This window comes from Seriola dumerili, unplaced genomic scaffold (genome assembly GCF_002260705.1).
Source record: "Seriola dumerili isolate Sdu_G_001 unplaced genomic scaffold, Sdu_1.0 BDQW01000068.1, whole genome shotgun sequence".
NCBI classification, from domain to species: Eukaryota; Metazoa; Chordata; class Actinopteri; order Carangiformes; family Carangidae; genus Seriola; species Seriola dumerili.
In genome coordinates, this window is record NW_019174323.1 from 3,153,328 (window position 1) to 3,297,506 (window position 144,179).

The following is a 144,179-nucleotide window of genomic DNA, read 5'->3' on the forward strand; positions in this document are numbered from 1 at the left end:
GGTGACAAGTTAAAGGAAAAACCTGAATGATTGAGTGGAGAAACATAACAAATGCAGATGCTTCCTGGTACAGTTAAGCAATCAACATCCCATCATGCTCTGTGGCAGGTATAAAAATACTGATCAGGCCCAGTTGATTCTGATTTTGTGTCAAGATGGCTGCAAGAGGAAAATTGTGCATTTGAGAGTTGTGCAAAAACCACAGGCCCTCGTCTTCGGAGATGAACAGAAAAGTCATCTGGTCAGATGAGTCCACCAAGAGGATGGTACAGGCCTTACTGCTTGACTCCTACAGTGAGGCGATCAGGTGGCTCTGTTCTGCTGTGGGGGGGCATTTTGTTGTCACGGTTTGGGTCCACTTGTCCCCTTAGAGGGAAGAGTCACTGCAAAATCAATGCACACTTGTTCTGCGTGATCACCTTCATCCTGTGATGAAACATTTCTATCCCGATGAGAGTGGTCCCCTCCAGGAGGATATTGCCCTTGTCCACAGGACACAAGGGGTCACTAGAGTCCAGAGACTTGTAGAAAAAGCAGCAGTGGCTGTGGCACCTTCCTGAGACACTTGATGTTGGTTTTTCCTTTCATTTGTCACCCGTCTATATAGAGCTGTGTGCATGTAAATGTCAGCGCTCGTGTTCACGTGAGAGAGCTGTGTTTGGTGTGTGAACGCTTTGCTATGATCACCCCCCCCACCCCACCCCCCCAAAAAAAAGCACCTTTTTAGGCCACGGTATGTGACAGAAGTCTGTAAAACAGAGTCCTGTCATAGTATTATTTCCTTTTGAAGAATGTAACTAATATTGTGTTCAGCAGGCTAACAGATTAAACGGGGGGGGGGGGGGGGGGGGGGGGGGGGGGGGGTGGGCGGCTTGGGAGCCATTTATATGTGTGGGCGGTGCGCTTGTCGGAGGTGAAGCCTGAATTGCAAGAGTGGGTAATACTAGAAGAAAAGCTGCAACAATTCCCACAAACAAAGGCCGGACTGTTACTCGCAGCTTACTGCCGCAGTTGCAGTCCAAAGCTTCGCAATTTGGTTTCTCTTTTCAAATGATGGCCTTATTGATCGCTTTTGTATCCCTCCTCCTGTGTGGCATTGTTCTACAGCATGATTCATAGGGCTCCAGAGGATTTATTATAAAGGCTTGCATTTATAAAATGCACGCTGTGGGGTTCGATCTCTGGTAAACAGTGAATTAGTGTGCTGGGGGGTAGCAGTTGAGTTCATTTTTAGGTTGTTACACATAATATTAAATAAATGGATCTAAGCCAATGCTCCCTATGTGGCCACATTAACACAAAAATAAAAATCTGTGAGGAATATTTAAGCCCATGAGCTGAGCAATGTAAACAAAGTGCATAGTGATGCATGTTCAGACTGATTTTTAAATTGACTGTTGAGACGCTGTTTGGAAGCCATCACTTATTAGGTGTTAATGGCTGCGTATGAGGTGTTGTGTAAACAGAGAGTTGCACTGATTGCTTCATTCGCTGCTCTGCGCTTTGATCGTGGCCACTAGACATTATGAATAGCTTTGAGTGGACACCTGTTTTGAGACCGTTCCCTAGCACACGAAATCCCAAGACTGAACTAAGAGCACTTATAGGTGGTAGTGTGGCATCAACTCGCAAAGTTGTTTTGTGCTGCTCAGACTATGTACGAGGCGGTTTATAGTCGTGTTGATATTTTTGTAAACGGGTGGGAAATCGCATGCCTAGACAGCTAAGAATGTACACAAAAGAGCTCATTTATTTATAGTCTATCAATCAGAAATATAGATCAGAGATTAGATTAATTACTTGAATTGTATTGTGGTTTGGGGTGATCCTTGCTGATGAGAAAAAAAATATGCAATGTTTGTCAGGTAGAAAATAAGGTTTTGAACTGGTTCAGAACTGCTCAGGTTTGATAAACCGGCCTCAAAAGGTGAAAGGTGCTTTCTGCCCCCCCCCCCCCGTGCTCTTGGTCCAACATGCCTCCTTTTGTCTTCTGTTCTGTCAAACACCCTTAAAGCACATACACTGTTAGCTCTCCTGGCACATGCAGTACATAAGCCCGCTGTTGTATGCGAAACCAGAAGAAATGCTCTCTGCTCAGCAAACCTAAAGAAAGAGATCAAATTATGAACCATTTCCCACTCTATAGCAGGTCCAAGCCACTTTATACAGCACCAGCAAATCACCAACAACCACCTCTTTAAGGCTTCACGTCCACTGGGAGCGTCTCCTGTACTGTGCCACCTCTATGCTCACGTTGTGGACAGCAGGAAGGACTAAGTGCTGCATGTACAGAAAGCTTAGCATGCTTATAGTACGTTCTTTAGAGCTTTTAGCAAAAACACACTATGCTTCAAAGAGGTTTTTTTCAGTGGTCTCCTCAACAACCGGACCAGTGTTTCACTAAACAGCAGTTACCTGGTGGACGTAACAAATTCTACATCTTGTATGGAGCAGTTGGTGCCGGTAGATGTTTCCATGTCTGACTATTTCTAGATGGGGTTATGTTGTACAAATGTCTATGAGCTATTTGTGTCTGTATTCACTATTTTACTATCCACCGTCCTGTCAGAAAAAAAAAAGATAGGATTTGAAAAGACAAGTGCATCAGAGAACATGTGATAAATCAGGAGAGATCTGTGGGTCTGAATGAATGGACCGTAAGCATTGATAGTGTGCAGGAGTTTATTTTGATTTAACAGATACCAGGTTTCAGGTCTGGACAACACATTTAACAACCTTTTACAACCAATAGAAGTGTGCTGAAGTGAATCTGTGTCGGGGTTCAGTTTTGATTTGTTGTTTCTTTTGGGAATTCTGTCTTTCTCATGGACCCTGTTCAGCCTGCTCAATATATTCACAACTATGGAAACACATACTATAACTCTGTTACTTTAATCCAGCAGTAGATATTTTACAAAACATACAAAAGCATAAACATGCAAATTAACTATAACAAATCTTCACCATAACAGCTAATACAACTACTTTTCTTACTTTTTTATCACTCCTTCAAAAGTTCCTTGCTTCACTGTGACTGCAGGGGCTGCTGGGAAAACTATGTTTTGTTCTGCAGACACTCAGGGGTCACGACCTGTCCGGTCAGGGTCAGGGATAGTTGGAAGGTGCCAAAGACAGAATATAAGGTGTGTTTGTCAGTTATGTTGAAAGCGTGTCAACCTGTTGTCACAGCTCTCCATGCAAACTATAAACCAGGCAAGTCCTATTATCTCTGGAGACAACTGAGAACGACAAGGTACGAGAGAGTGAAGCAAGGACGTCACTCGTCGTGATCCAGGACTTTCATGTATCCATCCAGTCCTGGATGAGCATCTTTTGAAACCAGACATTTCAGCCACTCAGCAGCTCAGTGACAAGGTGGAAAAAAATAGGAATTGCTCAAACCGAAAAAAGGTTCCATGTAATACTGATGTTAGTCGAATGCAAAGTAACGACAAAACCAAGAAAGGTCTCGAATGTCAATGCATGACCGTGTCTAATCGAAGGTAGCACAGTCAGACTGGCGTGCTGCTCATCCTTTGTATTGGTTACACTTTTAATCAGGCAAACTTTATTTATATAGCAACTTTCATGCTATTCAAAGTCAAACAATGGACTGGGAGACAAATGTATACCAAGACTAGAATGTCAAACCTCCGCCAGGCAAAGTATTGATGAAAATGTCAAAAAATGTTTAGTTGTGTTCCTGGGCCCACCCCATTTAACTGAAACAAAAATGAATGGGTTCTTCACTGGACCACGCCCCACCCCTCCACCAAGTTTGGTGCGAATCGATTCAGTAGTTTCCACATATGAAAACATAAACTCCTTGGCGAAGGTAATTAAAATAAAACACTATAAAGAGAGCTGGCAGCTGTCAGTCTGTCCCAGTGGTGCTGCAAAGAAAATAGCTCCCATGGCACATGAAGTGTTTTCCCCTTAGACCGCCACAATAAAAGACATGTCTCTAAATCAGTTGACGGGAGCCTTGAACTGAAAACAATGTCAATTATTACTCTTTGGTTTATGATTATTTTAAACCATGAAGGGTTGATATTTGTCAAATATAAAATCCCAGAGTTTTCCCAGAGTCTAGAAAAATTTTCCCAGAGTCTAGAAAAATGTGGGATGTCCCAATGTAAAGTCTGCAGTCTGAGTGGGAATGTGCAGGCAGGGCCAGCAGTAGAAACATTAATAAATGCATCAGGAAATCCTCAAGGTAGAATACCAGTTCTTATGATACATCTATGGTATTAAATTTAAAGGCTTTTCTTAATCAGTTTTGTTACTTTGCACATTGTTTCACTAAGAGGATTGCCTACCATCCAGAGAGTTTGTATTTTGCATAATGTTTCCCATAATGAATAATGAGCTGGCGGGTGTCGGAAATGTCCAGGTTTGTAGGTATCATGGTCCTGGATCAGAGCTGGGCTGTCACATGCTAAAGGATTTCTAGAGAGAATAAGAAGCCAAAGGAATAAATTCCACATGGTTATCTAATGTAAAATAACACATTGCTCTTACAAAGTGTGACAGAGGTTGCAGGTACACCCTAAGCTACAGTCTGCTGCAAAACAATGGGAAGCGTGCACAGTATGTTGGGAAACACATGGCCATTCACTGTACAAAGAGTAGAGATCTTCTTCAGTCTCTATCCAGAGTTGCCACATAGCCATCAGGGTAATACAGAGAGTAGCAGAAACTGTTATTCGCATTTATCTTTCTTTGACTATTATACTATGTAAGTTGCCCTGATGCTACAAACCTCAGCCTCTTAACATCTGGTGCAGGATGAACCAGACCGTAAGAAGTATCTGAAATCTGAAAATCTGATTTTATGACCCGGGTTTCGTTCTTTACCTCTCTGTGTCTCTCTTTATTTAACTCTCAGATGACATCACTGTCACAGGCACGCCAAGCAAAGGAACAATATTCAGGATTCACTCCCATGAAGCTTAGGGGCGAACAAACATGCAAGGAGATAAGGTCGACCTTTAGGCAACGCTCTGGGTTAACTAAACACACACTCTCTCGTCTTTCAAACGAACACACACATACGCAGGAAACCTCCGAATATCTACTGTGATCTCCTCTCACACCACCCACACCTTCATCACACCAAACCCCTCCTCACCTGGACCTGTCCTCCCTGCGATTACCCAATCCCCTCCTGTTCCTGAGCACCCACTACCCCCTTTTTTTTCCCTCCTCCTCCTCCTCCTCCCAACATGAGTCCAGTGGGTGGTGTGATGTCAGGTTTTTGTGGTGGGCTGCTTACAACAGGTCCAGACAATCAGCGTGTTTGTAAATGTCAATGTGTGATTTTCAAATCTTTGTTTATGGTCAGGGTTTTAAAGGAAGATATTTTTATGGTAATTGTCGCTGGTCTATTTTACTATATATTTATGTAATAAATATGTGACTAAATCTACATCTCACTGGCTCTTTGGTCTATTATTGGCTCTCGGTTCTCCGGCCAGCTTCATCATTTGCTGGAAGGTTTTTATTAATGGACTAATAAACCAAGAAAACCCTTTTGTTGTCATGACCTCATTGTCTCTTTGTCATATGATGTTGTACATGTTTGGGAAAGCAAATGTAGACGGTCTAGTCACTTTATTGTGATCTAGATTGGTCAAATCAAGGGTTATAGCTAGATATATCCTTAAAGCTCCATATTTAACATTTTTCCTGTGTTTTATTTGTTGTGTTGATCCATAAGAAGATATATTTGTGGTTTTAAGAACCAAAAACCATCTCAACGTAGTTTTACATCTCCTCTCTCAGGCTTTTCTCCGGAGCTCTAGCAACAACAGGTCGGTGAGCCAATCAGAAGAGAGGAGGCTGTGAGTCTCTCTTCTGATTGGCTGACTGTTTTTTGAGTGATCAAATATTAATATAGCAGATTTCAGGTAAACGCTCAGAAAAACAAAATCCTGCAACAGTTGGATGGTGGGTCCAGGTGGGCGGGGCCTGGGACAAGGCTGAGAGCGGTGAGTGTTTTCTTGTGACGTCACAAAGTTCTAGAAGTCCTGATGGCTGGTTTTAAGGCTCAGTTTCTGAATACAGGCTGTGTGTGTTTCTCTGTGGACTGAGGCTTTGATACTTGCACTGTATTAATATAGAACCTAGACCTGCTTTATAATCAAACAACACATGGTCTTCTACCTCTAGACAATATGCGACCTTTTATATACAATCCTGATTCTTGACACATGCATCGTAGCAATGTTTACTGTCCTTGCATGTAACTTTGAATTGATTCATACCAATATGAAACATTAAAAGTACATTAGCACTTTAAAACCTCACTCAAACATGCTCTGCAGTCTTGACACAGGTTTCAGTAATAATAGATGAAAATGTAAATGTCCCCCCGGGTACCATAATCCAAGATGAGCATTTAATCCTACTTAGATTGAGGACAGCTATGTTTGCCAGTGGTATGCAAGCACCTCCCTTTGGTGAAAATATATTTGCATAATTGAAGAACAGTGTTCTTTTACACTTACATGCAAAAGAAGGATGATAAGTCAGTGGGGCTGAGATAATGGCTAAATGAGGAGTAAACAAGGTTTGTCTGGTCAAATCAGTGTCGGAGTGGAAAGACGGGCGCTGACAGCACTGCTCAGTTCATCAGCACATGTCGCAGCACATCCTGTCTGACTTATTGACAGATCAAATCAGATGTCTCTCACAGCGCTGTGAGGTTTCCCAGTGAGAGACAGCCGGTCACAAGGCTGTGACTGCTAACTCTTCACCCCAGAATGATTTCAGCGTCACAGATGGGAAGGCCTGCATGCTTAGTCAAAAAAAAAAGCTGTTTAATTCACTGGATCTCTGCTGATGATGTGTTATCGCCCCCTCAGTGAGCTCCAGTCTGTTCTGTTTTACTGAAATGTTGGGGAAAAAAAATCAACATTATTACACCTACCTTGTAAATCCTCATGTCACGGGTTTATGATCCATGCTTTTGCTGCAAGTTGTGGCAATTTGGATTAGGGTTAGCAGCTCAGCAAATTGTAGAAAGCCTGTCATCAGCTCCCCTGTGACACCTTAAACTCAGACAGTACAAATATGGAGAAATATGTCCCTCCAGAAGCCTTAAAAAAAACATGTAAAATAGTTGTCAGTTGCTGGTGGGTGGCGTTTGAGCTGTGACAGAAGAAAACAATGATAAAATGATTATATGGAGTAAAGGTCTACAGTGAAGGGTCAGGTTATAAATGGTCACTTGAAGGTGACATGTCCAGTCTGACAGTGTATGACCATCTGGTGATTAAATGATAAAGGTCATTTTGTCACTGTCCTGTGAAAATTCATTCATTATCAACATATCAGCCACTCAGAACTTTTAAAGGTCACATATTTTACAATTTTCCTGTGTTGATTCATAAGAAATGTATATAATAGATATATTTGTGGAACCAAAAACCATCTCAATGTAGTTTTACATCTCCACTCTCAGGCTTCTCTCTGGAGCTCTAGTAACAACAGATCAGTGAGCCAATCAGAAGAGAGGAGGCTGTGAGCCTCTCTTCTGATTGGCTGAATGTTTTCTGATTGATTGAATAAAAATAAAGCAGATTTTAGGTAAACACTCAGAAAAAACAAATTCTGCAAGGTCAGTTTCTGTGTGTCCAGGTGGGAGGGGCTTGGGGCATGGCTGAGGGTGGTGACTGCTTCGTTGTGACATCACAAAGTTACAGACGACCTGACGGCTTGTTTTAAGGTTCCGTTTCTGAATACAGGCTGTGTGCATATGCACATAGAGCAAGCTGAGTGTAAAATACTACATCACATGGTGTGCCTTCATTAAAACTATAAGGCAAAGAATTTTTGCATTTAGTTATTTGAACCATTGTTAATATAAAAATAATGACTTTAAAGATAGTAACTAACAGCTGTTGTACTCCACTTCTTAGCTTTCAGGATGACAATTGTGTGTTACCATTCCTGTCACATCTTTTGTGTCGCCCTACTTAACAAGGTCAGTATTATATGACCTGAAAATCAGTGAGACTTCTCATTGTGCATGCTTCACTGTTACCGGACGTAGCTACACGTGTATAAAGGAATAAACTATAATTCATGGTACTCTGCTGTATATGAGGAATAGTAGCTGTAGTCTGCCAGTGGAAGGTCAAATCTGACTTGTCTGGAAAAGTGTGTAATTGGGTCTATTACTGTGTAGTAAGTGATGTGAGTGACTTGAAGGCTGCACTTCTTTCAGAACACATTTTTTTGTGTAAATTTGGTGGAGGCAGGGTGGATCTTTTCACATGAAGTCCGTCGTGTGGGTGGAAGCTGTTGTGGGGGCTGTGATCTCACAAAGGCAGCTTTTCCGCCAACCAATCCCTCGCTAGCTATTTGGACGATAGCCCAGCCCCCTTGGATCACCCTCCTCCTTCCCTCTCTCTCCCTCTCTCATGTGTGTCATGCACACACACACACACACACACACACACACACACACCCTCCTCACTCGCTCTCGCTCTCACTCTCTCTCACATACACACACTTCATGCTCCATGCTCCGTCATAGCAGGAATTTTCCACTCAGCAGCAGGAGAACATTGCAGCCAGCTGTGCTGTCAATTGCAGTATATGCTGCAGAGACTCTTTTTCATCCAACCCGCTTTTCCTGGCTTTCCTCATGTGCATAGCTACATGCACGCACGCAACCACAGCTACACAAAGCACATGGTGTACTGTACGTGGTCCGTGCACGTCGCCCAGCAGCAAAAAAGTCTTCAATTTCATCTCTGTTTGTACTTTTACTTTGACTTTTTATTGCAAAAATGGCTGAAAAGGACTTCATGCAAGCATGAACTTGTGTGCTCTGTACACTGTGTACCAGGACAGTGGAGCAGAAGAATGCAAATCCAACTATTGGGACCCAAGGGAGACAGGATGGCCTAGTAATACCTCCCCCTCCATCTCTCCCTCTGTCGCTTTCACTCTTTTGTACACACACTCTCTCCTTCTACAGAATCTTACATGGATCAGCTCCAAGAGAAGCTCTCTCCTTTTTTTCTCTTCTCGTCTCTATTTCTCAGTCTGTCTAATCCTCATAGTCGCTGTCTCTCTTGTTTCATTACTGCTCATCACAGAAATCATGTATAAACTCTTGAAAGGACATCAAGGACAGCTATGTACACGTAGCATGTAGCATGTGTTCTGTATACATTAGAGGCTTCTTATGTAAGTGTGAGCACAGCTCCCCCTCCCCTCCCTTTCCTGTTGCCCATGCATTTCCCTGCTTCCTCTCAAATCAGGTCAGGTGAGGACGGCAGAGCAAGAGAACTGGCCCTATACAACCTGGTCATTGTAAATATATACAAAATCTTGGAAGCCCGCACCACACAGGGGAGTCAAAAGGAGAAAGGGAGTATTTGAGGCATATCTTTATAAATATTGGCTGGATCTGTAGCAATGTGCATAAATGCACAAGGACAGAAAATAAATAGATGTTGTATGAATCTTAAGTAGCCAGCAGTATGGTGCTGGCTGTTTCAACATCTTGTTTCTGTCTGTGCTGATTACCCATAAGTTACCTCTATATAAATTATATGGTCTAAAGTTTTATGGAGCCCACAGTTTTTGGTCTGTGGGGCTGTGTTTCATGGTTTGGGTCAGGCCCCTTAGTTCTAATTAAGGGAATCCATAATGGAGTAGTTTGACAGGGATTCTTCTTCATTTTCTTTCTGAAAGTTAGATGAAAAGATCGATGTTAATCTCATAACTATGCACTACATATGGAGTCAGGGCCTGGAGGTCGATACCTTAGCATAAAGACAGAAAGCAGGAGGAAATAGCTAGCTAGCCTGGCTCTCTGTAACATTCAAATATACATGAACCAGCAGCTCTGAAGCCCACAGGTTGTTTACCTTGTTAGACGAAGTGTAACTACTTCTTGACAAACAACTCTTTATCCATCCATGTGTCTTAACGGGACGACAAAAACCCTGGGACGTCACCGCACCTGTCTGTTGTTCACTAACAGACGTAAATTCCCATAAAATCATAAATTATTGTTTCTACATTTTACTTTGTGTAAGGATTAAACAAACATCATACATTTTGTTAGATTGTGAGCTTCTGAGGTGATTGTTGTTGTATTTGTTTAGAATAATTTTTGTATTTAGAGAGTTAACTAGACTTGCTGTTTCGACCTGCTTCCAGTCTTAATGCTAAGCTAACATAATTCCCTCAGTCTAGCTTCATTGAATTCATACGAGGGGAAAGAAATGAAGTAAAATTATTTCCCAAGATGTTTAAACAATACAATCATATTTAGCCAAAATTGTGCTTCAAGTTTTTATAACAGTTTGGGAAAGATTCACCTTGACAAAGCCAGGTCCATAAAGGATTTTTTTTTTCCCAGTTTGGTTTGGAAGAATTTGTCTGGCCTGCACAGTGCCCTCACCTCAACCTCATCCTTGGGGAACACCTTTGGGAGGAACTGGAACACTGACTGACTCCCGACGTCAGTGTTGGACCTGATTAATGTGTTAATGTGTTGTGATTAATTAATTGTGGCTGATCGTAGCGAAGAAAATCCGAAAAGCCAGTCTTTGCAGAAGATAAGAGGCTGTTATAGCAGCAGATTCATGTGCATGGTTTTGGAGTGAGATGTTTAACAATCACATGTGGATGAAATGTTCAAGTGTCTCCTTACTTTTGACCATGGAATTAATATGCTATGAACTTTTGGCTTACAGATTTGCATAAATTTGGGTTGTTTGTGATCACTTGAGTTACTTCATGAAATGTAGTAAAAATTTTCCTTTACTAAGACAGTACCCAAAAGTCGAACGGCTGAATACATTCCAGATCGTATTTTTTTTTTTTACAGTACAAGCGGGACGAATACTTGGATGTAAAAATGCATCGACTTGGAAAAGATCCTGTGATTCTTCTGAGGAAAGTGACCTCCTGAGATGGAAGCGTCTAAGAGAGAATCCATTACTGCCTAAGTCAACATACTGCAGGAAGACATAAAAATGTAAAATGTATGCTTTTAAAGAAGCACAAGTGAGAGTGTGTTGAATGCGAAGTGAAGCAAAAATAATTACCAGAGATAACAGAGGTTCAGTGCTCGTCTGAAACACACATGCAGACATAATCTTCTTCCTGAAATTACAAAATGTCAGAGGTTATATGAACATGACAATTGTGTGAGAACTTATGAAAGGTTTCTTGATCAGGAATTATGAACTAATCTGTTAAATAATTAGTATGTTTATAGATTCATAATGAGGATTAAATTTGATAAGGAGATTAGAGGTAGGGGGTCTGAGATAGGAAGAGGGGTGTGGGGGTGGGGGCAACTAAACACCAGGAGAGGGAAATATGGAAAGATGCGAGACAGTGTCCATGTGAATGTGTGAGAGGGTCCACAAAACTATAAGTCAAGGAGTTGAGGGTTATCCTAGGACGGGGGGGAGGAAGGATGTCTCCCATGTCCAGCATACCAGCACACACTCCCAACATAAACACCATACACTTGATACAATACATTACATTGACCCTGACAGCTCATACAAACTGATACAATATACAGTCTTGATTTACTGGTCCACACTTCTCCCTCCGTGAAACACTTTCAAGACTCCATGAGTCAAAAACCTGTTAGTGCATATAGCACCATGAATCATGACTGCATGAAGTGACACTCTGTGTACTGGCCAAGATAAAAACATAGATAAAGTCGCGGTGGAAGCCTTAGCTAAGTGTTGAAGATTGCATAGAGTGAGTCATTGCTGAAAACACAGTTCTTATGTCTTTGAACAATTCTTGTTTTCACCAAACACTTTGTTTCTTGGTACTCCTAAGAATTTGATAAACACTGCACAGCCAGCTTACAAAATCTTCCTCCAGATTTTGGAAGCTGGCTGCAGGGATCTGCTCCCATTGAGCCAAAAGAGCATTTAGTGAAGTTGCCCACATGTGCACATACTTAGTGAATTTCATTTGGGTCAAACATGGAACGATCAACATGCTTTTTTTTTAAATGTTTAAAATATCTTAAACCCATCACTGTTAATAAATTCTTCATTGCACTATAACAAATTATTCAGGCAGCTACTGCTAGTGTAGACATAATGTAGGTCTTGCTATGCGTCCCAAGGGTCATAGCAGGATCTGTACTATGGCCTAGAGAACATAAAACATAAACCATTACATAAGTTCTATCTGTAAGCTCTTCACCTAACCTGCCAAAATGTGCATTAAATATTTACAAAGGTCATACACAGTTGATACCACGAGGATCAGGAGCCTAATACAGAGAAAAAGACATTCACTCCACTTTGTTTTAAAATGATAGAGAGTGATTTCTGTGGGACAGTTTTTGGCAAATCTCTCTTTAGACTGTTAACAGCTTGTTAAGTCCAGCTAAAGTGATAATTTTCCCCTTTAAATAGGTTTTCATCAGTGAAATCAAATTGTAGAAATGATCTTAAAACAAGTTATAGCGGCATAAACTTCACCTGTCATCCTCTTTTGCATAAGTGTATATTTATGGTTGAGTGGGACACTTACTTCAGCATTAAAGCTAAGCATGCAAGTGAAAAAACAATGCAAAATACTTCAATTAATTTCTGTTTATTGTCATCATACAGAGCAGAGCAATGCACAATGAAATTAGCAGTGTCATCAAGGCAATTTATAAAGATAGGAATACAGTTATTCAGATATATATTTAATTTCCCCTCTCCTCTCTCCCTAGCAGCTGCGCTTGTCATTTCCTGTAGGCTAATTTATATATTGATTTTTGTGTTTCTGTTGTTTGGTTCGTTGTGTTTCTTTCACCAGTCAAGACCTCTGTTAATTATCCAGTGAAGTTTCAGCACTAACGCTAGGGCAGTCGTTGTGACTAACTATCAACACTCACACAGTAAACAATCCGTAAGCTCTCTGCAGCTCAGACTTTCCGGATTAAAAACAATTTCTTTTCCAGCTTGTACTCCTGTCTCCTCACCCCCAGTGAGCAATAACTGGAGCAAGCCCAGTCGCACCACACATACCCCCAGTACTTTTGTACACTTTTTATATGCACTATATGTACCCCCAGTGTCAAATAACTGGAGCAAAAGCCCAGTTTTGTTACGTGTGCACTGGGTTCAGTAATTTTGTTGTCCTGAACAATGACAGTAAAGCTCTATCTATTTATTTAAGCCTGTGGAGTGCCTCCCTCAGAGATGCTTTTGATTTGATGGATCACTTTCATACCACGCAGATTTTTATAGTCTGCCACCTACACCCAGGTGACAAATCGAAGTTTCACAGTAAACACTTCACATGTGGCGAAATCAACAGCGGTGACTGGTGTAAATGTATCATTAAGAATTGTAGCACCATCGTGCGGCAAGCAGGGGCAAAACAGGAAACCCTGTTGCCACGTGTTTCCGTTAAAGACGGAAGCGGAAATTGCCCGTATTCAATATGTCTACCGTCGTTTAGCTCTCTCTGAACAAAAACAAGACTCGTGGAGAATGGCAGATGGTGGAGTTGACGAGCTATCGCAGCTTGAATATTTGTCTTTGGTGTCAAAGGTCTGCACAGAGCTCGACAACCATCTGGGAATAAGTGACAAGGATTTAGGTGTGTATTTTGTGTCTAAGAACAGCCGCCCTTAACGAGAAATCTCGGCTAACTAGCTGCTAACTAGCTGTTATTAGCTGGCTAGCCACAGATTTTTATTTGTTATCGTTGTAAAGTAGCATGTTTTCCCAGTAGTTCAAGTTCTTTGTAAGCTTATTTCTGTAACGTCAAGTACATTTGTTTGCCTGTGACAACACCTCACCGTTGTCAGTATTGTTGTTTCGTCTTATCTTCTAACTTCTAACTGCAGTCTAACGTTTAACTGCAGTCCACTGTTGAGTTACTCTTTCATTCGTTCGCAGCTGAATTTGTCATCAACCTCGCTGAAAAACAACCGACCTTTGATGGATTTAAAGGTCTTCTGCTCCAAAATGGAGCCGAATTCACAGTAAGTTCAACATTATAAGCTTCATCAGCAGATGTGATATGACAGTTAGCTACCTCAACAGGTAAAGTAATCGCTTTGCTTTTCTTCTGATCTGCTGTAATTATTGTAGGATTCGCTCATCAGTAATTTGCTCAGGCTCATTCAGACAATGCGACCGCCATCCAAGGCATCAACAAGTAAAGGTAAGCTATTGTTACCGTTAAGTAATTGAACTTAATGGTGGTCCTCCAAATAATAGCCCTTAACTCACAGAAGTAGCCGTTCAGTTTCTCTGCTATAGCTATATTTATTTTCAACAATGGTGAAAGTGAGGGTTTGAGGATGCATAGACATCTTTTAAACTGAGAGATGTTTCCTCCCAAGAAACAGTGTAATATCAACTTGTATAATGTCTCTACTTCTACCACATAATTGCTACATATCTGTCCTTCGTTTGTGTAATTCTATGTGGTGTTGCTTCATCATCAAAACTCCAATAATGAATATCCATCTCATCTTCAGCCTCTGAGGCTTTGGTCAAGCCGAAGACAGAAAAGGATAGGTTGAAGGAGATGTTTCCTGCACTTTGTAGAGCCAATGATCCAGCACCAAAGGTATGTAGCATAAACACATTAATTGTAGGTGGCATCTGTCTAACTTGTAATGTCACCATTAATAATAATGGTGAGAGGGAGAGAGAGTTATTATTTACACCTAAAACACAGAGGTACATCTAAAAAGAGACATTGTGTTCCCTTTGTGGCATATTTGTGGTGCTATATATTCATGTGTGGACTGATGTGAATTCGCACATTGCATCTCTTCACTTCCTGTACATGTATTGTCTAGACTCTACACTTTGTTTCCCTACTGTCAGTATGTCACATACACTTTGCAAGTGTGTGAGAAGTGTACCTTATAAGCAAGGAAGAATCCAGGTGCCTGCCTTTGAACACCAATAGTTTGCTGATGGACCCCCGTTGCACTCTTGACGCTACGCTTTTGATGGACTTGCACTGAAGCTCACACTAGTCTGCACCTTGCTGTTTGTGTTCTTGAAGTTAAAAATGTGACAACTCTTCTACCAAATCCAGTGTTTGCCTCCGAGTTGGCAGTATATTCGATGTTGTGAATATTTTAAAATTAATATGATGATAAAACCAAACCAAGATGTTAACTAGTGAAAGCTAAAAGCTACTGTGTTGCTAATGTTGCTGTATGGCTAATTCTCTCAGAGGCTACTAGATGAGGATGATGTGAAAGTCGCAGCTGATGCCATGAAAGAGCTGGAGATGTTTATGCCCAGTGTCAGTGGGACAGACACAAAAAGCAGCAAGAGCAGGTAAGATGACCGAGGACACAGGTCATATTTTTACTTCCCTTCTTGAAAAAGAAGTTTTACATGTTATATATAGGGCATAGTGTTATTATTGTATTGTTATTGAATGTGACTGTACTTTTCCCACGTATTCTTTCAGGTCGGAGAAGAGCAGACGCCACAGCCGAAGTCGCAGCAGAAGCAGAGAAAGAGACAGACACAGAGACAGGGAGAGGGATCGCGATCGGGACAGGGACAGAGACAGAGACAGAAAAAGAAGACACCGTTCTCGATCACGTTCCAGATCCAGGTCTCGCTCCAGAGACCGTGATCGGCACAGAGATAAAGACAGAGATCGCGGCAAAAGAAGAGACAAATCATCTCGCTGGACTGAGCGTTCACCGAGCCCCAGAAAAGACCAAGACAGAGACTCTGACCGTTGGAAGGACAAACATGTGGACCGCCCTCCACCTGAGGAGCCTTCCGTCGGAGACATCTATAATGGCAAAGTCACCAGCATCATGCAGTTTGGATGCTTTGTTCAGCTGGAGGGTTTAAGGTCAGTATTAAGTGACCAAAGGGCCATTAACAGAACTGTAACTTAACTTCAGGGTGGCAGCTTAGACTAGTGGTTACTACACTGGATGCAAGTGTTAAGGTCTGCAGTCAGGTTGAATATGCATTACTATGATTTAGGGTGTGTACATGGATCTTCAGTTATTAGACAGGAACTATATTTTTCAGTCTGCTAATCTCGTAGTAAAGTCAACCGTGTTGTTCTCCTTGTGTAGGAAACGTTGGGAGGGTTTGGTCCACATCTCAGAGCTGCGTAGAGAAGGCCGTGTGGCCAACGTGGCTGATGTTGTCAGCAAAGGCCAAAGAGTCAAAGTCAAGGTGCTCTCATTCACTGGCTCCAAGACCAGCCTCAGTATGAAGGTAAGACAACATTCAGCAATTTATATTAGTCTGATATTCCTCCCATTGTGAACATGTCCGATTTCTAATTTCTCCCTCTTTTCCTTGCTAGGATGTGGACCAGGAGACAGGAGAAGACCTGAACCCCAACAGGAGAAGGAACGTGGGCCCAGACGGAGGGGAGGAGATCTCCATGAGGAATCCCGACAGACCAAGCAACTTAAACCTGGGCCACGCCCCTGAGCTGGAGCAGGACGACACCCTGGAGCGCAAGAGGCTCACTAAAATCTCTGACCCAGAGAAGTGGGAGATCAAACAGGTGGGCGTATACAGTATGGATTCCTTCACACGGTTCAAAGCATCAGAAGCTGCTTAAGGCTTTGAGGAAAAGTTTATTTTTATCATATGACAATATTAATACTGATTGTCTCCTCACAGATGATTGCTGCCAATGTGCTGTCCAAAGAAGAGTTCCCTGATTTTGACGACGAGACAGGGATCCTTCCTAAAGTTGATGATGAAGAGGGTAAGAGATCTTTGTATCCTCCCATCACACAACCACTTCAGTAACCGAAAATGTGTGTTTCCTTAGTAAAACACACAAAACTGATATTCTTATTGTTGCAACACATGATTGTCTGCACTTTGATTTGATCTGATCTGAAATATTTGATAAATTTGTTTTTTCTTTTACTTGATGTGAAATATGAGTGAGCTGCTTTGTGATCGGCTGTATTTATTCTTATTCAGATGAAGACTTGGAAATTGAGCTGGTTGAAGAGGAACCTCCATTCCTGAGGGGACACACCAAACAAAGCATGGACATGAGCCCTGTCAAGATTGTCAAGGTACATTATACCTCAACACACATATATATATATTATATATATATATATATATATATATATATATAAAAATAATCATATGCTCTTTCCTGCTGAACAAATTGAGCAATTCCATTTCAAATTTTGTCTGATTAATCCGTGTCTACTGTATAATTTGGGGAAGATGGAAATGGTCAGCAGAGTGAATATTAGAAAAGAACAGATCATTTTTGTTCAGTTGACTTGGACGCAGCACCAACATACATCAACATAAAAAACATTTATAGCCTATTAAAATGCAGTCGCAAAGTGACCCCTATGTCTTTCCTCTACTGTCCATAGAATCCAGATGGTTCTCTGTCCCAGGCGGCCATGATGCAGAGTGCTCTGGCTAAGGAAAGGCGAGAGCTGAAGCAAGCTGCACGTGAGGCAGAGATGGACTCCATCCCCATGGGGCTGAATAAACACTGGGTCGACCCGCTGCCAGACGGTAAGAAATCCATTAGATGTGCATATTAAGTCATGTCTAAGTCACAGATGTTGAAGCTGAAGTATGATTCATCAAATCAGTTTATATCCCTAAAAAACATCTGCTAGCTTGAAATGAGCGTATTTATTATCTTATCTCTGTCTCCAGAGTTTATTTAATATATTTTGAGTTTTATCTTTGCTTTTGGCACTTGAGCTTTAGATATCAGAATTAATTTCGAAATGCAGTCTATGTATGAAGCCTCCTTCATAAATACTGCAGCCAAGTCTGAGTCGGGCATGACACTTCCTCCATGATAGGAGACAGTACCCCTCAGGCTTGCCAGTACTGGAGATGTTTATCTGGCTTCCTGTAGCCCTCGATCTGGCCGGATGGAGTAGCTTCGCCATGGTTCAGTGTGCATGTATGCCCTCCATGGCCCCAGGTGGTCAAGCTGTTTCCAGGGGTGGGCATTATTAGTGAGTAAGTGAAGTTTTCTCTTCATTATTAAGCTCTTTTCTAATCCCCTTTTACAGCTGATGGTAGACAGATTGCAGCCAACATGAGAGGCATTGGCATGATGCCCAACGACATCCCAGAGTGGAAGAAACATGCCTTTGGGGGCAACAAGGCCTCTTATGGAAAGAAGACCCAGCTCTCCATCCTGGAGCAGAGGGAGAGTCTGCCCATCTACAAACTGAAGGAGCAGCTCATTCAGGTTCATCAAAGAGAGACGTTTTCAGACATTTATTTAGATGCTTCACACGGGACATTATAAGTGCTTCTGATTTGGCTCCACTGAAAATGTGATTATCCTTTAACAAGCAGATGTTGATGCTTAAGTACATTTACACATCTAATGAAAACAGCTGCCAAATGTAAATGGCCAGATTTCAGCCTTAGTTCACGTTTTGAATTTGTTTTCTCTGGTGCTGATGAAGTATGATATCAAACAACTCCTGCAGCAATGTGGCAGAAGAATGCAGATGCTGTGATGCAGGTGGTGGTATTGTTTGCAGTGTTGTTGTTCTGTTGGTGTGTTTTTTTTTTGTTACTCATGTTAATTTTATTTTTGAAAAAAAATAAAAGGGCAAAAGGCGGTGAGGCCAGTTTGTAACTTTTGCTGTCTTCTTGTTAATCTGTCACAGGCTGTTCATGACAACCAGATCCTGATCGTGATTGGAGAGACAGGGTCTGGTAAGACCACACAGATCACTCAGTACCTGGCAGAGGCAGGCTACACCACGCGGGGGAAGATTGGCTGTACGCAGCCCCGTCGTGTGGCCGCCATGTCGGTGGCCAAGAGAGTCTCTGAGGAGTATGGTTGTTGTCTAGGACAAGAGGTGAGTGATCTACCTGCCTTATATCTTGTCATTTATCAATAATGGTAGTTTTCAAATCTCAACTTATTTTTGTTTTCTTTCTCTGTATGTGTTGTTGAATCAAAACAACATGCTGTTTTAAGAATCTCCAGAGACCTCAGGCACCTATTCCAAAATGCATCTGTGGTTAATCTCTTTGTTGTTGTTGTTCCAGGTGGGTTACACCATCCGTTTTGAGGACTGCACTAGCCCCGAGACAGTAATCAAATACATGACAGATGGTATGCTGCTGAGAGAGTGTTTGATAGACTCCGAATTGGGTCAGTACGCCATCATCATGTTGGATGAAGCTCACGAGAGGACAATCCACACTGATGTTCTCTTCGGTCTGCTCAAGAAGGTGAGCTAGATGAGCACAGGCTCATCAATTCATTTTCTGTCACAGTGGAGAGGGAGAATTTAAAGAGATGCTGAGTATTGTGTTTGTTTTTCAGACTGTACAGAAACGCACCGACATGAAGCTGATTGTAACTTCAGCTACACTGGACGCTGTGAAGTTCTCTCAGTACTTCTACGAAGCGCCCATCTTCACCATCCCAGGCAGAACATATCCAGTGGAGGTTCTTTACACCAAAGAGCCTGAGACGGACTACCTGGATGCCAGTCTCATCACTGTCATGCAGATCCATCTGACTGAACCTCCGGGTATGATTTTAAAACCTTGAAAACACACAGATGTTCCTTTCACCATTACACCCTTACATCAGTCCGTGTCAACATACTCTCTCTCCCTCATCTCTGTCCAGGTGACATCCTGGTGTTTCTGACTGGACAGGAAGAGATCGACACGGCCTGTGAGATCCTGTACGAGCGAATGAAGTCACTGGGGCCTGATGTTCCTGAGCTGATTATTCTGCCAGTTTATTCTGCCCTGCCCAGTGAGATGCAGACCAGGATCTTTGATCCTGCGCCTCCAGGCAGCAGAAAGGTACCTACATTTAACAAAACATGGGAAATATATCTGTTATGTTCTTATATCAAACCTACCCAAAGTAAATTCATGTATGGTCTGTATCTAAAGCATGCTAGTTCAATGCTATGCTAGGTCTGGATGTTATGTCATTGTGGTCTGACTTCTTACAAAAGCCACTCTACTGACCTTGAGTGCCAGCTCTAAAACAATGTAACAAGAGCAAACCCAGGCGGAGTTTGATAGGCAGTGATGTTGGTATAAAAAAATCTAACTTTATGTATATTGGTTTAACTTTTAGATTAAATGTGGAATAATCTTTATTTCCTCCTTTATTTTCTGTAGGTGGTCATTGCCACAAACATCGCAGAGACATCTTTGACGATCGATGGAATTTACTATGTGGTAGACCCAGGCTTTGTCAAGCAGAAAGTCTACAACTCTAAGACTGGTATTGACCAACTCGTGGTGACTCCCATCTCACAGGTACAATTTTCAAGATGTACATAATATTGCAAACATTTATTTTCTTGAGATGTTTATACTAAAATCTGTCCTGATATTGGTCTGAAACAATGAAAGCAATTAAATGGCTTATTGAAAAGTATTTGAAAATGTCTGGTTGAATAGAATTTTGTTTTCTCTTTCCAATATTAGGCCCAGGCCAAGCAGAGGGCAGGTCGAGCCGGCAGAACAGGCCCAGGGAAATGTTACAGGCTCTACACTGAGAGAGCCTACAGAGATGAGATGCTGACGACCAATGTGCCTGAGATCCAGAGAACCAACTTGGCCAGCACTGTGCTGTCTCTGAAGGTAGAGTTTCACTCTGCAGCCAACGAGCTGGGCTTATTATCCCACACTGAACTTGATCGTCTGCTATAAATGTAGATTAGATATTAAAAGAAAGGAGAAATTATGTATTCGGAGGTCACAGAGGAGCTTTTATGACGACTCAGGCGGGAACTGTTAAAGACACATAATATCTCCTTCTGTCCCATAATTGAACCTGTGATGTTCAGGATTCTACATGAGACATGAAGTGCATTTAAATGAAGTCACAGGTCAGTGTGTGTGTACAGGCATTTAGTGGCACCACTGTAATAGGAGTTCAAAATGTATGCAAATTTTATGTTTCTAGTTTAGTGCCACTTTATTACTCAGATAGCATCACTAAATGTGACATTAACTGAAACATGTAGTCACACTTAATTTAAGCATCTTACTGAATTTTCCCCAAACTCATTATTTTTCAAAGTAATCATAGTTTTAAAGATTATGGCCGGTCCTGATGACTTTATTTGGCCTTAAGAAGTACTGCATGCAGTAAAAAAGAATAGAATAGTAAAAAAAAAAAAAAATAGTAAAAAGAAATTAAAGTTTATTTAAGCCTTGACATTTTGGTTTGAATTGAAACCATTAACAAAATACATTGGTATCTCTTTTCTTAATGTATTTGTTTACTCCACCAGGCCATGGGCATCAATGACCTCCTGTCCTTTGACTTCATGGATGCTCCTCCCATGGAGACTCTGATCACAGCCATGGAGCAGCTCTACACTCTCGGAGCTCTAGACGATGAAGGATTACTCACACGGCTGGGTAGAAGGGTAAGGAGTGTTTTTACTAGGTGCTTTCTCTTAGGAGCAAATATAAATCAGTTAAATCTGTATCAGGTCACATCTATGCAATTTATAGTTTGAATAAACTAATTATAAGTCTGAGTACATCATTATGTGGTTGTTTTATCTCTTCTCTGGCCTTCACTTCTCTTTTGTCCTCTGGTATCACTCCAAAAATATTAATCTTTCATCTTCTGTGAATCTGTCCTCTAGATGGCGGAGTTCCCTCTGGAGCCCATGCTGTGTAAGATGTTGATCATGTCTGTCCATCTGGGCTGCAGCGAGGAGATGCTCACCATCGTGTCAATGCTGTCTGTGCAGAATGTCTTCTACAGGCCTAAGGTATGCCCAATACAAACAAATGACTGGATAAAAATGTTTTATTCTGAGTGGGCAGCTTTCTATATTGTCTTTAAATTTGCTCCTTGTCAATGTGGAAAGTACAAACTGTGAAGTTTATATTAAATAACATTCATTATAGAGAATTCAGCCTGTATTTGTTCTATTCTACTAAGGATGTACGCACTCAAAATTACTTTTATTACTTTGAATAATTTGCTTCTATAAACAACTTGACTGAAAATGAATTCACAATAACCCAAACACACATTTAAGAAAACAGAGTTCAGACCAGAACTGTGTCTTAATGAATCATCCTTAAGTTGGAAATTTTGTCCCTAAAGTTTTGCAGGTTTTACGCACTGGCAGACACAGAGCAGACTGTTCAGTGTGTTTTTATTGCTGTTTTAGTTCTACTAAAGAGTTTATTGGTCCTTTGGAGACAATTTGTCCAACAACATTTCATCTCAATTTTTCCAATGGAAACATCAGATCATACAGCACTTTAATTATTTAAAACTTTTGTTCATTCATTCTCGTCTTGTACTTTTTTTTTTTTTTTTTTTTTACAGGACAAGCAGGCCTTGGCTGACCAGAAGAAGGCAAAGTTCCACCAACCTGAGGGCGATCACCTGACCTTGCTGGCTGTCTACAATTCCTGGAAGAACAACAAGTTCTCCAACCCCTGGTGTTACGAGAACTTCATCCAGGCTCGCTCCCTGCGCAGAGCCCAGGACATCCGCAAGCAGATGTTGGGTATCATGGACAGGTATGATGGAGTCGTGATACCAAGAGAATGTGGAATTTCATTAAAATCTTTTAGATTTCTCATGAGCATCCAACGTGCTCTCTCTTCTCTTCAGACATAAACTAGATGTGGTATCTTGTGGAAAAGCCACAGTGCGAGTCCAGAAAGCCATTTGCAGTGGTTTCTTCAGGAATGCAGCCAAAAAGGATCCTCAAGAGGGCTACAGGACCCTTATAGACCAGCAAGTTGTATACATTCACCCCTCCAGTGCTCTGTTCAACCGTCAGCCTGAGTGGTACGACAGCACCTCATTTCAAATTTTTATCAGTCTGATAAGGTATAAATTGTATAATAAGCAATTTAGACATTAAAAATGGTCTTCTAACTTTCTGCCATTCATCTCCACAGGGTTGTGTACCATGAGTTGGTGCTAACTACCAAGGAATATATGCGAGAGGTGACCACTATCGACCCTCGCTGGCTGGTGGAGTTTTCTCCAGCCTTCTTCAAAGTGTCTGACCCCACGCGCCTCAGCAAGCAGAAGAAACAGCAACGTCTTGAACCTCTGTACAACCGTTACGAGGAGCCCAACGCATGGAGAATCTCCCGCGCCTTCAGACGCCGTTAACATGTTTGATGTTACAGATGCTAAAGACCGGTGCATCGTCCTGTTCCAGCACTGGGCATGTGATCATCACAGCTCAACTTCAAGCAGAGTATTCACTCCATCTGTTAAATTTGTACACTTTGTACATATTCCCCCAGTAGTTCCTAAATGAACCTGTCTGCCTGGGTTTCGGTGGGAATTTTAGTGTCATTATTTTAGAAAATGCAAAAATATGTACTTTTTATAGCTCTAAACCAGAGGGAAAAGGAAAATTGAAAGTTCATCTTCTGTGAGGAGATGCTGCAAAACAGTTGGACTATTTCTTGGTATTGGCACTGCACATTTTAATAGCATGTTATGCAGAAATCAGGAACTATTGAATCATATTGGGGCCTTCCTCTCACTAGTTAATACTTTGGGGTCAGACCATAAGGATGGAACGTTTATGTTTGATAGATTTTGTACTATAAGTGGGACAACTTTCAATCACTTGTCTGTGTATCTGAGACTGTTCTTTGCTATACTTACCAGTGAGACTGTGAAAATTTGTCTGCATTAAATACTACATTTTTCAAAGTCTGTTGTTGTGAAATTGTGTTTAAAAAAATGTTGGGTTTTTTTACATATAAAAGTGAGAAAAAAACAAACAAAAAAACGTCTGAATCAGGAAGTTGACCATGAGTCTGTTTAAGTAAATACCCAAGTACTCGACTTGATGAAATCAAATCCAAAACTGCAACACCTGCCACTCATTTCCACTTGAACTTTACTTCCATTCAAATCTAGCTGTTCTATATTGTTAGTCACTAGAAGATTCTTAATTTAAGTAAAAGCTATACAACAGTGCAAAAGTAGTATGTTACTTGTAAGAGCATTTAAAATCTTTATTTAAAGTATTCTCATCAAAATGCACCTGCAGGATCAAAACTAAAAGTTGTAGTGTAGAAAACTGAGTGTAAGCAGAATTTTAATGCAGCTGTGCGAGGTGGAGCTAATTTTCTCAAATACCCAACAGTATATAAAGTAAACTTTATTTACTTTATATACTGTTGGGTAGTTTCCTCTATAGCAATATGAATGTTTTCTATGTAAAACTTAATTTGCAAAGTGACTTTCTATATCCATCTGAAATGTAGTGGTGTAGAAAATAAAATGTGGCTTTACATGGAAATACTCAAGTACAATGAAGTATAAATAGCTCAAAAATTTTGGAGTGACGTTCTACAAGGTTTTAATGTGTAGACTCTATGTACTGTTATCTGCCTGTTGACCGGTAGGGGGCAACGGCACTGAAACATGTCGCTGGCGCACAAACTAAAGGAGGAGAAGTAGAAATTTCCTGTTCTTCTCAAAACAAAGCAGAAAAATGGCTGCGTTAGACGAAATAAAACGCCTTGAATATTTATCTTTGGTGTCTAAGGTGTGCACAGAGCTGGAGAATCATCTGGGAATAAGCGAAAAAGATTTGGGTAACGTTACGATACATGACAGCATTGTTTTCTCATCTAGTGTGCTAGCTAACTTGGCATTGCTCAGTTAGAAACAGGCATGATAATGTCAATCGACAAGGTTAGCATGTGTAGCTTAACACTAGTTGCTGTTTTACAGCTGAATTTATCATCAACCTCGCCGAAAAACACCCAACAATTGAGGAATTTAAAGCTGTGCTATTACAAAATGGAGCAGAATTTACAGTAAGTATATAACGGCTTCATTTTTCATGTATGTATGGATCGGTTTTGTATCACTAAATCCACTTTTTTTGTTTCAGGATACCCTTATTGGTAATTTACTCAGACTTATTCATACTATGCGCTCCTCACCATCTACAAGTAAAGGTACAAATATTTTTCATGCGCTTTATGTTCATTTTTAGCCTAGGTTTTGCAGCTATTAGCCCACTGTTACATAATTTCTTCTCTATCAGCACTTCAGCCAGAGGCGAACCCAAAGAGTGAGAAGGACAAGCTGAAAGTGAAATACCCTGCTTTGTGTAAACCAGATGACCCTGTGTGGATGGTAAGACTCACTTCTTTCATATTCATTTAAACCTCTGTGTGTTCTACTATTGTTTAGTAGGAAAATCAGCATTACCAAAGATATGTATATATTTCAGAGGTATTGCAGTTTGTAGTATTTATGGAACTATGAAGCTGTTGTCTCTAATTATTACTTTCCTTTCAGATCCCCCCGCCACACACAGATAAAGACGATGAGCAGGTTGCAGCAGCAGCCATGAAGGAGCTGGAGATGCTTATGCCAAGTGTTTGTGGGGCAAGCTCTGATAACAGGTAATTTATAAGTGGATTCCTGCCATTTGGAAAAAGGTGTCTCTAACTGACAAAACAAGAGACCAATGTACAAATATTTTTAAATTAAATTGATTCTCTTTGGAATAAAAACTGGACACTCTTTCTCTTTTCATCACAGGTCAGACAGAAATTCACAATGTGACAGAGGTCGAGATGCAGACAGAGAAAGCGGATGTAAGCGAAGTCGCTCTCGCTCCAGATCAAGAGATCGCGATGGAGAAACAAACCACAAGCGGAGAAGGAAACGAGTGTCTCGCTGGAGTGACCGTCCACCAAGCCCCAACAGAGGTAACAACAACAACAACAACAAGGAGGAGGATGGGGACCGCTGGCGTGAGCGTGATAGACCTGTGGATCGGCCTCCGCCAGACGAGCCTGTCGTGGGTGACATCTACAACGGCAAAATCAGCAGCATTATGCAGTTTGGTTGCTTTGTGCAGCTCGAGGGCCTCAGGTTAGTAAGATAGATAGATAGATGTTTCCAGTGTCTTTTGGTGTTTTCATCCTGATCCTAAACTGTAGTGTGTAACTGTCATTGGCTGCAGAAAACGCTGGGAGGGTCTGGTGCACATCTCAGAGTTGCGCAAAGAAGGACGCATAGCGAATGTGGCTGATGTGGTCACCAAAGGCCAAAAGGTGAAGGTCAAAGTGCTGTCATTCACTGGAACCAAAGCCAGCCTCAGTATGAAGGTAAGACAACTTCATCATTTATGGTTTACCATTGTAGAACAGGTGCTGGTCAGTGTAGTTAGTCAGTATAATTCATCCATTATTCTGAAATTTTTCGATAATGCCTGAAACCATCTGTTAAACAAAAATTACATTAAACAAATGCAGGCATTGATTTGCAAAAATGACTCTGATGCATTGTGGTCATTGTGGCTAGGATGTAGACCAGGAGACAGGGGAGGACATGAACCCCAACCGAAGAAGAAATCCAGGTGTTGAAGTTGGAGATGAAAACATGAGGAACCCTGACCGCCCCAACGAAGTCAGCACGCTGGAAATAGAGGAAAACCCAACAGAACACAAACGGCTCACAAAGATAACTGACCTTGAGAAGTGGGAAATTAATCAGGTATTCACCAAATACATTCACAATACTGGCTTAATGGTGATATCTTTATTGTTTAGCAAATGTTTAAAAAAATGATTTCTCTCATTCAGATGATTGCAGCCAATGTTCTTCCTAAAGAAGAGTTCCCAGAATTTGACGAGGAGACGGGAATCCTTCCCAAAATAGATGATGATGAAGGTAAAACTCTACAATTTTTTTCGCAAGTTTTTGCAAAGTGAAAGTTGTTCTGCATAATAAATATGACGGTTCCCTCCACAGATGAAGACATAGAGATTGATCTGGTTGATGATGAACCACCATTCCTGAGGGGACAGACTAAATGGACCTTGAATATGAGCCCAGTTAAAATAGTGAAGGTACGTATCCAGACTCCAGAGAGTTATTTGTTGTGTGGGTAAACCTGTGCAGATCCTCTGAATATTTCTTTCAATAATATGTCATGGAACTGAGTTGTAACTCACTCAAGCGAGATGGACACGAGCTGTTTGGTTATTATCAGATTATCAGTTCTGCTGTACTAACCTGCCTTATCCACTCTATATGAAAAAAAAATGGCTACAGCAGTTTAGACCTACTGATTTTAACAGGTTAATGTTACCTTCTATATGCAAAGAAAAAAATAGCTGCTACAGTTTTGGCACCAGGAGGCGTAAAACGTTACAGGTGGATGTTTTTTTGTTTTGTTTTGTTTTTTTACGAGTTTGTTTTGAGGTTTTGCATTAAACACCAACTAATACCAAGTGTTAGCTAAAATAGAAATAATGAATTGTGCTACAGCCACCTCCAGTGGATATTCATACTCATGCAAATAGAATTCAGAAGTTAAACCACCGGAGGTCAGCAAATACATAATTTTCAGGGGATGTAAAGTTCATCTTTAAACTTAAAATAGTTAACTATCCAACCAATAAAAAACACCCTAATTTTGAGATGGACAAAAAAAGCTGTAAAAAAAAAAAAAAAAAAAAAAAACTACAGCTTTAAGTCTCAGCCACTCTGCAGATCTATTAGTAAAAGCACAGATTACTTTTGTTGCCTTGTACTTGTTCATCCTTATTTATTTTACATTAAGTAGACTGTACCCGGAAGTACATTGGGATCTATAAGCTTGTGCTGTAAACACTGTTGCAGTTTGACAAAATGTTTCCTGTAGTTTCTCTACGTTCATACCAACAATTGTTCTGATTTTGTCCATTAGAATCCAGACGGCTCCCTTTCCCAGGCAGCCATGATGCAGAGCGCACTGGCTAAGGAGAGGCGGGAGCTGAAGCAGGCGGCTCGCGCAGCAGAGATGGACTGCATCCCTACTGGTCTCAACAAGAACTGGATAGACCCAATGCCTGATTGTAAGAACCTAGACTACACATTTCTCATGATTCAGCAAATACTTTTTAAATGAGGCTGTAGATTTAAATGTGTGTAACCCTTAAATTTAAATCTTAAAGCTTCGATCAGAAACTAATTACGAGACAAAAACAATCCATGTTGTGTTGGTGAAATTTGGGAAATAAAATTCATCTGTCCTGTGCCAGGCCTCTTACACTGTTTCACTGTGACCATGTCATGGCTGGAGATGGTTATCTAGCTTCACTATGAATTTATTCTGGCACACACAGACACAATGCACTGCGTCTCTGTCTTCCATAGCCTGAGGAGATATCAGAGGCTTTACAAGTTCCTTCCGGCTGGTCACTACCTCTGACTCATAGTTTAATATAAAAAGATCTAGTTGGGAAGTTCATTATCGTCGCAGTTCATCTTAATTAAACAAAATGGTAGATTGTAGGAGGTTGGGATGAATCTTGCCGGAACTGAACATCTCACGACTTGCTGTTGCTCTTCTTATAGATGAAGGAAGGCAGATCGCTGCCAACATGAGAGGCATCGGCGCTATGCCTATCGATCTTCCAGAGTGGAAGAGATACGCCTTAGGAGGGAACCAGGTGTCGTATGGCAAGAAGACAGAGCTCTCCATCCTGCAGCAGAGAGAGAGTCTGCCTATTTTCAAGCTTAAGGAACAGCTCACTCAGGTATGAGCAGTGGTGAGATCACATTCAGAGCATTACTTTATTTAAGTGATGAAATGATTGGGAAAGCGAATGAGACAGAAGGTGCTGAACTCCACCTGAACCCACTTTACTTACTGATTCATTCTCTCTCCTGACAGGCTGTTCATGATAATCAGATCTTGATTGTAGTCGGAGAAACCGGGTCAGGTAAGACCACACAGATCACTCAGTACCTGGCAGAGGCAGGCTACACCTCCCGGGGAAAGATTGGCTGTACGCAGCCCCGTCGTGTTGCCGCCATGTCAGTGGCCAAGAGAGTCTCTGAGGAGTATGGATGTCGTCTAGGCCAAGAGGTCAGTGACCTTAGTGAGAGCTGTTCCTCTCATTTGTAGCATTTATCAATTTCAAACTAGTTGCAGTTTTTTAAGATATCCTTCATCTTGCCTCTTATATATTTTTTTACCTTCATTTTAGGTGGGTTACACCATTCGTTTTGAGGACTGCACCAGTACGGAGACAGTAATCAAGTACATGACCCATGGTATGCTGCAGAGAGAGTGTCTGGTGGACCCGGACATGAGCCAGTATTCCCTCATTATGCTAGACGAGGCCCACGAGAGAACAATCCACACTGACGTGCTGTTCGGCCTCCTCAAGAAGGTATTTCACATTCTACAAACCATATGAAATTTTTCAAGAATAGTCACTGACCTAATTCCATACCAACAAAGCGTTTTCACGTGTAATAACTTTCTCTGTCTCTTGTAGACGATACAGAAGCGCAAAGACATGAAGCTGATCGTGTCCTCTGCTACACTGGATGCTGTCAAATTCTCCCAGTATTTCTTTGAAGCTCCCATCTTCACCATCCCAGGAAGAACCTTCCCAGTGGAGATTCTCTATACCAAAGAGCCTGAGACGGACTACCTGGATGCCAGTCTCATCACTGTCATGCAGATCCATTTAACAGAGCCCCCAGGTATGGTTTCTGAAATAGGATTCTCTAAGCCATCTTGAATTTAAGGTCACTGTTGTCCCGGTGACAACAGTCATGTTTTAAGATATTCTATACTTGTGTTGTTTTGTACATAAGAAACCTAGTAGTATCTCTATTGGGAAAAATGAATTTGCATCAGCTGTCATGTTTAAATAAAATCCTTTTTTCTCCCTGTCTTTTTCTCAGGTGACGTCCTGGTGTTTCTGACTGGACAGGAAGAGATCGACACGGCCTGTGAGATCCTGTACGAGCGAATGAAGTCACTGGGGCCTGATGTTCCTGAGCTGATTATTCTGCCAGTTTATTCTGCCCTGCCCAGTGAGATGCAGACCAGGATCTTTGATCCTGCGCCTCCAGGCAGCAGAAAGGTAATATGCAGGATAAAATTAGGACTAGTTTTACTGGTTAAAACCAGTTCCAGTTTTATTCAAATTCTAAAAAATACACTTCTCTAATGAATATAGTATGATAAGTGAGACTGTCACTCATTATAACACTATCTTTCTTTATTAGAATTCAAATATAGTCAACTTGAGATGACAAAATTGCCTTTTAGTAAAGTCTAGAACAGAGCAAATAGGTATTACATGCATCCACCATATAAATGAATTTGCTAACTTTTGTTTCTTTTGCTCACAACTAGGTCATCATTGCCACAAACATTGCTGAGACGTCTCTGACTATTGATGGAATCTACTACGTGGTGGATCCTGGTTTTGTTAAGCAGATCGTGTACAATTCCAAGACCGGCATTGACCAGCTTGTGGTGACTCCCATATCACAGGTCATTCATTTTAACACAATCTCAGTGTTTTTTATTCTAAGCTGATGAAATGAAAAAGCATCATTGGTTAGTGATTTGTTAGATGGACATCTCTTTCCTCATTAGTCCTTTAATAACCTCCTGGTTTCTTTTCAGGCCCAGGCCAAGCAGAGGTCAGGTCGAGCCGGCAGAACAGGCCCGGGGAAATGTTACAGGCTCTACACTGAGAGAGCCTACAGAGATGAGATGCTGACGACCAATGTGCCTGAGATCCAGAGAACCAACTTGGCCAGCACTGTGCTGTCTCTGAAGGTACAGTCCTTTTTGATCACACCTCCACAAATCAGTGGCTGTCTTTTTTTTTTTTTTTAGTTTTAGTTTTTTAGAAGTGGGCTGCTTTTGCCTCTGCTGGAAATCCGTCGTAAGAAATTTTAATTTGATTTCTCATTTCCTCCTGTGCTCTACTCACCTCCCTAGGCCATGGGTATTAATGACCTTCTGGCGTTCGACTTCATGGATGCTCCTCCCATGGAGACTCTGATCATAGCCATGGAGCAGCTTTACACTCTGGGAGCTCTGGATGATGAAGGATTACTCACACGGCTGGGTAGAAGGGTGAGAAGAATAGGAATAATTGCATTTATTATATTGGTGACAGCTATATTTATTGTATTGGTAGAGTCAGTGTGTGGTCTTAAAGAGCTTGAATCATCTAGAGAATAGATTTGTCCATTTTGTCCTTTGCTCCTTGTCTATGAAGTTAACTTATTGTACTGATCACTAGTTGTTGTCAATGTCAGGTTTACCTGTTTGTGTATGAGGTCCCCACACTTAACATGTTTTATATTACCTTCAAAATTGTGTTTTCCCACCTGTCTCTGTGGTTCAGATGGCGGAGTTCCCTCTGGAGCCCATGCTGTGTAAGATGTTGATCATGTCCGTCCATCTGGGCTGCAGCGAGGAGATGCTCACCATCGTCTCCATGTTGTCTGTTCAGAACATCTTTTATAGACCAAAGGTATGCAGCTAACACCTGATTTGACTTCAGTCTCATTCAGATCAGAATTACTTCTATAACACATACAAATACTTCCTTCATGAAAATTAACAATATTTTTTTTCGGGGGGGGGGGGGCATGATTAAAAGAAACAACACCTCTGTGAAATAACACACATATCAGACTCTGTTTCCTCAAAAAAACAAAAAACAAAATTCAGTCCTTCTATTTGCAGGACAAACAGGCCCAGGCTGACCAGAGGAAGACAAAGTTTTTCCAGCCGGAGGGAGACCACCTTACACTGTTGGCTGTCTACAACTCCTGGAAGAACAACAAGTTCTCCAACCCCTGGTGTTTTGAGAACTTCATTCAGGCTCGCTCATTAAAGAGAGCTCAGGACATCCGCAAGCAGATGCTGAGCATCATGGACAGGTAGTCTGCATATGAAATTTAACTGTGCTTTAACCATTTGATCTCCCCCTGTGTATTTCTTGTACTAAATAGAGCATGGTATTGAATTCCACTGAGTAACACTGATATAATTTAAAACAGAGACCATATTTTACTTTATAAAATGTGGAAATGGTAATTGATGTATAAAGATATGCGGCAATGTACTTTTAATATATGTCAAGTCTGAGGTAAACAATCACTCAGTAATTAACCTCAATCAAACTATATAATCTGTACAATGTCTTATGAAAAACTACAGGTATACAAATATTAAATGAGACTAAATATTTCTTAGACACAAGCTGGACGTGGTGTCTTGTGGGAAAAGTACGATGCGGGTCCAGAAAGCTATTTGCAGCGGTTACTTCAGGAACGCAGCCAGGAAGCACCCTCAGGACGGGTACCGTACCCTGATTGACCAGCAGGTGGTGTACCTCCACCCCTCCAGCACTCTGTTCAACCGCCAGCCGGAGTGGTGAGTCCTCATTGTTGACAAGATTTTAATCCATATCCCAAAAAACATTGTTTGAGTCTTACTTAGAGCTGTTCTGGTTGTGTCTTCCTGCAGCTTGAGTGATCAATTTGTATGGATTTCTTGTATAATCATCATTATTGCTGAAATGATTAATCAACAGGAAATTAACCAGCTTGTCACTCTTTAGCATTTACTGTTTTTCTTTGTGTAGTTAGAATATCTTTGGGCTTTTATATTTTACTGTTTTCTGATTAATCCATAGATCTGAAAAAAAGAATCCATGAATATAGATAAAACTAATGATGGTTTTCATTAGCGATTAATGATATGGTGATATTTTCTTAACTAATTGATTAACTGAACTGACTGAAATTATTGGTTTATTAAAATAGTTTCCGATTAATTTTCCATCTGTGGACAAATGTATTAAACGACTAATCATTTCAGCTGTATTAGTCATTTATTATTGAAACTAATCATTAGTTGCAACCCTAATCATTATTAACTGTATTTCTGTCCTTGTTATTCTTTCTTCAGGCTTGTGTACCATGAGCTGGTGTTGACCACCAAGGAGTACATGCGGGAGGTGACTACCATCGACCCTCGCTGGCTGGTGGAGTTCGCCCCGGCTTTCTTCAGAGTTGGTGACCCAACACGCCTCAGCCGGCAGAAGAGGATGCAGAAACTGGAGCCTCTCTACAGCCGCTACGAGGAGCCCAACGCATGGAGGATCTCCCGGGCCTTTAGACGACGCTGAGGATGCTTCAGGCTTATACCAGGTGGACATACTGTGTAGAACAAACGGCTGAAAAAGACACTTTGGTCTCATATTTTTAATTTTGCGTTGCCAAAGCTAAAACTTCGACCAAACCTTAATAAATTGTCTTATGGAATAGGAATGTTTTAATATTTAACTTTCTTTATTCACTTCAGTAATACTTAAATTAGCCATGTTAGCTATGTCATTACCATTGTTAGATATTAACACCTGAACTGGTTAACATTTCCTATATTGTATTTTCTATGAAATGTTTAATGTTTAAATAATTTAGAAATGTTTTTAATCATTGACGTTAGTTTTTCATCATTTCGGATAAACACGGGATGCAATCTTATCTGCTGCTGCGTTTTAACTCTTCACCGTCTTGTTTGCATGAATATTGGCAAATATGAAATATTTATTTGATGCGTGCGGTAGATGTGTTAAGACCAAATGCTGTTTCGGTTAAAGTAATAGTTTCAAATGTTGTGAAACTTGCTCATCTGCTTTCTTTTAGAGTTAGATGAGAGAATTTATGCCACTTTCCTGTCTGTGTGGTAATATGACGATACTGCTAGTAGCCGGTTAGCTTAGCAGAATGGCTGGAAATCCTTGCCAACACCAGAGTGTAAAAGTGAGTGAGGCTAGCTGTTTACTGTCTTTATGGTAAGCTAAGCTAACCGATTGCTAGTTTAATATTTACCACACAGAGATGAGAGTGGTGTCAATCTTCTCATCCCTCGGGTAGAAAGTGAATCAGCATGTGTCTTAAAATGGTAAATTTAAACAGCCTGAGCAGTTAAATCACATATTTATAAAAACAGGTTTTGCCCACCATAATCCTCCTCGCTTGTAAAAAGGTGAAAGTACCCACATGTGGCTCACAACAAAAACACAGAAAAGAATAGTCCGGACTTCAGTTTGGGTATTATTATGGGTATTTATTAAGCAATCTCTTCAACCACAGTCATGTTTATGGATTGAATAGGCCTCAGATGTGAGAGGAATGCAGCTCTTAAAAACAAAACAAAACAAAAAAAAAATCCCTAATGAGATTAATTTAAAACAAAAACACCATAGCCTTATATACAAGTGGATGGGGTGGGCATGTGCAAGAGGTGCATGGGGTTTCGGGGTGTGTATGATGATGGGTAGGTACAACAGGAAGATTTCTGAAGGCGGGGAGAAAGGAGAGAGAGTCGGGGGCTGGCTTTAGTACATGTAGCCTTTGGAGTAGGGCTGGGGGCCCATGTTTTGGGGGGCTTGTTCCGTGGTGTAGGGCACTCCCTCGTCCAGGTGGGACAGGGGCACTGTGTCCTCCTCGTTGACGTAGCGCTCAAACTCGGCCTTCAGGCTGGGCCGCTGATTGTCGGGGAAGGCCAGGGAGATGAGGGCCTCGGGCTCACAAACAAACTTGTAAACATAGCGCTCCCCTGCCACCTGGAGAGAGAGAGGGGAGGGCTTGAGTCATATAGGAATGCATGTTAAAAAAACAAAAAAACTAAGCTCTTTTTTTTTCCCCAGGTAAGCAGACTTTTCAGTTGCCTGTTTGAGTTGCATAGGTGTGTAACACAAATCTTACTGTCTGTCTATATTTAGATATCCAGTAGAGGATCAGATCTGCGTCACAAAAGTGCAGTGACCCAGTTATCGTCTGACAAAAGCCACTCAGCTGTGATTGATGGTGATTTTAGTGAGATTAATAAACATTTAATTTGACTCATACCGTACGCCATTACACAAATATGGCCACTGCAACTCTTTTAAACTTACTTCTTTCTACAAATGTACACATTAATGTGTATCTTCTAAACCTCAGCTGATGTGCAATTATGAAATGAGACTAAGGTTGATGCTTGATGCCTAAGAGATTGAGTAAATGTATTACCCTTTTCTAATAAGTAACTCTAAACTCAGGGAATTCATCATTTAAAGTTTGTCCTTTTCTCTCAATATTATAGTATTTTAAACTTTTCTGTTGCGCAAACCTTAAGTTTGCTTAAGTTTCCTTCCATATGTATTCATAGTAGGATAACTAGAACAGGTCCACTTATATGATTTTATACTATGCTTTCTACTTTATAAAGTGATTATAAATTGTAATTATTGGCTTTTTAAGGGTTAATGATTTATAAGGACAACTTTTGGGTTGCCAGTTTGTGGAAAATGTCTCTTAACTGGTGTTTATCCTCCTCCAACTAAATTTGCATTTGTCTTCTTGGCTTGCACTTAAATCCACGACCCCTCCAACGAACCAGTCAACCACTTACTTTCTGGAAAAGTTGCGCAAAGCATCTGGATCACAGTCCATTTATTCGTGGCTTGTTTACAACTGCACACTTGATTGGCTGTTGTAAAAACCTTTTATGCATGACTTTCTAACATTTATAACTGCAGACCTGATGGCCTAGTAAAAGGTAAGAAACCCTTGAGGATTGAAAGTGTCATACAGGAGGATGAGGGTAGGTTTCCTTATTGTTTCCTTAAATGTAACTGACCTATTAACTTTTTTTTAAAACCATTAGTTACAACTTATAAACCTTTTACAAAGCGTGCCATGTTGGAAAGTGATACTATAAAGTGAACCATGATATAACTTGAGGTTTTGTGGACATTAATGGCAAAATTTAGAAGATTATAATACCTGAAACATAAGGACAATATTAATAGTAATATAAAAAGGATGTGTTTTGTACCTTCTGCATGATTCCCTTCTCGTAGTAATAGCGCAGAGAGCGACTGAGCTTGTCGTAGTTCATGGCTGGACGGTTCTTTTGCATACCCCACAGCCTGGCAACCTGAGGGGAGAGGACAGCAGAAAGGAAATGGTTGTGGTTACACTTATGGCATAGTTCAGCTTTAGTGAGGTTCATTTAAAGGTGAGTGGGTATTTCTAAGCTTTTGAAGTTCTGAAAAATATAGCCTTACTCAAATGACACGTCAACATTTGAGAATTGTTTGCGTCAGCTTTTTTTTTTTTTTTTTCCTGAAGTTCATATTCCCAAAATCATAATCAGACACAGTTGTTTCTAATTCCAAGCTGTGGCCACTAGGGGTCCTTGGTGACAAGTCAAAGTCTTCTCTGCTCCTTAACTCAGCAGCGTCAACACGCCAAGACCAGGGCGAGTCCCCACATGTGGATTCACTTCCTTTTTATGTAACCCATTACCACTTGAATGCAACCAGAGTCCCACAGTGTTCGCAGTGAAATAAGAGTCATGGCTGGTTGTCAGAGGCAGACCATGAAACACAGCCCCAACCCAAAATTGAACTCTCAGCTGATGAGGGACCACTAACTCGGATAGAAAATTAGCATCTCACAACAACCCCGCACAGGCAAGGGGAAGTAAATGAAGTCACAATAGGCACCGAGCCTCATGTTGACAAACATCTCAGACCCTGGAAGAACAGTAAAGCTGGGGGGAGGGACGCTGAGAGTCATGACTCATGAAGAGACAGGTCGTATCCCACAGTGGCCATCCAGCCAGCAGCCCTGTTTGATCTCTGAGTGTGCTCTCAGCCCTAATTGCTCTTGTAAAACTCTTACCCCCATTCATTATTAATGTACAGTAAAAAGATAATGGAAAACACAGTATAGTCCTCTCCATATTAGGACCCGCCTAAAAGGACGCTCTGTCTGATAGGTCCAATCAAATTGCAGACTTAAACATCGCAAAAATGTCTGGACTGAAGAAATGTGAGGAGGTGAGAGAGAACCGGGGTGTTGGGTGATTCTGTGATAGCGCTTGTCCTTCATTTATCAATCCAGCGTTTCATGTGTTGAATAATGAATGGGGAACTAATGGAAGATGGATCAGAGAATAGAGCTGCGAGGAAAGTGGCCAAATCTCACTTCTAATCGCTCTAATCTAGGTAGCGCCTTCAAACCCTGCTAACATAAATCCATTCCCAGAATAACTCTTCTGCTGACCTTATCAGATTTATATTAACGTCATGATTTCTATGAACACTTCTCCACTATCCCTTGATGAGCACATACAGTAATATAGACAAAAAATATTACTGATGCATTTTGAATGCTCCATATATTTGAGATGAGACTATGGCCTAGAGAGATCCTTACACTATTCAACAACAACAGAGCAAGAAAATGATTGTAATTTTTTCACAGTTAACGCACCGTCCCTTTTCTTTGGTTTCACACCACCATCATGACAAACCAAATGCAATCTAAATGCATAAGGTTACTGTACTGAATTCAGTTCAAAAAGTCCCAGCTTCTCTCTCAAAATCACAAGCATTACATTTTCTTTTCCCTCACAAAATGTTCTGACCTCAATATCTAACCAACAGCCATAGTGGTCATTTTAAAAATGTTTCAATAAAAGATCTTAAAAAGAGACTGAGTGTATTTGCTTGATTAACAGGAGTCTTGGCCTATCACACTGGATCTGCTGGTTTCAGTAAACACAAAGATGTGTGTGAGCAGTAAAGAAATATACAGTAGTCACAGCCTCTACATTCATTTATAGTCATTACTCATGATACAGTGAAGGATCTGCTTTAAACAGGCAGAATACTGCACCTGTTCACATAAAAAAAGACCAGTTACTATGTTTAAATTACTCTAATTAACCAGTGAATTTCTGTATGGCACCACCCCCACTCCTGCTGTTTTTCCTTGTTAATGTTCTCTTGAAAGATTAAAAAAAAAAACACTGATTAAAAGAGATTGGTTCAGACAAACCTCTTCAGGTTCAATGAGTTTGAACTCCATGCCGCGGCCGGTCCAGGCGATGAAGTGGGCATTACCCGGGTCGTCCAGCAGGGCCACCAGAAACTGCCAGAGCTGCAAAGAGCCACGGCGCTGGTAAGGTGTGCCCTCACGAAAAACGCCACCCCCCTCCTGCTTCACCTCACCTGGAACGAGGAGAGAACAGACTGGAGGTCAGCAAAATGCTTTCTTTGTATAATAAAAAGGGACTGTTACTGAACTCTTTGTTGCTTTGATTGTGATTTTGTGACCAAGTTTATTTGATATTTGATACATTTGCAGCACATTAATCTACATCAGACCATTAAGCTTCAATCATTAAATTAAAGTCTAACATGGTTCTTATGTTACATGTGAAAACAAGAAAAGTTTGTAACAGCTGCAAAGCATCTGAATTCTAGAGGGGCCAGTACATCAGCAGGTCATCTAATCTGATGTTTCATGTTTGCAAACTGACGTAAACTGAATGAACTGCTTACTAACAACGGCTTATCACTAGAAAGGCAGCAGTGTGTTGAGTAGAGACGGAAACAGAGGGGAGATTTCAGAGGACTGAGAGATGAAATTAAAAGCATGAAGTGGCTGCACAGTTATTTGAAACAAAAACAATACCGGGTGAAGCAATATGTGCGTAAACAGACACTAATTCTCGTTTGGTTCTCGGTTGTTTACCGGTTATTGGATATGTTGCACACAAGTGTGGGAACACGAGAGGCTGTGCTAAGTTACTGCTGTTGTCTCTCAGAGAACTTGCACACTTCACTGGTTCAACCAGTGCTGACACCCTTGGGCTCTCCACTCAATCTCTTTTAGTGTCAATCACCAAAAACACCATGGGAGACTGCATGTCTCTGTTCTCGGCGTGACAGGGGAGCCCTACATTGTGTGCACGGAGAAACCAAACCCACTAACTAAGTTTCTGAGAACACAAAGACCCATGTAGCTCTTACACAAGGCTCTCTGACGTCTATATAAGATGATCGTCGGGTATAGAGATCGGAGTGGGTGACTGTACGGATAGTGTTTCTCTCCTATAACGCCGTCATCTAGACTAACACCTCGACAAGTGGACTGTGGTGTGTGAATGCAGAGGGATTATGGGCACAGCAGGCCTACCTTCGAACTTCTCTGGAACCACACGGGAGTCATTTTCAAACAGATAGCCTGGAAGACAAGGGAAGAATTGTGTTTAGGTTTCAAGGGGCCTTGATCCCAGCACAACTAGGTTGTTCATTTGGGATCTGTGCCAAGCTTTGAATACCAACCCAACAAAATACAAGGACCTATTCACGCATGAATAACGTTAAGCCAATAAGTGTGTACTCTGCTTTTACAAAAGTGGACCAGAGCACTTCAGTAACAGGGAAAGGATTTCATAGTGGAAACATTTAAAGGGTCTTGGATCTTTGCTCCCAGTTTCAGGGCCAATTAACTTATTTGTAACATCTTTCAGGCCTTTCACAGTCATTTTGTTCTGAACACAATTGGTGAATAAGAATTTGAATTACCCAAAATGGTGTGACAAACAATGGGAGTAAGAGGAGGGATTGTTTTCCTTTTTTCGCCGGGGAAATAAGTGTGCTTTTTTCCAGGAGTTATGTTTATTCAGGGATTCTTGAGGCAGGGGTGAGCCGAGAACCTCTGCCAATGGAAACATAGGCACACCGCTGGTTAGCCAATGGAAACACGGACACTCTACGCCGGTTAGCCAATGACCACAGAGCTCTAACCAATGAGGGCTCAGTGAAGATAAAGGGATGAAGAGGAGGAGATTGGACACATTTGGTAGCAGAATTTGGAGGTGGTTCTAAAAGGGGCAAAATATGAAGGTTATTACAACATAAGTCAAAGAAAGTCTAATTACCTTCATTGCTGTGCTGGGGGTTTGGGTAGCCCTCACTGTGGTGGTACATAGAGGGGCATCCAGGCACATCTGTGACAGAAACACAAACAGCTTTAAGTCAAAAATGTGTTTATTTCAGCAGATTAAAACTTTGCGTTTTAACAACCATCCAGTTAAAGTGGCAGAATAGAAACGGCACACAAGGGGTCAATTGTTAAAGAATATTTACGTGGAGTAAATTTAATCATTAGTTGGAGTGCTTGGAGAAACCCAAAACGAACTTATTGCTTACTAAGCCAATATCTGCATGAGAAGATGGCTGCAATGTACAGATATTTTGTGTGATCACCCTGAGCATTGCAAGGACGAATGCTGCATTTATCATATCACTTCTCTTGTCTCTGGCGGTATTTTTAGGCCATGAACAAGCACCTTCACCAGACCAGAAAAGCGGTACAGTATACAGTGTCTGCACTTTGTCTGGGCACATCATTGACTGTCTCGAATAGCCGCATTCACCAAAATAGATTTTTATATTGCTCCCCGTAAAACCTTCAGGCGAAATTCTGTGCAAGCTGGGACACTTGTAACGCACCTTTAATGTGTTATTATGAGCTCTGCGAGAGCATTGTGTTCAGTTTCCTGTGACTACTCTGCTCACCTTTGTGTGTGCGTTTATTTTCTTTTTCTTTGGCTATTTGCGGTAATTAAAAAAAATAGGTGTGTCACTGACTATTCTGTATGTGTTTGTCCATTTGTCTGTCAACTGTTGTGAACGACACAAGCGAGAGAATAAAAAACTGAAAAGGTGCAGCTCTTTGCCTCTGGCTCTGGCTGTGACTCACTCCTGGGGAATGCAGCTGCAGCGCTGCGACTGTGATAAGATGCCAGTGGGGAAAATCAAACCCTCCATTCCGGGGCAGCGGCACTCGATCATACTGTAAATAATATGTCTGCCAGAAATGGCAGGGCCCCCACCAGGGAGCGATGGGCAGATTGGGTGTGAGAGCACCGGGCTTAATTGTGTACTCAGTGGCATGACCGTTTTGCGTCTTTCATGTGACAAAATAGCAGTGATTACACGATGGAATGGCATTTCATATGTGTAACTAGGAGTCTCTTTCTTTAGCCTGCTTTTAAAATAGGACTTGGAGGCATTTGTCTGTCATAAAAGAAAAACACTGGTGGTGTTCTCTTTACAAGCTGTTTACTTCAATACACCTCTTTTGTACGCTCTATTGCCATTTCACCATTTACATGCCTGTTACCGCACAATTTGGGAAGGGTTTTTCTTTCAATTAAATGACCATAAATGAATGACATTATAAATCAACAGAAAATAAACAACACTCGCCGGAGCTGATGTGGCAGTGTTGCTTTTATAAACCATTTAAATGCCTATGATTTAGTTTGCAGGGAGCATTCATTGAAAAGCTCTTTAACACAAATTATCCAATTAACTGCCTGAACGAAACTATATTTTCACTGAGTCTGCTAATTAAATTTACATTATTCCATTTATATGGTCATAGATTAAGGTTTCTCATTCATACTCATGCTTTTCATTAGATATTTTTTAAGACTACCTGGCATCCCATGACTAATCCCTTCAACAAATTCATATTTTTATTTTTGCCTCACATCATCCATTGCATACAAACAATTCCATACACTGGGCATTGAGAAGGTCTGCTCATAAAGGGATAAAAGAATTGAGTGAAATAGATTCTTATTCTCCAGACATTAATTTGACAAAAGTATCTCCAAATGTTCAGCCCCTGTAACCCTGCACTACCTATCTCGTGAAAAGCGTGGCGCCTTTGCAGAAATGTGGAGGTCTGCAACAACAGAATGATAAACTCTGATCTTTCATGTGTGATCCGCTTCTGCAGTCGGTCAAACTCATATCAGAGACACAGGAAACTCCACCAAATTCAACTTTCTCCTCCTCCCTGCAGTTATCCACACAAAAACATCCTTTTGTACTTTCCCTGTCTTCCTCAAGGTTGTGTGATTCCTTGTCAGTGTTATCCCCCACCCCCCACCCTTCCCATCAAAGGTGAGAGTATAAAAACATAGTGAAAAGAATTAGGTTGCTTTTTTCCTGGGGTTTTTTATTATGCATAGAGGATGCAGGTTTCAGTGCTGGAAGGCATGCTTTGTAGCCATCCACCAGTGTGCACGGAGGCCCCTCAACAAAAGCATTGTACACTGTCAGTCCTACAGCAGCTCTTACACAGGTGACTGAGGACAGAATGTATGTGCAGTGTTATATTTCTCACTCCGTCTTGTTTTAAACCTCGGAGAGCAAAGCGGAGGAGCTGGTTTCTGTGCTCTCCAGTGGTTGATCTTGTTGTTTAAAGACCCTGAGCTGGCCACCCCACCCCGCACCCATCACCCCACCACTCCTACCACTCCCTCCCCTCACCCTCTCCCAAAAGCCCAGCCAGTGAAGGGTTCGGGTTACTGCGGCCATGCTCATTTTTCCATTATGAGTTCATCTGCCTGCAGAAAAAGGAAGCCGCTGGTGCAACCTGAAACCCTGGAGCACTCCACCGGGGACTCTAGTCTTTCCAGTGCCCTCCATTTTCTCAATGAAATTCCTCTGCCTCTCTCTCTCTCTCTCTCTCTCTCTCTGTCTCTCTCTTAGAGAGCAGTGCAGGAAAGGAGGGAGGGAGGAGTGTAGCTGCAGCAGAAAAAAAAAAAATACTTTTTTTCTTTTCTTTGCAAAGTGTCAGAGAGTTGAAAGGAGGAGTTTTGGAGGCGGGGAGGGAGTCGGGTAGAAGTCTTCATACAGTGAAGAAGTTTGTTTTGCCATTTGGACATTTTGTTCTTGAGTTAGCTGCCCACACTGGGGAGGCTTTTCTTTAAAAGGGACTTTTTTGTGTCAACGCAATTCAAACATCCCTTGAGAAACACATAAAAAGACTCCAGTTTCATTTCACAGGTACATGCCATATTTGCTTCACCCTCTTAAATGCTAAAATTTGATTTTATAACACAAATGAGTTTGAACTGATCCTTGATATTTCTCTATGACTCTAAATTACAACCCAAAACAACTGCCATTCATTGTACTTTTTTGGTTCCACATTTCCAGTCTGAGAGTTAATTGAATATCCCCCAGCAGGACTGAAACAGTTAGTCGATAAATAGGTTTTTCAATTGCTTTTTGTTCATTGATTAATCATTTAGTTAATTTAACAAACGCTTGCTGGTTCTAGCCTCTCAAATGTGAGGATTTGCTGCTTTTCTCTGTTTTCTGATAATTCATAGACTCAATGATTAATCAGAAGAATAATCAGCCACAGTTCCCCGGTGATAATATTTCACCCACAGGATGTGAAGCCAAAAGTGACTCCTCCTGCAGCATCATGTTTAAGTATCATCTGTATCACTCACCAGGTTCGTAGGTGTAGTCTGTGGGCTCCTGCTTGACCATCATGTGGGCTGGTGGGAACCGGTGTGGGTGTGGGTGTGGGTGTGGGTGTGGATGTGGATGTGGGTGGGGGTGAGATCCATGACCATGGCTGTGGCCGTGTCCCGGCCCGCTCCCATGCCCAGGCCCCGCCATGTGAGCCGCCCGCTCGTACAACGGGTCCAGGTATTCTTGCTTAAAGCTCTGCTGCAGGTAGGGCATGCAGGGGTCAGAGTGCTGCCGATGATAACCCGCACTAGCACCACCGCCACCACCACCACCACCACCGCCGCCGCCACCTCCTCCTCCTCCTCCTCCACCCCCTGGCCCTCCACCGGCTCCACTGCCGCCATGTCCTGCTGGTGCAGATGGCATACGCTGAAAAGCTTGCCCTGGTGGGGGGAACTGGGGGCACATGGGGTCTCCTGAAGGGCCCTGATACCTGGAACTGAGAAATAAGACACAGCAGCTCAGTTTAGGAACTGTACTGTATTAATCAATGCAACACTTAAATAGTTCCCAAGATTCTTTTCCACATTGTTGGAGATTTTTCTGTGACTTGATGGAACAAATTTTAATTATACAAGTTTTAATTAATAAAATAAGACTTTTGCTTGGATATAAAAGCCGTAATCCAGGGTGACTCTACTGGAAACTTTGTATCTTTGTAACTCTGTGTCACAAAATCAAATTGTCATTATTTAATTCTAGTTTATAGTTTAATGCAAAAATGAATAATTGGATGTGTAATATAGCCATATAAACCCCAATGTCTACAGTTAAAATGTCATCAAAAGCGAATCTCCTTCCACTCAGAGCTTACACACCATTTGCTGCTCTGGAGAATAATGTGTTTCCTTTAAAAGAAATTTGTAAAATATCATGCAAGTGGTAAAAATGTCAATCGCAGCTGCCGCCCGGATTTTTCTGGTGTGTCACCTGGTGTTGATGGGGTAACTGTTGCTGGGCAGCGGCTGGGTGGTGGCAGCAGGGTTCATGTAGCCAGCATCGGGCCGTCCGGCTGTGGCAGGTTTCGGGGAGTAATGCTGCTGCATGGGAGACATGGGGGTCCCTGGGCAGGAGCTCTTGGCTCCTCCTGCAGCCCTTTTCTGCTCATAGGCACTGTGAATGAAACATAAATGAACGCACTCGTGAGGACACGCATCCGTGCACATGTCATAACAGGGCCGCAACTGGTTTTACCAGGTTTTCTTTTTCAGTCAATACAACAAACAGAGCTAATGGGAGTTGGTGGGTGGGGGTTCGGTGGTCAATAGCATGTGATCAGTGTTTTAGCTGCGCTGACTTATTCATGACAGCAGACCAGTGCTGGGTCATTTAAAAGCATAGCTGTTGTTGAGCTGGGTAAAATAAAGAAATTATTGTTTCATTTATTTTGCCCTTGGTAACAATGGATGTCAGTAATTAGGCAGGGAGACAATAAATCAGCACCACCATGAATCATTGGCCTAATTTAATTTGGACAAGTTTCCAAATTAAAAAAGCCTGGTACATACAAGAATTAAGAGGAGGAAGAGACAAGCCTTCTCTTTGCTTGCTTTGAGTACCCAAAGGCTGTGTGTGAAGAACACAGAAATGAATGACTTTCTACTGAAGAAATAGTTCCTTTGAAAAACGTTTGGCCGTATGTTCTGTGGATTATCCAGAGTAACCAGGAAACTAGTTTCCAGAACAAGAGGCTACAGTAGATTTTGTACATGCAAATTTCCACATTGTCTGTTGATAGATTTGCAGATTTTTTTTTTTTTTTTTTTTTTTTGCAGAAACCAAACTATCTGCATGGCTAGACAGCACTCGAGGGGTGAACTGAGCCTTTAATATAAAACCACTGTGAGGTTTAGAGACTGTGATTCTTCTCGTGAGGAGAACGTGGACGAACCTGGCATAAAGGCACTGCTCTCCATTGGGGTAGCTGAAGCTCTGCTTGTGGCTACAGGACTGGCTGGGGTCAGAGCCTGGGCTCTGCGGTTCCTTCTTGATAGTGACTGGAGGGCTGTGAAATGCCACCGCTATAAGAGACAGTAAACAGAAAACAGAGGTGAGGGTTGGCACACACACACACACACACACACACACAGTGGGCTTTGTACATCCTCCCCTCATTCAGCCCTGCCCCGATACTACTGTCGTTAGGCTCAAAGGCAAAAGCAAATACTTCTGTCTGCACAGGAATCTCCTTTACGTGCCAGGCAAAATGCTTAAGTGACTGTCAGCTGCAAAACACAGGGCAGCAGACAGACACGTATAAATACACACACACTGAGAGGAACGAGCGCACAAAAACACACACGCTCACACACGACTGCATTCCAGCATTCATTTGGAAGTGTCCTCGCCCACTTTTCCTCGCTCCTCCAGACACAACAGCAGCCAAAACTTCCTCTGTCAAAGTCAAGCTTAAAGCTAAACAACTCTACGGGCCAGAGAGATGTCTGTGGACTGATGAAAGCAAATGTCACACCTCTGTTAGAACAGCATATACACTGATTGTGCGTCTCAGCATTCTTTCCTATTGGTATCCAGATGTTAGCCATTGCTTGTACGCTTTGTCTTTTGCCTTTGTGCAAAGAGGGTAACACGAAAGAGCGTGTGATAATCTGATAATGCCACGTATTCCCACAAAGTCCAAAATATTTAGCAACATTTTTACCACTTGATGCTCCCCTAAAGGCATCCACTCGATGTCCAGCAGACCTAACTGTCTGTCAAGCTGGACTGCCGGAGGGGACCTTTGCCTTGACGGCCACAGAAACCACCCAAAGTGGAGCTTCAAACTGCGCCGAGGGCTTGTGTTTATTATATGAGGGGAGGTTTTCACCCGGAGAACTGTACAGGATGTTTTTCTGGTCCCGACAGGGTAAACAGCAGCAGCTGTGCACTTCCAGCTGGGGAGGCCTGTATTTATGTGTGCGCATGTGTGCATGAGAGTGTGTTAGTAATCTCAGCGAGTCTGTATCTACTTGTGCACTTGTGAATGTGTGTGTGTGTGTGTGTATAACTGCTTAAAAGTGCATATCTGTGTGTATGTATGTGTGTGTGTGTGTGTGTGTGTGTGTGTGTGTGTGTGTGTGTGTGTGTGTATGTATATGTGTGTGTGTGTGTGTATGTGTGTGTGTGTGTGTGTGTGTGTGTGTGTGTGTGTCTGCAGTGGGTGTGGAGCTGACGGAGCAGGCCACACTGAAAGCTCAGCCCAGGTAATTACATACTGTCGTCCATTCACAAAAAAAAGGAGAAAAAATGTCTGGCTGACTGTATAAGGCCCAAGACGACTGCTCCGCTAAAGGCGAGAGACAGAAAGTGAAAAAACGAAGGAGGAAAAATAGAGTGAATGAAAAAGATTATAGTGACAATACCACAAACAGCCTTGAGGTTCTGCTGTTATACTTGCTTTTGTGATTTTCCTTCAACTCTCAACTTTGATAAAGTTGTCTTTAAAGCTGCCCCTGGGGTAGAAAGCAGAGATTTAAAGGGGTTTGATTTAGTGCTGACACGATACAACAAACAGATGTGAGACGTCACTTTGAAGTCACCATTTTTGGGTGATTTATAGACTCAACAATTAACTGTTTAATCAATAAATAAATAAAAAGCAGTTTAATCAGTAATAATAACTGTTAACTGCTGCCTTTCATTCTGTTTCCCTGTATTACAAATACTTTTTTTTTTTTAAATGAGTATTCAGAGACAGTGAGTAAGTAGTGAAGACTGTTAGATCCCTGATCAAACACCTCTGGTGGGTTGTGATTCATGAACACCTACGTAAACTTGTGCGCTAAAAAAAGCTTCAATATTTAAAGATTCTTAAAGTTATTTCTGCTTTGAAAAGTAGAAATTCCTTCCTGACGCTAACCAGGTGTTTATATGTCTCTGAACCCGTTTGCTCTGAGGGAGAATTTGGAGCACGTATGAGATGATAAACATGAGTCTAACAATCAAACCAGCGCTCCTCGTCCTATTTTTGGTTTGTACTCATTCTCCCATGGCAGGCAGGCAGGTGAGGAAGTGTTGGCTTTAGCAGAGGATCAACAGGATTAGAGAGCATTTACCCAGATTTCCCAGACAGACGGGATGGGATTCCAGCCTCCTCTAAGTCTCCGACAGCTCGTCTGCCAATACACACAGGGTGGCACATGACTGCTGCGCTAATAATACTAGTGAGTTTGTCTATTGACATTCCCCCCTTTCTCTGCCATGGTCATGAACTGCAAACAATCCTCAGAGAGTGTACACAAGTCCAGTCACAATGTGGCCAAGTAGAGCCACTAATGTGAATGGCAGGAATATCGCCCTTGATGAGGCTCTTGGTTTATGAGGATGTTCTATTTCAAAGGGCCCGGCCTGGGAACGGCGTCAGCTGTATACGGAGGGGTTTGTGTGTGTGTGTGTGTGCTCTGTTTGTGTGTGACCTTTCCAGAATATTAATTAATCTGGTAATTGAGCATCAGACGGCTTTTTGTGTTTGTGTTTTTGCCTGTGATTGTGATTGCTGTTGCGTGCGTTTCCAATTAGACAGAGTTGGTTGATGTTCTGGGTGACAAATGCTCGAACAAAGAAAACACCAATTTCAGCACTAAACACAAAGTGCAGATGAGGTTGATGGGAATGTCATTACTTTTGCAGGTATTTGCTCATAAACCAAAGTATAAGACACATTTAAAATTTGTTAACAGCGCTGGAAAAAAGTCAGGGCATCACCCAATTCATCCTGAGAGGGACATGAGTCACTGTACCAAATTTAATGGCAGTCCATGCGACAGTTATCAAGACGTTTCACTCAAAACTAGAAATGTCAACATGGTAGTGCTAAAGGATAAATAATAATATCAGTTAAAGATAAAACTTTGACCTGTTGGTGGCACTGGATGAAAAGCCAGTGGTTTAGGATTCATCCTCTGGTGACCATAAATATCTGTACCAAATTTAATGACAGTCCTCTCAATTGTTGTTGAGATATTTCAGTCTGGTCATTTCTAAAGCCGTGCTGCTAATGTGCGTAAAAGCATGATTTTGGAATTAATGTAACATCCAGGTCCAAGAATAGTCCTTAAATTAAAACAAACTCCGGTCTCCACCAACTATAACAAACTCTCTGGCAGATTACAGTTAATCTCCCTGTCCAAATGATGTCAAATTTTCTGCTAAAGTTTATAAAGTAGTGGCAAGTCTTGTAAACGGATCCAGGGAGAGTTATGTTCTTCAGGGTCCCTTCTCTTCCTGCTTTTATTTGGGGCAATATGACCTGCTCTAACTGCTTTGTTAAATGTTACATCACCCTTTCACAGAGATCCTCATGTTTCATAGCCTTCTCTTCTACACCGGGGGGGGGGGGGGTCTGCTCATGAACTTAAGCAAAGAGTGTGAAGAAACCTGAGAGGTGTTTAGAAGTGAAAAGACAGATACAGTACACAGTAGCTGTTGCCTCTTAAGTCGGACGATTTTGAGCTGATGCAGAAGTGTGTAGAGTAAAGTAAAGTATATGCGAGTATTTATGCCTCGGCATGCTCGTGTCCCTGTGGGTGAATGTGTGCAGGTTCTTCTTCAGCATTAGGCGGACCGCGGCAGATTCCCAGCACCTCCTCAACTGATAAGGTCAAAGGGTTCTTCCTCACTCCAAACTCATCTTATCTCCTACTTCCTTATTCTGGGGCATTCTTCACCGTCTCCCATTCACACCCTATTCTGAGCGCTACGTATGGAGATGACCCCCGGCTAAAGGCAGGGTGGAGATGGACTTTTACATATGTAAATGTTGGCTCTAAGAAGCGGAGGATGCAGGGTGAAAGGTGATGGTCATGGTTGAGTGCTTTAGGAAGTAGAGGGATCATTACATGGGGGGGGGTGGGGGTGCTATTCAGCAGACACCCACCGCAAACAAATCACAGGAGCAGGGATGGCCCCCCCCCCCCCCTCCAACACACACACACACACTCTTCTCTACACAGTGGGCCCCTCAGCTGAGCCATGTGGAGGAACGTGTGAACACGTTGGGAAACACTATTGGATTCCTACAAACAAAAACAGCGCTAGCAGAAAGGTTTGGTTTGTGCACAAATAAGGAAGTTGCTGATATGCTAAGAATAGAGAATTACAAGTTTGATTAATGTACTTTGAAAATCGAAAATTTCTAGATGCCTGGGAGAGACAAAATCAGGAGATTAAACTTTCATCTAAACATTTAATATCACCCATGAATGAGCCGTTTTCAGAAGTTTGACGAGACCTCGCTCTGAACTCCCCCCCGTCCTATTTTAGACAGAGTATTTCCTACCATTAAAGGCCCTGGTGTAGGGAAATCCAATCTGAAGACAGGAGTGGATCTGGAGAGTCTTACCTTGGACGTTTATGTGCAACTTGGCCAAGTCTTAAGCCTCTGGAAGTCTGTAGCACACGACAGCCTCGCTCACAATAACTCATTGGACATCAGCCCCAGTGTCAAACAGGGTGACTGGATCTTGCTAAACCAAGGAACATGTGAGCTTAACATAAATACGCACTTAATGGGTCCAATCATACAAATAAGATTCGAGTCGTACTCCTAGAGGGACCATCTCAGGGGTATCTGGAGATCTGGTTCTTATCTCACATGATATGTATTGTACATGTGCAGTGCGAGGGGCACGTGGCCTCCGTGTGCTGTGCAGACGCACTAAAAGCGAGCTAGAAACGTGTGATAGGCTACACCTGGTTCTCCCACTCTTTGCCGATTGATCTCTCGTGTGGTGATGGATCAATAAAAACAAGGATACCAATTATGCCACAATGGTTTTAACGGTTAAAAGGGAAGCTATTGATTCACACAGGCTGCAAATGACATTAGTTGCTTAGCTGAATACATGGCTCCATTGTGGTGAGAGGGAGGCATAATAGGCAAAAGCAACTGTATAATTTAAAAGTATTTGACTGTCAACACATACACTATAAGTCAGACGTAACCTATACTTTAACGGTAATTTTAACGTTTTGCACGCAGTGGTATGTTTTCCCTTCTCAGACCAAGTTTAGGTGCTATTTCTAAGTTTCTAGCTCTGTTTTTAAGGGTATGACACATTTGGATGAAAATAAAAAGCTGACAGCAGAGCATCAGATTTTCTGAGGTTCACAAGAGCATGATACTAACTACACTGTGAATTTGAGAAAAAGCAGAAAAAGGTCTACAGGTTAAACGGATAGATACATTTTAATGCCTTTATTTATTATTATTATATGATTATTTTACTCCCAAAATATCGATTGCTGTATGTTGTAATGAAATCAATATAAATTTATCTACAAAGTAATACATTTAGCATTAATTAAAACCAAATAACATGAATTCCACCAGAGCCAGAGGCTGAAATGGCACTGAACAGTTCGGCTAACGTCGCTATTCTGCTGATCTTTTAGCAGCTAGCTGGTGTTTCTTAAATTCTCTTGTTGACAGTGCTGAAACTGAATTCTCAACATGTTGGTTCATCAAAATTGATGTTTTTCATTAACTATAACTTGTTCACTGGGAAACATCCAAAGTATAAGCTTGTATGTCCATTCAGAAAAAACATTACACCCGAGTGGATCGTTTAGACGAGATTATCTATGGCCTAAAATCATCCACTGTTTCATTTGCACTGCATAAAACTACACGTTCACCTGACAGCTGATGTGGCTTCACCGCCATATAAAATGAAAAGTGTCCAGTGGATAGAGGATAAATATAAATGTGGTAACCTAATGACTCTAATATGATGCAATGAATCATTATTTGTAAGATCCTCAACACTAAAACATTGCTGTGAGTGGATTTACCAGAATAACCGCAATGACCTAATATCACCTCCTAAATTTCTTGACCTTTTTTTGAGATTCACTGTTGTGCACAAATTAAGGATTAAGGAAGCATGAATCTCAAATGTGTGTACACAAGTTTGAAAAAAAAAAAAGAAAAGAAAAGAAAAGAAAAGATACCGATACCATTGTTTATATGGTAAATCAAATGTCAAAACAGTCATCACTCTGTTTCGACAAATATGCGTTTACAGCTATTTAGCTTTGTAGGTTTCAGGGCAGTGGAAAAATGAAGAGGAAGAGTGAGAGAAGGAGAGAGGGAAGGGAAGCGAGGCGATACAATATGATCCAGACCGTTTCGACTGCACAGTCTATCCAGTCATTCCACTGGTGCATGGAAACATGTGCTGTACATGTGTGTTTTGCTTCTCAGGTCACTGCACAATCAGGAAGACAGAGAGAGAGAGAGAGAGAGAGAGAGAGAGAGAGAGAGAGAGAGACAGAGGGAGAGAAAAGCAGCTCGGCCAGCACTGACAAACTCATCCTCATCTCTAAGAGCCAACAGGCCCAAGAGTGGCTTCAGTATCTGTCTGCTCAGGGAGCCCAGGAGTGTTGGATCCATTAGTGTCTGCTCTATCTGATTTACAGGTCGTCCTCTCTCATCTGATAATGGTTCAGGCTCCTTGAATATTTAAAGAATGGTTGTCAGATACCTGCCAAACAAGCCTAACGAGATTGATGGAAAAGTACAATGGTATCAGCGAGACAGATGATTGGCTGGCACGGCACTGTGGCCCCTTCTCACAAATGGATTTTTTTTTTGTGTGTTGGCCGTTAAAACGTTTTTTGGTGCATCATATTGTGTTGGCTAACAGGATGTAGATCTGAATGACACCCATCATGGGAAAGGCAGTAGAACAGTGAATTTTGCAAACACCAAAGTTTCACTTCCCTTCCAATGACTGGAAATAGATCACAGTGTTTGTCTAAAGTGGTGGGAATGTTCTTGTTTTAACAAGTACAAGTGCTCAGCTTTATACTTACAATGACCCCCTTGAATCTTCTCAGTGAACCCAGTATCAATCAGCATTGACAAGGGATATCAGTCATTGACTGAATCTAGTATCCTTATTTACTCTGGTTAATAGTAATTCACCCTGAAAAGCTCTTTAGCCCTGCTAATTGATTAAGTGTCGTCCAATAAGTTTTGATGCATTTGGCTGAACCTGAGCTCACAAAATTCTCCTGCAGACCTCTGCATCCATCCGTCAGCAGTGCAACCATCAATAAATGCCACTGTGCCAATTCCATTGGCAGCCATACCTGCTCAGGTCATAACAGAACCACCACCACGTTTGACAGAGGAGTTGGGGGCTTTGGGTCATGACCTTTTATTCTCCACACTTTCCTCTTTCTATCATTTTGATAAAAGGTTGATTTTTGTTTCATCATTCCATAAAACTTTGTTCTAGGTTCTATCGGTTTATTTATTATTAAATTATGTTTTCGCAAACTGCAACCTGCCCTTCCTCGTGATGAATCCTCTGAGGTTTCCGTCATGAAGTCTTTCCTTGACCATTGATAAGGAAACATGTCTGCCTACATCCTGGAGATATTCTTGACTTGCTGTGCAGTAATAAAGGGCTTTTTCTTCAAGCAAATGATTTTCTGCTCCTCCTCAATCCTTGTGCTCCTCGGTGCACCGGGATGTTTTCCGTTTTCCTGTGTGCACCTGCTTAATTAGACTTTAACCCAGCTGTTGGCTTTGGAAAACCCGCTACCTTTGACATCTCTGTGATAGATTTTTTTCTTCACTTGCATTATCCCCTCTTTACTCCTCCACCTCAATTGAAATGGCAACTCTCAATCAACTCTGATCCACGTGTGAGCTCTTTGGTGCGAGAACTAAGGCTCAAACAGCCAAAACAACTGCCCAAGAAACATTTTGTTGCCAAGTGTCCAATTACTTTTGGACCCCTAAACTGTAGGCACTATTTGTTAAAAGAGCTGTATCTCTCACACATGTCTTTCAATATTGGTGTAAACCTACTCAGATTATCTAAAGATAAAGAAATATGTGACTGTCCAAATACCTGGCTATGGGGTAAGGAAAATAGAAAGTAAAAGAAAAAAACTGAATAGGCAATTGTAGGGGGGAAAAACACCCAAATATAATCATAAACTTCGTGTTTCCAGGGTCTTGGTATGATGAAGGAATCTCAGTTTTAATTGGTAAATGTTCTGACAGCTCACGTTTTCCCTATTGTCCACTTCACTTTCAATTGTGCCGCGTTGGCTTTTTATAAATGGCCATTGACCAGTCATAAATCTCACTGTCCCATTGCTGTTTAGTGGACCTGATAGAATACATCCCTGTCCCGGGACATGTGCAGCAAGAGGGACATCCCGTCGAAGGCGAGGGATGGATGTAATTAATCTGACACAATATTGACTCTTTACTCTCAATCCCTCAGCCCCCAATATAGCTGTCCCCTCTTAATGTTTAATGTAGCGATCGATCCACCCCCACACTGTTACTGAAATTATATAATGAGCTCCCACTGCCCACCAGGGTATCCTGTATGTGCCGGGTGGGTGAGGGTGTGTATGTGCAGTGCTGCATTTGCTCGCCTATGTAGGAACGCATGCCTGTATGTGTGTTTCGAGCGGGCAAAATAGTGCCTTATCAGATGGAGATTACACACAGAAAGGCCCGGGACACCTTGCTTAAAATCATCAGCGCACATGCCACATCCACAGGTCTTCCTGCTCTTCTCGCTAAACCCCCCCCCCCCACCCCCCCCACCCCCCACCCCCCCACCGCACTCCTCCGTCACCCTTTCACCCTATCTCAGTTCCTCGATCGGGATCTCGACCGTAATGCTTCACGGCACGTTTGACCCGCTCTTACCCCTCTCCCTCCCCTATCCGCCTTCATGTTGATTTATCTGTGCTTTATCTTTATCAAGCCATCTATCAACCCTCTCCATCTCCTCCTCCTCTCCTGGATCAGCGAGGATCGATACGGCCATATGCTGGCTCTCAGCCCGCTCCACACACCTACTACTGTCCTGTGTCAGCAGGTTACCATAGGTCCACCCCTGCAGCCACCTCCTCCACTCACGTGCATTGTGTGTTTTGTGTGTTGATACAGACGTATGTGTGTGTGTGTGTGTGTGTTGAAATGTCAGGCTTATGAAAGTGGGGAAAAAAGAGTCTGAATGTTGACCAAGACAGGATGGTAAATACAGCTCTTAAAAGATCACTGTGTTTTGTTACAACTTACAGTTAATTTTCATAGCTTTGGCCATCATTTTTTTTTTTAACAGATATAACAAAATCGCACTCGCCGAAGTACCTGCTATGATCTGGGAAGACGCTGACATAGCTACAACAAAATCAGGCCGGGAAGAAACACAAGCATTCAGACGGTTAGGCAGGTTTAAGGCTAAGGTAAGCTTGAAAAGAACTATTCTGTGTAGTGTTTCCTCCAACCATGTCTGCAGGCAGGTTGAAAAGGCCAAGGAAAGAGCAACATGCGACAGATAATGGCAAAGATTTCTCTCTGTCTTCGCCCCAAAGCTACTGATTATGCAGCACTCAGCCGTACATACGAAAAGTGGCAGTTGTTGTGTAAAGAATAAAAGAAAGAGCTTGGGAGAGAAGTTCAAACGCTGCCAACCTGGACAGCAGCTGCCTGTAGTGGAAATGCTTTTAAAATTGTTGGTTTTGGAAAAAAAAAAAAAAGAAAAAAAAAAAAGAGAATGACAGAAGCAGCCACCTCCCTCCAATTCCACAGTGGCGGTTTAAGTAGCTGTTCGATAATCCAAACGTTTGAAGCATAGTGAAGCCTTTAGATGCGGTTTAGCCAGATTATTTAAAACACTTCATTTGGAGGTAAAACTAAAAGCGAGTGCACTTAAAATGTTGGATTAATCTTTAACTGTACGAGAAAAACTGCATGTGCATGGATGTTTACAATGAGCGGTTTGGTAAATAACTCTACTGATCGCCTTTGGTCTCTCCCCCTAATACCTGTGGCTAACCTGGAGATTTGTTTAAAAGCAGTCTAATATTCTGATTGCGTGTGTTTCTTGACCTCACTGTATTTCCACATCTCACCAAATTGCTTGGTTTGTACAATCTTATCACTCCTGATAGGAATGATTGTTGCCTTCAACAGGCAAAATGTCCAAACAGGACTTCATCACTGCCATGTGTACTCAGTTGACACTCTCCCAGTATCTTCTTATTAGTCATTAATTCAAGTTTAACTACTGTTATTTTTCTGGCCTCGCCCCTTCATTTTCACAGCATCTGTTCCTCTCTTCGGTCTCTGCTCGCTTTCGAAAGAGAGAAAAACACTCCAGCTGCAGAAAGATCAGCCGCCGTCCTCCTGGAGTAAACGCGCTACTACGGACATAGAAATGCACAGACACGCATATGAGCATCACAGGGATGCACCAGCGCACACAAAAAACTCTCTTTTCCACACACACACACACACACTCACACACACACACACACACACACACACACACCAAACACACACACCTCCCTTCCACTCTCCTGTAATAAAACACACACTGCCGTCCATTCACAAAGCTATGCTGCGGACACTCGGGGCTGCGCTGCCTGGCTCAAATCCCCGCGGCCCCCTGGCTTTGACGGGGCTGTTCTGAATCAACACGGAGGAGCTCAGCTTTTACTTCCCGACTGGAAGCTGTTAAACGCCTATTACGCTACATGCCTGCCCTTTACAGACCCATTTTTTAAATTGGACTTGATTGACTAAAGATGAATGAATAATGCTGTAAACTAGCAATAACTTGTGCGCTGTCTTTTCTAGAATCTGACAGCAAAACAAATTCAAGTTAAAAGCGTATGAAATTTGAGGTAACCAAAGATGTGGTTGGACTAAACCAAAGGAAGGATATGCAAGTAGAAAGCACGGATCTTCACCAGATAAAACAGTTGCATGCACTAAAAAAATAAATCTGAGCTCTTGAAAAAAAAATGTTATAGTCAGATGAGAGCTGACAGAAAAACAGGCCTGCACCTCTCATAGGTGTTGTTAGTGGTGGAATAATGGCCCCCAATGTCATGAATGAATGTTCACTCCCCTTAACTCAATGTGCTGCCTCAGCCAGTCTTTCACAACCGACCCATTCATAAAACTGCAGGGCTGAAGGTTGTGTGTGTGTGTGTGTGTGTGTGTGTGTGTGTGTGTGTGTGTGTGTGTGTGTGTGTGTGTGTGTGGATCAGGCCAAGTGTGTTTATGCGTGTGCAGGAGTAAGTGGATGAGAGTCTGTCAAAAGGAATCATCTGTTCAAGTCAGAGAAATCAACCATTTTACTCATAAGCAAAACAAAACACTGCAACAAACACACAACTCATTGAGGAAGCCTCGCCTCCCCGGAGCGAGTAAGCGAGCTGTATCCGTGCATATCTGGCAGGCACCTGGCTTGTTTTTGCGCACTTTGTTGCATAGCAGCTGTATTTTGGAAAGTGGAGAGCACAGAGTTGCATGTTTCTCTTTTCGGAGGAGAGAGGGAGTTGGGAAAGGGGGGGGGGGGGCTCAATCCACCCATCGGCCCATGCTCCAAATAGGGTCTGATTGGGCCAGTTCTGATCCAGAAAAACAACCCAAACAAGAGGAAGGCTGTGAATTCATGACAAAGCAGAACACACAGAGCCAGAGAGACACACTGCTGGGAGGGTTTGGTTTGAGCTGGGTTACTGGAACTTCTCCTTTCGCTTGTTTCTTTCCTCCCCCCCCCCCCCCCTTTCTTTGTTTTTATCTTCTTTTTCTTGATTTTATTTCTGCTTTTCTTTCTAGTCAATCAACTTAAAATTAATTGGCAATTTTTTTTTCTAGCCGATATGGCCAAAATGATGTGCTTTCAGCTTTTCATTTTTGAGGATTTGCTGATTTTCTTTGTCATGTTGATAGAAAATTTAAGATATTTTGGTTTTGGACTGTCTGAAAGTGCCATTTTGGACTTCATCTTTTACAATTTTCTGACATTTTATACACCAACCAATTTATCAATAATTGCATAATTATGCATACTTTACTTTTTTTTTTTTTTTTTTTTAAAAAAGGAAATTCAGAGGAAAAACATACGAAAAAAGATCTAATTAAGATTACATTAAAATCAAAAACAGGAGGCAGATTTGGAAGGAGCATGTGTTCATATCTTTCTTTCTTTTTCTTCTATACTTGCTCTACACCCCTGAAGTCCCTCCCTTTTTTTTTTATCTTGCCTTCTCTCCTTTGCTTAACTTGCTCTGGTGAAAAGCACTGTAACGGCATTCTATAGCCACAACTTCCTATATAATTACTGCAATGCACAAAACTAAACAATCGTCCCACACAGGCCTGAAATCGCTGGATTAGTTCACATCTTGGAACACTCAATGTGTGTGTGAGCAGAGAGAGAGAGAGGGGCAGAGAGAGGTAGAGGGAAAAGGGAAAGGGGGAGGGGGAGTCCAGATTTTTAAATTCAACTTAGTTTGTACAGACACAGGAAGGGAGGGAGGGGTTTGGAGTATCCACTTGAACAGGAGGGGGGGGGGTGTCAGAGAGGGGGGATCTGTAGTACTGTAGGGCTTTTTTATGAATGAAGACCGAGGGAGAGAGCAGCCGAGGACTGAGGGAGAGAGAGGGAGAGAGAGGGAGAGAGGGGGGAAGGAGAGGCACACTTCCTCTTACGCACGCAGGGAAGAAAATTTATGAATGGGTCACATCTCTCGAGCTGCACCAAGTGTAAACAACATACTTGGACAAAGAAGAACGAGCTCTTAGCGCAAGCAGCGCCTTGCTAAACGCTCCAACTCTGGCCTTTTAGTAAAAAACAAAGTGGGGACATGTTCAGACTATTTTAATTAACTATGTGCGTTATAAATTTGACTGACACCTCCATGTGTTTCTTCCCTGGAGGCGGTAAACAGACAAAGGAATCTGTCCGATGGCCCATCATCAGCCCCCGAAGGTGCTGTCAGCACCCAAAACCAAACATTAATCCTCCTCTCCTCTTGATGAGCTTTTAAGACTTCTGTGAAGGGCCAATCACAATAGTTGAATGGAAAAAAATATGGTGCGCTGTTATCACCAATGGCTCAATTACCTTTAAACACACACACACACAGGCAGGTCAGCAAGTACATAAAAGTTGCATGTTTGCATAACCTTCCCTCAATGGCAGCCTGCAGACAGAGCATGCTTGTTAGCTGTGAACTAAGGCAGAATGGACCAGATGAGATAGATTTACCAGATGTGCAGGTATTGCACAATCCCTCCTTTGCCCCCCCACCCCCACCCCTCCTCCTCTTCCCTAATCTAGCATTCCTACATGTCCCTCTGTTTTCGTGTCTCCTCTTTTGCTGTTTCGCTGGCTCCCTCTTTCTGTCTCTCCACCTCTCTGTCAACAACACCGCACCCATGCAGGTAACAACCTGACTCAGTAAACAACAATGTTTAATTTTACCAGGGTGCCGTTTTCAATGGAAGCCTCAATTATATCACGGTCACCTGGGATTAGGGCTTTTTTTTTTTTTTTTTTTTTTTTTTTTTTTTATGTGCTAGACTTTCCAAAACAGGTGAGTCACCTGTTTTTAAAAGCACAACCGTCTGGTTTTGTGAATCCTTTGAGTTCAGTATGGGAAATGATGCCTTTTTATGCCTTTAATAGACCGCATAGGATGAATATATTTATAGTTGCTTGTCAGCTTCAATTTCCCATCAATCAAATCTGAATAGAGATGCTCTAACTAGACTCTGCGGCTATTGACTGTGACCAGCAGGGACACTGTCTGTCAACGCGGGAGTGTCTCTGCCGTGTATAAGTGAGCTGCCCGTCAAACCGAAGCCCCCGTGACCCTGCAAATCATACCCAGGTCAACCGTTAGCGGAGCCCTGACAGCTGATTGGCTGACAGGCCAGGGGGGTTAAGTAGACATGACCTCTGCGTGCCCCGGGGTTCATCTGCACTTCCTCCTCTGCATTGTTTGGCGAACACACAGTGACAATGTTGCACAGGGCATGTGTCACAGAGGGGCCGGGCAGTTGTGACCTGGAGCTGGTTAAATCACACCATGTTTACACACAAAAGACACATGGGTCTCCGTGAGAGGACGTGCCTTTGACTGGGACTGAACGCTGTCAGTTTTACTTTGGGGATGAGATTATTCTGGAGTTCTCTTTAAGTTGCTAACCCTGTCAGTGTCATTGCTAAAGACGGAGGGAGAAGCCTGCAGTGTGCTGAATGCGACAGAAAAAAAAAAAAAACTGTTTGTAGAGCGACGCACATACTCCCACCCAGATCCTGAATCGCCATTGTCAAGACACACAACAAAAAAGGGAAACTCATTCAAATAACCGCTCAGTTGTGCCGCCCAGGAATTTGCTTTTCCATTTTACACCTTCCGATGTGCACAAAGGGCTAACTTTGTACCTGGGCCCTGAATAATTTTTTTTTTTTTTTTTTACCGGTTTCCTGGGCCGTACCCATTCAGCTTTTCAAAGGCATGCAAATGGATGACAGCAGCACATAACGCCGGCATCCAAATTCACGTCATGACCGGCTCATTAGGCCTTCTGTTTTCTGCATAGCTTTGTCTGCCAGAGAGATTACTGTAACATCAGCGAGTTACAGTATCCCCACGTAAGCCTCTGGCAGTTTCACAGCCAAAATTTGACCTCCGCTTTCATTCTCACTTTCTCATGACATGCATACTTGAGCTGGACTTGCATGAGCAGGCCAACTGACCAAATACAGGTGAGACAGCTCTCAATACATGGATCAATATCTGACTAAAGAAAAAAGAAAAAAAAAAGATCTAATGTGTGCAATACACAGTAGAGTCAGAATTGACACATTGAGAGGACACAGAAATAGAAAGTACTCACAGTTCTCAGAATGGAAATCAGGAACAAATTGCTCGTCACTGTCAGGAACCTGAGCTGAAATTAGAAGACAAAAAAAAACAACAACCATAATTTTAACATTATTATTATATTTTAGACAAAATCTGACTTTTCCCTTTCCTCCCACATTTTGTCTTTTTTTTTCTGTTCCTTGAAATCTGAGTAAGAGCCTGGCTGGGCTTCATCCAGGTGACCTTCACAGCACTTTTCTTCTCCATAGATCAATACACAAGAACATGGAGGTCTGGAATGGCATCACACATGTTGACCTGCCAACCTGCTTCCATGTGGCTTTAACATTTCTTGGTAGTATAGACATTTGAGTTAGAGATTTCAGCCCATGTAAAACTGACCATGTTGACTAATGCCCCCCCACCACCACACACACACAATCTCCATAAATCCTATTCTACTTTTTTGTCCACCCAAACTAGTGAAACATCTACATGCTAACGGTCAAGTCCCACTGTAGAAATCCAGACGGCTTAAACAGGCTGTTCTGGCTTCACAAGTGAGGAAATCTGTCAGCGGGTGTGACAAACTAGCAGCACCGTCACAAGACGTACAGGGACTAGATTGTCTAACAATGTAAAAGCAGTCTGGATTTCATCTGCTGCATGGGCGAGGAATCTATCTCGGAGTCAAACTGGAAGCGGATATAGAGAACAAGGAAACAGGACTAAAAGCAAAAGGAGAAGCGGGGGAGTGAGATGAAAGAAAGTTAAGGTTAAAGCACTTCTTGTCAAATGGCTCCTATCAGCTGTGAATGAATGTGTTTTCTATGGAGCAAAGATTTGATAACACTACTGTTCCTGTTAAGACATAGAAACCGGTCATATATCAACCTACATCATATTGAGTTCAAGGCTGTGATGCTTAAAGATCCCATGTTTTACACTTCTACCATGTTTCATTTAAAGTGTTGATCTATAAGAACATATATTTGTGCTTTTAAGAACCAAAAACCATGCTTCTCTCTGGAGCTCTAGTTAACAACAGGTCAGCTCTGAGCCTCTCTTCTGATTGGCTGATTCTCTTTCTGTTTTCTGAATGATCTAATAAAAATGTAGCAGATTTCAGGTAAACATGTAGAGAAACCAAATCCTGCAAGGTTGGATGGTGGGTCCATGCGGGCTTGGCTTGGGGCACGGCTGAAATGGGTGACTGCCTGACGGCTGGTTTTAAGGCTCAGTCTCTGAATACAGGCTGTGTGCATTTCTCTGTGGACTGCTTTATAATCAAACAACACATGAACATCTATCTTAATACAATTTGGGACCTTTCAAATATGCGTGTCTCAGAAACAACATACATGCAGTTTACAATGATTTGTAAAAACAGGCGAGTCCATACGGTGATATCTTATATGTGTGTGTGATATCTTGATTTGATCAATAATTACTTGCAGCGGTGCATAGTTTCAGTTGCCCTGATCAGGCACTCTCTCATAATGAAACTCATCTAGGATCTAACTGAAAAAGCAGAGTCAGTGATGCCAAGCCCAGGTGCAGCAGAGCTAGACAGACACTATTGTATGCCTCTTTTTTCTTTTTTTTTTAGGAATCCAAACCCATTCACAATTGTCCCGTTGGAGCTTTGGACTCTGAGTCACACAAATAGGTTAGAAAAGCCCAACTCATTTGACTGCCAACACCCTAACAGGGGTGAGGAGGTCAGATTCACCCACTGAGGAATGAGCTCACTGGCATTACATGCTACCTTTTGAGTTAATGGCCAAAACGCAGAAATGCAGAGCAGGACCGGGGCTAGCAAACCTTTCAACCTGGCACTCCTCCAGCTCCACAGGTTTCTGGCTTTTTTAAAAAGTGTTTCCATTGTTTGGGAGTCACACTTGCGTCATGGTACAAGCTAACTGGAAGGGAAAAGTTGATGGCTATCATTAAATAGCATGAATGCAATCAGGGGCATAATGGGCTACAAAACAAAATGGCACCACATGGCAGGTACTTCAACTCCATTCCCTCACTAAAAATAAACAAATACATAATAGAACTTCCATTTAGAAGTATCTCCATATTATTCTCTAAAAGTAGATGCCAACCAACCACAGCTTTTGATTGTAACCTCACTCAAGAACCAAAATCTCACCCAGCATTCAACCTTACTGGCCTCTCCTCTCTCAGCTCATCCTCTGATACAGTTTCCAGACAATGATACACAAGACAGAAACCAAAACTCAGAGAGAGAGAAGAGAGCGAGAGCGAGAGCAAGAGAGAGAGAGAGAGAGAGAGAGAGAGCAACAGACACAGAGGACAAAAAGAGGAAATAAGAAATTCAAATCCACTTTCTTGTCGTCACACTCCTCCTTCCTGTGCAGAGGAAACCGGATGACGACGTTTTGGAGCATGTTGAGATAAATTACATTGATTTCTTACATAACGCCGCATCCTGTGGCCTACTATACCATAATAATATTACCCCCTTTTAAATTTTCGCTCTTTTAGCCTCAGGGGAGGGGAGAGAAATAAAACTGCTGTATGAAACAAAGCAGGGGCCAATATTTAGTTGTGCAGACCCAACAATCAATCACTTCCACTAGTTTCAACATGTCCAGAGTGGAACATGCTGGACCTCATAAAAGACGCAGGAGAAAAGAAACACGGGTGATGACCATCAGACATGATCGCAACCCCCCCCCACCCCCCCTCCACCCCCCGGTGTGCGTGTTTGCGTCTGTACACTTTCCTGTGCGTGTATGAGCGCTTGCATGTGTATCTGATTTGTTTCCAGGAACACCTCGTCAGGGGCTTTGAGATGCAAGTCAGCACAAGAAGGAAAGTGTGTTTATACGAGCACAGACGCATGTTCTCCCTGATGCTTCCAGGCACCTTGAATGACTTTTTTTTTTTTTTTTTCTCTCAGTGGGAGATCCTGGGAGGAGCTAAGCAGCTTCAGTCATATAAACCTAAAGGCCAAAATGAGACAAGATGTGACAAGCTCCTGAACTCCTGCCATTCAGTACTTCACCCCTTCTGTCTCTCTCTGGCTTCCGCTCTCCTTTGGCAAAAAAAAAAAAAAACTCCCTTCAGCTAACCAGCTTTTACAATCTTGGTGAATCCCTCACAACTGCAATCAGTCATGATAAGGTCTTTAATTAATGCAACAGGAAAGGAGAGGTCTTAGCCGGGGAAGCTGAAAACAAGCCAGTACTTAGGGTTAAGTAACACTTTGATAAAGTTACACTTCCATCTTTCTGTCCTGCTTCTTTTTTTTTTTTTTTTTGACTTGCTGTGAGTCGACAATAAGCTACCACCCAATTTGTTAAGTCAGTACACAACATATTTCCCTTTAAAGAGGTGGTTCATCAAAGTTTCTATACTTTCCGAACTATATTTAAATTCATTTTCATTCATTCAAATAGTTTTGGTTTTATTTGTCCAGGATTTGAAATACTGTTTCTGCTGCCACCAGTACACAGTGGAGGTGAATGTAATGTAGATTGTGGCCTCCACAAATATGACAAATGACATTTCAAACAACTTCTTCGAAACCTTCTGTCCCCGCTGCTCTAAGACATCCAGGGAACATGCTGTCATCAGAGTTCATACTGACTGAAAGTAGCTCCAGTGAAAACTGACCACAGTGAAATCTGTGGCTTCTTCCCCAGGAAAGACTTTTCTTCTTTCTTTTTTTTTTAAGTTTTCAGCACCATAAACAGAATTTTATTCACCATCATTGTAGTGGAATATCTCACAACCTTTTTTTTTGGTGGGAGGGGGGGGTGGACTAATCCTTTAAGGATGGCCTTTATAGCTAAAATCTGTGAATACAAATAGGATCCAACTTTGAAGCAACACCCATTGTTGCCGTTTTATTGGCTCTGGCTCTTTGTCTTTGTCTGCGTGAGACGCTGGTGTGAAGTGAACTTGCTGGTTTTTGACGCTGCATGTGAAAAGGCGAGAAGGCTGATGTGCATACAGCACTGTTTGTCATAAACAGTGGCCGCTCAGGGAGTGGGCTCAATTTAAATGTCTGTCTGGTCTTAAGACAGATGTGACCACTTCCACAGTGTCACTGATTGAAATCACCTCACCTCCCTATATTAGCTGACCTGTTGTGTTCTATGCATGACCTAAAGTCAACACTGGGAGTCATTGTACTGTTTAAATGTGACATAAGCAATTCCTCGTCATTAGAAATATCATGAAATTCTGCTGTAGCGATAAGAGAGCACCACCCACACACTTCATACAGTATGCACTTCATTAAAACAGCATTTACAAAGACAAATCTCTGCCATAAATTTAAGATTACCTCCAGACATATAAAAAGCACTCTGCTTGAAATATTAATCTGTATAGATTCTTTTCACAAATAAAGTTCAATTATCTTGTTAAAAAATCTCAAATCTACCTATTCTCTCTTCCCTTTTGAACAATCTATGAATATGCAAGTATTTTTCACTTGAAAACTTTAACTTTGAGACACAAGACGTCTCCCACTTCACTGAAAAGTATATCGGACCACAACTGGCTCATAACTTGTCATGATGTCACAAAATTGCTTTTACATGCAGTCTTTAAACTGAGATTTAAGGTGAGCACAGACAAACGTTTCTCTCCTCAGCAGATGAAATGTGAGAATGGCCGTATAACTCTGGACGTGCACCATACTGCACAGTGAAGGTCAAACAGACAAGTCAAGTAACAATAAGCAAAAATGCATTTTTGAGAGGAGGAGGAGGAGGATGGGGGGTTTAAACAGGGTTCATTCAGGTTAGACTATAAACGTCAAAAATGAGTGGAGTTTCCCTTTAAACCTCCACATCAAAGCACATCAAAGCAACCAACACAACAAAATTCACACCTCCTGGTGCAATTCTCATTTTAGACCACTGTCTTGCCACTGTTGGCCTCCAGGTTAGCACCAAAAACAGGCACAATGACTCACGGCTTGTGTTGCCCCCCCCCCCTCCCCTTGCATCCTGACATACAGTATAATTACTCTATTAGGGCTCATGTCATCATTGCACTTATTAAGTCTACAAGCTGACAATTGCCTCTGACTGGGCCTCATTTCATCGCTATGTGCCTTTGAGTGACACAAGCCAAATAGCCTGTTTGTTTGCATTGGCTGCTGGCTGGCAAGCATACTGCATGCCAACATGGCCAAAATAGGACATGCTCAAAGCTAATAATGTCCCGTCTGTGTTCTCTCTGGCCTTTTTTTTTTTTTTTTGCAGTGTTGTATGGTTTATGAGCATGTGTGTTGCATCAGAAAGTTTGGGCTTCCCAACAACAGTCTACACAGCAACATCTTTTTCACCCCCCCCCCCCACCAAAGCCAAAGATTTATGAGAAACAACTTCAATAAAAGTGCATTAATGAAACTTTGTTGTGTCACGGTTGTACTGACAGAAAACCTGGAAGCTCCTAGGCTTCTGTGTTCACCAGTCTTTCCAGACAGACACACCGCCAACAACCTTCATGACTGTCATAAATGGTGGACATAATCACATAAGAAGCACAAATTCAGAGGGGGGGAATCAGCCAGCAGGCATTTCTCACCTTCTGTGAGCCATGTCTCTTGGAGTTGGCTTAAATCCTGGAAGAGGTCTGAAGAGAGAGAAAGAAATACAATCAACACACTGCAGACTGACAAGCTGACAGCTCAGTAGACTTACTGCTTACTAATATGTGTCTTAAACCCATGAAAACCCATAAATACAGTTACTAAGATACAAACTGGCATTGCCTGGGGTTCATAGACCGTGATGTAAACATGCGTCATGTAAAGAGACTAGAGGCCAAAATCGTGAACTTCCACTACTTTACCTTCAGATTCCTGAGGGGGTAATTCTGTGTCCATGTATTTCCTTTTCGCTGCCATCAACAGTCTATTTAGGGGCCCATTTCCTTGCGACTTCTGCAAAACCCATAGATGTTAAAAGAGAGGAGAAGTGAGAAACAAGACTCCATTTCCAACACATTAGTGTCGAAACAGATAATTCCATGTTTAGCTGTGGCGTGGAGAGAAAAAAAAAACCCAACTAAAAGTGATGCAGGAGCTAACCACTTCTGACGTAAATAACAACATTTAAGTTGTAATAATTTGTAATGGGTTACAAACGGGAGCCTACTGCAGCTAAAGGTGAACACCGGGCTCCTTAGAAAACAACACATTTCTCAGTTGTGGAGGAGATCTTGGAAAAACAAACGCGCTGTTTGCGTCTGAAGAAAGTGACCATTTGGCACCACACTGACACGCTCTACAACCGAACTATCCCACTGGAAAAACATTTTTAAATGCACCACTTGCTATGCTTCACTTTAGGAGGATTTTGTGGTAGTTTTGAGCGGGGGTAAGGAATTGTTTTCTATCGCGCACACACACATACACAGCTGCTTCAGCAAAAAAAAAAAAAAAAACTCGTGCAAGCAGACGCGAGACGACAGAGAGATAAAGCCCGGTAGTCGAGTCATTAAAAAGCACGCACACATTTTTTTTTTTTTTTTTACAAAAGCACTGAAGTAACAGAAGAGTTCATCCATACGTACATTTGCTAAAGTGTAAGGCACTTGCTGGTCCAAATATCCATCCATCTTATAATCCATCCGTTAACCGTTTGTGGTCATTTAGGCTGAAGTGAGTGAGATCCACGCAGCCTGCACAGAGAGGAGGGAGCGTTGCTTGTGAATGGAGCTGCGTGGAGGCTGCATGCATAATGAGCTCCATTCACAAAAAATGCCGAGGGGAAGTGATGGCAAGTGATTACCCAGCGGGCTGCTGAACTCTTTACAAATCTCTTTTGTGTGTGTGTGTGTATGTGACAGACAGCTCGTCACATTTACCTACAAGTTTCAGGTGAAGCTAGTTTTGCACCTCGAGAAACTATTTTCCCTTACTTTTTTTTTGTAGAATAATTTTGGTTTTTTTGGGTTTATTTTGCGCTTTCTGTTTTAAAAACATGTCATAAAGCGCGTACCCGATGAATAATGAGCGTTATTTACTGGCCTGTTCTGTTTCTTGGGCTTTTTGCCACGTCTGCCCAGATTGCCAGGCTCCACTTTCTTTAGGAAACAGTCCAGCTCTGAAACTGTGAGGGGAAACAGATGTTGCGTTTTAGTCGAGTCACAGCAACAAAACCAAACCCTGTTAAAGATAAAAGATAACTGACATTTGCAGTTAAGAGTGAGTTTGAATGAGACTCTACTGAAGTGGGGTGACTTTAGAGCGCCAGCTGTGCTGTCATTTCTCGAACAGACATGATTTGGGGATAATAGGGAGACTTGCTTTTCTAGCTCAGGCCAGAGAAGGCTCGTGATTGGTGGATTTCCTCTTTCAAGGGCTCGAATTTCTTACCATTGTCCGCATGAATACACTGACTTATGAATGAAGTCTCGGTTCCTTCAGCGAGCCAATCAGAAGTCTGGTAACCGGGATCCTAGCAACCGTGGGCGGAGCTTGTGCCACAGCAGCCAATCATCTCCCGGCAGACTGTAGGCTTTTATACTGGATTTTCCAGTTGTTTTTCATTCACAAAAAAGAGAGAGGGAAAGTTAGAAAAAAAGAGAAAAACTTCCATTCATAAAAACCTGCCCTGGCACGAAAAGTCCTGACATGTTTTTCTTTTCCTGCCCGGACAAACTCAAAGAACCTCACTTTGTTTACCTCATTTCATGTCTCTGCCTCCACCACTAATGACAAGCAGTGATCGCAGCCAGGCAGGAAAAAGTGGCCCTACCTCTGCAGGAGACCTGTACATCAAAACTGACGTAAATCTGCTCAGGAATATTCACTCCTACATTCTTGTGGTTTTAAGTCTACGCCACACAAAACCAACAGGATTTAAAGTTCTCCACGAAGCTTTGTACACAAGACCAACAGAATGGTGAGAGGCTTGTTGCTTATTGAAATTAAACTGTCTAACTACAGCCAAAAGGAGCAGAAGCAGGAAACAAGGCTGTGAATGGGATCTGAGTTTGGTTTCAGTGGCCTGGTGATTGAGATTCAGAGACAGGGACAATAAGGAGTTTCAGAGCATGTGCACTGTCCTCTTCTTCCTCTCTCTTCTGTTGATATCTAATTCAATATCCATAACAGGTGATGCTGCACATGTTATTTCCTGCTTAATGATATTTAGATGCACATTTAGATGTACACAACAGGCTATAAATATTACATCAACCCTGCTCTGTGCAGCCAGCACTGAGTGGACTGGCTCGAGGATATTACAAAAGTAGATCATTATAGTTGTTTAGTAGTTGTTTCATTAAATTTGAGGCACTACATACACTCTATGTACACGCCGAGTGGCTGGGCTCAGCCTTAGAGATAGAATAAGGAGCTCCAACATCCGGAGGGAACTCGAAATAAAGCTGCTGTTCCTTGAAGTTGACAGGAGCCAGTTGAGGTGGTTCAGGCATCTGATCAGGATGCCTCCTGGGCACCCTCTATTGGAAGTCTTCCAGGCACATCCAACTGGTAGGAGACCCCAGGGCAGACCCAGAACACGAGAGAGATTATATATATCTCATGAGACATGGGAACACCTCGGGGTCCCCCAGGAGGAGCTGGAAAACATTGCTGGGGAGAGAGACCCTGGATAAGCGGCAGAAAATGTCTTGTTGGATGGATGGATAGAGGGACTATATACACTCTTCTGTACGCATATAGACTAAAACACTGGTTCCCTCAGAAAGGGTCTCACAGGGCCACAAGAAGATTACAGGAGAAAGTATGGTTTACGTCTACGCCTACTGCGTAGGTTTACGTCTTCAGACCTCTGAAATTCCTTTAAATGAATCAATAGAGGAGGGTAAAGTCACTCTTTGGTTGAACTCTACAATAAGGCCGTTACCTGTGGTCAAGTGAAAAACATCAGAAACCACTGCAATGAACTCAAAGATAAATTGAAAGTCCTAATTAGCAAACATTAGCATACTAACATGCTAAATTTAGATGGTGAACATGGTACATCACGAACATCACACCCTCTACACATCTGCATAGCATTGTCATTGTGAGCATGTTAGCACACTGATGATAGCCTTTATCCCAAGGCTAAATTACTTAAAGGAGCTATTTGTAAGTTTTGCTATTTCTACATAGCTAGCGTTAGCATTAACAGCTGTTTACCTACTAGTTTAGAAGAAACGTTGCCAGTTCAGCATCAAACTTGATTCCTTCCCTGTCACCAGAGTTGGACTTTTTTTTCTATTGAAGTTTGCATGCTAACCAGCTAGCCCCGGCCCGTCTCATCCCTTTCCGATAGTGACTCACTGCAGCCTCTAACCTCGCCTGAAGATGTTCAGTGCTCAGTGCATATTATAACCAGAGACACTAGAGAAACCGAAACACTTCATTTCCGATTATTTCCTGTATCTGTGTGACGTGGGTTGGGGCGGGGAGGTGGAGACCGGTAGCAGGTCTGAGTCTGTTCATTCCAATGGGCGAAATGAACGAAATCACAGATTATCACAGATTCTTTCGCTCCATAGTCACCGCAATAAATATTGGACCCAGTTTTCACAAGCCACACGTCTTCAGAACATTCTGACATCAAAATGACATTTTTCAAACGAACAGATCAGGAGAAAATGAACTTTATTCGAGACCTGCCTCTGTCTCGGTGCAATACTCTCACGAGATCTGTCGACTGCTGACATCGTTTGCCAACCGATAACCAGATGATTAGATGGACCAGATTGACTTACTTATACGTGAAACCATGGATTAACCTTTAAAACTTAAATAAAACATGTTTCATTGCTTAACAATTGCTAAAACAGATTATTAGCCTATTAAACTGATATGATTTTGCATTGGGCTGATCAGATGTCGTTAGTAGATAAAAACAGCGGCAAAAAAGGCGCAAATTTGTACTGTATCCGTGTTGTATTGTCTATTGTTGTATTCTTTTGGTCATCAGTTAGTGTTAAAAATGCCCGAGCTTTGTGAAGCAATAGGCTGTAATAACAAGAAAAACGTATCTGTCTTTTCTTTCCCAGAGACATGGATAGATTTTAATATTAGCTACTGTCACATTTCATGCCAGTTGCCTCGGCTTGAGGGAGGGGTTGGGGGACAACGCCCACTTAGGAGACCGGAACTGTGTCCCATTTCATACCAGTGGCGCTGCCTGTAATGCGGTATCTTCTGTAGAGAGGATCCTTGTTATAACCTATTGTTTTGTAAACGATACAATGGCCGAAGCTCTTGCCAAGCCACACTCACCTCCCGGCAAGAAAACTGCATTTGGTGGCAGAGAAAACTTACAAATAGCACCTTTAGGTGATCTCTCTCTTTTTGTTGTAGGCTATTTAGCTGCATATAGATTTCTTTTTTTTTTGTCTAGTTCACACTTATAGGTTTAAGACTCTATCATTTGATTTAGTCTTTTATGATCATGTTGAAAATATGTGTTTGGACTGGATTGGCATGTTTTTTACGACAAAAAAAGAAATAAAGAAAAAGAGGAAGTATTTAACCAAACTCCTTCAAATGAAACAGTCAAAGAAAGAAAAATCAGTCCTTAGTTGAATTGCTCAATATTTTTTCCACACTACAAGCAGAACCTGTGATGAAGGGTCATAAGCCACAAAGGACAGTTTGCTATGCTGAGACCTCCTTCTTAAGAGCTAGGAGAAAAATTATTGAAAGAGCTTCTGCTGATGGTTAGATTCCCCCTGTATTTAATTTCCGTTGCCTAATTTTGTCCCAAATATTAAAGCATGACTCAAGATTATTGTAGTGTAACCACACAGTATTGACAAATTCCTGCCTTGGCAAAAAAAGAAAATTGCACGTGGTAACCCACGTGACACGAAAGGATGTCAGCTGTTTGGGCATGAAATGCAACATTTTCCATTTAAAAATGCCTTTTTTTTTTTTTTTTACTTATGAATCATCTCCCTCTCTCTATGCGAAATTAACTTCTCACATGTGAAAAATATTGATATGATTTCAAGTCAATAAAAGAAAGTTTCTCATGTGGAAACACGTCCCCTCTCCTCCGCCTTGGTCCAGTGTCCGTGAGTCAAAACTTTTACGTCTGAACTGTCACATGTGATCTCGAACAGAATTCAACGTGAAAAGAAAATGGACTTTTGAAACGCGGCACGTGTTTGAGAAGCACATGTGTTTTTAATTCACATGCGGTTGACATCTTTAAATGAAAGGGGGCAGAAACAGCCCGTGTTAAATACCTACACTGTGATACACCTACCTCTACTATAGTGCTGATGCAGCCTACACAAGATTTACGACTTCTTTAGATCCTTTACGATGAATTGGAATCTTAAAGAACATAGACTGCGGCCATAGATCACCTCCCATGTATTTCATTTACAGTACACACACACACAACACAGTACTGAGATGCATTGTGAAATCTATTGTAATAGTCATCCACCCTTGTGTCTAATATAGCTTTGTCAGCAGAGAGATAAGTACTGACAGAGACAGAGGGGAGACATTTTAAGTTCAGTGGAGTGGAGTCAAAGTGCTTATTGATCAAAGCTGGCTGTGCTTGATGGATGGCTGAAATGTTATTATAGCTTCAGCTGTTCTAGTTATGGAGAGACAGAGTGAGATGTGCTGAAATGGAGCTGGATGAGGAGAAATATTCAGAAAGAGTGAAATACTTTCATGAGAGGAATTAAAAGACAGAAAGGAGTAAAGCAAAGGAGATTTGAAAAAAAATAGGGAAAATAAAGATTGAATGATGAAAGTGAGAGTGAAAGAAAATGATACAGATAGAGGGAGAAAGAGAGAGAGAAGAGACAGAAGGAGCCAGAGGCCGAGGCGTCTGTGGGGGGATGGTGTTGTGTGAAAGGCTCGTCGACAACACCTCTCCGTCTTTCCTCTCTTCCTCTCTCTGGAGCCTCGCCTTCCTCTCTCCTCCCTCCTTCTCCTCACTCGCTCCCGATAAGGCTGATGGTGACTGATAAACAAATGAAGATCTTTGATAACAACAAGGACATCACACTGGGACTTACTGGAAGCATGATCCATGATCCAAAAATCCAATTATACCATGTTGTTTTTTCCTCAACTCAAGGCTGACACAGTTTTAATTGTAAAAAAAAATACTAACATACATACTGATGTGACCTTGGCACACTGTAAGCCATATTCCTTTTGCATGCACAGGAAACAATAAGGGAATAAACAATTGACAAAACCAGCTCACTGTTGTTCTGGAGCTTTCAATCACATCACATGATCTTTATCAGCACATGGCATGTCTCTGGTTGTCATAGATTTGCAGATGTTCAAACTTCCATTGTTTTCTGAGCACTTTAAAGACATCTTGTCCATGTCTAAGTTATGGATAAGAATTCTCTCCCATGTCTCTTCTCTCCAAAAATCAAACAGAAATTATTTCATTTTTAGATTTGAAATATTCATCAATATTAATCAATAATGGTTAATGATTGCAAATATACACTGATGGTTTTAGTTGAGCAGGGTTTTTTCTAGTTGTGTCTTTACTTCACTGTAACATGATAAAAATTTTGCTGCTATGATTCTGCTATCACAATCGGTCTGACCGGCTCTGTACGATACCAATGAAGCAAATTTAATGTATCTTTATTCTTCTGTCTAAACACTTTGTGTGTGTGAGTTTATCTGCCACTGCGCTGAGGCTAATCAACTCTCGGTTCCTTTCATAAAAACGCCCATCTTCACCTAGCTGCGGTCCACAGTGTGCGTGCAGCAGCCGCTGCCCTGCTGAGAATGTAATGGATTCCCATAACAAGCATTGCTCTGCTTTGCCAAGCAATGCCAAAACCAAAACCAAACCATATGGGTTGTCCATTTGTGCCAACATATAAATTCCTTCCCACAAAAAAAAGGAATGTTTATTTATTTGTCTTTGTTCATTCTTTCTGGTGTATTCATTCAATGCACAAGTGGCTGTTTGGAAAAACTGTGTTATATCTCCACTTTTAATCAATAGAAAGTTCACTAGAAAAACAGCTAGCAACTAGCAACTTTGTCTGATGTTTGATGCCGAGCAGGTTGTGTACAGTGGGTGTTTAGGGCCAGAACGGCTGCTGGAAACACCACTGATGAGAGGAGTAAGAGAACAGTGAAGTTGCAGCCTATAAAACCAAAACAATGAGCTGAAAGATGCTAAACTTCACATAGCTGAGGGCAACTGCAGAGACGGGTGATAATTATCTGTGGGGTTGTCACTACGAGCGACCCCTGTCACAAGCAAATAATCGTGTGATCCAGTATTAATATAAAAATACCCAATGTAGCTGTTCTAAATTTAAACATTCTGAAGAGTTCATACTTGACCTTTCACGTGACATGGATGACATTAGTTCTCATTGTGACCGTTGGGCGTCACAGGACCATGAAAACAAACGCGACTCACTCTCAGGCTGCAGACTGTCAGGGAGCCGGGTTTGTTTGGACTGCGGAACGAGCGTCAGAGGAAGAGCAGCTTCTCTCACGTGCCACACCAACTGGAAAATGATTCCCAATGCAAACACTCATTGTGTGAAACGCAGGGCAGTCTGTGTGTATTTGTGTTATTGTTCCACATGCCCTTGTAACTTGCTTGTGTGTCTGAACCAAGAGACAAACCTTTTTTTCCAGTTTCTCTTCCAGAGTGACCAAAAATAATATCAACTACACGCAAGTTCCCTGTTTATCTCACATCCTTACTATGCCATGCTGCCAAATCTGGACCCCCCCCCCCTGCCCCCAGGGCTTCCCTGTGTCCTGTCTGTGCTAAATCGAAGGTGCCTGATTTACATCCAGGAGTTAATTTCCGCAGCAAACAATACATACCTGAAAATAACTCCAGAAAAAATACGGCCAGCTATGTTTGGTGCGTGATTTTCAAAAATGCCATGACATAAGGCATTAAAGTACTCTGAACAGACACGTCAGTGCCTTAAACTATGAGTAGTGGACCTACTGTATTTCAACTCTGGTGCACAAGAAGGCTAAAAGATGATTTGTGAGTCACCTCTGTTAACATGAATGGTTGTTAGCCAAGAGATGGTTCCAAGATTTTGATTTACACCTCCTGGCCTTGTGCTCCTGAGGCTGGTGCAGGGGATTGTCACTGCCTGCCGGGCTTTAGACCAGAGAGACACGTCGAGTGATTTCCCGCCCGTGCACCACCCACCCCTGTGGAATTCCTGGCAGTGATGTTCAGTCAGCACCCCAGACAGGCTTCGCTTGCCTGGGTTGAGCCCCCCCCCCCCCCCCCCCCCCCCCCCCCCCCACCCCCCCAGCAACAGATGAGCTTCAGTGGAGGTGTGTGTATGTGTGCGAGAAGAAAGAAAGAAACAGAAAGAGATCTTTATTAGTGTGTTTATGAGAGAGTGTGTGTGTGTGAGTGTGTTTCATGTTTAATGCATGCGTCCACGTATGTGCGCTCCCATACATCTCCCACTTCTTTCCCTGTGTGTGCTGTAACATCCGCCCAAGGCCTGTTCTTCATTCCCCCAGGACACTGCACCGTTGCTGGGATGCCTGCTTGTGTATAGCCATAGTCAGGAAATGTCACTGTTGGCATCTGACGAGAGCTAGTGCGCCAACCCAAGCGTGCCTCCTAGCCACCTGCGGCCCAACCTCCTCTGCCGCAGACACTGGCTCGCTTGTTTTTTCACCGACCATTCCTTGCCATTCCCCTCCAAAGTCAGCCTGTCTGGCCTGCCCTGGGCCTGTGAAAGATCAATCAGGTGAGCACAATAGCATTTATAGGGGTGTTTTTGACTGGCAGCCCTGTAGAGAAGTGGCTGCCATGCAGCTGCACCGGCCCAGCTGAGCTGCCAGTTAAAACACAAAGCTGACTCTAAACTCTTCCTCACACAGACACACACACAGACACACACAAAGACACACACAAAGACACACACAAAGACACACACACACACACACACTACAAAAAAACCCAATTTAGATAGTTTGAGACAGGTAAAAATATCTAAGAAGTGCGAGTAGCTGAAAGTGTTGAAATGTGTCAGTTTTTATTGAATTTTTCATTTTTTTCCCTTTAATTGTCTTTTATCTACTTTAATTTTTTATTTGTTTTACATTGTTTTTATTCACATTTTAGTCTTCTATCTTAGTAGGCTACTTTATTGTGGCATGCATTAATCTCTCATTGTTTTACTATATAGTTTGTCTTTCTACAGACTTTTTACTCATATTACTTAATCATCAATCACTTCATCATCAAAGTGTATATGAATAAAGTGTGGTTGGCAGCATTTTATTTGTTCTGTCAAAGAATAAGGCTGGCATTATTGTGTCATTTTTTGCCAAAACCAACAATATGTTAGTCTGTGTTTGTTTCTTCCCACTAAAAAAGGAAATATTTAGAAGCATGTGACTATTTTATAGTTTTATTTTAAAACAAAAATGTTCTGTACTTTCCTAAAACAGGAGGATAATGTAGTTTTTACTAAATCTTACTCAAACAGGAGAAAATGGTGCTTTTGTTGGGGACATTTTTCAGCTGTGAATAAACTGATATTTGGTGCAGTGAGTTTTTAAGGCAGCTGGACAGTGTATGTGGGATTAACTCAAAATAAACTGCAGTGCTCGTGTTCATTGTGATGAAGGAGACATGTCAGACAGTGCTACATTGTCACTTATTGTTTGGTTTTAATAGTTTAATAGTATGTAATTGTTTGGACAACAACAAAGATCTTTAATGCAGAGGAATAAAATATAACACACACTTTGGATACACAGATAAGTTGTTAGTCAGATCAGTTTAATATTTCGGTCTTTTTATGGGATTTGTTGTGAATAAAACACTTGCTATGGCGTCAAATTAGTTATTCAAGTGGGAGCAACATTGTTCTGACACATGCAAATCTACATGTATTCACATTCATGTGTGTTCACACATTCACACCATAAAACTGGCCCTCTGTTACTGGCCAAAGGCACATCGTGGAGACCAAAGAGTGTTGTGGGAGACATTGTTTTCTTCTAAAAGCAGGATGGCTTTAAGGAGACACAGAAGAGCCTTGTTGATGTCTCTCTCGCTCTCTCCCTCACTCGTTCGCTGCCCACATAGCGCTGGTTTTGTGCAAACCCGCCTATTGTTGCGACCAGCCCCCTCCTCACCCACTTTTCCATTTATATCCCATTTTCCACTTCATTTCCATGCTAATTTGGGAGGGCAAAAAAAAAAAAAAAAATCCCATGTTATGACATTTATAGTGATGCAGCTGGTTTATCTAGCCCTGCAAGGGGAAAACCAGTGGGGCTGGCCCCGGGGCACGGCCGCCCCCTCATCAAAACTGCCTCTGTCGAATCAAAGGCAGGGCATGTAGATGGTGGGACTGTTTGGCATACTGATGATAAAGATATCCATTATAAATTCAATATAATAGGACACTCAGTGTTTAGTTGAAAATCAAACAAAAACTGGATTAATAGTAAGTTATTTTAGCTTTTCTGAGCTCTGCTCCGCATTTTCTGCTGGGGTTTCATGGTTTTGCAATCCTGTATCGCACTGTTTTCACGAGGGAGCCTATCTAAATTTGTTGGATTCCTGCTTGTAATGACTCGCAATCCTTGTAAACTCTGTGGTGTAAACAATGCCTCCAGATCTTTCCACCAAAACAACACACAAGTCTGTTTGGAGGCCTGAACAAGTGGGCGGTTGTGTTTAGTTTGGGTTTATCCGGTACTAGGAGACCTAATAGTGCAAGGTCACCCAGCTTGACCGCAGATGTCCCACCATGGGTGATGGTAAATTTTATGATTTGACTGTTAAGGAAATACTTACTTAAACGAAATGTTCTGAAGGTTTCTATATGATCCCTTGTACGTGCTGCTGTCTTGTTGTGTATGAAAACATGATTTTGTGATTTACTGTTTTGGAGACATCTGTGACCTTCCAATAACAACAGAAAAAAAGATTCTCCAGCCACTTCATAGCAGCTTTGAGGATGTATGCTCATTGTAAGGAATACCAGTTGGGGTCCAATGTTCATTTTTGACCCTTAGCAGAGGTGAAGTAAATATAACAAGACAAGGTAAAAACCTAGTATATGTCTGGACCACCTATGGTCAAATCCTGATGTTATAACTGTAACGTCGTCTGATAAAATCACCAAACACATAAATGAAAGACAAAGACCGAGCTTTCATTTCAGCTGTATGTATTTATAAAGCAGTCAGAGAGAGAGAGTTAGAAAGCTTCTTTTTTTCAAGTATTTCTTTCAGGCCTTTGCCTTTATTACAGCAATAGTGAGAGAGAGACTTTTATTTTGTCTAACTCCCTCTGTTTGAATGTATAATTCCTCATAGAGGTAAGAAGCCTAGACTGCGGCTCGGCACTCCACTGAGCAGTGCTCGAAGTACCATCACTCAGTCAGTCAACCAGTCAGTCAGGAAAATTCGCTGTTGTGGTCAAGCCAAAATGCTAGTGGTATACTTTATGCTTAGCAGGTCTAATATTTATCATAGTTTAGCATATTAGCATGCCGAAATACAAATTAGCACTTAACCTGCAATCGGGTTTGCAAACGGTCATAAACCAAAGTATTAGACACACTAAAATGTTTAATTAGATAAAGACTTAGGGATGACTTTATAGTTTTATAGGTTAAGACTTTTTACTCTGAACCACATATGTCAACCTCATGGTGGTGCCAGAGGAAAACCCAGGAGATCAGCAAAGCCATTAGGATTGTCAGCTAGGACCCATGAATGCCAATACCAAATTTTGAGCTAATGCATTTGTTGAAAATCAAGAAATTCCACTGGATAACTGGAAATTTTTACCTGTTGGTGGCTCTAGAGAAAGATCATCAATACAATCAAGGGATGTTAAATATCTTCACCAAATTCCAAGATGATCCAGCCAATGATTGAGGAGACATTTCTCTCAAAAGCAAACGTGGCAACCGGTCAGAGGTTAGGAAAAAATATCCTTAGGATCCATCCTCTGGGGACCGAGAATGTCTAGAAACTTCATGGCAGTCCATCCAATAGTTGTTGAGACATTTTAGTTTGGACAACAGTGGTGGACTCACCAACTGACTCCCTAAAAGCAGCAAACTACTACTGTACTCCTTCATTATGTTTTTCATGTCGCTCTTGATGTGACCATTTATTATTGAAATACTTGTAGATCAAATATTGTTTTAATTCAGAGACAATGATAAACAGATTTAAAGTTGGCAAATGTAATTCTTACAATGCTAAATGTAAATCATGGACAACATACATACACTACATATCAGCTTATGAATCTATCATCATGACACTGAAGCCCCTCTTCAACCACACAGACACACACACACACACACACACACACACACAATGATAACAGCAAATCAAAAGATAAAAGGTGACCTTTTGCACCTGTAAGAACCAGCTAATGCCCCACATGTACAAAATGCCTGGCACTCCTCTCTGTCTTTGAAGTGAGCAAACAGAGGGCAAAGTATGTGAGACTGACACCCGTGCCATCCTGTGCCATCTGGCCAGGCCAGGAATGTGCACGAATGCCCTTGATGTACTGTATGTGGGACTGATCGTTCAGCAGCAGTGAGGACATGGTTTAAGGGCTATTACCATAAGCTGTGTCCTTGGGGGTGGAAATGCCAGTGGGTTTCTGCAACGTGGCCCTAATGAATGGCATCCTTTGACAGATGCTGGATGCCTCTCAGAGATATTAGCACTACATTTATGGTAATTGTGGGTTACTTTTAGTAGAGGCTGGTACCTTGATACGATCACGTACTGAATGCAGAGTTAATTTAATGTGACGCATTTGATATCTTTGAAAAACCAAACAGTCCGCTCTCATATCAGGACGGGTTTACTCAAAATAACTCTTCTAACTTTCCTCGTGACGCCTGTTTTTAACTTGACAACACAATGAAGCTATGAATCATGCATAAAGGGCCCCAAAACTGCAAGAAAAAGCCCTCAAGCACTTGTTGACTTCACTGTGGGACAAGCCCCTGAGCCCTCATGGACTGAATAGGAGGGCTGTAAGTGGGGGTGGACTTTGGGACTGCGGCCTAACATTGGGAATAAGCTGTGCTCATTTGAACTAAACACAAAACATTTACTGTGTATTCACTGGATCTTCTAATACAACACACTTCAGGAGTAGTTAAACAGTTTGTCTTTGGAAATCAGTGCCGTACTTCCCAAAAATAGACTGGGTGAGACATTATGCACGACATATGCAAATTTGTTCAGGAAACCTCGGTACTGATGTGAATAATGCTTTTTGTACTTATTTTCTTGTATATTTCTGCACAAACAATTACAGTCAGACAGGTTATTAAGAATAAGTATGTAAAGCATACATCATTTGCAAGAGATAATGAAAGCAAATGGTAAAACTAGTAATCAAAATTCCATTGAAAACATGTGTCATACTTTGAAAACCAGCTTCCTGCTCCTGTAGCTGTGTGTGCACTGTTTTCCCGTACATTAATGGATTATTACTGGCATTGCGGGTGCACTCACTTTCAGTTCTACCTCCAAATAAAGTGGTTTTTATCTGGCTTTAACTGCTTGCTTATAACCTCTCTTGCCTTCTCCTTCTTGCCCCATTGGATGCCTTTTCTCCAATGTTATTCTCTTCCCGGATCTTTGCAATTACTTTAGTGAGTGCAATGTTATCATAACCAACACAAGGGATGGCCAAAAGTCAGAAAGAAAGACCCAAGTGGAAATAAACTACAATTATCCTTTAATAAAGTTGCCTAGCTCGGGGTGTGAGAAGCCTCTTGTAACATGCCACCTTGTTTTCTTCTTCCTCAGCTCATGTTTTGGGGGGGTATAGCACCATGCAGCATGACATAATAAAAACAATATTCCATTGAGAAAACTTGGGCCCGTACTGCGGGCAACGCTAAGTGACCACTCCCTTCTCGTGTCATGCTATATTTGCTCCGCTCAGGTAAAGCTGCACTGATGTCAGCCCTCTCTTCGGCCTAACATCAGGGGATGAAGTCAGTGGTGTTTGAAGGAGTGAGATCATTTTTCCATTGAGTGCAGAGTGGGGCAGTGTAAGGGACACCTCATGTGGCAATCAGGAAAATGTTGCTTGTCTCTCTGCCTGCCTGTCTATCGACCTGCCTGTCTACCTGCTTTTATACTCGTCTGCCTGTGTCTCTGAAAGTACATCCACTCTGTGTCATTCCAAAGAGATGATGAATGTAACTGAGACTAGTGGTTTCCCCCTATTTCTAGTCTTTATGCTAAGCTAATCACCTCCTGGCTCCAGCTCTGTACTTCAAGGTGCCTGTGGATTGTTCTTTTATCACCAAAGTACACTGTGCTTATCCTTGAGGTTTAACAAATGTTTTGAACGCGTTTCCTCCCTCATGAAACATTTGCAAGGTCAATATAGAACATTTGGAAAGTTGTTTTACTGAGCCAAAGACGAGCAAAATGATGGCCTGTCCATAAAAAAACAAAACAAAAAAGAGACAACTGCTTCATAGAGCTGATAAAAACTATCAATGTTCTCATTTAACTTTTGGTCAAACTTTATGATTAATATGAGAATATGACATCCACGGAAAAGATTACTCACTTTTCTGCCTTACTTTGCACAAATTGAGTGGCAAGCATTCCTTGTGAGTCAAGCAACACACAAACACATGCAGATTTACATTTTTGAGAACATAGCTAACCCCCCCCCCACACACACACCCCCCCCACCCCCCACCGCCACCGCCACCCACCCCACCCCACCAAAAAAAAGAAGAAATCCACTGGTGCCCACAAACAAACAAGACAAACACACACACCACACACACACAACACACACACACACACACACACACACACACACACACACACACACACACACACACACACACACTTTTCACCAGTTCTGTCTGTCTTACATCATATGGTCCATGGGCACAGTTAGTCATCCTCATGTGACTTAACCTCATCTGTGGATCCATGAGGATATCAAACACACACGCAGACACAACAACACACATGCACAGAGACACTAACATACTCAAATCAGCCCCTCGCTCACAAACAAACTCTGTGGTGAACGCTCCCTTCCCCACGCACACACACGTGCACACACACACACACACACACACACAGACACACACACACAAGCGCGCACACACCTCCCCCTCTTTACCCATCTCGGCATGACATCAGCTCGTCCTGGGTTACTCGGCCTCCCGAGTGTCCTGATGGCAGAGATAACGCAGGAAAGTCACTGATTAGCTGGGAATCTCGTTACACAGGGAGCAACGGATCCCTCCCTTCTTCCTCCTCCTCCTCCTCCTCCTCCTCCTCTCTCCTCCACTCCTGTCCTCACCATCACTGATGCCATGCATGAGCAATTCTGAGGACAAATGATGAGCAGATGAAGCGGAAATGAACGTTAAAAAGATACAAACAAAAACAACAAAACACCTTAGGGACCTTGACTGATACAAAGACACATTGGACCTTGGTGAATCTGAGTGTATTTTATGTCTAAATAGAACCCGAAAAAGAGATGAATTGACAGTAAATTGCTCTGATATCAACCTCAGACATTTTTAACAATGTCAGTGGCATAACTCGTGAAAGTTTCCACAGACGTTTATGGTGACTTTGGTGATGCTCTGACATTTCACGTGGCGCCAACATTGAGGTGTGATTGTCTTAGTGAAATATCCCACCTCCATTAATAACAGCCTTCTTTAACAGTGACAAACTTTCTTCAACAAGTTTCAACCATGGTTTTCAAACGTTTCAACTGTACATCAGACAGAGGCTGTATGGAGACGGATGTGTTGTTGACTCAAGCGCCCTGTCCTTCTGATGTTACAGGATTTCCCAGTGATGTTGCGAGGGCGTTGTTGCTTTGCTTGGTGCGTTGGGCCCATTGTCTCGTGTACAAGGAGAGCAAACGTATGCTTGAGGGAGCCCCTTTTAAGACTCAATCAGTCCTTTTGTGGGGTCCACTGACCCAGAAAATGGGTTTCCACAGCTAGAGGAAATGATACTCAGTAATCACCTTACTGGCAACACTGGGGAAGGAATGCACAGGGATCCCACACATAGCTGCAGAACAGAGTAGAATAGAATATGTTCATGAACTGAACCTTTAACCTTGATATGCCTGAGGAGATGTAAGATCTCATCAGCTTGTAATTCAGAAATAATCAATAACGTTTTCTTTTTCAAACCAGTTTCTTTCTTGGCAGATAACACACACGTTTGGTTGAGGTATTGTTTACAGCTGATGTTGCTACATGTTTTTCCCACACATTCCTGCCATATACTTATTATACAAGAGATGAGAACAGGTGTATCATGTATCCTATAGGTTACTTTCTCATGGGAGATGTAAAGAGAGGTAAAGCAAAGGCCTCAGATATAATGTAGGTAGTAGGTATAAAACATGTCCTGGATATATTCTGGATAAGAGCATTTTTAGCCATGCTAGCAGCCCTGCTGGTCAGTCCGTCACTTTGGTCCAGACCAAAATATCTCAACAACATCTAATGACTTTGGTGACCCGATGACATTTCATGTTGTGTCACCATGAGCTAAACATTTGTGGTTTTAAGTGAAATATCTCAAAAACTATAGAGTGGATTGCCATCCATCTTGGTGCAGCCATCCATTACTGTTTCAAAATTTCGCATAATAGATGCAATCCTATGAAGTATGATGAAGATACTTGATGTCACTCAAACATACAGAAGCTTTTCTTTAGTAAAAAGCTCAACATCTAAAGCCACGTGGCCAAGTTCGATTGCTTTACAAATAACTGTTATGTGACTTTTCTTGCCAACCTACCAGCCTATTGCATGTGAAGAAAAACCCTGCTATATCTGTGAAGCTAATAATGCCTTATTATGACACAGAGTACATCTGATACGGGTGGGTCTAGTTCAGTGAAAACATTTTCCCTGTGCTATTCTGTTACACATACCATTGCATAATCTCAAGTGACTCTAAATAGGTCATTCAGGAACTTGTTATTTAAGATCTTTGGAGGACCTGTTTTGACAGTCATGCCGATTGATCTGGCTTGGAGTCCAGTTTCACATGGGAATTGATTGTGTGATAAAGATAGAATGATTGATTGATTCAGAAAGCATTATATGCAACAGAAATTATTGCCCCTTATATATTTTTTAGAAAACGAGCGAAGGAGCTTTATTTTGCAGTCCTTTGTGCAAGTTAATTTGAAATGAATTGATTGAATTTTCAGTGCAACAGAATATTGTTGGATGGGAAAGTATTGTTCTCATTGCAATAAGTTGGACTCAGATAATAAGTTGGCCAGATAATTCCCTCAGGAGTTGATGGAGACCAAAAACAGGGGCCGAAGAGAGGTTGAATATCACCAGGTAGCCAGAAACATGAGTCCAAATGAATGCTAATGTTGCTGCTGGATAATGCAAATGAGCAGCTGTTTGCTAGCAAGTTCACCATATCAAGTTAAAAGGTGATGATATGTCAGTGTTGTGTTATTTAATTATATTTTTTCCCATCACTCACTTTCTTGCTGAGCGTTAGACAAGACGTTTGATACCACTCTCATGTCTGCACGGTGAATATGGGGCTACAGTCAGCAGCTGGTTAGCTTAATTAGCCTAGCATAAATACTGGAAACAGGTGGAAACAGCAAGTCTGGCTCTGTCCAAAGGTAAAAAAAAAAAAAATCCACCTGTCAGCACCTCTAAAGCTCACTTATTAACATGTTATATCTTGTTTGCTTTGCTGAACTGTATCCTATTCCTCACATTGATAACAAGATGTCTTTATGTCTCTGCTGTAGCTGAGTGGTATCAATCTGATTGAACTTTTGGTTAGAAAGTGAATATGCATAGTTTTATTTCAAGAAATAAAACTTTTCTTGATACTTGGTCTTGTTAGATATTTTCCCTTTCCCTTATAAAATATCTCTTTCATGAAATACTTCCTGTCTACATGTGTAATCTTGTTTTCATTTTGCTTATCTGTTTCAATTTATGATGCAGGTCCCAACACAGGATAATGTAAAAAAAAAAACAACAACAACATTGTGATTACTTGAATCCACTCTAACCATGTGTCTACCTGAGTGAGCGGCTGGTACTGCAGAATGTAAGCAAGAGCAGATGGCAGAGGTGATGAACTGAGAGAGGGCGATAAGGTTTATGGTGACGTCCCCAGGCAACACAGTGTGGGTGAGATAAAATTCTGCCGCTGTGTTTGGTTTGAGTAAATATTTTGGAGGGTGGACGGTGGCAACCACATGACTAGTGTGTCATATTCAGTGCCACTGTTAATGACTGAGGAGCGCAAAGACGGATGCTATCTGTTCAGTGGCTCTATGATGTTTTAATGTGGTTATTGTTTGCTGACAGTTTCCAGTAATGATCTCTTGGAAGGAAATGGAGGGTTTATGACCTGAAATCTGATTCAGGCAAACACTGGCCATGTTGTAGTCACAGATGCCACCATGTGGACATTTCCGGTAGTGCATGATTTCTTCACAGGCCTGTAGGTGGATATTCATGCAGTGTTTGTCATGTATTTGGAACAAAGGTCAGTCAGGAAAGAGCAGGGATTAAAATGAATAGGAAGTAAGCTTTCTTTTATGCAAAGTAACATTCACACTTTTTGCAGCTTCACAGGGAAACAGCATAAAACGTTATAAGACATTTGTTTGATTCAGCACATGGACATGGTTTCATAGGTGGGGAACAAAACTGTCATCCAGGCTGCTTCGGGGCAGCAGAACAGTGTGAGTCACAGATACAAAGATACAGATGCTTGTATTTTACATGGGGCTGGCGTGTAGTTGTGTTTGCACTTCTGTGACTGCACAGCAAACAACAGGGTGTAGAAGTCAGCAGGTGCGTGGATGTGTGTCATGTGTGCAGTGGAAGTGTTGAAGGTGCAAAATCAAAAGGAGAGGATGTAAGGTGGATGCCAGCAGCAGGTAAAGAGAGGCAGAGTGAGCACATGGGCCGGCCTTTGTAGTCTGGAAGGCCCAGGTGAACCACAGCAGCTGACGAGCTACAAATTAATGCTGTTAAATAAGTGTTGAATTAAAACGAACAAGTGAGGAAAAATACAGTATTTAACTGAAAGTGATAAAGTTTTAATGTAAAATACTACAGATTGGAAATACTCAAGTAAAGTATAAGTTGGCTACCTCAAAATTGTACAGTATATGAGTACATTTGCTGAGGCTATTTGGTGTGGTTCACTCAGATTTTCCCATTAAGACAAGACAGAATGTCTGCTGTGAAAAAATACCTGTTGTATATGGGATATGGTTTCTATGTGACAGAGAGCTGTTCTTTGTCATTTGGTGTGAGCGTCCAGCTGGCTGGAGTGTTATTACTGAGCACTAGGTGGTGTCAGTGAACTATTATATTTTTGAAGTCAGAGCTCTAAAGGCAGCAGTCATGTAGCACAGAGGGATGAGAGCACAGGAGAGGACTGTGTGAAGTCTTACTGTCACATATAAAAGGCTTCAATCCAATATCACAGCAAAAATCTACATGTTTTGCAGCGCTGGAACAAAAATCAGAAACAGAAAGAAAATACCAGGGTGGAGAATGACTGATTCAAATTTTAAACTAATGGATATACAGTTTTATTCTCATATCATGTTATTCCTTTCCATAATATTCACTTTCCCCTGAAGGCACATTTGATGTGCAATCACTGTTAAAACACCACAAACAAGACAAACAAGAAATTATGGGACAACTACTCAAAACTCTAACACAACAATCCAGGTGTTCTGGTGTTTATAATGAATATAATTAATAATACACACTAAGAATTGACAAAGTTAATCCATTATTAGGCCTATGTCGGTACTAATGAATAATGTATATTGATTTTAAGTTTGTATGAAACTCTCAAAGAAGATTTTCAATCAGTGTTCATCTCTGACCTATCACATATTAATTAGGCCATTTAAGGACAGGTCTGAGTGCTTTACATAAAACATAAAAGGCATTAAGTATAAAAGAAACCACAGACAATTTAAAAAGACATAAATAAGATTTTAAAAGAATAAAATGAAATAGAAGGTGAGAATCAGCTAAAGCAGAATCAAACAGAAGGATAAGAATTATAGCACAGCTACAGTGCAGTGTAGATATGGATAAATAGTCCCAAATCTGATTTAAGAAAAGACAGTAGCAAAGAGAAAAGTCTTCAGCCTTGATTTAAGAGAACCTAGACCTGTAGCACATCTCAGGTTTTCTGGGACTTTGTTCCAGATATGTGGAGTATAAAAAAATGAACCCTGCCTTTTAGTTTTGACTCTGGGGACAGAACAGTTCAAAGTGTAGCCGCAGATCAGAAAAGTATTTTCAGTGCTTTTATAAACCAACAGTAGTATTTTAAAACAATGCTCTGACACACAGGAAGCCAGAGCAAAGATCTGAGACCTGGAGTAACGTGATCCACTTTCTCTTAGTCTCAGTGAGGACTCTGGCAGCACTTATGTGCGTTTCCCTACTGGCTAATAAATTTATATGGTGACATTATTGGAATTTTCTTTCTTATTTTTGCTTATGATAATCATCATCCTCCAACACAGTCCTGCTTTTACTCATTTAGGCCTATTTGGTTTGTTTTATTCTATTATGATTTCATATCAGACGCGCCCTCAGATTTAGCTCAGAGCAAAAGATCAAACAGGAGCTGAGGTTGCGTAGCGTCTAGATGGATTTGCTTTCTCTCTCCCTTTCTTGTCTTTCAGATGTTTTAGATAACATTTCTAGTTTTGAATGAGTCTGAATGACGATATTGCTTTTTTTTAAGAAAAAAAAAGATCTAACACACACAAGTTCAAGATTAAAACAAGTGAAATGCATAAATACTGCCCTCAGGCCTATATATGGTGTCGGAATCAGTTACATTCACCAGAGAAGGAGTTATCATGGTAGCCCATATTTTTACCCCATGTATCTGTTTCATTCACCGCATCGCGAGGCAGTATTTCAATCTTTGCCCACTTGTTTGACCTCTGGGGGAAATCCAGACAATCTGGTAATGATGTCACTTTTCCGAGCCTATCAAGACCAATTAGTGTTCAACACAAGGACACGTGCACACGGGCGCAGACAGACGCACATAAACACACATGCACATGCGCTCACACACACACTATAATTAAGAAATAGACTTACATAAACAGAGTAATACAATATCTTAAAACCCATTTAGAGGGAGCACTGAAATAAACCTTTGGCTTATTGCATTTGTCAGGTCTCTCAAACTGATTGGTCTGTCTCTTTCCTCCTCTCTCAGACGTTCCTTTTTTTCTTCCGACTGATGAAATATTGTGCGGGAGATGAGTGAAATCTTGCCTGCTCCGACACACAGAGGTCTGTAAAGGAAGTATATACAGGCCGAGGAGAGGAGGAGCAGGTAATAACGGTAGGCTTTTTGGAACAGACCCGAGCTGGAGCAGGTTTCACCAAGGTCCTCTTTTTCCCCCTTCTCAAGAGTCTGTGGGTGTAGAATAACCCAGCGCTGTGACCCTGTGTCTCATCCGCATGACAGATTGACAGAAACACTATTTCACTCTGTCTTTCTCTTACAGTTGAATGCAAATCTCTCAAGTATTCTTTCCTTTTAATGAGAAGCTGAGGAGTGGGAAAGGGATACGGACAAGGAAAGATCTGGTGGGATACAAGCCAGCAGAGTCAAGTTAACACGGGAACACTGGAGGGAAAACTCTATTTTTATCAAATATAAGCCCAATATTTGTGGTTAAGAGTGTTGGAACCCAGAATTTCACATTAATAAATAAATCAGGCTTAATGCTAGGTCATCGCAGCAGTTGCTTCTAAGCAGACTGAGATTAACAACTGTATATAGAGTTGTGGGATAAAAATGCACTGACCAAAAAGATGACAATGAATTTCTGCTCTGAAATCACTGCCTATTTATTATATAGTGTGCTATATTTACCCTGCACCACTTTATTTATCTAACGGCACCCAAAATGTCAGCTGTTCAGGAGTTGGTTCCCTCAGTGTTGCTCTAAGAATTTGGGAAAAATGAGAAAATGTGGGTACAATGCCAAATATAGGGACTATAATAAATACAGCTGGAGCCACTGTAAGAAATTTGGGGGTGCTATTATAAAGTTTGTCATTAGAACAGGTCATTGTAAAGGAAAATACAGGGGTTATGTAACAATTTTAGAATCCCAACTATTTCATGTATCTTATTATACTGCAAAATAAAAACAAAAAATAAAAGATAACAACAAAAACTAGCACTTCTCTGAAAAGGTGTTGTGCACCTTGTCTATGTCTTATCTTAAGTGTCCTAATTCAGATGTGCAAGTATGAAATTCCCCAAATAAAATGAACAAAGCGTTTGTGGCCCAATTTATAGTTGATGAAAACTATATGTTGATGCAAAATGATGACGATCCATAATCGTCAGAAATCTTGACCAATGTCATTTATATAAAAAGTATAATGATAGTATCATATTGGTACCAAGCATCAGGTATTGTTATTGCACTAGTTTTAAAAAGTTCCAGCTCTAAGTAAGAGGTGACTTGCCACAGGTAGAGGCAGAAAAATAACAATAATTCAACACACTGCTGACAGAGTTTTTACAAGAAAGAATAAATGTGATCACATCACACCTGCTCTCAGATCTCTGAATTGGCTCCTGGTTCGTTTCGGAGTTCATTAGAGAAGTTTACTTCTAGTGTGTAAAGCCCTGGATGGCCTCGCTCCTCGGCGCCTCTCTGACCTGCTTATAAAATATGAAGCTATCAGTCCTCTTAGGTCATCTGGCTCGGGCCCTCTGGTTGTTCTGAGGGCCAAATCTGAAGCTGCTGAATGAGCTTTCTGTGTTTTATGATCCTACTGTGAAGCTGCTGGAATACTGATCCAGATTGTGTTAGATGTCCTCCAGCAGGATTATATTGTCTGAAAGCAGACTGTTGTTTTGTTGTGTTTGATTTTTCAGCCACATCTGATCGTCAGTCCATGTGTATATCTGTGAAACACATTGTCTCTCCTCAAATGAAATGTGCTACACTGTAAATGCGTGGTTGCGTAGAAAGTTTGAGGTGAGATGGCATTTTTTTCTGAAGAGGAATATGTACTGATCCACGCTCATGAGTGCACACTTAACTAGCACAAACAATGCAACACTGTCTGAAGAAAAAAAAAAAAAAAACAGAAATGGCCTTGGGTTCATGCACTTGCATCGGGCGCTCTGTTTGCATCCGGCCAGACAAGGAATGTAGATTTACAAGCCTGCGCAGCCATGCAGATGTGGAACCAAAGAGCAAGTGTTATGGTGTATCCCCTGGTGTGCAAGTCCACTGTCTCTTCTCCTCGTCCCCCATCCCACACCCCTCCTGGCCTTCCACCTACCCCACCACACCTCCTCCTTTCCTTCCACCCCATCCACCTCACCGCTCCTCCTCCTCCTCCTCCTCCTCCTCCTCCTCCTCCTCCTCCTCCTCCTCCTCCCCCTTCCCCCCCTCAGCGCCAGGAGCTGCAGCATCCCTGCTGGGCCTTGCCTGTTTATCTCTTCCGAAGCAGCCATGATTAATGAGGCCCTGAACACATCCTCTCTTTCCCTTGGACCTGGGGAGCCCCCACAGCTGAGTAAACAGGCCCAGCCACGGTTCCACCCCGCTGCCACGATCCTGGGCCTGAGGTGGGCCGACACAGGGAACCCCCTGCTACAGGTAGCAACTCACGAGATCTGTCACAACTTTTCAGTGAAACGCGTTCTGCTGAAAGTCTAGATATACTGTGATGCAAGAGGGCCAACAAAAAGTAATCTGGGAGTCAGTGGGTGAAAGGAAAAACATCCCAAAAACCTCTCTTAATACTCACTCTACTTAAACATGTGTGGCACATACGCACACACACATTGGCTCCTTATGGTCAAGCAGTTCATGAGAGACTTCAGTTTTCCTTTTTTTTTGAAAAAGCACATGCTGTGGCTGCAGATTTATTACTTTCTTACATGTTCTTTTTTAAGTGCATGCATTGAGAAAGTATTGTGGCTCCTGAAACCTGCTGAGAACATGTTACATCATTAAAAAAAAATGATGAATGTGATGATTGTAATGTGTGAGATGATTGAATATATACCATAAAACGAAGCTGTGCTGCCTCATGTTAGCAAATATGAGAAATCATTATTTCAATATGAGAAAAAGTTACATAAAAGATGTTTTTTTTTTCAACTCAAATTTAATGCTATCATAAATATATTTCCTATTCGGACCAAAGGATTTTGTAATTGCAACTAATAACCATAAATAACCAGTACTTTTCTCTTAAAAATATTCTATAAATGTCACAAAATTCTTCTGGAGGTTTATATAAACCATATGAATTTTTGGGGGATGAATATTGTCTGCTTATTTGCAGATATATCCAACATGAGTAATACCAGATTCTCGCACAGATTTTCTTTTTGGCAGCTTGTTGCAGGATTGATCTGTTGATCCCCACACTCTGACAGGATGGCTAATCAAAACAGATACCTAGACGACAAAGGCATTACTTGTGGGTAGAAAACAACATAATTGCCAGCAGCATATGGAATTTAAAACAGCTTTATCCACCGGTATTTTGCTCCCAGAACCACATACGAACACAAGAACACAAAATACTTTCCACGTCGAGGAATACCATGTGTCAAATACAATCTGTAATCATGACAAATGTCTCCTGACTTGTGAACTGTTTCTATCTCAAGATTCTGCCTTCCACTGTGTGTCCAGCGGAGCTCCTAGTTTGTTTAGGACAGAGCCTCAGTGCCAAAAGTTTGTTTCTCATGTCAGGCTGTGGTGTCAGATGTTATGTTCCAGACCCAGCAGGGGAGCTTTCTCCACTAACAGCCCTGAGCTGGATTTAACAGCTCTAACGCCCACCATCGTCCACTTCTTCACAGGTGACGTGACAGGGGCACGCTATATAGCGGTCACTTCACTTTGGGGGCCATTTGTCGATAGGCATTTCCTCTTTTGGGTGTGTTTGTCTTTGAAAGTGTTGAACATAACACCCTGAACACCCACAAAACTGCTGCAGTTTGATAGTAGTGCACAAAACCAACTTTAATACACCTTTTAACAGCAGCTAATCCTGTTATTAGTGTAATTCAATCACTGCTCTTCTATTGTCTTTGTTCTGAATATTTACTTAGCTTTGCTGATTTCTTCTGTGGGGCTGAGTGTGATCAAACAGCTGGATCAGATGTGCATCTTTCCTGTACAAGATAATAATTTGAGTTTATTAGAAATGTGGGTTTTATTTTCAAAGCCTTGGCCATCATTCCTATTAGTTATAAGAAACTGTACTCACTAAAGTAAGTGCTGAGATCTGGGAACATGGCACCAACAAATGCTACAAAGATGTCTGACAGGGCATGAAACACGAGCAGCCAGACAATCAGACAGGCTGTAAACAAGCCAACAGTTATGTTATCCAGATTATCTAAACCACTTTATTGGAGGTAAAACCAAACATGTGCATGTCCAAAATGTTGGTAACGATTATTCAGAGATGGCAGTGGCAGCACAAGAGGTTTTCTTTTCTTGCTGGCACTAGTTGGGATTCAAAGATCTACACATAAATTCAGATCCCAAGTGCAGACAAAAAGCAGGGAAATGAGAGAATATTCCCAAAACGATGGGTACTCCTAATGCTCCTTCACTGGTTGTGAAATTTTTGCGGGTCAAGGCTGGACACCGGGGTTCTTCCTCTAGCTGCTAGTCGGCTAGCATTGCTAACAGCACCGCAGGAGTGAGCAGCGCTACTGTCGCATGTCTCAAATTGTCTTCACCTGTTGTTCTCACTCTTTTTCTAGATGCTTCTTCCACTTGTGTGAACTCAGTTGTTTCTGGTCTCTTTTTTCACAGTGAAAATATCACTTTTTTTTTATCATGCTGCTAGTTACTGATTACCAATGCAAACCGAGTAACAGTCTACAAGCTAATAGTGGGAGAAACTGCAGCAGCATATCAGACACAGATTTGTATATCGTACATCTGCTAATGTGTTGGTGAGGCTACAGTGACTTAGTATTGTTCACATTACAAAACACAGGAATATGACACAGGACCATTCAACGAAGTTAACCACATTGTTATGATTGTAACCATGACAACATAGATTGTCCAATGTTGAGGAAGTACTTATCTTAACCCAAATCATGATCTTTCCTTAAACCTAACCAAGTAGTTTTTGTGCCTAAACCTAACCAAGCCACGACTCTTATTATAATAACAATGGTGACAAAGGTCTGGTACGCCCGCCGTCATAGGGACGCTATTTAAGGAGACTTGACCTATATGGTTATTCAGGTTGGAGGAATTGTAGAGCTAGTAATGAACAAAGAAGTGTGTCTGTAAACTATGACGGGTGTGTACAACAGATAGTTGTAGGGTAATATTCTCATGGTTTGCCTGTATTTTCTCCTCTAAATAAGTTGGACTACCTGGAGTTTGTCTGATCATCTGACTGTTTCTTGTCCAGTCAGACTTCTTTTTAGCAATGTTGTCTTGCTCCCAAATCTCAGCTGTTATCTTGGCGTGTACAATGTTATTGTTACTGATAGGAACGATGGGCCAGAACTGTGAGAATAAGACTGGAATCAATCTTTAAAGGATTACTTTAATTTAGTATTGCACTTGCCAGAGACACATTAAAAAAAGGAATTTTCAAAATCAATACAACTGAGGCCAAGATATCTTGATTTTTAGTCCCGATGGGTCAATGTCCAAAAATGCAGGATCGTACATTTCCCACAATGCAACTTTCCCTGCCTGGTAAATGTCCACATCTGTGTCAGGCCTAATCCCAAATAACCCTGATGACACCATTAGGCTTTATTTCTCAGACTTTATGAAGCTCCCTTCAGTCACACAGAAGACATCATGCAACTGTTTTCTCAGGCTCAGTGGTGCTTCTCATGACGAGTAAACTGAAGTTCATGTGTGAAAATCGGTGGAAAGACCCTTTAAATACTTACTTTTATTGGATGAAAAAACTCTGGGCCTTTCATCGCAGTCATTAAACCGCCTTTCTGGCTCACATACACTTCAGTTTATCCACTGATAAAAAGTCTCCATGCGCTGGCTTTGGAAAGACGTCTCAGAGTGGTGAGAGGTGGATGAGCCTCCATCAGGTCTCTTGCTGCTTCATGGGTGTTTGGAGTATAATGGATGCACATGTGTGAGCATGTGTTTGTGTGTGTATCTGTGTGTCCATGTGAGTGCTAAGGAATCCCCTGGTAGCTAATGCCATGCTGTGGGATCAAGGAACCCACAAGTGTTTTTTTTCTCAATGCATGTGTGTGTTTGTGTCTGTGTGTGTGTGTGTGTGTGTAATGGATACAGTGGTCTCCAGCATCAGGGCCTTCTTCTTTCCAGGACTGAATGAGTGACTGGCTGGCTGGCTGGTTGGGTGGCTGGCTGGCTGGCTGGCTTGCTGGCTGGGGGCGCCTGAGCTGTCTGTCCCCATGTCTACCCATCTGTCTCTGGGCTCTGCTTGCAGAGGTGTGGGGTGAAGGATGGGGAGCCAGGCAGATGTACAGCCATTAAGTGGTGACATGGGTGAGAGTCCTGGGTCTGGGAGCCTGTGGGAAGGCAGAACCATGGATTACACAGAGTTAGTAAACCTGGAGGACACCAATGTTCAAAGTAGAGATACAACATTTTAATTTATATATTTATTTTATACGTATATTTAATGTATTTTTACTTTTATAGTCATTAAAATGCTTTTGGAAAGAGATGTTCCTGTTGGATTTCCAATGTTTTTAGAACCACATGTGAAATTCCATTCATCTCATGTTGGGCTGGAGGCAGAAATCTCAGAGGTGAATATCTCAACACCACAACACATAAACTCAAAACTATCTGCATTAGGGACAAGTGAGAAAATGATGTGAGCATCACAAATAAATACTGTTAACCCCCTCCAGAAATCTCAGGGGACATCCTGTATATTTCAACATCTGTACAACTAAAACTGAACCTACTCTTTGTGCATGGCTCCATACCAGTAGTTTGGGGGTGAGTAAGTATTATTTGTTGGAACTGAACCTTTAAACTTCAACCATCCACCCCCGTATACAGGGAATCGCATTTTCAAACAGTATCATGTTCAACTCTTCCTCTTTGTAAATCTGAATATCTTGAAACTGAAAGTATCTGCCAGTGCAACATCTGTTTACTACTGTCTGAGGTGGCAGTGAGAACCAGCTGGGCTGAGTTAGATGTGAGTGTGTGTTGAACTAAAGATCTTGTTGCAGTTCAGGAGAAAGATGTAAATGGTGTGTGATGGCGTCTATGTGGCCGTGCGGTCACGTGTATGTGTGCGGTTGTGCATTGTGTTTAGAAAAATGTTTGTGCACCTGAATGTTGTTATGTGCGCATATATTCAGTGTGTTGGGTGTGTGTGCCTGGCAGTCTGTGTCTGTATTGTTCTATGCATGCATGGTCATGTATGTGTGAGGTTAAATGATCACGGCCTGTCTGCCTGAGGTCTGCCTCCCCGAGAGGCCTGTGCCGTTCGTAGGAAAAGCTCTCTGACGCTCTTCCTCTGTCTTTCATTCCCTCTGTCTGTCTCTCTCTCGCAGGCCGGGAGAACACAAACAGAGGTGCTGCCTTCGTGAGGCACAAATCCCCACTTCCTCTGAAACTTCCAGCGCCGCTTTTTTCCTGTCCAAATTCCACAGCCATTAAACTTTCCTGGCAGGAATTCAGAAAACAACTCAGAAGAGAGAAGGATGGAGGAGGAAGGGGGGTTGGGGATTGGGGGGGCACCCCTCCCTCCCTCCCTCCCTCCCTCCCACACCTCCTTCACTTCACCCCCCCCTCCTCCTCTTGTCTCCTCTCCTCTGGATATCACAGATCTGCGCTCCTGCTGACTACCTTAAATAAAGATCTGACTTCATACTTGTTTTCGTTGCTGATCAGGTTTCCTCAAAAGTGTCTACTGGTTTTCTCAAAGGGTCAAGACGAGGTGCCTGGGTGCTGCACCCCCACCCACACACCCTGCCCCCGCCTTCTCTGCAGACATGTCTTTTTCCATCCACTCACATGAGCTCGGATGATATAAACCACGGTCAGATTAGTCTAAGGTAAATATCCAACTAGAGGCTGTGATTTTTTGGGGGGCTTTATTACCACTGCTGCTTTGGTTCACCAGTGGTAGTTACACAACACAAACAACATGGCCTCCCACTCAGCGGGACAGCTGAGGGTGAGGCGGTGCTACCGTGTTGGACAGCTTCTCACTTTCTCACTTTTCTGTCGATTGTGTCGGAGGGAAATTACACAGAGCTTAAGTGACTTTATGGCTGTTTGCAGTGGCACAGCTGGTGTTTAGGAAATAAAAAAAGAAACTGCACACACATAAAAATTATTTGACAGTTTTAGGTATTTTATTGACCTGTCTCTTACTGTTTTGTGTTGAAATATGGCATGTCCTGCAAACCACACAACTGTGGAATGTACTCTCTGCTCAATCTGTGCTCTTTTTTTTTTTTTTTTAAATGTTAAAGTCTTAAAAATGATTCCTTTCTGCAGTATCTGCACATGGTCACACCAGTACTTCATGTTATGCAACTAACATTAACTGTTGGTCTGTGACATGACTTGAAGGTGCTATGCACCCACCACCCTGACCTCCACGCCCTCACCCTTGCACTGGCTCTGAACGGCAATGCTGCAAGTAAATCGTACCAGACTGCTGAAATATGAAAATGGATCTTTTTCTCTCGATCACGACTCTCTGTCTACAATTAATCATTATTTTTCTCACCTGCAAATAGAGCCCTTTGAAAGCCAGTGTGGATGAATCAGACAGCACTGGAAAATCAATGAGGTAAGCCTGACCACAGTTGAGCTTGTCTCCAATAACTTTCTTTTTAAATGTAAGTCCAGCTGATTCCACACAGCTACTGTCTGCGTAGGTTCTTTTTTTAAATTTATTTAGTCAACATGCAGCAGCACAGGAATTGCTGTTCACATGGTTAGCAGGCAGCATTTATAAGCGATCAAATCACTGTCTTATTCTCGTTCAGCTGTTTGACAACAGAAACAGTGTTACATGTTAATGAGAAAAACTACAGTAAATCTACAGGTGCTAAAAAAGAGCAGGAGGTTCACTGGTTTAGAGTACTGTGTTTAAAATGCAATGGCTTGCACTGGTGGGAGGCATTTACAGCGAGAGAAAATTTTACAACTCTGGGGAGTCGAGGGCAACAATCATTTTGTCATCAAACTAAATTGGACCCTGATGGCTGTTCCATCAGTGTACGTGTGTGTGAATGAATGTGTGAGTGAATGGGTGAATCTGGCAAGTACTGTAAAACACTTTGAGTGGTCAATAAGACAAGAAAAGTGTTATATATATATATAAGTGCAGCACATTTACCATTTCTCCTCTCCGAGTGCGAGGTACACAGCAGAATAACACTGTGTTGCAAAGTAATCGAAAACGCGTTGTCGAACCAGGTTGTTCGATTTGGATGAAGAAGAAGTTTTACTGTGGGCTGACACCAGTTTATACGGGCGTAATTTAAACATGCAAACAGTGTTTTCAAAATTGGTCACTTTAGTGTTTAGTCTGGACGTGGACTGAGAGTTAAAGGAGGAGAGGGTCACTAAGGACAGAGGAAGTGTCAACAAATCCCACTTTCCTTGAATACTCCAAACAACACACAGCCCAAAAGCAACCAAGGTGTTGAGCCATGAACTTTTCCCTGTCACCTTCCTCAGGCTTTATCTCTTTAACTATCCAGGATCCCTAGAGGTTTACTAGCTAAACCAGCTGCTCAGACTTGTAAAACCAAGAGAAGGATTGATGAAGAAAGGAGTGTGTGTGTGTGTGACAGAGAGACGGACAGCGAGCAGTGCTCTGGGGTCTGCAGTGAGATAGTGAGGCCTGAACTCACCAAACTAAATGAGAACAATCTGGACTGGCTGTGTGAGCCGGCTAACTCAGAAAGAAAGAGAGAGTGAGAGAAGGAGCGTGGGAGGGAGGGAAGGAGCGAGAGGACGGGGAATTAAAACTCTCGTCAAAGCAGAGAAGGACTGACAGAAGGAGGACAACAAAGTTTCAGACACCTGCAGCGGAAGCCTTGAGCGCACTGTTTGGTTGGAGACGAGGGGAGGGGTGGGGAGACTGTTGAGCTCAGTGCCAGGCCGGACCAGACCAGACCATGCTGGGCTAACGCTGCTGTGAACAGCCGCGCTGTAATAACTCAGGGACTGGGGGGCTGAAAAGTGATAGCCCGGCAGGAATTGGTTTATAGCCAAGGCAGCCGACACTTGTAGATGCTGAGACTTCCCCTTCAGACACAGGCAAGCCTTAATGTAATCTGTGTAAGGGTAGCTTTCCTGTCTACAAATGTTTGTGTGTACAGACCCGCGGCGAGTCGAGCAATGGAAATTGGATGATGAAGGAGGACGGAGTGATGAAGACTTGACTCTGGGGTTATGAAAGCTGGTGATGATGATGTATAGCAGGGAGGTGGCACTTTTGGCCACCGGCTTCACCAGGTGTTTTGCTGAAAGGCGAGGGTGGCGGACAGTCTCTGTGAGAGTTCCTGTCCTCTATGGGACAGGATTAAGGAAAAGGATACAGGCTGTTGGTTTCGCACCAGCTGGTGCCCGAGATTCTTGCTTGTATTTGGTGTATTTGCCACCCCTTTTTGATGTGGTGTTAAATGGCCATAATAATCGGACAGTCTGACAGTAGGAAGTGTTGAGACCTAAAGAGATTAATTCCAAGCCTTAGCTACAAAATCGACATACTTTTCCTGAAGACTTCCTCATATACATTTCTTATTTCACAGTCCCCCAGCAGATTGTCTTCAAAGCTGTAGTTTCTTCAAAAAAATGGATCTGTCCTTACACTACAACAGCAGCAATGTATTCCTCTAGGCCTGAATCTGACAGACAACTCGGCGAAAAAACACATTTGTTTGAATTGGACCTCTGCTTTAATGCAGCAGGGGCGTCGAGGCAAAAGGATCTGCCAAAAAATGCAGAGTTGACCAGTAAAAAAAAAAAAACTGAACTTGGCTCAACTTTTAGCTGCAATGCAGTGCTGCATCATCTGGCAAGGTGCTGCATTCTTCAATCAAAATGTAATATGAATGCCATATTACCTTCTACCTGGCAATCACTGCGACAAAGGATAATTGATTACTGCCGTGATAACTCTCCACGCTGCTTCAGAGTATTATAAACTGCTAGACTTCCTGGATCATATTTCATCGTCTCACCAGCACATTAAACAACATTCCCCCACCCAAACCAGACCCCTTGCACTTTTTTTTTAAATGCAGTGCTGTTTTCAGTCTGAGCACTCACTTATTGCCCCTTTGAGATCATTCACTGTGATGTGTATTGACACCAAGTGTAGTTGAGAGCTGAGTCATTTTTTTTAAGTGTTTGCAGAATGTAGAAAAAAAAGTCTGCCTGGAAATGACAGGTTGCTCTTTGGAGGACAGACTCATTAACTGGTTGAAAACAGCATCATCTTTTTACCATTAGGTGTGAATTTTAATTCTGAAGATTTTCTTACACCATCTAAAGCATGATTTTTCAGACTAGTTTTCAAAGGTAATCAATCAGTACTTCACTTTTTCATCAAATCAAAAATTGCTGTGTCATTTTCAAACATAGCCTGGTAGAACCATAAGCTTAGATGGTGCTCAAGTCTAAACAGTAAAGACAGGCACCATATTTCCTTATTGACCGTATTTGTGTTTGTGCTGGCCCGACTGATTCCCTCTGGATGTAGCTGAATGGTGTTTGGAGAGCGGTAGGTCAACATTGACCCGTGTCCACAGATGGTCTGCAGTAATGGCTCGTGTTGCTGTCAGTGGGGAGGGAGGGAGCCCGGCCCCAGAGTAAACAGTCAAACAAACGCAGAGGTAATCCCACGGTTGTTTAGGTTAGGCCAAGATAGCCTGCTGACCGGCATAACAACCTGTCAGTTTACCAGACAAGTCCCACATGACGTAGCAGGAGCTATTCAACTTCAGTAGCTTTACTTGATTGATCCAGTTCTTATATTGAAATATTATTGTATTTTGATATAGTATATCATCATCAGCTTCATTATTTTTGTGTATTAATAATTTCCTTTCAAAAAAAGAATGAATTCAACTTTAACATTACTTTAAGTTAGATAATGATATATTCAAAATACAAAACTTAAAAACGTAACAGTGAAAATGAATAAAGGAAAAACAATTATAACAGGAAAACAGTGGGAAATGGAAGAATAAAAACATACAACAATATATCAGCCAATATAAATAAGTTAACAGTTGGGGGCTCCAGGACACCGCCTTGAGGAACTCCAAAATTTACTTTACATACTTGTACACAGAATAATGATTACCCACAGAGTGCATATCTGTTTTGACATCTGTTTGGAGAGATGAAGGAAACTAATGAATAATAGTACATATACACAGATGCTTACACAACTTAAAAAATGGTGCTCCACACTTTTGTTGTCAATGTAGAAAGAAGCAGCAAGTACCTCTAAAAGACAAAGAAATTTAATTAGGCATAAAATTATTCACAACCTTAACAGTGTTTTCTCACTTTGAGAATAAGCACTGCCAACCACTGCTGCAACATTATTTTTCCTTTCACTTTAAATAGGGCATTCCCATTGCTTGGCATATTTGTGTGTGTGTGTGCATGGAAAGATTCCTCTGCTGTACATTCCCACAGGTCGCCCTTTGCTGCCCCCCTCTTGGGAGTGTCTGAAGGTATTGACTCTCACTGAATTCAGAGGGTGTGGAGGCTACCAGCAACACACAATGACCCTGGCCAGCTAACAATGGCCACACACACATATTGTTATGGTTTGGCCCAGTGTTCAGTCACCCCCCCCCCTTCTCCTCCTCCCGTGGACCTCCAGTGATGGATTGCTTTCCTCACTCTCGTTGCTTGGCGTGTGCTGTGGCCTCGCCGGACTCCTGCCGACCGTTGGGAACTGCCCTGTTTTCCCTCTCCCTGACTCCAAAACCTCCAACCAGTCAGCAACTCCACTCATTACCCAAGCTACCCACTTTCCCTCCTTCCCTCTCTACCATATTGTATTGCCTGTTATTTTTCCAACACTGGCAGACGAGCAGGATGGATCCTGCTGTTGCTTCTGAATCTGCATCCAGACAATAAAGAGAAGTCAAGCCAATGTCTGTCCTTTGGTTCCTGTTCAAGAGGTGAAGAAAGAAGCAGAACTATGTGTAAAGAGGGGCATATAAAAACTGGCTATTGTCTTGCCTTTTGTCCAACAAAAAACACATATTCAGCCCAGCACGACTTAATAATAATCTTCAGGATAAAACCAACACAATCTAAAGCAGCTCATTCTGCCAACTTGCTAACATGCAGACTGTCTACTGCCCATATGGTGCCTGAGTGCTGGTTCTCACTTTCAGGGAGGCGAAGGTGTCACGGGAAGTCAGATTGCTATCCACTGGGCGTGCGAGAGGTCTGCAGCTGGAGAACGGCTGCTCTGAGAGGCCTAATCCTCAGGGGTTTAAGTGGGATTTTGAACATACAGGGTGCACACACATACCCACACACATACTGTATGAGTGCTTACACTTTAGGGCCTGTATACAGACATACGCACAAATCATTCTGGCAGACTCAGACAATCCAGAAAATAGGATTTAAAAGTGAATTTCTGGCTTCATACAACTTGTGTCTTATTTTTTACAGTTGTGGTAATCATTTTTTTATCAGTAAGTTAAAGACATTTCACTCGAAAGCTCATGGTGGTGCTGGATTAGAAAGTCAGGGGACTGAAGTGGTTAGGACATATTTTTTGGGAGCCATGAATATGTATACCAAATTTTGTGCCCATCCATCCAATAGACGTTGAGATATTTCAGTCTGGACCAAAGTGGTGGACTGACTAACTGACACTGCCATCCCTAAAGCCATGTGGCTAAGAATGTGGCTTAGTGTGGCTAAGAATAAGACCCATATTCCAATTGGGAATTAGGATGGGGTGCATGTGTCTTTTCGTGTATATATGCATGCTCATGTGGGTGCACAGTATGAGCCAAGGGAGATTTGTATGTACCATCACATAGAGAGTAATTATTTTCTGCACTTGTGGAAGCTTCTGTATGCGTGCATGCGTCCGTGCGACTGAGAGCCAAGAAGGGCGGATGAAGTGTGGGTGGGTGTGAATGATTCTGACATCATCACCGCCTGCCGTCTCGTCCTCTTCCAGTGCCCTGATACTGACAGGTCCTCTATTGTTCCAGCGTTGCGTGGGCTCCCAAGGTTCCCATGTGTTAGAAATCATCCACCCACGTGCTACAGCAGACAGGGGCCCAAGACTATGAAACTGTATACTGAGAGTCTGTGGGCTGCAAGACGGACCCTGATGAAAGACAGTGTGACTGCAGGGAGAATAACAAACGCCAGGCTCCTAGACACTGTACTCTGCACACATATACACACACACACACATACACACACACACACACTGCAGAGATGCAGTGCAGACACATGTACCCACACACACACATATCCATGCAGGTACACACTCGAGGTAGACAAACACATAAATGCACTGTCACGCTACAGACTCATACGGCCCAGACTTAAGGGCCAATGGGAGTTGGAGTGTGGGAGTGGGTGGAAAGATGGGTAGCAGGGTAGATAGATGGGTAGTGGTGGATTGGATGGATGAGGAGATTTAAAGAACCTTGGTTCATGATGGCTGAACCCACTTCTGGTTCTGCTCAAAGCTGGTTTGGACGCAAGCCAGGCTGAGTGCGCTGGCACAGGTGAACACAGTCACACTCTTGGCTCACGGTCCCCCCACAGATCATTAAAATACAGACAGGACAGAGCTGGGGAGTCTGTATATTTTCAAGTGGAGCTGGGCTCATTGTGTGGCTGCATCTGCATTTATTGAAATCATCTGCAGGACTGGATGAAATACTATTTGCAAATATTTGTGTAGATTTTTTTTTTTTTTTTTTATTATTCTTGAGAACCAGATGGCTGGGAAATTTTACACTATTTGAAAATGAATTTAGCATAAACCTGTGGTCAACCTAACAGATGTTTCCTGTGACTTTATACCACTGTAGCTTTTATTTACCTTTTTGAAAATTTCACAGCGCTGTCACTTACGAAACAGGCCACAATGTGAATATAGTTTCGTACATTAGAAAGTAATCTCATGTGAAACTGGTTCCTTTTTTCTTCAAATTGTTCCCATGACTAAACTGTGTTTACTATACATGGAGACTCAACATTTTACCTCAAACACTTCGGAGTGACACCTTGTTCAGACACAAACCGTGACCGTGCCCTTACCTCATACAGGCTCCACATTATTGGATCATGGTCATCTTTTTTATGACAACACCTGTACTCGAAAACCTCTGCCATCTTGCGTCTAAATCTTTGTATGGAAACCCAAATCCCTGGAATTTATTGGGGGCAGTAAACGTGCGGCTGATGCTCAGTAAACCTGCTATTTATTGATCAGCCTGTGAGTGTTAAACTTCTTCCCTTTCATGCTTACCCAAAAGGCTCTTGAGAAATCAAGTCCTGCCTCTGATGTAATATATGAACAAAGTGAAAAATCACATATTTCATCACAGTAATGCAACAGTAGTATAAAAGCCCTACTGCCTCTTATTGTTCATCTGCATACAAATCTATATTGTACCATTAGAGCAGTCTTTTTAAAATGTTTTCATAGTGATACATAATGATGCATAATTTTCCCATGATGCAAAAGCAAATTTGCAGTCTAAATTGTAAAGATGTTAAACAAACTCTAGAAACAAACAAACGCTTTTTTTGGATTATCTGATATTACAGAGAGTTTTGAAGACCATGCTATCAACATATATATATATATATTTTCATGACAGTTATAACCTACTTTAACCTTATCACAATAGGTGATAGCCTGACATTAAAGCTGCATTAATTAGGGTCCCAAGTGGCCTAATGGATACAGTGCATACGACATAATTGCAATGTCCACAATGTGCTTCCTGCGCCAGGGGACCTTTGTCATACCCCAGTCTCTACCCTTGTTTCCTGTATCTTTCTCTAAACTGTCGAAATACCAAAAAAAAAAAAAAATCAAAAAAGTTGTTATGCTGAGCAAAGAGTATATTTGGGGCTGAATTTATGTCCACCAAACAGATCTAAGTCTAATAGTTACTCCTCTTTTAGTTTTACCAACTTTGACTGAAACATCTGGCTGTTTGGCTGCTCAGTCTTTCACTTTCTTCACCAGCTATTCGCTAACTTTGTCTGCTGTTTGGTAGCTTATAGTTTGTTTTGCGGACAGCAGTTATCTGCTTGCATCTGAAAATGAGGTTGACTAGAGTGATAAGACTGCACCAAAACAACGAACTGGAAGAAGCTAAAATGCTCCATAGAGCTGCATAGAGCTGAGGGGAACTGTGGAGTCAGATTACCCTGCAATCCTATCAATACAAGTAGATCAAAATGCTTGGAAATTAGATTTTGTGTGATATACAGGAACTTGGTTATACTTGCAGGGTCTTGCGTATGGATTTGCCACTGGTCTTAATCTTCAGATGCTTCTGTGAAACCAGACTCCAGAAACCAAACTTTGGATCCTTATGGTTGAAAGACATGGGTGCCTTTGTTGTCCTAGGATTGGCCGTCTGGCTGCCATGATACCTTTATGACAGCAGTCTGATCCCGGTGCACTCTGGGAGCCCTCGTGTTGATGGATGATTCCTCTGCTGCCCGATGCCATTGCCTCCAGGACCATTTCCCCAACGTTCCTCAGGCTGGGGGTGTTTGGACAGGGGACCTGGAAGGTAGGAGAATGAATGGAGACCTGGTCACAATGGCTGAATGAGCTTCTGTGTATGATGGAGAGGCTTGCTGGTCGCAGCAGAGGGTTAGAAGTTGTAGATGTGGGATTGGCTTACCATGAAGACAAAGTCTACTGTTATACAGAGAGAGCGAGAAGCTGTTGATGTGTTTGATTGATATGTTTTTCTATAGGCCCGTATCCTTTATGGGCTGGTATGCACTTTATACTGTTTTACTGTTATACTGTGAGTTTTCCTGACATATAGACTCACTTATGGACTTTGTAGCAACACAGTGACATAAATAAGACTAAATTGGAGATCAGGTTTATGATCATTCTTTGTCATGTTGATGCAGACAGCAGGTCTAAAACATTCTGAAACTTAACCCTCACAAAAATGGAGTCCTGCTCCACAGTTCAAGTTCTGGGAACCTAGTTTGTCCTGGGAAACCTGAATCCCTCATCCAGTATATACACACCACATGCTACTGACTTCTGAGAACGTTTCAGATGGATGGACACCTTCTCTTGAAGCAGGCTAAGTACCCCGCTGAAAGCTCTTTAACAGTGACGATGACTGGCAGAGGACAAGTCTAGCTTTAAAAATGTGGAAGCAGTTGCACAAAAAGGTTGTAATACGAGTGTGTTAGTGATACAGTACATCCTAAAGGGACTGTCATCAATGACATCATTGGGCTTCTGTTCAAACCATGAAAACAACCTGCTTTTACATTTTCTACCCTCATAACACTAACGTGCTCTCTCAGTAGCGATGGAAAAGAGAGCATCACTAGTTGAATTTTGCTAATTTCTCGCGTTACTCGCATAAAGTCCATGTTAATTTGCCTCAGGAACAGCTCTGGAATGTTAGATGATTTTGGCGTCTCTAACATGCCTGCTGTCAACCAACTCAGCTGGAGAATAAAATCTCTGTCCAAGATGGCAGCCTGTTCTATGAAATCCTATGAAAGTTGCTCCAGCTTCCGCCTGGAAGCCAGAAAAGCTTTCGCTGTGTCTGAAATCACTCGTTACTCCCTATGTAGCCCACTATACACTGAGTTCGCCATTTTGTGAGTGCGGTGAGGGGGTGGTATCTAACCATGCCTCAAACCAGAGGTAGTCACTGATTCTTTTTACAGCAGGCTGTGCACTGACTATCTGGGCTACAAACAGAACAGACAATATACTGACTGTCCAGACATGAGCCGTAGTTAGCTAGCGACACATGCACCGACCACGTGTGTGGATTGTGGCTGAGTGTGTTTATGTGACAACTCAGGGGGTCCAGGTCTTTCTACTTCCTCCAGTCTCTGTATCTTTAAAGAGTCATTCAACCTTGAGATGAATGCAGAGATTTCACTCGAGTTAAAACATTTTAATTTCACGTGGATGTGTCTTTCTTTCAACTCACACCACCCCAGGTCAATTTGTGTCCAGTTACATCTTTGCAGTGACATTATACGCAGTCACACTGCCTCTGTCACATTACATTCAGGTAGTGGGGGATAGTACGGCGTAAAAAGGGTGTGACTTCAACGCTGGCGACTTTGACACGGGTCCTGTGTCCTACCCATAGACTGTAAATAAAGATGGAAGTAGCCTTCGAGTCAGACACTGCCAAGATGGCAACAGGAACCCATGGGTGATGTCCCATAAGTTTCCGTCACCATCTTGGCAATGTCTGCCTCCGCCTAACTCCTGGCTAATCCAAAAATGGGCGAGTGTGTTGAGACTTTGGTGCGCGCTGGTTTGGTAAGCATACGCTCACCTGTCACTGAAAGCGATACACAACCTAAATTATGCATAAATTTAAGCCTTAATAACATTTAAACACATGAGTTATATAAAAATTCAACCCTGTACAGTTGTCCTGAAGGAGGAAATTAGCTGTGGTACCAGGCTGTAAATGTATTTCTGCAGTAAAGTTAGACAGTTTAACATGGGAGTCTATGGGTATTGACTCACTTTTGGATTCAGCCTCAAGTGGCCATTTGAAGAAGTGCAGTTTTTGTCACTTCCGTGTTAGCTTCATTTTTCAGCCTCGGAGGTTGCTGCTTGTTGTTTGGTCAATGTTGGTTTTGTTTTAATTATTAAGGTGATCTTTCTTTGAGGGTAGGACTAAAGGGCTCAGGGTGTCCTGCAATGTGAGAAATACTACGTATGATTGTTTTTCATTTTTTGAGCCAGACAGTGAAGCCTCACTCTCCAGCCTTCATGCTGTGTGTACTCGCCTTGTGCTTTCAGGTGAACAAGGCCTTCTATGTTCACTTTGCTCTCCAAACAGTGTGATTGAGTGGTCCTCTGTGTGATGATTTGCAGAGTCAAACTGCTGCTGGGTTTCCTGGCTCCACATCAGGCAGGACACAGCAGGTCAGAAGTACCAACCAGAGGGAGCCGTAGACCGGAGTCCCATGGCCTGAGGCTCTGGTATCCACTTCGCTTAAGACGCAACATCCAAAGGAGCCCTTTGCAGGAAGTCTCAGATAATTTAATGTTGTGCAGCTCCTCAACTTTGGCCCGTCTTGACTGATTGTGCAATGGAAATCGAAGATTTATAACTCCTGCAGGAGCCGCTAATCACCGGAGACGGGAGGCTTGGGGGGTGGTGGTGGTGGTGGGGGAGGATGAGCAGAGGCGGGCTGCATGACTGTCCATCGCAGAGAGCGTCCGACTTGTGCACACACGGGCCTGCTCGCCATGCTTGTTCACTTACTCACAGGTACACAGAGCTGACACGCAAGCTCACACACATGCACACATGCTCGCCCTGACATGACACACACATGCAAACACACGCTCCTCATACGCCTCCTTCAACACAACGGCCGTCTTGGGAGGATGTGCGGAAGACGGTGCAGTTTTTTCCCCTCCCCTACTCTCTGTTTGGCGGTTTCTGTCTTGCATGTGTGAAGGGCTGAAAACAGACGTACTAAACAGAGAAATAGATTTGCAGGTGGGCTAAAATAACAATGAGGATGAAAAGAAATGGGATGTGTGCTCCCAGCTTCTTTGCAACCAAGTGGATGAGGGATCACAGAGAAGAGGGCAGAGCAGAGGGACACAGGAAGAGAGGAGAACAGTCTTGTTACATTAAGTTTCTCCTGGGTCCATTTCATTTGATAAAAGCCAGCGTGCTGTGGTCTTTTGCAACCCGTCAGCAAGGTGAGACAGACATGTCCGGGACAGACTCTCACTGTCAGGTTTGAAAAGATGAGAATTAACGAGCGGCAGAGTCTAAAGACGGCTGACTTCTCTGCTGAGCATTCCCAAGGTCGTGTTGTTTGAGTCTGTCATTCACCATACCATCAATCTCCAGAATTAAAATTGTATTATTTACAATTTTAAATATTTCATGATTTTTTGCAAGTCTCCACACAATATTCCCACAAACCCTCCCCTTCCTTCTTCAGCCACACGCCCCTACAATATTATCCCATTATGATGTTGTCTTAACTCTCACTATCTCACCTTCTTTTCAGCGGTCTCCTTCCCTATCAGCCTGTCAGTTTCTGTAGAGGGAGTCTTTGATGTGAGCGACGAGCTGCCTCCTCAGCGCACAATAACAGTGAGCAGATGGAGCCGGTGGAGCAGAGCGCAGAGGAGCCCAGTAGGAGAAGGACATGCTTTAATTTCTACGGTCGCCTCTTGTAGAGATGACCTTCACACCTCCGGCGATCCATCAAGATCCTTTCCCGCCAAGAGGTGCTGGAACGCTGGTGGTTTTCAAAATAAACGTCTTCCTGTGTAGAGCAGGTGAGAGTGCACAACTACAGACTCTAAATGAGCAAGTGGAGCTGATTAAATTTGCTGCATGTTACACGTTTACATTTTCTTGTGATATATGCAACTAAAAGAAAAGTTTCGAAAATTAAAATCATGAATTTTTGAGTCTTGAAAACCTGCAGAAATACAGACAGAAAATACAACAAAACTATTTCAAACAGCAAAAAAATGGTTAGTTGCTTTGTTTGTTTTTTTTATCCATAAACACTGTTCTAAAATATGTATAGCACCAAACACACTTCACACTTCTGAGTAGCCAAGCTTATCTTGAAAATAACAACAAATATATATATACATGCCTTACTGTGCCACAAGCCTGTAAATAAAGTGAAAACTGAGCAAAAACATTCTGGTTCAAAGGGTTGAGACAAACAATTAAAGTTATTTTTTTGTGTGTGTTTTAAAAACTCTTGCTGCAAAATGGGGAAAATATTTCTTCCACCCGTAACATCTGAGTTATGATTAGATAGTAGGTTGATCTGTTTTCTTGGCTGACCTTTTCATTTAACACTTGTTGCAAACTGAACACTTTAACACTGTGTTTTATTTGTTGTGTTGATCCATAAGAAGATATATTTGTGGTTTTAAGAACCAAAAACCATCTCAGTGTAGTTTTACATCTCCTCTCTCGGGCTTCTCTCTGGAGCTCTAGTAACAACAGGTCAGTGAGCCAATCAGAAGAGACTGACTGACTGACTGACTGCTTTGTTGTGACATCACAAAGTTACAGAAGTCCTGACGGCTGGTTTTAAGGCTCAGTTTCTTAATACAGGCTGTGTGCATTTCTCTGTGGACTGAGCACTTTGATACTTTCACAGTATTAATATAGAACCTAGACCTGCTTTATAATCAAACAACACATGGACAATTTACTTTAAACAATATGGGACCTTTCATATAAAGTAAAATTCAGTAACTACCTGTATATAGAGCAGGGTGTCAACCACTGTATTGAAAGTATTGAAGTTAACTGTGGGCTCTCCACAGTTTTCAATCACACCCTTTTATCCATCTGAATGATTCATCACTGGAAATGTTTGAAAATGGAAACGGTGCAGTGCAGCTGCTCATCTAACCGCAGGTTGCATTTATCCACAGATGCAACATTTTTAGCTTTGTAGCCGGTGACGTGGTCGGCTCAAGGGTGTTTGGCTCAATTCTCTGGTAAAATCTTTGCTTTTAGTGGCAATACCCTCCGCGTGCTGAAAGCCTGTTTTAAGAATATTCCTGTCGAAGGCTTGCGGGTGAAGTCACTGGCTGCTTCAAACTCTGACGAATGTTTTCTTATTGCTCTTTGCCCGCAGAGAAGGTTGTATTCAAAGACGAGGAGTTATTTCAAGAATGTTTTCTGCAGCTGAATCTGCTTTTATAATCACAGCCGAGGAGATATTACCGGGACTGTATCCATCCTTATTTTTAGTGGCCGCCACCGTAGCATTAAATTCTGTGCAACTGTCAACTGGGATACGACGATGGAGAGTGATATTCTTAGAAAATGTGTTGCCTGAACTTGTACTTATACCACGAGCCAATTTAGACTAAATGAATAAAAACATAACAAGGTGTACAAGGCTATTGGCAAGGTAAGAAAATATATTTAACTCCCACGATGAGCTACTTTCCTACAGATAAGTGGAAGGGAAACCTACATTTTCTGGTGTTTTGGCAAGCGTTTACATCCCACAATCACAATACCACCAAATTAAATCTAATCCATAAATTTGGCCACCCCTGTGCCTTTAAAAGGAACCTCTATGGTGAAAGAACAACATTCCAGTTTCATTAGTTTACACTGCTGATATTAATACTATCATTACAATTGGACATGGTTTATTTTGACTACTATTACCACTAATACAATAATAGACCCTAATAGAGGCTGAGCGAGGGGGAAAACGGGCACAGGATCGACTTGGAGTTATTCCACCCCCAGCAGCTGCAGCGGGGCCCAGAGGGGTCAGACGTACAGTAACACTTGACCCCGAGCCTGTGTGTGTGTGTCTGTGGGTGTGTGTGTGTGGAACAAGCATCCCACCCTCCCACCAACTCCAGTCCCAGCAGACCAGCAGAAAGGGCAGTAACCTCTGAAGGCTTTGTTTGGTTGGCCGGAGTCTGAGCATAGGCCCACCATTGTAAGTCTGGGGACTCCTATGCTCGAGCTCTTGTTTTCTTTGGGAAGCAGGAAATTGGATGACTGGCTACCTGCTACAACAACATCCTGTACTTGAGAAGCCGTCTTTTCACCCATACCCACCTATTATTTCCCTTTTCCATCATACGCAAGTGGTCAGCCAGCACGATTTTTTTCTTTCTTTTTTTTTTTTTTTTTTCCTCTGGTCCTGGGGGCCCCGTGCGTGGGTTTGTCTAGGTTCCACTCAGGTTGAGATCAAATTGGCCCCATCCAGATGCTTCCGTTGAAAATAGTGTGCGGGGGCCAAATAGTTTAGCTTTTTGGAGCCCAACTCCACCTTGTCAAGTTAATGGCCCTTTGTGAGCTGCCTGGAATGACAGTGATGGTGCGCATAAACGAATGTTCCAATTCAAACCCTCAAACACACACATGTGCACACACCCTCACATCTCCTTGGAGCTGTGTTAGTGCTTGTCAGGTCATTTCAGACTAATCACAGTGATCAGCGTCGGGTCTACAGGAGACCACTTGCCATTAGGATTACAGACAGGATCTAGGTGGGCGGTGATGAGAGCTGATTCCGATCGGACCTCAGGGAAATCTGACCCACATATGAGATATTAATGAAGATAATTATGCCATCATCGGAAAGGCTTTTGAGTAAAGCTTGCTGTGTCACAGGAGCTCTCAAAAAACACTCATAATTCCTCTTGATAAGATTTGTCGCGCCTACCCCCATACAGGAAGATTTCACTGAACTGTGAGACTATTTTACTGCACCTGGGACCATGTGACTGATGCCCAGGGGCGCATGTGCACAGGTATGCACATAAGCCTAATTTAGCCTAATTATCAGAATGAATTGGCGTTTTGTTTCACTTCATTTTTCAGTCTGACATTATGCGCATTTTTGCTTGGAGGATGTTGTTGTATTTCAGTAGCAAGTGACATAATCGGTCCTGCTGGTATCACTTTCAGTCATCAACTTGCTGTAGTGGTTGCTAAGAGCAATTAGCCACTTGGGGATAGCAAAACAAGCTGTTAACACAACATTGACATTGTGAATCTGCTAGCAAGCAGTTTCCTGTTTGCACATCTAGCAGAAAACATAATATTGGAGCCGTGTTCCTGGTGATTCACTCACTTTGGTCCTTTAGCTGCTAAATGCTCTGCTATGTTCAGCAGTTTGGTGCAGGCCAAGTAGTTTACAGTGGCTTTATTGGAGCTTTTCCCTCTGAAAACAACTGCCTGTCATGGCTGCAAACAGGGTTGATCAGAGCGATAAGATTGTGCCAAAATATTAAAGTTACAGGTTGCAAAAGTCAGGTGATTATTCTCTGTGGGCTTCTTCCTTTCAAATTAAAGTCATTTGACTCTTTGTTAATATAAAAATATTGGCTAGTGCAGCTTTAATATTTGTCATGTTCATCTGTAAGTAAACTTACAACATTCTGTACAGCTGCATCAGCCTCATCCATGCTTGTCCCCATTTTCATGGTCACCATTTCTCTGGCTCTGGCACAGGAAGCTTGTGTCCTTATTATTAAACATGGCTACAAAGGCTCTGATTGGCTAGCTTTTTCCAACAGAGGAATTAGCCACCAATGAGCATAGCATCAGACCTGTTACACCTGACTCAATTAAAAAAAACAAAACCTAATATATGGGTGGCATCTCTGGAACTAGGCTAAAATACTATTTCATGGTTAAATAGACATGCAAGTACACAACCATACATGCATGATTGATTACCTTTGATGTCAGCTGCTAACATCAATAGCAAATGGAAGCAAATTTAGCAAGTTAATATCTGACCAAATGGACTACACGTGATAAAACCGTCAGCCAAGGAAACCTACTGTTCAATCATAACTCGGTTGTTACGGGTGGAAGAAATTATCAAGATATTTTCCCCATTTTGCAGCAGATGATTTATTCTATTTGCAGAAACAGGCAACATCTGTGTTTTATCAATAATATTCAAAATGTATAAAAAAAGAATAGTAAAAAATGTTTGACAGAAAAAAAACTATATTCTAGGTGAAGAAACTAACAAAATGAAAAAAACCAACATCTGATTCAGAGGCACTTATGGCTTGGCAACACTTGTGCAGTCTGAGTTTTCCCAGGTGGTTGTAGTCAAGCGTCAAAGGCCGTGATTACAATATTGGAACCAAAGGGGATACCCTCAAACACAATCACATCACGGTCTGATAAGTCATCACTGGCCTTAAAGCCACTGTATGACTGTACAACGAGCGCAAGTATCATCTCTGCAACAAGAGGTGGCCTCTAAAAACAGTATTTAGTACTTATCAATAGTGTATCAAAATGCAGTTCATTATGGACAGAAATCAACTATTTACAACAGAAAACAACAAAGGAGATGCTCAGTGATTTCATCCTGGGAATAATGAAAAAAAGTCTCTAGAATTATTTGATTCTTGCAGCTTTCCAAAGAAATGAGCAAAAGTTGCATTGTGCTGCATCAGTGTCCAGTTGACCCCAGTCTCTCTCTGTGTGCTACAAGGTGATCAGCATCTCCTTTTCATTATGCTCCACCCCCTCCCCCTTGTTCATTCAGAGCTGGGCGAGGCAGCCGAGTCTATGTCGTCATTTTCCAGGTCGTTCGGGGAAGCCGACTGTCCTCCTTTCACCCTCTTCCACTTCATCCTCCGGTTCTGGAACCACACTTTCACCTGTGGCACAGAAGCAAAATTGTTACCTTAGAGATTATAATGTCACATAAACACTGACAGAGCCAGATTAAAACCATTTTAAAAAGGGATTGCGTTTAACAGTTTTATTATAGTGTCATCAGCATATACTGAGATAATTGTGATAAATTTGCTTCAGACATAACTTCCTGGTGTCCCCCCTTTGTAGTAATTTAATATTAATGCAGTTGAACATTAACCTGCAACTATTTTAATAATTTATTACTTAAAATTAATTAAAAATTCACTGGTTCTAGCCTGTCAAATAGGAATATTAGCTGGTTTTCTTTGTCCTCTATGAAAAATAATCATCAAATTAATAAATTAATTAAAATAAACATTAGTTGCAGCCCTACTAGTGTATAACAGTTAATACTATGAATAAATACTGAGCTGCATAAGAATTTAAAACAATAAGTGTCTGTAACACACAGACACAGTGCAGAATATGTTTTTTCACCACATATGAACCTGTAACAGGATCACTGTGGCTGTTCTTTCTGCTTTGCAACACGGTCAGCAGAAAAATGGACAAATAATCTCCCACAAATCTCCCAGCGCAGTATATAAACTGGCTGGGTTTGGTTGGCCTTGCAAGTTGCATGAATTGTCAGAGTCAGTGTCAGAGCTCAGCTCAATTCTGGCTCAGAACCTGTGCTAGTGCAGGCAGAGAGTATCGTATGGACAGCGGGTCAGAAGAGTCAACTATCAGGATGTCAGCCTACACAGGACGTAAGTTTACTCACAACGTGGATAGTGCTCATTTGTATCACTGCACTGTTCTGAAATGAGAATATCATGCTTTAACTGTCTGGCCAAGAACAGCAGCAAAAACATACACTTCCTGAGAGTCGGGGAAATTCGAGGGAAAAGGTGGCAGAAACTTTAGCTACATCTGCGATGGAGAACCCTCAGCCAGGGTGTTAGACACTTAATAAACATGGTGGCAGACTGCATGACCGGTGCTATATAACTCATTTATAACAACCAGTCCAACAGCTACTATGTAGATCATTCATTCAATAGTGATACAAGGCTCAGTGTCAAGTTAAATCTGAGCTTGTGTCATGCTTAAGTTACGAAGTAATGAATGTTTCTATTTTGGATATTGCAGCTTTTAAATTTGCTGAGTTAAATGGGAATAAATGGATTGACAAAACTCTCCAGAAACAACAATGTGTTAGTCCATCTCTCAATACTTTGGTTCCCAGCCCCAAACCCACAGACTCCCACTGAAGATATGACTTTATGTTATTTTTTTAAGGTCCAGTTATTTCCTTAAAAGGCCAGGCACTGTACTTTTTATTGTGCATTTGTTGGGGACTATTTTCAGCAGCTGATGGATACACATTTAGTGTCCTACTGCTGTTTACAGCAGCAGGATGTTGTGTGTGAGATTGAGTTGGCAAAAGTTCCATGTGTGTTTTTATGGTAATGAAGGAAAGTCACCCAGTGCAACAGTGTGGCTCAATGATGTGCTTTTAATTGTTTCTACAAAACAGTGGAGCTCTATGGCTCAGAGGAATGAGATATATCCTAGGATAAATTTGTTGTAGGTTTGCGTCTTCTATGGAATTTGTTGTCAGTAGGAAAATTAAAACTATCACCAACCTTATGCTTTAAGGCAGAAAAAAAACAAACATTCATAGCTGTTGAATTAGGTCATAATGCAAAGAGACAAAGCTCAATGCTCTTTTACTTAGAAAAGCACACACAGTAAGTTAAAAAACGTGTTGAAAGCATCTACATTCAATCTATGAGGTGATTGTTGCAGTTCATATCTGTTTCTCTGTAGCTGTCCAACCTGTGTGCAGTTTAAGCTGGATTTCTGAGGTCAAGGAAGTGTTGGGTGACCTCTGTACGTCACACTGAGCATCTCCCCCTTCATCTCTGAGACTCAGATGAATCTGTTCCCACATACTGCAGCCTCTTCGTCTCCGGGTTCCTCTGCTCATCGTGACTGATTGAAAGGACGGCAAATCGCCAAAGAGCGTAGGATGAGTTGGAAAACACCGGCAAGTTGCAGTGGGAGCTCTGAGTGAAGATGGAACCTGGCTGCATGTGCGGTTTGAGTGTGTTGGTCTCTCTGTACAAATGTGTGCGTGAGTGTGCGTGTGTGTGTGTGAGTGTGTTTTTCAGGGGTCTGCGAAATAGATTTAGCAGCAGACGGCAGTATGTGTGGTCACTGTGGCACCATGGCCTCATTAGGAGGAGCTGGGACACTGGGCCTGACAGACAGACTGGGGCTTTATCCAGCAGCATCGACACATGTTCGCCCGATTTCATCAGGTCTGGAGCTGCCGCCCACTCATTAAAGCTGCATGTCATTCAGCTGCAACCACAGGATGAAAAGTATTCTGGAAAATATGCTTCATTGAAATTTAAATGCAACTCTGTTTATGCCATATTATCATATGTATAGTGGATATAGAGTCATTTCGAACACTCTCCACCTTAAAAAAATCAATGGCGACCTTTTTAGAAGGTTTGTTTATTCAATTTTTTCTGGTCCATTTTTTTATTTTTAATTTTAAGCTCCATGATATTCTTAAGCCACTTGAGTTATTAAGGTGTTAGTTTAAGATGGTGGTTTATTTTTCTTTTTATAGGTAAAATTTTCATTGGGAATTCTGCTGCTGAAAAGGTGGAATCCATTTTTTTTATCTCAAATCTTTTAGTATTCATAACATAAACCTTTCTACAAAGATTTCAACTAGATTTTGGGGCTTCTGGTATAAAATATATCTACTCCAAAATCGCATTACTGTTTTCTCATTATTTACTTCATCCATCTTGCAGAGGTGTAAATACAAATAGATGTGCAGCTACTGTGAAATGATAATCATTATCCTTTAACATCCATGTGTGAGGGGACGGTGGTGTACCTGTCTCTCTGTGAGGTCCAGGTTGACGGCGATCTCGTAGCGGCGGAGCCTGGTCAGGTAGTTGTGGTGGGTGAACTCGGCTTCCAGCTCCCTCAGCTGCTCCTTGGTGAACGCCGTGCGCTCTTTCCGGGCCTTGCAGCTGGAGTCCACCTTAAAACTGGACTCCTGGATATCTGGAGAGAGAAAATGCGTTTCACACAAGCTCTGGGGTGAGGTTGCTCTTACCCTGTTTGTCTACTTCTCAAATAGTTCTCTCAAAGAAAACACACTTGATGTTATTTCATAGAAAGTTATGCATATATTTCTTCTGCTTTTTTTTTTTTTTTTTTAATCACATTTGCTTAAAACAGAGCAAAAATAAATACAAAAGGTTTTACATATGATGGCACCACTTGACCCTCTATTTTCATTTTATTCACAGCTAATCTGATTTGAATTAGCTATCCATTAATTTTGTGACCAGCCCCTAGTTGACTATTAAACAGACCTTAAGGACCTTTCCAACCAACAAACTACAACCTCAAAGACTCTTTAGTGGGAGGCCCCTCATATAGTAAACACCAAAACCAGCACTTTAAAAAGAGACCACCCTGACCTGAGCGTATGAGCCCTGTTCACCTGTATCCTTAGTGTACAGTGAGCATGCAAGTACATATGTGCATGTGTTTTTTTGCTTGTACTCTGCCTGTATGAAGATATAAGTATAAATTTGTGCATTTGTACATTCATTCATGGTGTGTGTGAGAATGTGTCGGCACAGGGCAGGGGCCACCAAACCAGCCACAGAGGGACTGAGTTAGGAGAGGAATGCAGCGGAACATCGTTAAAGCCTCTAACAAAAGAACAAAGGTGCGGATGTGTCCAGGTCTGAGTACTACGTGGGTGTGTGTGTGTGTGTGTGTGTGTGTTTGTGTGTGTGTGTGCATGTGTGAGAGATTTCCAACTGGAGCACTCAGGGGAGATTCACATTAACTCATCTCTGCATGACAGCAAATACATCTGAAAAAAAAAAGCGTGAGATGTCTCTATGAATGTGGCAGTGGGGTTAATATTTCATAAGACAAGGGATGTGCTAAGATTTATAGATTTCTCTGCCTCCATATTCCCTATTAAAGGTGGAATTTTAAACCTCATTTACCAGGGTAAGTACAAATGAAAGCTAGCTGATCTGACTTTCAGTAAAACTTCTCTTGTGTATGAAAAGGAATGAGTTTTTTGGTAATAATTGTGCATTGGTAGCGACACTAGCAGCTGATGTAATCTCTAGAAAATGGTTCTAATTTGTCAAAGTGAGAAGTTTTTCTTGGTGCTTGCCAGAGCACCGGGCCAGAACGTGAAATGGACTGCAGTACCTGGTCCAGATGTGACTGGGCAGACCAGGACATGTGTGCGCATGTGAGCAGTTTGTGCATATCTGCTTAACGTGTGCAAACGCCAGGATGTGTGTGCTGGAGTGCCCATGTGTCACACCCGAGTGAAACCCTCTCACTCTGGTTTAAGTGTCACTAATGACACGCTGCCCTGAGTGTGCCGGTGCTGCCTGGCCTCGGCAGGTCTGGTCTGGAGCTGTGCCAGGCAGTTTTAGTTGGACTGAACACCTGGCAGGGGCACACACTGGCTCTCACTAAACAGACCCCCAATAAATATCCTGCACAGCCAGAGGCCGTAAACTTGCAGGGAGAAGGCTTCTGCACCCAGCAGGGTCCCAAAGACAAACAGCATTTGGTACCTTTCTTTTGGGCGGAGGGTGCAAAAGCAGTTCGTCTTAATCAGGACTGAATTAAAGCTGCTGTAAAGTCACGATTGTTTTAAAGTAAAAACCCCAGGCGAAAATTACACGTTTGACTGATCACATAATTTGCGTGTGTAAAAGTGGGAGCCGGGATTTCACAATGAATTAGGATCTTTTATTAGTTACACTATTAAAACCCCTTATTTACAGTTAGTAAACAGTATTCAGTTAATGAATGGTTAATACCACATTATAACACTTTGTCATGTTTCTGTGAGCAGATATAAGATTATCTATAAGTGTTTACTAATATGCATGAATGGGTGAATTTTACTTGATCACATAAATTATACATAATCTATTTACACATTTATCAACACTTTTAAACCCACCTGTGATTGATCATACGTGTGTGTAAAATGTGAATAGATGCTTTATAACATACTGTAATCATCACGCAGGCTTATGCATTTATGTATATATATAACTGTTTATTCGTAATGGAGTTATATCATAAGAGGAGTTATAAATAGTGAAAAATACATTAATAAAAATACGTGTAACAAAATAATGTGAATTTTAAAATGTCCTTATATTTGCTCACAACTACATCATAGTATGTTATAAACCATTTGTTAAGTGTTTATAAACTGGTAATAAATGTTAAGTGGGGTGTAAAAATTAAGTGTTAATGTTTCGTTTTATAATTAAACTGAATTTTTTTATTATTCATATGTCAGTTTATCAGAAATTACAGAGAACATTAAGAAATATTGATATAAATAATAGTAATAATAATCACACTATTAATATTTTTCATAGCATGTTTACTTGCTAATAGCAGAATGTTTACATGAACGTCTCTGTTACATACTGTACTGTATTATAAAAAATACTGATCAAACTTTGGATTGAAGTCAATATCAGATAGCAGAGTGAGTGCAGGGTTTTGGACACGTCTCTGTGAAAGCACCACATTTTCATATCTGTATAAACACACACAGATACGAGCAGACTGTGTAGCAGCTCTGTCTGTAATGTGAATGCCTTCAGGACATTTTCCTAATATATGCTCTTCTACCAGCTCGAGCCATTCAAGACTGAATGGCTCTTTTTCTGAAACCAAGAGCTGATGTAGTGGTCAGACATGTTGCATGCACTCAGTGGGAGATTGTGTTACGGCTTAACGACAGGAAAATGTCAATGGATAAGAATGTAAAAAGTGGGCTCACAGGCAAGTGATTTTACCAGACGTGGTCTGGCATGTTTTCAGTGTAGTGAGTGGAGGTTACAATAAGGTAAGGAAGGGAGGGAGGGGGGAGAGGGGGTCTACACTCCCCCACCATCTTCTTCAATTAGGATTGTGTCTGTTGCAGATACAGGCCATGTAGCTATTCCCCAAATAATTATTTATGCTCTTTCTAATCTGATATGCTTCAATTTGTTTGGACAAATTTTAATCCAGTTACACTCTGTTATAACTTCAGTGACAATATCTGGACAGTTATGCATCATGCAGCACATTAAACTCAACATTAAGATTTGTAAATACTGAGTCTTACTGTCCATATGATTGAATCTCATTTAAAATATATACATTTTTTAAGCCAAAATTTACTAGACGACACAATGCTCTCCAAACTAGAAATGTATTGTATTTACTGCAAACATTTTCTTTCTTATTAAGTGCATAGGTTTAACCATCATCTTTGCAGTTTAGAAGAGTCTCTGAAGGAATGGGATGAATTGTGAATGCTGCAGATGTGTTGGACGTTGTTTTATTTTCATTCTGCCAGTGCGAAATTCAAAGTATTTAAACTTTCACACCTTTAGATGCAGTTTAAACATGAACATTTCCTTTAGCCTGTTGCTCTTGCTATAAATATAACATGTAAGACCTTCACAGATATAGTTACTCTTTTCTTCCTTTAAGTAAGTGTGAAATATGATAGGAGGGATAAATTACACTGTAATCCAAAATGCATACAGTGCTAACACCATTCTTACCGTATATGAGGATATGCAAGGACATGGAGCTCATTCTTTGGTGGCAAAACATGGTGAAGGTAGCATGTAATATGAATATTATCATCTTATGTCTTCTGGTGTATTTTTTACATGATCTCTTTATTGTTTTCAATAGTTAAAAGTTCTTAAATTAACAATCATTTGATCTTTTATCATCAACTACAGTGGGATTATGTGTGAATTTATTTGAACGATTAACTTCTGAGACTTATAAATCAAATAATAATAAATTCAGTCTGAAGCACCTTTGATGCCTTTTAACACTTTTCCCCCCATACGCCTGATGTCATTTTTTTTACCAGCATCATGTGGCTGTGACTGTTATAAAACAATGGTCTATTTCCAACGGATACAGGAGCGCAATGAAACGTTCAGATGCCTCGTTAATCATTTCAGTATTTTGAAAGCCCCCGAACAATAAGAGGATGCAACTGTTACTTAAAGTGTGTGTCTCGAACACAAAAGTCTCGTCACCTACTCACCTTTCACATAGTGATCTGGTGAGAGTGCAGCTTTAAGATGGAAATAGAGGGAATTTGTGTCAATGCCAGCTGTGATATAGGGCGAGGAAGAAATCCTTAACCTTGACATATCTAAACGTTCAGGAGCAACAATGTCCGTATAGCATTTTTTACACTTGTCTATTGTTGCAGAGAAAATAATGGGAATCAATTTTTCATTTCTAATCCAAGTAAATTAAGAAATTTTGCCAGATCAAGAGTTGAGCTGATTCCTTGGAACATTTCCATGTTTCCTCCCCATCTCTTCTCTATATTTCCACCACCACTATACACCAGTGTACAGTAGGAAAAAGAGGAATGTCCATTCTGATTTTTAATGCTCCCAAATGTGCATTTTATTAATATGTGTTTTCCTTTTCTAAGCCTCCTGTGATGAGTTTTTGGATGCTCTTCTTTTCCCTATAAACCAGCACACCCCAGCTGACTCCCATCAATCACAGCGTAAGCCTTACTCACCTGTGACATCTCTCTTCCTCTTATTGGAGCTCTTCTTGTCTGAGTCGGCCGACGCCACGCTTTGGGGTGAGTATTCTCCCTCCAGGCACCCGGGCACGGTACCTGGCAGCCTTTCTCCCCCTACACTGTCCAGCTCAGGCCCTCCACTCCCGCCGCCACCTACTACTGCGGGGGTGACGACGGGCGCGCAGGCCTCGGGTGCTCTCACCCTTGTCTCACAGGGGTTGAACTGCCAGTCAGCTCTCTGGTAACCCCCCTGGCTCTCTTGGTAGAGTCTGTCGTCTCGGGGGTAGGCTGCGTGCGGCGCGGTCGGCACCAGGCAGGAGCTGGAGAAGTCTGTGTAGGCCAGGAACTCGGGCTTCTGGTGAAGGGAGAAAGGGCCCTGCTGGTAGGGCGACTGGAGGTTTGCTCCCGGGACCCCTGAGTGTGGGTTCCTCATGCAGCCCCAGATGGGACTGCTGGGGTGGGTGCTCCGCATGCAGCTGCTGGCTGGCTGATCCATGGTGATGCAGAAACACTTCACACACTCTTCAATAATGTCTTATTACAAGTCTTTTCGTGGTGAGGTATTTTAAACCCCCCCCCCTTTAGAAAGTAAGTTAGGTCTTGAAATCTGTATCACTTCTGAGAAATATCCAGTCCAGCTGACTAAATGCACATCATCGTTTCACTGCATCCACCGCTGGAATACTCACTGCTGTCAGAGGCTGTTGACTCTTCCACAGTCCAGAACGCGTGAGGATAGACGCCTTCCTGTGACAACGTGTTTCCCTCTCTCTCTGGGAGCATGTGTGACGTCCTTTGGAGCACTCTGATTCCTGACACACTCTCACACACTTTCTCCCCTGGTCCTGCACTCACACACACACACTCTCTCTCCCTGACTGATCTGAGTGGTTTGTGGCTCGGCAGGAGAGCTGCATCCGCAACTGCATGACTCCCCTTCTCGGGCTGGCTGTTTTCACAACTCTTCTAAGGCATTCTTGACAAGTGAGCCCTCCTCCTTTTTAAACGTATAGGTGGGAAAGAGTGGCAAGTTTATGGAGTGTAACGTGAGATTGCAGAGGAGGAGCCCTGCCGGCCACATGTTGGTAGTACCCTCCAAACAACCCTGCTTCATCAACTATTAATCACGGGGGAAATTTTATATGCACATCTAATGGGCTTTCCAGACGTGGGGCTTTTTAAAGGGACATTGTCTGTAAAATATAAAGCGAGCACCCACCCACATGGGAGCTGTGGACCTCGACTTATTTCAGCTCCTTAGCACTTTCTGACACCCAATTTAGTTCCCTTTTTTTGACACCCTTTAGAGGAAAGTTAACCCTAACCCTTTCCCTCTGCACCCCTGATCCCTGCCTGTCCTGTCCAATCTAAAGACTTTTTTTTCTCTCTCTCAGTTTGTGTGTGTGTGTGTGTGTGTGTGTGTGTGTGTGTGTGCGTGCACATTAATGCTACACACCCAAATCCACCTGGCTGGACTTTCCTTTACTTTGAGGTGATAGCAAGACTGGATTTGACATTGGTTACGCAGGCTCTCACACCTCTTGAGATTTTCTCACTTTAGTGAAACACAATATGAAATTTCAGAGCCATATTTCAAAAATACAAGCTCATATTTTCTCTTAGCAAACACTATAGCTGAGGGACTGTGCTATTTTTTCTTTCTGTTTCTGTGTGGAGCTCCTCTTACTCATTAGATATGACGTATTAAGCAGTGGCAGCAATTGTGTGTGACAGCAATCATATGTAGATGAACCACATCTGGATCAAGCAAGGATGTAATTATTCAATTTTCTGATCACTGATTTTTAATCTCTGCACGCTACTCACGATAGAAGCCACTTCCCCATGAAGTAATGTCTCTAATACCATTAAAACCTTTCTGGCTAAACCAAACTTTGGACTAAATTTCAGCGTATCCCTTACTCAATAAACCCACTGAACCACACTTTACAGAAATGCACAGTTTTGCCTCATACTGCTCATATTTGTGAGCTGAGGTCTGCCTTCCTCCTCATGGTGTCCTCACTTTGCTCCTGACCTCTCAGACAGGAGGGGAGGTGGATCACACCTCCACCGAGAGGACAGGGGAAGAGAGAAGTAAAGATTTAGAGATGGAGGCTATGAGAGAAGAAGAAAGAACGGAGATAAAACTGTACCGTAAAAAGAAAGGCACAACTTGTTATGGGGTTCTGCTGGTGAGGGCTAGGGAAAAAATAAAATCGGTTATAAACTAGATAAAATTACCCTTTATCATTGTCTGGACACTAAAATATAATCTGACCCTCTTTTGTAGACATAGTCATTCAAGAAAAAACACAAAAAAAGAGAGTGAAAAAATAAAAAAGATCTGAATGTCCGCTGTCTCAAAGGCAAATGGAAAAGGGAAAAAAATAAAACAAGAGATAAAAAGAGGCCAAGAGAAAATCAGATTAGGAGAAAGCCAACAAAAAGCAGGAGGACTAAAATGAGAGAAGGAAGAGAAAGTCAGATAGAGCGAGCAAAAAAGACAGACAGAAAGGAGAGTGTTTGAGGTCACACACCAAACCCTTTCCATTTACCCAGCGAATTGTTGAGCCATGAAGCATCCCTCGCTTTTACTGGCAGTCTGAGCCCCGGCCGCACCGCAGGGACCAGGGGTTACACTACATTTGTGGTCAGAGCAGGGGCCATCTGTGTGTCAGTATAAATTAAAGTGTGTGTGTCTGTGTGTGTGTGCTGTGAAAATATACGTCAGTGAGGCTGTGTGGTGCACGTGTCTCAGAGGAAGAGATAAATGGTGTTTGTATGTGTTTTTGTGAATGTGAGAGAGAGAAGTATTTTCTATTTTCTCTGTGCTGTGCAACTTACTGCTCACTGGCATTTTGTTCTCAGGACTGTGCATCATTTAATTCAATAAAGATTTATTGAAGAGGTCGGTCACTAACAGGAAAATAGGTTCACAGTTTATTCAAAAGATGTATTTCTATCATTGAGGTTTAATAAGAATTGATAGTGCAAAAGAAGCTAACAAGCTACGTTAGCTTCCTCTATTTAGGATTCTCCAATTCAAGGTTCAGTTTTTTAGGCTGTCAATCTTAAAATTTTTTAATACTCTTAACAAATCCCACAAAAAGACCAAAACCAAGAATCCAACCAAACCAACATCTACATTTCATGTTCTATATTGTCTGAGCTCAAAGCATGAGACACTGTATCTTAATCCTCTGTGCCGTAGAGCTCCATCCATAAACTATTAAAAAACACATAAAGAAACTACACTGTTGCACTGGGTGACATGTTCCGTCATTACCAATCCACACACACACTATAGTTTATTTTGACTCACTCCCGCACACATCTTCCTGCTGCTGTAAATACTCACTAATACACCAAATGTGTATCCATCTGCATGTGAAAATAATCCTTAGATATATGCACAATCTACTTGTGTTTGAGTAATGTTTCCTATAAACGACAGTGCCCAGCTGTTTAAGGAAATTACTGAACCTTTTTGAAAAATAAAACTTTGTATATGAGACCAGCTTTTAAAGATTTATGCCATTAGTAGTAATAAATAGGCCACAGACAGGGTAGGGAAGTCAGAAAGTATTCAGAGTTGGACTAAATCATTTACTGGTTTTGGTCTTTTCCTGGGATTTGTTGGCAATAAGAAAATTTTAAAATAACACCAGCCCCATCCTTTCACAAACACTGAAGCTTAATTGTATTTTTATTTTTTTTTTAATGATAAGCCAAATCTTCTTCAGTGTGTTGCTACATGTTTCGCACAGTATTGTCGCGGTAATAAATGTGTGTGAGAAACCTGTTTGTGAACTCAAACTCAGTCAAACACACCACGGATTGCAGATAAATGAGCTGGACATGAGTCACATCTCCCCTCACCCTGCCGACAACCTGTTTCTGTCAGTCTAGCACTGGGGGTGTGTGTGTGTGTGTGTGTGTGTGTGCATGTGCTTGTGTGTGTTTGTACATAACTGAGAGAAAGTAAGAGTATCAAATAGAGAATAAGAGAGTAAGATATTTTATATATGTACACATACAGTAAGTTTTGTATAATGTTGGTCTGTTGTCATGTGTGCGTAGCTGCAATCTTCCATATACATTTTTGTGCATGAATGTGGGGGAATGAATGTGTGTGTGTGTGTTTTCATTTGATCCATCTTCGTGACACCGGCGGGATTAGGGCCTTCCATCAGTCTCTTGTGTCTGACAGCGTGACCCCCTCCGACCCCATGGGCACGTCACCTGGGTCTTACTGGACTGTGGGAGTCCCTTATCTCTGCTACTGTCCTGATGACGAGTGGGGGATGAATATGACAAGGAGGGACGAGGGGAGGAGAGAGTGGGGGAAAAGGAGCTAATTTCCAAAAATCAGTGAAATCACTCTGGCACTCTGCAACCTCATACAAGTATCTGGTTAATTCACTCCATTATTGTGCAACCGTCAGTGGCACTGAGATATTCTCTTCTGCCGTGCTGACAGATATAGGACCAAATAAACAAGACTACTGGTTTGTTTCACTCCTGCTGGTGGAGCCAAGAACAAAATCACAGCATGTGATCAAATCAAAAATGTCAGTGGTACAAAAGCACTGAAACTTAGTGCTTAGTTTGCTCAGTCAAAAACACAGAATTAAATGCAGTAAAATAATAAAGTATCAACATTGAATATACTTCTGTTACCAATGACTTCCACACCTGCACATGAGCAGTAGACAATCATATCCCATCTACAGATGCTGTTTAATTTATAAACATTACATAATATTTCATGAGCTCATTGCAGGTTTGGCATGTAAAGCATTATTCTGAAAACTAAATTGTATTAGTGCGATTGAACCACAGATTGTATTATTATAAATACAAAGCTATCGTGTAAAAACTTATTATATTGTGTAATGAAATGTGTCATGTTTTTAAGCTGAAGCGAACCATATCCGTTATTTTCTATGAGTTCTATTCAAAAAAGGAAAATGAAGGAATAGCTGGAAGTGGTTATTTGTGCCCAACCTGTTTCAGTAAGAATTTATCCTACACAATAGACTGTATAAACAGCTTCAGGCACAGAGAGAAGAGGGTGAAATGGATGGTGTGTGTTTTATTCTTTAGTTTGCCAGCAGTATTACCTGAAGTTGTGCGCTGTGTTGGCTCAGTGACAGACTGCTGTTCTGACGAATGGACTGGATTTTGAGCCAAAACAGAAGGATGTTGCCAGCTTCTCAAAAGGAAACTAGAATGGTGTTAGGTCCTCTGCATGAAAAAGAAATTGTTTTTCTTTTAAAAATAACTAAGTTTTACACATTTCCAACTTAAAGCTGCATTTATTATTATTCTTTTACAACTTGGGGAGAGCGCAACATAGTCTTAACACCACATTGACACTTTATCACTTTATTAAGTTGATAAGGTGAATGTCTTAGCAAACAGATGCCTAGTTACACTTCCAGCAAATACTGAAGCTGTGTCTCTGGTCACCTGATGAATGTACTGTAAGTCCAACATTCACTTTTTTTTTTTTTTTCGCTCTGGTTCGGTCTCCACCAACTCCAGTAGGAGATATCTGGCTCTTTTTATAGCATTGTGGTTGAAAACAGCTGCTTTCTTCTGCAGCTGGAAATCACATTGATGACATCAGTGAGAGTGAGTCAAGAACATTCAAACCAATGCACTGAGCTAAAAGACGCAAAATTGAAAGTAAATGAGGGTAACAAAGTCTTGAGTAACACCTTCCATATTGTATGAAATCTAAAAAATATTGATTAGAGCGTCTTATTCAAGTATGACCAAAATGTTAGTCTAACCCCATAACCTTAACTGAACGTTTACTTTCTTAACCCAAAGTTTAACCAAAGGCTGTTAAAATGCCTAGAAATTACTTTTCACAATCTCTGTTGGAGGAATGTGTTACATTACATTAATATCCACAAAAATTAAATAATAACATTTAGATAATGCAGATTTTGGGCTGAGGTAATGAAATTTTATATGGCTGTGTTCCATAACTTTTTATAATATGCTCACCCATCGAGTTTTACCTTTAAAAAGCAAAAAATAGCATGGGCTGCTGTAGATTGAAACTACTGGTAGAATCAATGGACCATGTGATGATGTTGATGATGTTGATGATGTTGATTCCACCCAGTTGTGATTGGGTGGGTAAAATGGTTTGGGGCAATATTTACGATGATTGGGTGGGTTTGAAGCTCTGACTGGGCTACTTGTCTGTCAAAACTGGCAACCAGACCTTAAGTGATTAGTCAATTAATCAATTAGTTCATAATCTACAAATTTATTTATTTATTTATTTTTTAATCGCTCAGTTGTTATTTCTAAAGCAAAAATACAGAAGGTTTTCGGGTTCCAGACTCTGTTGTGAGGATTTCTGTTATTTTCTCTGCTTTCTATCTTTATAAACTGAATATCTCTGGGGTTGTTTGACTTTTTATATCTTAAACGTTTAATGGATTAATCAAGAGAATAACTGTTAGGTTAATCAGTCATGAAAATAGTCATTGGTCTTACTGGAAACACTAAGTGTGAACTTCAGTGGGCCTCACTGGCCCCAGATCAGGACACCTCTTGAATAAACAACTCTAGTTCATAGGATCCATTACATCACCACAAACCAATAAATTAATTTGGCAGTATTTCATTTACAAATAATGGAAAACACAAAACTGCATCAAATAATGAGCAACAAGTAACAGTACATGTGACAAAGCTCATTACAAATAATGCCTGGCCACAACAGTACAGCTCTCAGCATTTTTACTAATGGTTCTGTTGGCTCAGATACAAAATCTCAGACTGTCTGACCGATCCATCAAAAAAACTACTTTTCTTACACATAAAGCAAATCTGCAAACTATCTGCTGATTGTCCCTGAAAATGTATTGTCTGTGAGTATTACAGCATTTATGTGTGAGTGTGAGAGTGTATGTATGTGTGTGGGAGGGAGGAAGGGAGGGGGGACACCCACAGGTGCTAATAATCACATATGATCACATATGATTGGAATCAGGTGCTGGCAACAGTTTCTTGCTATTGTGAGGGAATATTAGAGCTCTCTGAGGCTTTGGCCGCTCATCATCTTGCATTGTAAAGTTGTTTACCATATTTCCATAGTTAGATTTTCTGAGAATATCCTACAGGTTAAAGCCAGGTTAGTCCACAATATATCCGTCTGAAATCCGAGGCATAATAGTAACTATAAGCAAGAGCATGGAGGTCTGAGAAGGGCAATGTCAGTCAGCTGGTCAGTTTAGTTTTAGATTTTAGGGCAGTAGGACTTTCAGATGAATGCTTTTGCAGATTTCTCATCAGCAGAAACTGATTTATTTTGTGCAGTGCACAGTCGCTTGGCTGTTTAAAAATGAGGGGTTCGTTCAGAACGTCCTGTCTCGCACAATAATGATGCAGTAGCGGCGATTCTCTCTGTTTTCACGTCACCTTTTGGTATCATCTCAGCTGGCTTGGAACTGCAGCGTACCAGGTACCAGGTGCTCTCCACAACTTCTGTCTAATGGAAAACCAAAAAATACTTTGTGGACTTTGTCTGTGTTGTTTGGTACTGTGCAGTTAGTGTACAGAGGGTTGATCAGTGCTTGCCTGATGGGAGCAGTGATAGTGAAAAGCGCCAAAACAGTAAAGTAGCACGCTTTAAAACCAAAACAATGAGCTGAAAGACGCTAAAAAAGCTCCAGAGTACTGAAGGGAACTGCAGCGTCAGGTGATAATTTTCTCTAGGTTCATCACTACAAGTGACCCTTTTCACATACAAGTAGTCATGTGATCCATTGTTAATATAAAAATATTGGTTACAGTTGCTTTAACAAAAAGAAAAAAGCTAATTTAGCAACATAATACCATAAGGGTGAAAAACAATCAAAATGATCGACTTCTGAATATTTTTACTTGATCATTCCATTTTTTCTTGATCAACTTTAGCCTTAGGGAATAAGGTATGACACATCCTGAAGCCTGTTTTATTTTAGTGAAATTAAACTTTAAAGCACTCTTCAATTTCATATAATTTATAGAGGGAAAGAATGGAAACTTTCACCTGAGTCAGTGAAAAGTTTGAATTAATAGTCCACTATGATAATATTTTTCTTTAATCTTTCTCCTGATATTTTCTGGGATGCCACTAACATTTTTTTAACAGCAAAATATTTTTAGTTTTAAGATTAAACTAAAATATGTGACATGTTTGAATTCAGAGTGAACTCCCCCTGACAAAGTGCCAAATGTGGTGGTTATAAGAATAAATTGTTCCTCTTGTACTTCAGTGAATAAGTGGAATTTCTAAATTCTCAGTGAACTGACCCCAAACATATTGTCTTGTCTATTATTATAGGTCTACAGCTTCCACGTTGGTTCACATTACAACAACGAAAACAGCTAATCTTTACCTCACCGACACCACACCACAAAAACTAATTTCCCTGCTGCCACAGTATTACCACATACTGTATAAAATGAGCAGGACCAGGCTGCGTCTCACAGTGGAAGCCAGGCTACTGATTTCATTGGCAACTGCAGCAGATTTTTGTTCCAGCCACATTCTCTCTCAGTTGTGGCCCACAGTGTAGGTTAATACTTCATTCATGGAAAATCAATTGAAGAGTGCTCTCTAGTGGTTTCAAGTTGGAACAGCTGAAATAAGCCTGAACATTCACTCATTTAGGAGTCAGTTCATCTCCTTGTGGACAAACTGTCAGTGGTATTTTCCTTTATTTCAGACAATGACTGGATTAGTGGCTTTCATAATTTTTTTTCACATACATGTATTCAGCACAGAAGCACTTTTTTTTTTTAAAGACCTTGAATCCCAGTTGTTTGTCTTATTCCAGACGTCCAAAAAATGCTAGTCATCAGTCTTCTTCGGGCAGTTAAGTGTTGTGTGGGACAGCTTAGCAGCAGGATGCAGTATTATTTCTTTGAAGAACAATCAAATACATTATACACGTTTAAAATATTATGTAACTGATGTGCTCATGCCAGACACAGATAAATCAATCTGGCTCCACAAAGTTACCTCTCATCCATCATTATTTAATAGTGCATACCAAATTTCATCCAAATTTCAGGTTATTGTAGAAGGTAAGAATCTGGCTTTCAGGGCTACGTGCTGTTACTGTGGTGAAACTGCTCTCTGCTCTGACCTTAACAGTATTTTCACACACACATTCACATGCAAACTGCTGCAATACAGGAAACCAGAATCAGCAACACAAAGCTGCTTGCAATCACCTCGGCTGTTTAACAGCACGAAACACAAGATAAATCAAGCTAAATGACTGTGCGGTCCAAGGAATACCCATGTTTTTGTGGGTGTCAGGAGGGACTGATCGGGTATGCCGGTGCATGTATGTGTGTGTATGTGTGTGCGTGTGTGTGTGTGTAGCTGTGTGGACAGTAGCACTATTGCGTGTTCATGGATTACCTTCCTTCCTGTCTGCCTCATCTTGTTTCCAAGCAGCACAGGGCTGGACTTCCTGCTTTGGGAGATGGGACTCTTTGAAGAGGCCTACTGAGCGCGCACCCTGGAGGGTTGTCAGGATCAGCCCTGGCTAACAAACACCTCAAAAGGGAGCAAAGTCACTGGGCCAAACATTTCCTCAATCACTGAACACTAAGTCTGTGGGGTTTACACTCCCGGGGCACAGGGGCACCAACTCCCTAATGCTCACTGCGGTGAGTTTAAGCTGCGCAGAGGAATGAAACTGTTCACACGCAAGGAAGAGGACGGCAAGGAACGCATACGAACCACACCCTGTCACATGGACATTAGGCATGTAAGAGAACATTCTCATACATGTATGCAAGAGCACACACAAAGGAACCAACCTCCACCCACATATCCACATGCAGGTAAAAACATTCAAAGACGTATGCACAGAAAAAAGGGAAAAGGAAGGAACATCCTCTTGATGGGTGTGCACGGACTCACACACTTGATTTCCCTGCAGTTTTAGCAGCAATGACATACATAAAGGAGTTGAATTGGGTTTACATGTTTACAGTTATCGCTCCTCATGCAATTCCCGCAAAAGGAGGGATGAAGGGAGGATGAAAGAGGGAAAGTCCTGTCTGAACAGCAGCATCCTGTTTGCATCCTGTGTATGTGTGTGTATGCGCGTGCAGACAATTAACACTGCAGGTAAAGTGCACGTGCAATAAGATTTTTCAATGTACATTCATGCGCTTATATTTGCATATGTGGGACCCTGGGTTATGTGCGTTTGTGTCTGGGTATAAATGCATACATGCATTATTTGTGAGTTACATGCACAGTAAGGCTGCAACAACAGGCGCCTCTTAGCGCCAACAATTTAGGGAAAGGGATTGTTATTTTTAAAGGATATGATGCTTTCAGTAAAAATATTGTTGCTGTCATACAGAAACAACAGTGCTGTCAACTAAATGACTCATTGGGAAACTTTCATTGTAAGATAATAAGTTGGAATACCCCAGCCTACTGATGTTATGTGATTTGTGTGTCACTTCCTGCTTACAATACATGGAATTAAAGACATTTATCTTTGCTGTGAAACTGTGATTGTCTACAAACAGTCTCACCAAACTTCCACGCAAAGTTTGTGCAAAATAATGTCAATTCAAGTTAACTGGGATTATTTTACATACCAATTGGAGCTTTTTCTGGGGCTTTCAACTGTATCATTAGTGGGTAGAGTTTGGATCTGCCAGCTTAGAAGTTGTTGTGATTTCACTACACAGAATTTATAGAACTGTTTGTCCATGTTGGCTTAAAAGAAAAGCAAGAAAATTCAATTTATTGACCTTGGAAACTGAGCTTCCAAATAGATCAACCTCCATGATGAGTGAGCTAATACTATCTGTATAGAAAAAAGTTTTTTTCTTTATACATTTTGAGTTTTACTTCATCCAATCTCATATCTGTGTCTGGAATTATCCTTTTACATGTAATCTGTATCACCGTGTTACACTTTCTTTAACATCCCTAGCTTTGAGCATTGGTTAGGCAACATTCTCATTACACCTTCATCAATACTTAATGATTGCTTGGTCACCTATATGCTGATCAGTCCTTCATCTTCTCACTGGAGTGAGTGTGGAAGTTTTTGAGGAAAACATTTTGGACCTTGCTGGTACCAGTATTTCTGACAGTATACAATGAAGGATGCGAAGAGACATAAGAAACAATGGGACAAAAAGGCCTGAAGTCAAACTCAAGCTCACAACAGCAATAGTAGTTTACCCACTGTTATAAATGATTCCAGCTTCATTGTGTGAGGTATTTCCATTGCAATCACTGTAATGGAAATAATATCAGCAGCATGTTCAGCTGAGTTAAGCCAAAGCATGTAATAGATTGCCAATGGCATAATCCAGTGTATAATGACAACGTGTGACCACTAAAACTTTTGGGCTTCAGTCAGAGTCATGTCTGAGCTGTCAGACCCAAAGCAGACGAGGGCATGATAAGACACAAAGTATCTATGGTGTGAGATGAATTGCCACTGACAGCCACCATTATGATAATTACCCTGTGTGTACATATACCAGTGAAACCCTATAGGGGTTCAGAGTGCGGTCAAGCCAACAGCAGAGTAGGGCATGATATCATGTGTGGTATAATATGCAGTGCTAGAACAGGCACAAGAAAACAAATGTCTATATTTAGCTGGCTGACGCTTTTACGATGATGGATACTGTACCGAGTGAGTCAGCCCTCAATCAAAAAGAGGAAAAAAAAAAGGAAACGGTGGAGGAAGAAAATAAAAAGGAAGGGGAGGAAAGAAATTCCAGATGTCAACAGTAAAGTTTGTCCAGCTCCGGTTTGTGGCCACTGGAGCTTTGTGTACCTGCCCCTGCTAAAGCCATTACCTCCGGCTGCAGCGCTGGGGGAGCTGCACAACAAAGCCAGAGAATTCTCGGAAGCCCTTCAATCAAGCTCTCCAACATCGTCCCGACACTGCTGCTTCTCGCTCTCCTAAGAACACACTGTTAATTTGACAGGGTGGAAGAAGATGAAGGTGTGCCCTGATCCTGCGGTATTGTGTAATGTTTGCGCGTGTCCCTGAGTGCGTAAGTGTGTTCCTGCACATGTGTGTGTGAGTGCATGATGTGTAGCAGTGGAAAGTACATTTACTCAAATACTGAATGAGTTTGTATTTTTAAAGGATTCCTGTTTTCTGCTACCTAACTGTACAACTCTTTACTGCACTACAGGTTCAGGTTTATTGTCATTTCTACATATATACAGGGATGCCATTACAACACAGAACATACATTAAGGACAATAAAGTATAGGTGCCAAAAACTAATAACTGTAGACTTACACTAACAACTGTCAACTAGAAGTTAACATGTGCAAAAACCAGTCCAAGTCTTAAGGAAAAAAGTATTAGTAGTCTTAGTAAGATGTATGATGATTGTAGCAAACCTGATGGGCTGGTGAAATTAGTGTGAAATACAATTAGTATTTATTAAAAATACAACTAGAAAAATGGGCTCAATAGAGTGCCAGACCTGCACCACCAACAACATTCACCAGACTTCAGAGAAAAAAAGAATCAAATCCATAGTAAATGATCTGTATCTGCCCCAAAATTCTTCCCTAGCCCATGCCCCATCCCTCCACCAAATTCGGCGCAAATCGGTTCACTACTTTTTGCATAATCCTGCTGACGTAAAAGCAGACACGGTGAAAACATGACGGACATTTGCTGTAGTTACTTTCCAAATTAAGATTTTTACCCCGAAAACATGTGTTGTGCTTGTAAAATACACTATATTGCCACAAGTATGTGAAGCCCCAGAATGAGGAGAGGAGTGTCCACATATTTTTGGCCATGTAATGCCTAGTATGATGCATTGTTAGAGGTTAAACTACCTAGCAGTAAATAAGCTAGTTCAGTATTCAGCTAATGCAATATATCAATATGAAACATATGCAAAATCACAAATAAAAAAAATTGAATGTATGTTTATACCACGAACTGCGCTCCACCGTTACACATTACATCAGACAACACCTATCACACATATACAGCAAGAACGTCTACAATTCATTTGGTGGTGTTAAAAATTTCTCAAAATCACTAAATTGAGAATCTAAATTTTGTTAAATGATAACAGAACTGACAAAACCAATATTACCGAGCTCTACTCATAAAACATAATACAATAATAACCCAGTAATATAATTTAGAATAATGTTATTCTGTTATTATTCTTAACTCTCTGAAAGAGGTCTTCTGCATAATGTGCACATTTACTTTTGATACTTTATTTAGCCAATAATGCTTCAGTACATTTACTTTTTGATTTTTACATGCAGGACTTTTACTTGTAGAGTATTTTTACATTGGTGGTATTCATACTTTGACCTCAGTAAAGGATCTGAATACTTCTTCCACCACTCAAAATGTGCGTCTGCCTACTCTTATTTCTCCGTCTGTGTGCGCATGTGTGTGTGTGTGTGTGTTTGTTGCGTGTTGTTTTTTCTGTGGGTACGTGTGTGTGGGTGTTACACATTAAAGTAAAGCAGCTGGTCAGATTGTGGTTTCCAAAATCATCATGCTGTCCTCCAAAGTCCTGTTCAGTTTGCTTGTCACCTCTGTGGATGGGCATGCTTCATTTCCAACATTTTTCCATGTTCTTCTTCTCATGTCTGCGCTTTGACCACAATCAACCCCCCCACCCCACTCTTCCTCATGCAACATCCCTCCTGGAGGGAGAAAATGGTCCCCATCACTTTCACTTTGAATTGAGCTGAACCAGACGTTGCTTGCTGAGTGTTGTATAATGTGATGATGAAGTCTGGGTGGCTCTCTCATGTATCTAATACAACCCTCGGCTCCCTCGGGGGCTCTCTCAGAGATGTTTTGCAACCACGAAATGAGAGACAACTGCCAAACATGTCTGAGGAAATATGATGCTGTGTACACGGCTTGTTACAGTACTGACTGCCAAAGACATTAGCTGTGATTATCTTCACTGCTTTTGTTGCTTTAAACTCACCATTGAGCATGGCATTCAAAATCTTTCTTATTGGCATCATGGAGGTCTCTAAAATAAAACATTAAAGTTTATAACACTTCTTCTTTTACATTTTTACACTAAATGCTGCAATAAAATATAATATTTTATGGCATTTTGAATAGTGCTATTATTTTAACGTATTATATAATAAAACAAGAAGATAATGTTGCCACGTTTCAAATTGATGAATGTACATTAAAATGTTACAACAATCAAATCGTGGCCATAAAACTAAACTGTTTCACATTTTGAAAAATGCATTTTAAATGGTAGGTCTATATAACAAAAGGAGACCTTAAACCTAATGATATATTCTGTTGTCTTATGTCTGTGAAGGATTTTATAGTTTTGGCTAAAATCATGCACGGTCACTCCCGTCTGTGTTACAGAAAAGAGTCAGAGCACCTTGGGAATTTAACTTTTTCAGTGAAGAACATGTTGTAAAGTGGGAAAAGAGAAATGTGACACATCGTATGTAGTCACTGTTTATACCAGACTTTATATCAGGTTTGTTCTGGTCTGATTTCAAGTCTCAAAATGCTTTGTGCTTATTTCATAATCACTATACGGTGCACATTCAAGTCCTGAACAAGTCTCTCAAGGTTACACTTAAACTTTCTTTCTTTCACATCTCTCTTTTTAGATCATTCATTGCAGATTTTTTGCTTTGCTTTCACAAACATAAGTGCTTTCATGTAACTTGTACTTTTGTCCACATGCTCTTACTCAACAGCATCTATGGATTTTATTTATTGATCTAGTGGACTCTACTCTAAAGAACATGAAGGCCCAGTCACTCTGCTGTATATAAATCAAAGTGTGCATAAGGTCTGTTTGGACCTGATGACAGCTCAAGGACCGGTGAAGAAGCAAGGAAAAGACATGCCTCGTCATGTGTGGAGACTTTATACAACACTGCCCTCTACCTAACGCTGAGGGGGCTTCAGTGACGTGTGGGAGAGGAGCTCTGGCTTTTGCTCTCACTCGGCACAATATGGTATTTATTTAACTTTGACTGACTTGAAATGTGACAGCCAATGATGAAATATAGTCTCGTAACAATATAACACAGTGTAACCTGGCAGTCACAACTCTGGTCTATATGCGTCATGGATCAGATGTGGCCTAATCTACAAACCACAGTCCTTCAGTGACCTGTGAGAGTTAATTTCTGGATAATACATTTGTTAAACACATGTAACATAACAGACTTTGTCAGTGAGGGAATGGGAAAGTACTGAACTTATTTACATTGCTGTCTCATTAAGATATATAATAAATAAATTAAGATATAAATTAAAATAACAATGTATTTTTCTTTTCAGAAAGTGGAAAAGGTATCCTTTCTATAGATCCTTTAACTTATACTTTTCGGATGTATGTATTATTGATTTACTTGAATAACTAAAACACAGTAGATCACTTAGTCTCAAAGTAAAAATGTTGTCTGCTTCATCAAATATGGTGCTTAAAGTTTAAAAAGGCAAATGTTCATGTGTAAAAGCACAAATATCTGATGAGCAATATCTTTTGAGCCTAGCTTGAGACACAGAGAAGGTGTAAACCCTTTTGACAGAAGGCAGTCATGGGTAGTAATTATTTAACCCTAATCAAGTACAACGATAACTTTAATTCCTTATCTCAACCTTAATTATTTCCAATTTCTACCCCTAATTTCACGATAACCTGATTTACACTGGTAATAACTCTTGATTTATAATCTAATCTTTTATTTTTATTTTTTTTATATTAAAAATAAATAATTCATTACAGATTCTCAATCATGTTTCAAACATGCTTTCCAATTTGAATATCTCTCTCCAAATGCTTATAGTAAAAACAATTATCAGCTTATTGATCAAGATTTCATATTGACTTCAAATAATATTATTTTTTACATTTAATTTCATTAAAAATATGTCTTTTGTTATTTTTTTATTTTTTATTTTTCCTAGTGTGTATGGAACTGTACCTAACAAAAAAGACTATCACTATGACCTGTGCGAGTACAAATTCTTGACTTTTAGAGCCATGATAATAGTCCCCTAACCTAACCTAAAATGGTTGTTGGAACTGTCAGTTTTCCCGAAGCACCCAGCAACTCAACCACCGTCTGTGTCTTCTCGAGCTGTCCTGCCAGGGACCAGTGAAAACAATTATCCAAACACTGCAAACACTCACTTTTTGTCAGAATCCACAGTGAAGCTGAAATCCTGCCCAACAACAGGAACTTCAAAATGCACACCCACTGGGCCAAGATGGCTTCAGCATGTTTGGTAAATTAGATCAAAAAGCCATTACTGAGAAAAATGTTGGAATTATATAAATTTATATGGAATCAACTTGAAACTTTGCAGCACATTTAGTAATAATTGACCCTTTGGCGCAAAGACGTGGACCGCTTTTCAGTGAACTCTTCATTTTAATGAAACAAAAAAGTTTGTAAAAGTTTGTGGGACGCTGGGGACATCGGTCCTGTCCAGTGCTTTGAGTTGTTCTTGCCAGGTAATTTTACAAGTCCCTGTGAAGACAGATCTGACAAGAGAGAGTGGGGAGGAGAGAGCATGGGAGAGCAGAGGAGAGAGAGAGAGATGATAGAGCGCCTTAACATGTGCCAGAGAGAATAGGAGTTCTTCTGGAGGCCAGAGCTGCGTGTTGCTAAACCTGAGCCAGAATAAAGGCTTCGCTGTGACCTTTCTACTCCCCGCAGGGAGAGAGAGTGATGGCTGGATGTCAAAAAGAGAAGGAATGAGTAGTTAAACCTCAAACTCCTTCTCTTCCTCCAGCTCCAACTCCTGCAGGTCAGGTGCACTGTGGAGCCTGTGGTATGTGGACTCATAGGTTGAGCCTGATTTGTGCAGTCTTCTTGTTCTGCCAAACTCCTGTTGACATGCTTGTCTATGCCAATAGAAACATTTAAACCTCCTTTTACTGACCCCAAGAACAGTGACCTGTGAACGTTTTGCCAAACAAGCATTCCACGCAAAGCAAAGAGCGGAAAGAAAAAAGGAAACGTGTCGGACGATTCTTTCTGGCCGAATGAAACCGGCTCTTTTGTGGATCTCCAGCCCCGACTCCGCAGCTGGATGCTGGGGCCTTGTTCTGATTGTGATTGAAAGTGGCAGAGGTAATCACGCATCACTATTTGAGAACCTCTTCAGTATGAATGGAGCTTGAAGCTTCTTAGGAAGAGAACAGTACCTTCCTGCAGTGTGCAACAGAAACGATAGATTAATAAGACTGAATGAATTACACTTCACAGCACAGTGAATCATAGCAACGTAAAGCTAAAGCTTTAAGTTTGGCAGTTGAAGCGACCAAAACTGTTACATATGGTCTTCCACAGTAATAACCACCCTTAACCTTTGGCCTATAAAAGCATGAAAACATTATATCTTATGATTACAAGCATTTGAAACGGCATCAGCATCTTCAAACTTTCCAACAATCTATTTAAGAGGCCAAAATGTGTAATATCTCAAACCAAATTTGGATAAAACAGATTCTTTAAACCTACAGGAAAAACAGGAAACAGTTGCAGGTCGTAAAATCAAAACAAAGCGGAAAAACACAGCTAAACTGCAGTGATGATTTGCTAACAGTTTGTTCCTATGAGCAACACCTTTCACACTACGCCAGTCATCTGACCCAATGATGATATAAACATATTGATTAGTGCAGCTTTAAGTACAGTGAGTCATATCCCTGTACAAGCTAAAACTTGTTTCTGCTTTTTAAAGAGTGAAAGCGAATCTGTCAATGGCTTCAATCATTCTTTACAGATAACTATCTCTCATGGCAACATATTCTTTGTTCTAAGATCATTAAAGAGCATTCTTGTAATTAATTTGTAATATTATGTAAGATCTCCATTCAGATTTGGATGAGCTAAACTATTTTTAACAATCTTAAAGAGAACTAGGCCATCAAGTTGTTCAGCAGAGAAATCTGATCTAAATGGACTTTCCAGTGATGTGTTCTTGTGAATAATGTCCAACTTCAGTAATACATCACCTGGCTGGTGTTTTATTCATGTGTATGTATGAGCAGTGAGTTTTTTTTTCTCCATAAAACAAGTCCAGAGGAAATATATGGAGCGGTTTTATTGTATGGTAAATGTATGTATGATATGGAATCAGCTAAAGGATAAAATTTGTAGCATTACCAGGTAGAAATTTATGTTTTTTTCAGTTTTTCTTATTCTTTCTTCCTCTTTTCTTCCTTTTTTTATTGTACGTTTAGGTACTGGGATTTCCTACAGCATCTCTATAGATATAATTAGTTAACAATAAAAAGACATAAATTAAAAGTACACACCATAAAAATTTCTATCAACCTGATGTACAATCTATAAGTGTGAACATTTCTGAAAAGATTTTTGTCCAAAAGAGAGAAACTGTCTAAATATAGTCTCCCTTTTGACCTCAATGTGATCTTTCCGACACCCAATATCCTCTGTTGTTGCCATTGGGAGCAGCCGCAGTGAAGAACTGTGACTCAACGGCCACCAGAGCGAGGTCGCACGATGCTCGGCGAGGACCCCTGTGTTTGGATTTGCTTGTCTCTCCCCATGTGAGGTTGACCCAGATTACGCCACCCATGCGTTGCCTTCTCTCCAACATCTGTCTCCAATTGACGGCAAACCAACCGAGACCGTGACCACTCATTATTCAAAGACAACGAGTTACTTTTCGTGCTTTACACCAGCCCTGGTTACGTCATATTTGTTTATCCAGTTTGACAACGAGCCCCTGCCGATTTAAAAGGCCACATTGTGAAACATTTATTGGGTTTATTTCCCAAAATGGGCTCCCTCTTGAGTTTCGTTGTCCTGATTTACAAAGAGTAATGGCAAGTGTGATTTTGTTAGATCACTGTCATTTGTTTTGGAGTTTGTTGTGCTGAGGGGCAACAGGGTTTTTACTGCATCTCATGTGTGAGGGCCTGTGTAATCTGGGCAGGGAGGGTTGTATGGTAACTAACCACAAGTGGGAGCTGTGAGACTATGTACTCAACTTGATGTTCAGCCATCTAAGCTGAACCACCTTCACTCCTACCTACAGAGGAGGGGGAAAAAAAGAATAGAGATTGTATTTTGTGCTAAAATCTATCTTATCAATCATGTATTTCCACGGGTGTCATAGATAAGTAAGTGTATTTACAGAATCCAGCCATGTTAAATACTCAGAGTGAATATCTTGGAAAACAAACCTGCTCCACAGGTAATTCTTGGACTTCTGTGCAGATATAAATCCACTGCATTTCATAGTGGGCTTAAACTAGTCCTGTGCCTTTTTTCACATCACACAGTACACAGATGGATTGTTGTAGCTCTTGGACAAGAGGAAGAGGCTTGAATTGATCTACTAAAAAGGACTGTGATGTGGCCTGGTCAAGCTCTTACAGGACCGTCTCCAGAGCGAACTTGGACGTGTGTTTTGGATGTCTTTCACACACAGCACAGTCTGTTTCAACACTTGTGAACCTCTGCGCTCCTCGCTGGAGGACAATTTTACATCCGACTCAATAAACAGGAGTCACGGGGTGTGTTTGCACATGTGCGCAAGAGGTGCACATGTAATGTAATTGAGGAGTGGGAAGTGTGTGTAATGTGTGCATTTGACAGCTTTGTGCACTTGTGTGTCAGATGAGGGACGGTGCACAGTTCAAGCCCTGAAGCACATCTTGTTTGGTTAAGCATCACAGTGTTTCTCTGCTGCTGTCTCGACCCTCCTTCCCCCGCTGCTCATCACTCAACTACAGCTAACAGGGGAGAAATAAAACTGACTGAGACGCCCACACCCACCCACCCACACACACACACACACACACACACACACACACACAGGTGACTGCACTTACAGTTTTATAGAAACTGAAGCACACACACGAAAACAAAACAGGATGTGGTCACAGTCGATCATAAATGACAGCCCCCCCCCCCAAACTAAATCACCTTCCTCTACGCCATTGAGTTTGAATGGGCAAAGCAGCCAGGGTAACTAAACAGTTTGAAATGATGCGTACCAACTGTTTGTCCTGAATGGGACACATTTTTAAGACAGAACGGAACAAATACATTAATTTGAGAGTCACAATTGAGACAACTTTATTTTTTCTAAGCATCAGCGACATCAGCTTTTCTTGCCTGTGTGCATACATAATCCACAGCTTAGCTCCAATAAACAGAAGAGGGTAAATGTTGAGAAAGCAGTTGCCATTACAGTAAAGCATTCATGCAGCTTCTTTTTGTAGGTGAGTCTAGTTTTGCCCTTGCCTTCTCTGTGCCTTCTCTCTGCTCTACCTACTTTCCATTACTTGCTTTCAAAATAAACACACCGCGCCGTAGGAATGTTATCCCAAACCTACTAATTTGCCTTGATTACATTAATATTTTTTCGGTTGAAATTGGCCTTTTCCCCTTCCTATTGCCGTTGTTTATTTTCTTTTTTTTTCTTCCCCCCTCCCGCACTGCTCCTCCTTTCCCCTTCCACATGCATTGCTTTCACTATTAGAACACAATTAAGGGTGATTAGTTGTCAGACGGATGCCCTCTATTTCCTGTGTGTGTGTGTGTGTGTGTGTGTGTGTGTGTGTGTGTGTGTGAGTTGCAGTGTTTATATTGTTGTCTGTTTATGTAATCATGCACTGAAAGAGAGGAGTCATACTGTATATAGGATGATCATACAGAATCCATAAGTGGGCTTGAGTATTAGGAGATGAGAATATACTGTAGTTTAGTGGTTCCCAACCTGTGGGCCGCGGAGGTAATGCAAGTGGGCCGACAAACCATTTGCAAAACAGAACCATTTTGGTAAAAAAAAAAAGTAATTAAAAAAAAAAAATTATATTTATAGAAATGATGTTTTTACATGTTTTAAAACGAAATTATCTTGTTTAAAAACTCATATGAAGGCAATGATAGGAACTTTTATATTGTCTTGTTGCTTAAAGTTGCTATTTATTGATGTTTGTACATAGAGTCCTCATGCAATGTGCCATGTTTGGGGAGAATGGAGCTTCTGATCCCTCCCTGTACATCCTCATATAAACTACTGCTCATAGACAGAAAGTCAGAGAATGTGAGAAAAAGAAATGTATACATCTCCTATGATTTCTACAGACTTGTGCACTTAAATCTTAGTGTAAAAATCCATTGCTTTGTGAGACAGGTGTACCTCACAGTACCATACACTGCCTGTTGCTGGTCACGTCAGTGTGGATTACGTCAGAGCCATCACAGCGATGGAGGAGTAACAAAGCCCACATGGGTCTGCAGAAAAAGCAGCACAAGGTATCTGAACATAGTAACAGCCTCTGCTGGCTGTAAAGAAATTATGGCCTAATCGTGTTTCAGATGCTCAGATGTCAGCTTGACATGCGTCATGATTTTGCGAGGCAGTGAATCCCTTTATTGCTTTTTAAGTGAAATGAAAAGCCTCCGCTGGCTGGCGGAAGATATTAGCAGGTGTTTGTCTGTTTTGTGAATCGGTCGCAGCTGCATCGAGTCAAAAGAACACTTCTTTACATTTTGACTCGGATCGTAACACCGCTGCTATTCAGCATCGCTTGGAAACATATGGTGCGCACAGCCTTGACCGATACCTTATACGCTCAAGCAGTCCTAATTTTCACAATGATTATTTATACAGATTCAGAATCGGGACCATTGCTGTTGGTGAAACCAGACAATCCATAACTCACCCGGCCTGAGAATCAAGCTTTTAGCGTTTTCTTTTTCCTCTTATCGTAATCCCACTGAAATCCACGTTGATTTATTGTGTTTTGAATTATATTTTGTTTGTCTGTTATGCCATTGCTTAGAGGAAAATGGCAAAGAGCTTGTCTGTGTTCCTCACTAGCACACATGCTGGCCAAAACACAAGGCCAGAGCTCATCATAAAAAAGCTGATCAGAACCTTCACAATGACCTTGACCTTGCTCGAGACGTAAACAGAGGAACAATAAAATCATGGATTAGTAAAGAGGCGACTCTGTGACCAGGCCGGAAAGTGAACATAATAACAACTCCTGTTTGTTTGTGTGCTGTTGAAGAGCGAGATTCTTCTTTTACATGGGGCTTGGAGACATTCTTGTCTTTGAAGGGGCTGGCATTCAAGGCAGAAAGACAAAAAGAAGAAAGGAGCTAGGGAGAGCAGAAGAAGAAGAGCGAGAGATTAAGTGTGTGGTTATTCTGGCAGAGAGCAGAGGCAGGGTGCCAACAGAAACTCTGCTTTTTTGTGACACAGATACACAAAGTTCTGCACAACTGTGGCCATAATCTTGTACACACACGTGCAAAAGGGAAACAGCATGCAAAGTAAGGACACCAACACACAATCACAGAAACAGTTAAAGATCATATTCAGGTACACACACACACACACACACACACACACACACACACACACACACACACACTTTTCTCTCTAATTGGATAACTGAGCGTGTTTGTTCACAGCAATGTTTCATTAAATAACACACAATGTAATACAAACAAGTTAATACACAAGCCTAAATATTTGGAAAAGTTAAAGTGGCACATTTTCAAAACTAACAATGTTGCACAATAGGCGAAGCTGTTCCACCAGCCTTAACAATATTATGTTAAGAAGCGATTAATATCAAAAATAATGTTTGAACAATTGAGGAGACTTTTTAAACAAGCTTGAGATTAAAATCTGATTTCACAGTAGGATTAAGTTTGCTATTGAAACACTCATAAACAGAACTTCCTGAGTGTGTCTGTATTTGTACAGAAAATACAATTACGGAGAAAAATGGGATTTCGCTGAAAGGTAACTTTCTGACCCACCACTGCATCATTATAGTTGGGTTTTCATAACTCCACTGTAGCACACATTAGACAAAAATCTGTGATGGGTGGGAGTCCGGTATGGAAGTAAATTAGTGCCAAAATTATGCACGTCATCCAAAAATCTTGGCTGCAATAATAATAATAAATACAAACTCGTGTCACTCTTTATTTAAGAATGAACATTCTTTTAAATAATTATGTTTCCCAGAGGTGTTGTGCAGTGAAGCCTCTCTATCTGTATATGTGTGTTATTAAATAACTGTAATTTGTTCTGGTCCAGTTCATGCTTCCAGCATGTTTAAAATATGTTTAAAAATACATACATACATACACACACACACACATACATACATACATACATGTATAAATAATAGATGTGTACAAAAAAAAGAAAAAGAAAAACAGGCTTGTTGCCTGAACTCCTTTGCTCGCCCGTCTCTCAAAGCTTTGTTATCTCAACATAGTGTTACAATGAACTGTGGCCAATCGATTTTTGTTTGATTTTCAAGACCATTGGTTCTCAAAGTGGGGTCCAGGGACCACCTGTCAAGACAGCTAATGTAAGTATAGGCTAACTTGATAGCTGGCAAACACATCCATTAGACACTAAGGATTCCGTAGTAGTTTAATCAGAAATAGACATGTGATCAAAGATGATTTATGGTGTAATTTACTGAAATTTGCTAAACTTTATATTCTATCTGTAAATCATACTTACAGTACATATTTCTATCAGTGCTACTAAAGCGGTAACAGCAGCATTCACAACCAGTTCACGCAGTGATTGAGCAGCTGTGCAAAGATGAGACACTAAACAGGATTTGAACTTCTCTCTCGGCTCAAGTATTTCTGGAACTTTCGATGTTTATGACCGAGTTCAACACTGTGAATACCTTCCAGGAGAGACTGCCTGCAAATGTGCACAAAAATGTGATTATCGCATCTCCACCCTCTCCACGATGGCCAGCCACGTTCAAGTGTGGCTGCTCGGAAGAGCTATAAACAATCCATCTGATGTGGTCAGACAGCACGTCATACAAACTACTTATTTCATAGCATAACCCAGCCCTTGTTCTACAATAGTAATGTCCAGCTACTTGTTTTTCCATGCTATCACCCGTAACACCCCCGCCCTCCCTCCCCTCCCCTCCCCAACCAGTAGGAGTCAGTAGTGTGGCAACAAGGATGTGATCCCTCACTGGCTTCCCAACCGCAGACTAATTGTGTTTGCTGGATGGCATGACCACGCCGGAAGTGTTGCAACATCAGATATTTTTCTGACAAAAGTCCTTACTGAGTCTGAGGTCATGTTAACCATGAGCCCGAGGTCATGTTAACCATGAGCCCCTGCTGATTGAGGTATGCTAATTAAGGAACATGTCAGTCCATCATGATATCTCTTTGTGCGACAGAATGTTAAAGACAGGACTTGTGTCTGTTTAGGTAGTCTGCGTGTGCTGTGCGTGTGGAGCTGCATTCACAGAAAACCTACAGGGGATTTGCCTATTCAGCTAAATCGTGGCACTCTTATCTCTCCCATGTCGTTATCTCCAACATGGTAATTGCTGACTTCCAATCACGCTTGTTTTCCTCTGATAGGGAGGACTTGTCCTTCTTAGCAGCGGG

General features: G+C 41.5%; 4 protein-coding genes across 5 annotated transcripts; 2 read left to right on the forward strand and 2 right to left on the reverse strand.

The window, feature by feature from the left end:
• Positions 1-13,435: 13,435 nt before the first annotated feature.
• LOC111220449 (ATP-dependent RNA helicase DHX8) lies at positions 13,436-23,682 on the forward strand. Its single transcript, XM_022743543.1, has 23 exons — positions 13,436-13,605; positions 13,908-13,993; positions 14,103-14,175; positions 14,495-14,586; positions 15,208-15,314; positions 15,451-15,849; positions 16,082-16,226; positions 16,318-16,524; positions 16,644-16,731; positions 16,956-17,053; positions 17,372-17,519; positions 18,035-18,216; positions 18,647-18,841; positions 19,035-19,220; positions 19,315-19,525; positions 19,627-19,808; positions 20,136-20,276; positions 20,448-20,603; positions 21,260-21,397; positions 21,623-21,751; positions 22,321-22,517; positions 22,612-22,791; positions 22,905-23,682. Exons 1-23 carry the CDS (start codon positions 13,497-13,499, stop codon positions 23,122-23,124), a joined length of 3,669 nt encoding a protein of 1,222 aa, XP_022599264.1. The 5' UTR covers positions 13,436-13,496; the 3' UTR covers positions 23,125-23,682.
• Positions 23,683-24,469: 787 nt separating this feature from the next.
• Positions 24,470-35,634, forward strand: LOC111220450 (ATP-dependent RNA helicase DHX8-like). 2 transcript variants are annotated; one of them, XM_022743545.1, is made up of 24 exons: positions 24,470-24,572; positions 24,712-24,797; positions 24,875-24,941; positions 25,031-25,122; positions 25,288-25,394; positions 25,534-25,869; positions 25,961-26,105; positions 26,302-26,493; positions 26,583-26,670; positions 26,752-26,849; positions 27,692-27,839; positions 28,342-28,523; positions 28,661-28,855; positions 28,977-29,162; positions 29,271-29,481; positions 29,686-29,867; positions 30,143-30,283; positions 30,419-30,574; positions 30,740-30,877; positions 31,152-31,280; positions 31,496-31,692; positions 32,009-32,188; positions 32,726-32,967; positions 34,548-35,634. In XM_022743545.1, exons 1-23 carry the CDS (start codon positions 24,470-24,472, stop codon positions 32,943-32,945), a joined length of 3,579 nt encoding a protein of 1,192 aa, XP_022599266.1. In that variant the 3' UTR covers positions 32,946-32,967; positions 34,548-35,634. The 2 variants fall into 2 exon arrangements, with proteins under 2 accessions (XP_022599266.1, XP_022599265.1); XM_022743544.1 differs by lacking the exon at positions 34,548-35,634 and having other exon boundaries at positions 32,726-33,303.
• etv4 (ETS variant 4) lies at positions 33,875-66,353 on the reverse strand. The gene is made up of 13 exons (XM_022743554.1): positions 66,174-66,353; positions 65,451-65,541; positions 65,184-65,231; positions 59,638-59,691; positions 44,845-44,974; positions 43,884-44,066; positions 43,273-43,392; positions 42,929-43,200; positions 39,548-39,616; positions 38,800-38,847; positions 37,657-37,829; positions 35,645-35,746; positions 33,875-34,388 (listed from the first exon to the last, which is right to left on the reverse strand). Exons 1-13 carry the CDS (start codon positions 66,228-66,230, stop codon positions 34,161-34,163), a joined length of 1,575 nt encoding a protein of 524 aa, XP_022599275.1. The 5' UTR covers positions 66,231-66,353; the 3' UTR covers positions 33,875-34,160.
• A 45,017-nt stretch (positions 66,354-111,370) lies between these two features.
• meox1 (mesenchyme homeobox 1) lies at positions 111,371-120,612 on the reverse strand. The gene is made up of 3 exons (XM_022743551.1): positions 119,699-120,612; positions 114,962-115,134; positions 111,371-112,058 (listed from the first exon to the last, which is right to left on the reverse strand). The coding sequence occupies exons 1-3, from the start codon at positions 120,198-120,200 to the stop codon at positions 111,936-111,938; spliced, it is 798 nt and encodes a 265-aa protein (XP_022599272.1). The 5' UTR covers positions 120,201-120,612; the 3' UTR covers positions 111,371-111,935.
• Positions 120,613-144,179: the final 23,567 nt, after the last annotated feature.

What these genes read in the sequence shown, in the direction of transcription:
- LOC111220449 (XM_022743543.1), top strand. Translation starts at nt 13,497, where the DNA reads ATGGCAGATGGTGGAGTTGACGAGCTATCGCAGCTTGAATATTTGTCT. An exon ending in GCCCTGTCAAGATTGTCAAG is followed by an intron (nt 17,054 to 17,371) that starts GTACATTATACC and finishes TACTGTCCATAG; the next exon opens with AATCCAGATGGTTCTCTGTC. An exon ending in TGGTGACTCCCATCTCACAG is followed by an intron (nt 20,277 to 20,447) that starts GTACAATTTTCA and finishes TTCCAATATTAG; the next exon opens with GCCCAGGCCAAGCAGAGGGC.
- LOC111220450 (XM_022743545.1), top strand. Translation starts at nt 24,470, where the DNA reads ATGGCTGCGTTAGACGAAATAAAACGCCTTGAATATTTATCTTTGGTG. An exon ending in GCACTGTGCTGTCTCTGAAG is followed by an intron (nt 30,575 to 30,739) that starts GTACAGTCCTTT and finishes TCACCTCCCTAG; the next exon opens with GCCATGGGTATTAATGACCT. An exon ending in ACATCTTTTATAGACCAAAG is followed by an intron (nt 31,281 to 31,495) that starts GTATGCAGCTAA and finishes TTCTATTTGCAG; the next exon opens with GACAAACAGGCCCAGGCTGA.
- etv4 (XM_022743554.1), bottom strand. Translation starts at nt 66,230, where the DNA reads ATGGATTATAAGATGGATGGATATTTGGACCAGCAAGTGCCTTACACT. An exon ending in GGCAGTGGAGCCGGTGGAGG is followed by an intron (nt 43,201 to 43,272) that starts GCCAGGGGGTGG and finishes CGGTGGTGCTAG; the next exon opens with TGCGGGTTATCATCGGCAGC. An exon ending in CCCCCAGCACAGCAATGAAG is followed by an intron (nt 38,848 to 39,547) that starts GTAATTAGACTT and finishes CTTGTCTTCCAG; the next exon opens with GCTATCTGTTTGAAAATGAC.
- meox1 (XM_022743551.1), bottom strand. Translation starts at nt 120,200, where the DNA reads ATGGATCAGCCAGCCAGCAGCTGCATGCGGAGCACCCACCCCAGCAGT. An exon ending in GAGGAAGAGAGATGTCACAG is followed by an intron (nt 115,135 to 119,698) that starts GTGAGTAAGGCT and finishes TTCTCTCTCCAG; the next exon opens with ATATCCAGGAGTCCAGTTTT. An exon ending in TGGACCTCACAGAGAGACAG is followed by an intron (nt 112,059 to 114,961) that starts GTACACCACCGT and finishes TCTGTGCCACAG; the next exon opens with GTGAAAGTGTGGTTCCAGAA.